Genomic DNA, 144,179 nt, shown 5'->3' with positions numbered 1-144,179 from the left:
TCTGTCGCACTATCTCCCCTATTTCTGGATGATACAAAATGAGCTGCCCTTCTCTGAACTTTTTAGATGTTATCCGTCAGTCCCACATGATGCAAATAGCCCACCGCACAGCAATACTCCAGGATAGGACGGAGAAGCGTAGTGTAAGTAGTCTCTTTAGCAGACCTGCTGCGCCTTCTAAGTATTCTGCCAATGAATCACAGTGTTTGGTTTCGTCTACCCACAACATTATCTATGTGATCGTTCCAATTTAGCTTATTCGTAATTGTAATCCCTAAGTGTCTAGTTGAATTTACAACCTTCAGATTTGTGTGACTTATCGCGTAATCGAAATTTAGCGGATTTCTTTTAGTGCTCACGTAAATAACTTCACACTTTTCTTTATTCAGAGTCAACTGCCACTTTTCGCGCCATACAAATAACTCATCTAAATCATTTTGCAATTCGTTTTGGTCATCTGATGACTGAACAAGACGGTAAATGACAGCATCATCTGCAAAGAATCTAAGAGGGCTACTCATTTTGTCTCCTGTTTCGTTAATATAGATCAGGAACAATGGAGGGCCTGTAACACTTCCTTAGGGAACGTCGGATATTACTTCTGTTTTACTCGATGACTTTCCTGTTATTACTACGAACTGCGACCTTTCTGACAGGAAATCACGCATCCAGTGCCACAACTGAGGTGATATTCCATAGGCATGCAGCTAAGTCAGAAAACGCATGTGAGGAACGGTGTCGAAAGTCTTCTGAAAATTTAAAAAATATGGAATCAATTTGACATCCTCTGTCGACAGCACTCATTGCTTCATGAGTATAAAGAACAAGTTGTGTTTCACAAGAACGATATTTTCTGAATCCGTGCTGACTATGTGTCGATAAATCGTTTTCTTCTAGGTACATAATAATGTTCGAACACGGTAATGTTCCAAAATCCTACTGCAAATCGACGTTAGTGATATGGGGCTGTAATTCAGCGGATTACTCCTATTTCCCTTTTTGGATATTGGTGTGACTTGAGCAATTTTCCAGTCTTTTGGTAGGGATCTTTCTATGAGATAGCGGTTGTATATAACTGCTAAATATGGAGCTATTGTATCAACATAATCTGAAAAGAACCTGACCGGTATACAATCTCGACCGGAGGCCTCTCCTTTAAGCAGCTTTGCTACACCGAGGATATCTGCTTCTGTGTTTCTCGTCTTGGCAGTTGTTCTTGGTTGGAATTCAGGATATTTACTTCGTCTTCTTTGGTGAAGGAGTTTGGGAAAATCTTGTTTAATAACTCTGCTTTAGTGGCACTGTCATCAGTGACTTCACCATTGTTATCGCGCAGTGAAGGTATTGATTGCGTCTTGCCGCTGGTGTGCTTTATTTATGGCCAGAATCTCTTCGGATTTTCTGCCAGATTCCGAGGCAGAGTTTCGTTGTGGCAATTATTACAAGCAACTCGCATTGAAGCACGCAGTGTATTTCGAACTTCTGCAAAACGTTGCTGTCTTGGTAGAGGAAGATATGGACAGAGAAACGTTAGAGGAGGGGATGGACAGAGAAAGGGAGGAGGACGAGATGGACAGACAGATGAGGGAGGAGGAGGTGAACTGCAGGAGGGGGAAGAGGTGATAGATGGGCAGAGGAAGAGCTACAAAATGGTTCAAATGGCTCTAAGCACTATGGGACTTAACATCTGATGTCATCAGTCCTCTAGACTTACAACTACTTAAACTTAACTAACCTAAGGACATCACACACATCCATGCCCGAGGAAGGATTCTAACCTGCGACCGTAGCAGCAGCGCGGTTCTACACTAAAGCGCCTAGAACCGCTCGGCCACAGCGACCGGCAGGAAGAGGAGCAGATTGACAGAAGGGGGAGTGGGAGGAGATGGACAGAGAGAGAGGCATGAAGAGAAGTTGAGCAGGTGGAGGAAGTGGACAGAGCAGATGGGCAGACAGAGGGGGAAAATGTACGTAGCCTGGCAACACCGGGTACTTTGCTTATCTCTGATAAAAGAAACAGATATCACAGGCGTCTGCGGAATTATCGTTTATGGTGCGTCTGGTTGCGCCACACCAAGTCGATATTCCATCTCTGCAGCTGCCCTCGGCTGCAGCACTCCCACGTTGTTCTCACCATCGTCTCCAATACTTCCTCTTCTTTCCTCAGGTCCCTCGAGAAACCACATCCCGTTCGTCTTCCTTCCATATCATCCGGAATGAAGGTTGTGTAATTCGTGTACCACTTTCACCACTCGCAAGTAACCTATACTATCTTTTAACTTCCTCCATTGCTTTTAATCCATCACAGTAGTCTCAAAGGAACACTCGCCTTTTATCGCTTTTTACTGAAATAAGATTCTAATGTCTAATCCAAAACTCGTGGTATGCTGCAAAGCAGGGATGTTACTTGCTAGCTACCTCCTTGTACGCTCAAGAATATGTCCCATCGCTTACCCGTAGGTAGTACTGACGCTAACTTAGAATTACTCTGGAGAACACGTTGCACAGGGAGCTTATTTTTGTTGTCCTGATCTCCTGTAGTAGACACTTTCATTGGCTGTAGTAAGATTTTCTGGGTAGGTCGCTATTACTCGCAGCGTGGCCACTGGTACAGTCGTTATAAGATATCGGGAGGAGCTATCAACTATACTGTGTCCTTAAAATTCAAAACTGTGTAAATACCTCATCGTTGGGAATAGGCTGCTCGTTATACAACTTTTAAGTTGAAACTTCCTGGCGGATTAAAACTGTGTGCCCGACCGAGACTCGAACTCGGGACCTTTGCCTTTCGCGGGCAAGTGCTCTACCAACTGAGCTACCGAAGCTCGACTCACGCCCGGTACTCACAGCTTTACTTCTGCCAGTATCTCGTCTCCTACCTTCCAAACTTTACAGAAGCTCTCCTGCGAACCATGCAGAACTAGCACTCCTGAAAGAAAGGATATAGCGGAGACATGGCTTAGCCACAGCCTGGGGGATGTTTCCAGAATGAGATTTTCACTCTGCAGCGGAGTGTGCGCTGATATGAAACTTCCTGGCAGATTAAACCACATATCATGTGACAAAAGTTAGATGAAATCGCACGCCGCTCTCTAAATTCTTGTATCTGAAACATAAGTGATACACAGTGTTGCTTGACGCCGATTGACATTCCAGTGCAGTATAATATTTTCGTGGGTCCTTGTGGTACCACTTGCTCTTTTCCGATTGGCGTGACACCGAAAAATTGTTTCATGTAATATCAGTTTCGATGTAATTAGAGATAGTAGTAATACAGTAAATACATAAAGAGATTTGTTTTTCGGCCCTCGTCAGTGGTCACTGCCTAACGTAGTAACTATATGTGCATGCATATTCAAATCAAACTTTAATTGGAACCAAACTGCAAAACATTCGTAAAATTTCCTACAGGTTGTGATGGGCACCGTCAGAAGCTGCCCTATGAATATCGGCAAAATTAACGTGTAGAGTGTGGTATCATGCTGTATTAATTAAATAAGGGAAGAGTGAGATTGAAACGTTGAAAGGTCTCTGTTGGATTCCTTTCATGTTAATTTCTTAAATCTGTTGTCATTTACGGCATAAATTCCTCTTCTAAATTTACTGTGGCGTTTCTGACTTTCTGGGAGGAGACTGAGTAGTGGAATGTGTTACTTTTACACATAAACAAGAACGATCTGTCACACTACTACACTTTAAAACACAGTTTATATGTAATTCATGTCACACAGTCTCATACGGAACCTACATCCTCTTTGTTTTATATACTGTATATGATAAGATACTGTCAACCCCCTTCCCTTCTGTGTGAGAGGATGAATGAGCAAATGTATTTCTAGTTGCATGCCTCAGGGTAGCAGACAAGCCTGTCTACTAGAGAACAGTAGGACCAACGTCGGAACAGGTAGCTACGCTTTCTAAAAGCAAAGAGGTTTCTATCCTTAGTATGGTCCTGTCCGTCTCTTGTCATGTTGGTATAGGAAGCTGCCCCTCTGGCCACTTCCGTTTGTATTTGTGAGGCACCCCTCAGAAAGGGACCAGGTCAGTCTGTCCGCGGCGAGCGTCTGAAGTGGTAAGATCTCCGGCTAAGCACGTGTCTGCTAAGTCCGTAGGACAATGGATTTCTTAAGTTCAGCCTAACTGAAAATTTAATCACCTTTATTTCAGGTTTAGCTCTAAAATATCTAATGTTAACTTAAATTGCAGCGCAGTGTAATTCTCGTGTAAAGTTCAGAATATATTCCGGTAGTTGTTTTGTCACTACTTTGTGAGTAAAGTGGAACCACGTGTTGATCAGTAACTCTAACTAAGTTCATCAATCTTAAATGCGAATGTGCGTGAGATTATAACGTCTCGTCTTGACAATAATTTTCAATATAGCAACTTTTCTTTATGTTCAACCCACGTGGGGTGTACTTTGTGAAACCAGTACCACGTGCTTATACATTTGTTTGACCCATCAGGTTAATAGTAAGACGAGGTTTTTCTTTTGTAAATTGCTTTTCGATCTAATTTATTTTAATTATCAAAATTATTAGGGAGTTACACTCTTTGTGTAAACCAAGTTGACCACGTGAAGAATGTGGTGTAATCATCAAAGTAGCCCTCAGCTATTCTTTTCGGGAAGATTTCACAAAGAGTTAGTATGAATTTAGTATACCAGCGTGTGGTAATTACATGACGGACAGGATTGTGCTACGAACGGAACTTCTTTGGGTGAAAATTGAATTGGTTGGTAGTGGTTAATTTTCTGTTGCATATGTTTCAACGTTCTTTGTGTGTTGTTTTATGAATGCAGTGTTGTATGCAGTCTCCCGGTCTTGGCTCCATATTTGATGTGTTCCGTAAGATTACAATCTCACATTTCCACAATCCTAAATAAGGCACCAGTTTAGTTAGGAATCAAGTTTAATATGCTGAAATTTCAATGATCAATGATGAAATAAATTTCCAAATATAAACTGATTTATTTCTTTTTATTTAAATTCTCTTTTTATATATATATATCACCAGTTGTCGTATGACTATTAAAAGATTATAATTAATGTTAGTCTGGTTGGTAATTCGGTAAGCTAGACTGGATGCCTGGTGAAACAGTTGCTCAGTAATGCAAGGTTAACTTCCCCAGACGGCTCACAGCTTTAACCTGCTTTTATTGACTATCAGTACCGCTTTCATAGCAAATTAAAGTAACAACGTTACACATGGCGACCCTGTTCTGTGATCCCGCTAGACTCTGGAAACTCTGAAACGTTAGATTGCAAGCGTTGTATAATCTTAATTTTTTTCCCCTACAGCGCTCAAACAACTTCTGCGTTGTTGCTGAGGAGACTTTCAAAAGATTCACTGCGTTGTTGAGCGGCGTTGTGTTGTTTGTCTTGTTGTTTTGTTTTCTATATTTGTGTGTTTTATATGTGTGTGTGTATTTTTTTTTCTCGCTTGTACATTGCACTGTTTCGATCAAAGATAAAAATTTGTTTTGCGTGTGAAAAAGTGCGTACTAGGTTGGGTACCTGTCGTGTAACTGTCGAAATTTTTGGGGGATACATTTATTGTGACTAGTGTGTTGCATACCGGGTATAAATTGAACTAATGCAGACACGTAACCAAGCTAAAGTAGGCGGTCCAACAACGTAAGCAACATGGACCATGGGTATAATTTGATTTCCAATATTAACGCGTCAGACGGTTCCGAAAATGCAATGGGGAATACTTCAGACGAAATGCAAAACAGGACGAACGGGCTCACAGCAGAGCCAGAAATTAATTTGCCTCCAACTAACCAAATTGATTTGGCAGAACTCATGAAAGCCTTATTGCAACAAAATAAAGAAAACGCAGAGAAATCTGAAAAATCGATCCGCGAGCTAGGGGAACAAATGACGCAGAAATCAGAAAATCGTTCCGAGAACAAAAAGAATCATCCGAAAAATCGATCCGAGAGCTAGGCGAACAAATGACGCAGAAATCTGAAAAATCGATCCAAGAGCTAGGCGAACAAATGACGCAGAAATCTGAAAAATCGATCCGCGAGCTAGGCGAACAAATAGACGAAAAACCAGCAGACAAATTAAGTCGACAAGTCGATGCAGAGAGTGTCTGATGATATCTCACAAAGAATAAACAATCTGGCAAGTGAAATAAAAAGTGATAATATGAAAGAATTAGGCCGTACATTTGAACAAATCGATGATTGTCTGCAAGCCTTAGAACAGGGCAAGCGGAGTCGCGATGTGGAATCGAAAGAGCGCGAAGAACAGCTACTTAGGAATTTCCAAGCGCTGAGAGAAGAATGCCAAAGCGAACATCAGCAGGTACTTTCCAGGGTCCAGGAGGCGGAAACGCATTGTCCCACGTCCATTAACAACACAGTAGCGGACAACGGTCGAGCGATTCACGCACTCGAACAGCAAGTAGAACAATTGAAGCAGACTGGGGCGGAGGACAACAGACAAATACATGATAAGATTGCGGCATTAGCGGACATCGTAGGCACGATGAAGGTGACGGAAAGCGAGAACAATGCTACACCGGTAGTGGCCGCAGATACCGAAGAAGTGCGTTCCCTTCTTGGATTTCAGAACGGACAGTTCGAAGTGAACAGGCGGCACAAAGCTGTAACAGGCGAATTACAAGAACGCGTGGCGCGTCTGGAAAACCTCATGACGTGTGATTCCGAACTCGCCAATAGCACTATAAATAGCCGTACGGACAGTGCAGAGAGGGACTCCGGCCACGAGGGAGATTTTGATGACAGGGAAGAATGTATTTTGAGGGGCAGACATGAGAAAAATAGATACAATCAAGGGCCTCGCCGGGAGGAAATGCGGGGATTTGATTTCAAACATTTCCTTACGGTGAGAAAGTTTGAGATATTTCGAAATTCGCAAAAAGGAATACATCCACGAACATGGCTCGAGCAATTTGAGTTCTGTCTTCCCCCCGACTGGGCAGATTCACATAAGATAGAATATATGTGTGGCTATTTGGAAGGCGAACCGGCGATTCGCATGAGGTCGGCAGCACGTCACTGCAAACTCCACTCGGGAGTTTCGACAAGCCTTTCTGTCCGCCTATTGGTCGGAAGCAGCACAATATAGGGTCAAGCATGCTGCCAAATTTGAACCAGTCTGGTTTCGGCAGCCCAGCACGCCAATTCGACCACATGCTGCAGGCGAATCAATTTCTATACGATCCATACGGACCTGCAGAACTAATTAGGATATGCATCACCAAATTACCGATGCACTTGCGCCACGTCATTCTTGCGGGACGATGCAAAGAGGACGTGGAAACGTTTAAGACACTTCTCCAAGAATTGGAATATAATACAGCAGAATGCCCGCCTAATCAGGCACAAAGTTATTACGGGGCACAGCAGCGCGATTGCAGTCGTGGCCGTCGTACCAATCAACGACGTGACTGGTCGTCGCGACGCGAACGGAACAATAATCGGGGCAGGCCGTATAGAAACTGGGGTAACAGTCGCGAACACAGGTGGAACAACGGAAATGATCGAGGACGTAGACAGGATCGTGAACGCAACAGTTACGGCAACCAGAATCGATACTACGGTGAACACGGTGGGAATAGGACTGTAGGCGGAGCACCTCATGATGTTGAAATTCGGCCGGCTAACCCTAGACATAATTCAGCAAATGGAAATGAACAAAACCGGCAATGACAAACGATCAGCGCAGAAGGCGCCCAATCTGAACAAATGAGCGACATGGCAAAGGAGTGCATACGGTATATAGAGAGGGAAGATATTAGAGAGGATTTGTTGCAAGAAACTACGAGTGCTAAAATTTCCGGCATAAATCCAGTCGTGACAGTTGCAGTAAATGAAATATGTTTTAAGTGTGTCATTGACACTGGAAGCCCTTTCTCGATAGTGAGCGAGGCAGCATTTCAAAAATGCGAAGCGATTCGGACTTGGCCCGTTTTTCAAGTGCGAGGAATAAAGGTGAAGTGCGCAATCTACGGTAAGAGCGTAGAAATCCGAAGGCAGACTCGGCTTAATTTTACCTGCCAGGGAAGAGAGTTTGAGTGCAACTTCTTTGTGCTTCCAATGCTGAATGTGGCAATGATTTTAGGAAATGACTTCATGAATGCCCACCATGCAGTAATTGACATGGGTGGAGGCGTAATGACAGTTCAAGTTGGGGATCAGCCAATTAATTTAGTATTTGATGAATGCATATTACGTACCGAGTCAGAAATTAGTTGCCTAAAATTTCAAGTTCAAACCGAGTCGCAACCCAGATTGGAGCTACTCGTGAACTATGTAAGTGAGTCGTGCTCTACGTATGGTGAGCAGGGGAAAGATGTTGTTTTTGCTGATGCACAGAGAAAGAGCATCGCGGGTGTCAGAACCACGGACAGGGAAAAGGAGAAATTGTATTGCCTACTTAGGAATCATGAACGGGTATTTTCTGAGACTCCGGGGGCGATTAAGGGTTTTACTTACCAATTCAGAGTACGTGACCATCAGAAGTTTCCTGTTAGACCATACCCTATTCCCGTGGCATATAAAGCCCAGGTGGAGAAGGAAATAAACAAGATGTTAGAACAAGGAATAATTGAGCGGGCAGTAAGCTCGTACAACTCACCCTTGCTTGTCGTACCAAAACGCGACAACTCAGTTCGTTTGGTGCTAGACTCGAGACAGATAAACACAATTATTATGCCGGAAACGGACAGGCCTGAGAGCCTTGAGGAGCTCTTACAACGTTTCCACGGGGTAAAAGTACTATCATCTGTCGACCTCCACTCGAGTTTTTGGCAAATCGTGCTACACCCATCTTGCAGATTATATACAGCGTTCCTGTGTTACGGAAATTGTTTCCAATTCCGGCGTCTCCTGTTCGGACTAAACGTCTCATCAGCTGCTTTTATAAGGGGATTAAATAGCACTTCACCTGATGATTTGAAACAGCGAGTGACAATTTACGTGGATGACATATTAATTGCGGAAAAGTCGTGGGAGGACCATAATGACGTTCTGAACAGACTACTGGATGTTTTTGAGAAGGCAGGTGTAACAGTCAACTTAGATAAGTCACAGTTCGGACGAGAGAACATAAAATTCTTAGGCCATATTGTCTCAGCAAATGGAATACGACCTGACCCGGAGAAAATTGCGGCGATAGCGGAGTGTGCAATGCCGACAAATAAAAAACAGTTGCGAGCATTCTTAGGCCTGTGTAATTTTTATAAGCGATTTATAAATTTTAGTGTACTTGGTACACCCCGTCTATGTGGACTAACAGGGAAGAACGTTTTTTGGGTCTGGGATCAAGAGGCACAGGATGAATTTTATAAATTGAAAAAGGCATTGGTAGAGGCTCCCATCCTCGTGCATCCCGACCTGACACAAGAATTCTGTTTAATGACGGACAGTTCCTTGTTAGGATTAGGTGCGGTACTGTTTCAAACGGAAGGAAATGATGATATTACAACTTGGAAAACAATTTCGTTTGGGAGCAGGGTGCTCTCTCGATGTGAAAAAAATTATTCCGTGACGGAACTCGAAGTACTCGCGATAGTTTGGGCATTCTCAAAATTTAGGTATTTCTTATTTGGGAGGACCACCAGGGTGTACACTGACCATCGTGCACTCCAATTTCTTATGAGCACAAAAATCACGCATGGGAGACTAGGACGCTGGGCACTGTACCTACAGGAATATAATTTCACTGTAGAATACATTCCTGGACAGAAAAATGTAATTGCTGACGCTTTATCGCGCATTCCTATAGGTTTGGTTCACACAGAAGAAGGGGAACTCGGTGAAAATAATTTTAGCATCCTATACTTACAGAAGTAGCGTTCGAGAATTTTGTTACCACCTTTTTAGGGAGTATAGCGGACGAACAGGATAAGGACGCAGTATTGAAAGATGTAAAGAAGAAGTGGGAGGACAAGGAGAATGTAGGAATACGACAGTACTACTTAGTGCGCAATAGAATACTATTCAAGAAACGAGCCCCGGACGACTCCAGATGGGTGCTGGTGATTCCGGAGGAACTCGTAAACAAAATTATATGGTACATACATTTGAGTTATGGTCACTTCGGAGCACAGAAATGTTGTGAAAAACTGAAAGAGACATGCTATTTTAATAACATGCTACGGCGTATTCGTTGTGTACTTAGAGTGTGCGGACCTTGTCAGAGAGCAAAGGCGGCCACAGTGACTTATGCTGCATCATTGCACCCGATAATACCAAGCAAACTTTGTGACCTCGCGGCCGTGGATCTATTTGAGCCACTAATACGATCTAAAGCAGGTTTTGCATATGTTTTCGTAGCGGTGGAGCTAACCTCCAAGTTTGTGTGTCTGACTCCGTTGAAGCGAGCCACAGGAAGGGCAGTGGCAACTGCATTTGCAAAGCAGTTTCTGCATGAAGTTGGGAGCGTGAAAAGGGTTATCTCGGATAATGGACCACATTTAGATCGCAATACTGGCACGGATGCTTCGAAGGAGAAGAATTAAACCTATGTATATACACTCCTGGAAACTGAAATAAGAACACCGTGAATTCATTGTCCCAGGAAGGGGAAACTTTATTGACACATTCCTGGGGTCAGATACATCACATGATCACACTGACAGAACCACAGGCACATAGACACAGGCAACAGAGCATGCACAATGTCGGCACTAGTACAGTGTATATCCACCTTTCGCAGCAATGCAGGCTGCTATTCTCCCATGGAGACGATCGTAGAGATGCTGGATGTAGTCCTGTGGAACGGCTTGCCATGCCATTTCCACCTGGCGCCTCAGTTGGACCAGCGTTCGTGCTGGACGTGCAGACCGCGTGAGACGACGCTTCATCCAGTCCAAAACATGCTCAATGGGGTACAGATCCGGAGATCTTGCTGGCCAGGGTAGTTGACTTACACCTTCTAGAGCACGTTGGGTGGCACGGGATACATGCGGACGTGCATTGTCCTGTTGGAACAGCAAGTTCCCTTGCCGGTCTAGGAATGGTAGAACGATGGGTTCGATGACGGTTTGGATGTACCGTGCACTATTCAGTGTCCCCTCGACGATCACCAGTGGTGTATGGCCAGTGTAGGAGATCGCTCCCCACACCATGATGCCGGGTGTTGGCCCTGTGTGCCTCGGTCGTATGCAGTCCTGAGTGTGGCGCTCACCTGCACGGCGCCAAACATGCATACGACCATCATTGGCACCAAGGCAGAAGCGATTCTCATCGCTGAAGACGACACGACTCCATTCGTCCCTCCATTCACGCCTGTCGCGACACCACTGGAGGCGGGCTGCACGATGTTGGGGCGTGAGCGGAAGACGGCCTAACGGTTTGCGGGACCGTAGCCCAGCTTCATGGAGACGGTTGCGAATGGTCCTCGCCGATACCCCAGGAGCAACAGTGTCCCTAATTTGCTGGGAAGTGGCGGTGCGGTCCCCTACGGCACTGCGTAGGATCCTACGGTCTTGGCGTGCATCCGTGCGTCGCTGCGGTCCGGTCCCAGGTCGACGGGCACGTGCACCTTCCGCCGACCACTGGCGACAACATCGATGTACTGTGGAGACCTCACGCCCCACGTGTTGAGCAATTCGGCGGTACGTTCACCCGGTCTCCCGCATGCCCACTATACGCCCTCGCTCAAAGTCCGTCAACTGCACATACGGTTCACGTCCACGCTGTCGCGGCATGCTACCAGTGTTAAAGACTGCGATGGAGCTCCGTATGCCACGGCAAACTGGCTGACACTGACGGCGGCGGTGCACAAATGCTGCGCAGCTAGCGCCATTCGACGGCCAACACCGCGGTTCCTGGTGTGTCCGCTGTGCCGTGCGTGTGATCATTGCTTGTACAGCCCTCTCGCAGTGTCCGGAGCAAGTATGGTGGGTCTGACACACCGGTGTCAATGTGTTCTTTTTTCCATTTCCAGGAGTGTATATCTCTATTTCACCCCAGCTCGAACCCCAGTGGGCGTATTATGCGTGAATTAGGAAAATTATGTAGGTTATACTGCAGTCGCGATCACCGATCGTGGGACATACACCTAAAAGGATTTCAGAACATAATTAATGAGTTGCCTAATACGTCAACAAAGCTTCCGCCAATCACTGTGCTAAAAAACAAGGAGCCCCCGAGCTAAATCAAAGAGGTGGTGCCTTGGCCACTACAGCCGAGACTACGCCGGAAGGCAATTGTTGACTTAGCTTTACGCAACATCAAGCGTGCAGCAGAAGCTAGAGTCAAGGCGTATAAGAAAAACGTGAGAAAAACAGTGTTTCACGTAGGACAAAAAGTTCTTATCAGGTCACACAAGCTTTCTAACAAACGGTCAGGTGTCTGCAAGAAATTTTTTAATCTCTCTAACGGCCCGTATCGGATAAGGAAGATTCCCCATGAAAACGCCATAGAAGTTGAAACTCTTCGATCGAAGAAATCAAAAGGGCTACACCATGTGTCAAACGTAAAACCATACATTGAGTAGAAAGGACAGTGAGGAGTAGAGAGGACGGTGAAGAAAAACAATTGATTGGTTTACATTTGTGATAATAGCATTTTGAATAATATGTTGGTAAAAATAATGATAAAGAGTTTTCTATGTGATTGATTGAAGTGATGTTTTTAATATTTTTTTCTTTCCTTGTGCAATTAGGATTTAGGCTGGTTGAAATGTGAACATAAAAGGTTTCTTTGTGAACGAGTGAAATGTTGTTTATGTTTTTTTTTGTGTAAATTGTAAAGAGTTGCTCCTGAGAGAAGCAAGATCTGTGTTGAACTAATGCAAAACTCAGGGGAATATCCGATCTGTGGGTATTATGAGTCTGGCAAACCCAGGTCCCCAGCTGTTAGTAGCCTTGTTTCCGACTTTCTGCTTTCAGTGCTACTATCTATCTATCACTATTCTATATCTGTCAGTATAAATGAGGATCTCTTACTATAGTATGCGTGCTGTATGAATATTTTAAGATAGGAGAACTCTGAGAAAGGAATGAGTAAGTTTAGAATCTTGAAAATAGGATGCGATAATACGTTTGTTTAACCATTGGCTTCTCAATATGCGATGATATGTTAATATTGATGATATATGTCTTTTTTGTTCTTTATAGCTGAGTATGTAAAGTGCTGTCTGTGGATTTCGTCAGTATATTGATTCCCTTCAAGGTGAAAGAAGAATTGTCGATTGTGTAATTTACGTGGCCCTGAAATATTATTGTGTTAGTCAAATACGAGCAGTTTTTCAGCAAATGGAGAATGGAACAGAAATATGGATCCTTTTTGTAGTCTTGATTGATGTTGAGCCAAAGCCTGAAAAATTATTCTGCGTTAATACTTGTCCTAGAAAAGCGACGTTTATGTGTTTTGCTGATGCTGTGAGCATTACAGCTTACTGTTTTCGCTGGTGCGGGATGCACTGCAGCCTATATGATTTGTACTGAGGAAATTTCCCTCTTGAAGGTAGAGGATGATTAAATAATTTTGATTATGGGACCGAAGGAAAGCTTGGTTTAAGGTAATAAGGATGAAGCAAAACATTTGTCATTTAAACTACAGGAGGATTCGGATCTTTTGTGTCTGTTGTAAGTTCAATATGTTAAGATGAAACTGTTTTACGGAATAGAGGAGACCACAATTTTGCCATTCATGAGAAATGAATCCAGAATGACCACCACAGGCGAAATAACTGATTTGGAAGCGAAAGGTAACTTAAAGAAGGAACGAAATTGGAACAAAATGGGTAAGAAAATGTAATATAACCTGTAGTAGGAAAATATTTTATCCTTCTCAGAGTCATCTGTGTGATTAATTCTTGTGATAGCGTAATCTTAGATGAAATTGTCTTACCGTTTTATGTATGAACATATGAGTATGATAAATGTATAATTGCGAGTCTCTTATCAGGTGCGTGAACTGGTATAAATAATTTTGCGTGTAAATAACTATTGTTCTTTTTACTGTGTATGTTTAAGGAAAGTTTCTCCATATTTATCATGTGACAAGACGTATGCCGCGAGCGTCAGGAAGAGGACTAATTAGAACAATGTTGTAGTGGTATAAACACTGTGTTGGAGTAGTATTGAAGTAGCTTGTTGGATTAACTAGTAGTGGATTGAAGTAAAATTTTGAGTAATGCATGTTTATGGGTAGTTAGTTTGTAGTATAGACAACAGGTGTGCGTGTGTGTGTGTGTGTGTGTGTGTGTGTGTGTGTGTGTGTGTGTGTGTAAATAACATGTGAACCCTATGCTGCCCTGACCTATTGACCTATACTTGCACAAGGCATAATCCTATTCATTTTAGTGAATTAATAAGTAGCATTTGATTTATTAAAACGCAAGTGAACCACATTAGTGATGTGGATTTAGTTATTATATTGTCAGTTCATTTAATTTTTATTTTTACTGTCAAGTCATTTCACTTTTTTTATATTGTCGAGTCATTTAACTTTTATTTTTATATTGTCGATTCATCTAACTTTTTTATTTTAAAAAAAATTAAGTCTCACTTTTGTTCTTAAAAATTGTGAAAGACGATACTCAGTGGTATTATGTATGACATTTTGTAATCACATAACTATGATGAACAATTTCTGTGAATGCAGTTGAGAACGTGAAAGCGAACCGGCTAAACTCTTACGAGACAGCGGGAGCAGCGAGGAGGAGGACTAGTTGTAAACAAACGGGTGTCCCAGCAGGACGCACTGTCAACCGGGCCACTTCGGGAGCGCGGTCACAACAAAAGAAGGGTAAGGGACAAACACTTTTCCTTGCACCCGGAGAGCTAATGGCTGGCCGCACCAGTGGACCCTTCGTGGGGGCGATGACCTAAGATGGGCGAGCAGTCCACCGCGCGGAAATCCATCTGCTGGCAACGCACCACACGCTCGCGACCATGACGAGACGGCCGCGGTGAAACGACAGAAGACAGGGGATAAAGGGGCGTGGAGCCCTTTGGCAGGTACTGTCCAGAGAAACTTTCAGACGTCAACGACAACTATCAACATTTCTTGGCGGAAGCCCATTGTCAAGCGACAATGTCATGGTTCGGTGTTCTCTGGTTGCTAAGGGTGGTACAAAGAAGTGCCATTAAGTGTCATCCTCGCCCAGGAATATCAAACCGGCGAGCCAATTGAGGATAACTCAAGAATGTAACAACACAAGGGGCGTGGAGCCTTTTGACACGTACTGTCCAGAGAAATTGGCAGACTTCAACGACGCCTATCAACATTCCCTGACGGATGCCCACTGTCAAGCGACAGTAAATCATGGTTCGATGTTCTCTGGTCGCTAAGGGTTGCACAAAGAAGAGCCATTAAGTGTCATCCTTGCCCAGGAATATCAACCTGGCATGTCAAACGAGGATACCACACGAATTTCACAACACAAACATGGAACCAAATCGAGATGTACTACGTGACATGGGCCACCAAGAGAAACTTCATGAGAGGGCAGAGACGGCGGGATTGCACGCAACAGATGGACAAAAAATCCCTACTGACAGCTGCGGTGACGAACCCCCCCCCCCCTCCTATATTGTGCCTCGGAACAGTGGAGCTACTGACTGTGCCAGTGAACAGTGATTATACGGTTCTTAGTCCAATGCATATACGTGTGTTTCTGTCAGAGAAACTCTGACTCGTGTGTTTTGCAGGAGTTCGATTTATTCGTGTTTATTAGACTGACTCTTGTATTTTGCAGGTGTTCTATTTATTGTTTTTTTTAGACTTCGACTCTTGTATTTTGCAGGTGTTTTATTTATTGGTGTTTTTTTTAGACGTTGACTATTGTACTTTCAGAGCTGTTTTATTTATCAATGTTTGTTTATGTGTGATGTATTAGATTTGTGATATTTTGTTTCGTAAATTCATTGCTGTGGCATTGCTTCGTTTATCAGTCAGATAGCTTTTCATTCTCATTGGACTGTGATCGATTAGCCTTTGCATGGGGCATATTTATAGTGAGGAACCCCATAAGGGTAACAATCACGTAATTAATTGTGGTTTCAGTATAACGACACAGTGATCATTGTTTGCTAATTAACTGAAATATAGTAGAGTGATTAAATTAGTGCCACAAAGTTATTTTAATTCTACAAATTATTAGTTTTATAAGATATAAAATTTTTTTGCGATAACCACTTTGTAAAACATGTTTTTTCTCTTATCATTTTTTTGCTTTTGCAGATTGTGCATTGTAATGTTCTGCGTTATAATACTGATGTTGTTTTCATGTTCTTTTTTAATTGCTGTGGCACCTTTGCTATTTTCATAAATTTTGCTTGTTAATGAACAGTCATACATTTTCCTGTGATCAGTTGGCTCTTGCAATGAGCAAATACTGGTGAACTCCATAAGGGTAACAACCAGAAATTGTTTTCATATTAATGACACAGGAACCATTGTTTTTACTTGCTGACCGAATTAGGTCTACACTATCTTTTAAATAGGTGTCACAGATTGTGTTCTTTTTCTGTTTGAAATTGGCAGATATTAAAGATTTGTTGAAATTATTGTGTTTCAGCAAGTAGCTGGTGACCTTTTGCCTTTTCTTTACACTTTTGGTTTAAGTAGGGTGTGAGAAGCCTGCTTGGGAATGTCCTAGCATGGCCAGAAAATTCCCTGCACAGTCTTTTCCCGGAGCGTTGGGGTTATGAAAGGTCTCTGTTGGATTCCTTTCATGTTCATTTCTTAAATCTGTTGTCATTTACGGCATAAATTCCTCTTCTAAATTTACTGTGGCGTTTCTGACTTTCTGGGAGGAGACTGAGTAGTGGAATGTGTTACTTTTACACATAAACAAGAACGATCTGTCACACTACTACACTTCAAAACACAGTTTATATGTAATTCATGTCACACAGTCTCATACGGAACCTACATCCTCTTTCTTTTATATACTGTATATGATAAGATACTGTCAACCTCCTTCCCTTCTGTGCGAGAGGATGAATGAGCAAATGTATATCTAGTTGCATGCCTCAGGGTAGCAGACAGGCCTGTCTACTAGAGAACAGTAGGACCAACGTCGGAACAGGTAGCTACGCTTTCTAAAAGCAAAGAGGTTTCTATCCTTAGTATGGTCCTGTCCGTCTCTTGTCATGTTGGTATAGGAAGCTGCCCCTCTGGCCACTTCCGTTTGTATTTGTGAGGCACCCCTCAGAAAGGGACCAGGTCAGTCTGTCCGTGGCGAGCGTCTGAAGTGGTAAGATCTCCGGCTAAGCGCGTGTCTGCTAAGTCCGTAGGACAATGGATTTCTTAAGTTCAGCCTAACTGAAAATTTAATCACCTTTATTTCAGGTTTAGCTCTAAAATATCTAATGTTAACTTAAATTGCAGCGCAGTGTAATTCTCGTGTAAAGTTCAGAATATATTCCGGTAGTTGTTTTGTCACTACTTTGTGAGTAAAGTGGAACCACGTGTTGACCAGTAACTCTAACTAAGTTCATCAATCTTAAATGCGAATGTGCGTGAGATTATAACGTCTCGTCTTGACAATAATTTTCAATATAGCAACTTTTCTTTATGTTCAACCCACGTGGGGTGTACTTTGTGAAACCTGTACCACGTGCTTATACAATTGTCTGACCCATCAGCTTAATAGTAAGACGAGGTTTTTCTTTTGTAAATTGCTTTTCGATCTAATTTATTTTAATTATCAAAATTATTGTGGAGTTACACTCTTTGTGTAAACCAAGTTGACCACGTGAAGCATGTGGTGTAATCATCAAAGTAGCCCTCAGCTATTCTTTTCGGGAAGATTTCACAAAGAGTTAATATGAATTTAGTATACCAGTGTGTGGTAATTGCATGACGGACAGGATTGTGCTACGAACGTAACTTCTTTGGGTGAAAATTGAATCGGTTGATAGTGGTTAATTTTCTGTTGCATATGTTTCAACGTTCTTTGTGTGTTGTTTTATGAATGCAGTGTTGTATGCAGTCTCCCGGTCTTGACTCCATATTTGATGTGTTCCGTAAGATTACAATCTCACATTTCCACAATCCTAAATAAGGCACCAGTTTAGTTAGGAATCAAGTTTAATATGCTGAAATTTCAATGATCAATGGTAAAATAAATTTCCAAATGTAAAATGATTTATTTAGTTTATTTAAATTCTCTTTTTTTATATATATATCACCGGTTGTCGTATGACTATTAAAAGATTATAATTAATGTTAGTCTGGTTGGTAATTCGGTAAACTAGACTGGATGCCTAGTGAAACAGTTGCTCAGTAATGCAAGGTTAACTTCCCCAGACGGCTCACAGCTTTAACCTGCTTTTATTGACTACCAGTACCGCTTTCATAGCAAATTAAAGTAACAACGTTACAACGTGTGCACGCTCATAGCCTACTCCTCTCTACTGGCACCAAGAGGCAGGCAGAGCTTAACATCTCCATCAAACGGTCTCATCATCATTAACAGTCACTTGTCCTCGTTCCACATGAAACTGCAGAAAGGTTTGGAATTGGACTCGCAACATCTACACAATGTGTGATGCTCAGAAACATTATGCCGTCACTTCTCATTCCCTTATCAGACAAATGCCGGGCATTAAAATTTTCTCTACCATCAAGAGCCGAACTGGTCCGAGTCGACTGTCATCGCAAAAATGAACGTGAACGGCCACGGAAGTGGGGTGTATTATAGTGTTAAAACCGCTCAAAATACACGGTTTCTGAAACAACCGATTTTAGTTTTTTTGTTCATATTGTTTCCTGTAATAAACGTAGAAACTGAAAGAATGAAAAATTTAGACTCTCTTAGTTTCAAGACACAAAAAATCAAAATATTAAACTAAATAAGCAAGTAAAAGAAAACTTAGTTCGTCCCAGATTCGCTGCTGTTCTCGAAAAGTGATAAGTGGTTGAACAGTACAAAAGTTACCAATATTTTCCAATTGATTCTAATTTTTCGAAACTCTGCTCAAAAATTACGTTGAATCGGAGATCAGACCTCTATTTAAGCATTATGAATATTCAGTGAAAACTGAGGTTGAAGACTTCGTTTTCCGTGTTAATTTGTCCATTTTGAAAGGTTTCAAGCAGGTGAAGGTATATTATCTAGACACAGGCAGCAGATCAGCTACTTTCTACTTTTACATCTACATCTACGTAGATACTTCGCAAGCCACCATACGGTGCGTGGCCGAGGGTGCCGTGTGCCACTACCACTCAATTCCTTTCCTGTTCCACTTGCAAATAAAGCGTGGGAAAAAGGACTATATATATGCCTCTGTATGAGCCCTAATTTCTCGTATCTTATCTTTGTGGTCCTTTAACGACAGAAGAATCATTCGCTAGTCAGCTTCAAATGTCGGTTCTCTCTCAGTACTGTTCTTCGAAAAGAACGTCGACTTCCCTCGAGGGATTCCCACTTGAGTTCCCGAAGCATCTGTGTAACAGTTACTTGTTACTGGAACGTACCTGTAACAAGTCTTGCAGCCCGCCTCTGGACTGCTTCGTTGTCCTCCTTCATTACGACATCGTACGGATCCCAAACACTCGAGCAGTATTCAAGAATAGGTCGCACCAAGGCCTTATATGCTGTCTCCTTTACAGATGAACCACACTTCCCTAAACTTCTCAGAATTTACCGAAGTCGACCATTCGGCTTCCCTACCACAGTCCTCATGTGCTCGTTCCATGTCATATCCCTTTGCAACGTCAAGCTCAGATATTTCATCGACGTAACTGTATCAAGCAGTACACTACTGATGCTGTATCCGAACATTACAGGTTTGTTTTTCCTACTCATCCACATTAAATATCATTTTCCCACATTTAGAGCTAACTGCCATTCATCACAACAACTAGAAATTTTGTCTAAGTCATCTTGTACCTTCCTAGAGTCACTCAACTTCGACACCTTACCGTATACCACAGCACCGTCGTCAAAGAACCGCAGATTGTTGCCCAGCCCGTCCGCCAAACCATTTATGTATATACAGAATAGCAGCAGTTCTATCACACTTCCCTGGGGCACACCTGACGATACCCTTGTCTCTGATGGACACTCACCGTCGAGCTCAACATACTGGGTTTTATTATTTAAGACGTCTTCGAGCGACTCACGTCTGTGAATTTATACCATATGCTCGTACCTTCTTAAACAGCCTGCAGTGGGACACAGAATCAAACGCTTTCCGGAAATCTAGAAATATGGAGTGTACGTGCCTCTCTACATTCATGGCTCGTAGAGTATATCATGTGAGATAAAACCATGCAGATTCGTGCACATAAACTTCTCAGTCTCAAGAGAATATATTATACTCTAGCTGAGAATATGTTCAAGGATTCTGCAGTGAACCGACGTTAGGGATATTGGTCTGTAATTTTCCGGGTCTGGATTTTTACCCTTCTTATATACAGGAGTGCCTAAGCTTTTTCCCAGTAGCTTGGGACTTTGTGCTGCGCGAGAGACCAGTGATAAATGCAAGCTAGGTAAGGGTCCAGTGCCGTAGAGTACTATTTGTAAAACTGAACTGAGATTCCATCCGGACCTTGCGACTTATTTTCTTTGAAATCTTTCAGTTGTTTCTGTACGTCGAGCATGCTTATTACTATGTCGTCCATACGGAACTATACTAAGAAGATATTGTTAAGTTTTTTATGTATTACCACTGCTACAAATTCGTTCCTTATTTCTTATTTCATAGAAGTGGCAGACAAATCTTTAAACTTTTAAGCGAATGAAGTATTGTGCTTCATTGCTACGCCACTTCGTAAAAATATTTCCATATTTGGGTTGTTGGCATTCTGCAACACAACGGATGTCCGGCGACGACCGCGAGAAACTACCGTACAGACCAGGTGGGGCGAGTCTTGCACACTGCACGTACACGCTTACCTTAAGCCATGATACACGACAAACAATGACATTATTGTCTCAGCAGTGCTGTACAAATTCTCATGCCATGTGTTTCTGTCGGCATTATTATTAAAGTAGCAATTATCGCTTTTCTCGTTTTCTTTAATAACGCAGTATTTCAAGCCAATGGAAATTTTACGAATAAAAATTACTGCTTTGAAAAAAGGTTTCTTTAAAAACGAAAAATTTTAGCATTACTGCTATGGCTAATTGATATTTCAGTTTTTTTACTAAGTTATTAGCAAAAAAACTAAAAAGTACCAGTTACAACGGGGCCTGAGCAAATACCAAAAAATACTATGTATTCAGAACAAAAATATCGGGATCGCTTTTAACCGGTCGATTTTTCCCATCCCTAGTGTGTTACAGGTATCACGTACTTAAACTTCCAGCAAAAAAGCTACTATTAAAGATTTGGAACACTTGGTTGCGAATTTATGTATATTACTGCAGAATCTCACAATTTCTGTATTTTCATGTTGCAAGGTGGCGTGTCAATTAGAAGTGAAAAATGGAATGGCCGAAGGAAACAGTTAGTGAGGACCAAGGACCCGGGAATTTTCGTGGTGGTGGACGATAAACGATCTCAAAAGAGGAGTAGTATGAAGATTCGTGTGAAAAGGTTTCCAACATGATTATGGTCGTACGATGTGAGTAGTATGAAGATTCGCGTGAAAAGGTTTTCAACGTGATTTTGGTCGTACGACGTGAATTATCAGGCTTTTAACACGGAAAGGTAGTTGGAGCTAGACATGTGCGAAATTCCATTTTGAAAATCATTAGGAAATTCAATATTCCAAGATCCACAGTGTCAAGAGTGTGCCGAGAATACCAAATTTCAGGTATTACCTCTCACCACGGACAACGTAGTGGCCGTCGCCTTCACTTAACGACCGAGAGCAGCAGCGTTTGTGTAATGTTGACAGTGCAAACAGACAAGCAACACTGCGTGAAATAACCGCAGAAACGTATGTGAGACGTACGACGAACTTATCCGCTATGACAGTGCGGCGAAGTTTGGCGTTAATGGGCTACGGCAGTAGACCACCGACGTTAATGCCTTCGCTAACAACACGACATCGTCTGCAGCGCCTCTCCTGGGCTTGTTACCATATCGGTTTGACCCCAGACGACTGTTAACCGTGGCCTGGTGAGATGAGTCACGAATTCAATCGGTAAGAGCTGATGGTAGGGTTCGAGTGTGGTGCAACCCCACGAAGCCATGGCCCCAATTTGTCAACAAGGCACTGCGGAAGCTGGTGGTGGCTCCATTATGCTGTGGGCTGTGTTTATATGGAATGCACTGGATCCTCTGGTCCAACTGAACCGATAATTGACTAGAAATCGATATGTTCGGCTACTTTCAGACCATCTGCAGCCATTCATGGACTTAATGTTCCTAAACGACGATGCGCTATGTCTGTGGGCAACAGCTGTTCGCGATTGGTTTGAAGGACATTTTGGGACATTCGAGAGCATGATCTGGCCACCCAGATCGCCCGGCACGAATCCCATCGGACATTTATGAGACGTAATCGAGAGGACAGTTTGTGCACAACGTTCTGCACCGGCAAAACTTTCACATTTATGGAGGACTATAGAGGCAGCGTGGCCCATTACTTTTGCAGGGGACTTCCAGCGACTTTTTAAGTACATGCTACGTCGAGTTGCTGCACTACGCCGGAAAAAGCAGGTCCGACGTGATATTAGGAGATATCCCAAGACTTTTGTCACCTCAGTGTATTCATCTTAACTTTTTTCCTCTGTACCAGCGAAAATACGTTTTTACATTTCCTCGAGATCTGTCCTGCTGGGGACGATGAGCTACTGCATAACATTTTGCTTTCTCCGATAGGAAGTCAAGCAACCGCACTCTCTCGGAAATATGGTTCAAACACTTCATGTTGCTCTTGAGAAGTTTCTAACAAAATTCTACAGAAATACAGCTGCTCTCGGTCTGCCTTGTAATAAGCACCGCCGCTTGTGGTTATGGAAGGCTTTGTTTCGCAGTTTGTGCAGAGAAGTTGACTTCTGCGTAATTTTCATTCACGCCAGAGACAGAACATATGGAGTGCAGTAGTGTTCCATGGATCTCTCACATGATTTCTTCACCTTCAGCCACCTTCGAAATTGTAATGACCTTTTATTACAGATTTCGTTTGTTTGTGGAGTATTTCGTATTTCGCAAATTCATTACTCTAAAAGTCAGCCTTTCAATCTAGTGAATATTTTCTTTAACAATACATCATTTTCACACTATACTGTTCGTAAAGACCGATATTATTTATAACTTTTCACAGAAAACGAAAAAGTACAACCTGTGAGCATACGTCATAACCGATGTTGAACTCTTGGCAATTTGTTAGAAATTTACTTGTTTATGTTTAGTTTTGTGCAACCGGATAGCGTTTACAGAACAATATGTGAAAAAGTATTTCTTGCAACGAACAATAGACTGAAGATATTATAATCAATAGGTAGGAGATGGTTGGAGGAAATTTACCCAGGTCCCTGGGTCAAAAGAGACGTAAAAGTGGGAGCTAAAACCTGAGAAAATCAGGAGCAACAGATAACGCAGTTTAGAAGGCAAGGCTAAGGGAATGAGAGAGTAGAATGAAGAAATGTGGAAGAGATAAAAATACTGGGGTTTAACGGCCTGACAACTTCGGATTGGGGATATCGGCCGTGATATGTTCAATGGAACAATCCCAGCACAAGCCTTTACCTATTTAGGTGACCAAAGGAAAATCTACATCCAGACGATCCGAGAAGGATTTGAATCGCTTGGTCACGGGACTGGGATGTCGTCAGACTTCATCCTGGCGGTCGAGTACAGAACTTGCAAGAGGCATCATATCAGCGCATGAGATCGAGTGATCCACGTGTGTGGCACTCTATTTGTAAAGACGCTTTCACAAGCCGAAGTGTGTAGATGTAGAGTGAAACATATGTCGGCGTCCAGTAGCCTCAATAAGCAAGATTAATGTACCTGTCAGATGATTTATTACGGATATGCATATCCTGCGGCACCCTTCAATTCCCAAAAGTATAAGGTCTGTGATGTATGTGTGCAGAGTAAAGCGAAGAATGAAAATTTGTGCCAAGGTCGGGTTTCGAATCTGGGTCTCCTGCTCACTAGGCAGACGTGAAACTAGTGCGCCGCCCTGACGCAGCAGCTTTGCACAACTCCACGGACTAACGTAGCACGCCTCCCTCGTCCATCAAAATTCACATCAACGCCTCAGCGCACTTGGTATGCCCATAAAATCGAAAAGCGTTGCAGAGGCTCCCCAACTGTCTTGGAATAGCACCTCATCATCGAACAAAACGGAGAATCCTGCCTGAAAGGCAACCATAGGTGCTTTTCATTAGTCGCTTCAGTTTGCATATATACATCGTAGCATCATAGATATCTGAGACTTTAATAAGTCTCTTGAATCTTATAGTTTCATTTTATTAAAGCACCTACTCCTAGGTTTCAGGTGGCATCCCCAGTTTCGTTCGAGGCTGAGGTACTATTCCAGTACAGCCGAAGAGACTCTGCAACGCTGTTAGAATTAATGGAGAATACCAAGTGGGCTGAGGCGTGGATGGGAATTTGGACTGAGGAGGGAGGCGTGCTGGTGTAGTCCCCGAAATTGTGCAAAGCCACTTTGCCAGTGTGGTGTAGTGATTAGTGCATCTGCCTAACGAACTGGAGACCCGGTTTCCATCCCGGTCTTGTAACGTATTTTCAGTGGTCGTTTTAGACTGCAGATGTACATAATACATATTATAATTACTTGCCCTCGGCCGCCGAACTTCCCCGATAGGGGGACTCTCGGCTCACAATGCCGTACGCTCATTTCATTTAGACTTGAAAACATCTCTGGAACCTTTGCGTATCAGATCTATCTTGTTTGCAGATTGATCTCTCGTGTCACCACACTGTATCTAAAACTGATGTATACTTTAAAAAGCTAAAAATGAGTGGAGTTGCCTCTGCGTCATACTACCATTTAGTAGAATACATGAACCAATTTGCCCATCAAGGCTGTTGTTTTGTTAAGTCATACATCAGAATTTGGGGTCACTTTACCGCCAATTCCCTCCACAATTCACTGGGTACTTTTGGTCACTCTCTGAAACATGCTAAATAGATCCTATTCTCTAAGAACAAAGTATGTATTTTGCCAAAGTAACATATATTTTGGAGGATAACTATAGATGAATATGTAGAACGGATACTGTCGGCTAGGCAGAGCTGCAACAGTGCATATAGAGATTCTCTCTAATTCATCTCATTCCGTGCTGGAAGATGATAACATGTATGCAGCCTTCTCACTGAATCCCATCTTTTCTCTGTAGGGTACGTGCGTCACCTTACCTCTGCCAGGTGCGTGACACCATCTACAGACCAGAGGACGAATACTACTATTAGACGTCCGAACCACAGTAAAACACCATACATTTCAGTACAGGCGATGAGAGAGCGTGGGTTAGTCCAAGTCAATGGTCAGATCAAGCCTCTAGTACAAATTTCTCTACATTAGTCACTGTCCCTTAGAAGGAAACGAAACGATACCTGCAAGAGAACATGTACATGCATTTTCTCACCTACAGAAGTCAATTGATGACTTGCACGTTCAGCAATACAATATATCACGCTAGTGTTCGAATAGTGTCATTGTAATGCGGTAAACAATTCACAGCAAATGCGGTAGTTTTCTGGCTTCGGAGATTATCTTCCCTCAGTACTGTCGAGCATGCCTGTAATGCTATCAAGAGGGGTGTGTGCGCCCTGGCGCCCTGCATGAGCTGTGCTGAAAGGTCAAAATTCTTTAATACGTCCACTGTCTTACGGTCACGCGAAATGGAACGTTACTCGCTGTGAGTTAACCAGCATTGCGCTCTCATTTAAATATATGGCCGAAAGAGTCAGCCTACAGGAATTGTGAAGCGAACCCTGTCGTCCAGGACCGCGTGCCACAAAGGGCGCAAATTCACCACGAGATGGGGAAATTCACAGGCGTCTATTGTCTATTAAGGCCTAAGCGTTGTAGTGTGCGTGTGAGACAGTCGGGAAACCTACGTTATAGGGAAACCTAATAGAAGGCATTTGTGGCGAAGGAGACAAAGCAGTGTTAAATATGGTGGACTTGAGATCGGCCATAAAGGGAAGCATTTTTGAAAATTATTCAATTCTGTAGTAGTGCAGGGAATGAAGCCACAGTAATCCTAATCTGCTATCCTCCACAAATTTTCATGGTGATCCAAATAAAATCTAAATACTGATCATATCTATAATAGTTTAGGATTTACTGTTGAAGTGAAATTAACAAGTTTTGTAACGAAGACTTGAATGCTAAAATCTGAACGCTTTGGTCGATCTTAACGATCGTCATTTCATATAAAAGGGCATCATTAGAGTGACAAACGGTGTAAATATCAACTCTGTAACTTTATTTGCTAAAAATATATAGTAACTTTAAATTATCAGTATTTTCAGTTAACCATCAGATCATCATTTCCTCCACACAAAACTCACTGAACGATGACAGCATGGCCGGCCGGAGTGGCCGAGCGGTTCTAGGCACTACAGTCTGGAACCGCGTGACCGCTGCGGTCGTAGGTTCGAATCCTCTCTCGGGCATGGACGTGTGTGATGTCCTTAGGTTAGTTAGGTTTAAGTAGTTCTAAGTTCTAGGGGACTGATGACCTCAGCAGTTAAGTGCCATAGTGCTCAGAGCCATTTGAACCATTTGATGACAGCATGACACCTTATTGAATCATTAGGTAACAAAATATTTGTTGTAAAATTTAGTGCATAATAGTTACTCTCGTTCTTTATTTATTCATCAGAAAGCACATTGGTGCAAGGCTACTAGCCGTGTCATTCAAAGCTAAGAACGAAATTGTATTGGTTTTATGTACAAGAATTTAAAATTTATTATGTAATGGATGTTATTGTTACTTTATTTAGAAAGTAAAAGTGGTCAAGCTTTGATTATTTGAATATTTTAAAATGTAAAATAATGTAGAGTAAGCTGTAGACAATTAGATGGACGGCTTCAGGAAAGGGAACTGCCCTAGACAGTTGAGCGACGATGTTCGGCGCTCGGGAAAAGCGGCCGGAGACGGACAGAGGGACAGTTCTGGTCTAGACACCAAAGGGTACAGTCGGTCTTAGGCGTTGTATGGTATCGCGGGACTTAGTCTCTGAGCGGTGAGCAGCCGCGCGCCTGGTGTGAACACTTACGTTTCGCGTAGATGACTTGTATTTCGCGATGAGATTGTGAATGACCGAACTGTGTCAAATGGATATGCGCCCGAGTGTAACAGTAACTCTAAATACGGCTACTTTCACACTTAGTTTGTTTTCTGAATAAACATTATTCTAACCTATCGCAACTGTGTGGCCTACATCATTTATGGGTCGTTAATTTAGTTCCCTATATTATCATGACTGTTATTATATGTTATATTAACTTTCTATTTCGCAAACTTGCCATCAGCCAGACAATTTAACCAAAGGGTCACAATTGTCTAATTTAGGGCGTGTAACGCGACACGTGCGGTTCAACCCCTAGACGAGTTTGAACATTTTGTGAGTTTGACATTTCGATGAAGGGGAATCGCGTGTGAGCCCGAAAATTTTTGGGATGTTAGCTCGCAAAGCAAGTAGGTAGATTGTTGATCAGTGTGTACCATACTTTCGCATAATACATGAAACGCTGACACTGGACGTTGGTGTCGTTCACTAATACTACTAGGGCTTTAATTACCATATCCCAAACGACGAGATTCAATCGGGAACCCCAGTTAAATCCTAGTTATCCAACAGAGTCGTTACTCGTAAGTGGAGATGAAAACAGGTGTGTATCAGTTCTGTACCCATAAGATGCATCTGTGAACTAGAGGGAAAAATGTTGGAGAATCAATGACCAACCAGATACATTATTAAATATTCAAGTCAGCTGCATTTTTTATAAATATCACCACAATAGCTTTTTCAAATACTTCATACCACCTTCAGTAACAGTCCTCGGCACAAGAGATGATATACGATGGCGTATTCGTTTACTTAAACCAGTTTTTGCCACTTTGATAGTTCAGACATAAAACTGAAGTAACTCCATTCTTCATCTGTTAGGATACCGTAAACTCACAGCTACTGTAAATTACTTTCTGTTCTCCGTGGAAGTGCTTCGATGTGGAGTCTCATTTTGGCACGATCTTTCATGGAGTTGAAATTACTACAGCCTCAAATGACTCCGTCAAATATGGGATAGTAAACCTTAATTTTTCTTTCCCTTTGCTTTCCTAATGATGATTTTCACTGTTCCAATGAAGATTTGACGAACTTATGTTTCATTTATTTATTAATGCGATAGCTTTGTGGTCTATTGCCTAAATGCTTACCGTCAGCTGTCCTGCCCTCAGACAGACCAATAGGGACAGACCGACCGTAGTATCATCCACAGCCAGTGGCGTCATTAGGGTGCGGACTGGAGGGGAGTGGCGTCAGCACAGCGCTCTCAGAGCCGTTGTTGGCTTTGAAGACCTTGTAACAGGTGCTTCTCGTTCTCAAAGCTCCTCCGTTCGCATCATAAGACTGAGTAACCGCACTCTATTTCTCACTCCAAAGAGTATATCACTCTCAGTATTTGTACTTGAACCTGGCTACTCGGCAGGGTAGTCAGCCAAGCCGATTACGCAGCTACGGAGGTGTATGTCTAAAATACCATGGCTGGCTGTATATACCCTGGGTAATAAATTTAGAATCCTTATCGGAGCAGTGACATCAAATAAAATCGTAACATACAATTATATTTTCCAAAATAACTGCTATGTTTATATTTTATGCAATCTGTGGAGGAAGAGAAGGGTACAATACATATAAATTTTGTATGTGTTTTTCTGTTTAAGAGGTTTGATCTGACATTTTTGTAAGTATAAATTCATTCAGTCTATAGTGCAATAGCTGCTCATTTGTTTTGTTTCGAAGACAAGTGAAGGCAAGCTCAATAAGCCCACGATGTCGGCTAACATACATCTACAGAGCGACAAGTTACATGTTTATCTTTGCCGGTGTTTTCCTCGTAGTATATTTCCCAAATTTCGTGCATGGTTTTTTATTTAACAGGTTTGATATCGAGTTTATAATAGTAAGCGTAAATTCGGGCAGTCTGTAGCGCAGTTGCCATTTCTTCTTAACAGCCAACTACACAGCTTATTAATGCATCAGCGTCCATTGGTGACCCATCAGGAGGGTAGCAAGTTGCGTATCTAGGTTTCTGTCTGCTTTTATAGTTCACTTCTTCAATTAGTCTCTCTAGGAGGGTAGGATGTGTATCTACATGTTGTGTGCGGACGTAGGAGGAGCTGGTTGCAGTTCGCGAACAACTGAATGCGCTTTGGCTACGGTCAGCCGCCTTCAGGTGCTGCCTCGGGGTGTGGCGATGACGGAGAATCTGGCACGTTGCATGGGACGCCTTCGCTGTCACTTGATTCGCTCACGGGCCCTGCTGCTGTCACCTCTTAATGTACCCGACGCGGTGGATCACAGGGCGAGCGGCGGGTGGTGGCGCGTTCTCGTCACTCAAGGTGAAGGATCAACGTGGAGACTGGGTGTCTGGCCTTGCCTGTTCGTCCTGTGAGTGAAGAGATCACCATTCCTTCAGCAGGGTCCGAGAAGGCACATGTGAGGGGGACTTCGTTAATTACCAGGAGCGCCAACGCGAGGCACGTTGTGGAGCACCTTAACAAGATAGTATCCGGGGCTGGAAAGCAGGCCTACGTGCACCTGGTATGTCTGCCGGGGGACTTCATCCGAGATGTGGAGGCGACCTTGCCTGCAGCTATCGAGAGTCCAGGGTGCAGTCGTCTGCAAGTTGTAGCTGACGTTGGCACCAACGACGTCTGTCACGAGTTCCTTGGCCATCCTCCGTTCATACAGGCGACTGGCGCAGGTGTTCAGGCTGCTGACCTCGCATACGATGTGAAAGCAGAGCTCGCAATTTGCAGCATTGTTCCCAGAATTGATTAGGGTCCTTTGGTTTGGAGTCGAGTGCAGGATATCAATCAAAGGCTCTGTCGACTGTGGTGGTCTTGGCTTCACATTTCTGGACCCGCGTTATCGGGTGGGGAATTGTAAGACTCCTCTTGATAGGTCAGCGGTGCACTACTCAAAGGAAGCAGCTACTCGAGTAGCAGAGTTCTTGTGGAGTGCACATGGTTTTCCTTCTTTTCCGTTTTTTTTAAAATGCGGTGGTTTGTTGCGCTCTGATGAACATTCACCAGTCGATACTCAGACAGCGAAATCACACAGCGTTCAGCGTAAAGGTACAAAGATACTTCGACTTCAAAACTTTTAACAGCAAATTGTCGAAGTATTCGTGACAAAGTTTCTGAATTTACTTCCCTCCAGGAGAGATCCAGCTCTCAAGTTATTTTTGAGACCGAGAACTGGCTAAAATCCGAAGTCGAAAGCTCTGGGATATTTAGCGAGTCATGGAACGTATATCGAAAAGACAAATTAGACACCATAGGCGCATTTGTTCATTGTAGTTGACAAAAATATTCTCCCTATTGACGTCAACGTTGAGTGTAACAGTGCAGCTATCTGGTCGCTTATAACAGGTTTAGGTGAAACAAAGTTGATTGTTGGATGTTTTTACCGACCACCTGGTTCTGCTGTGACAGTTCCAGAGCCATTCAAAGAAGATCTACAGTCAGTAGCGCGTAAATACCCAAATCATACAATACTGGTTGGAGGCGACTTTAACCTATTAAGCATTGACTGGGACGTCTACGCATTCATTGCAGGGGCACAGACAGACAGCCTTGTGAAGTGCTTTTGAGCGCGTTTTCCGAAAACTCTCTTGAACAGCTAGCTTTGCAGTCCACACGCAATGGAAATGTCTTAGATCTGGTAGTTACGAATAAGCCGGACGGTATCTACGGCGTCAGTATAGAAACGCGGATAGCGATCATGATTTCATCATAACCCATATCTTTACGAAAGTTAATACATCAGTGAACAAGGCTAGGGAAGAGTTTCTGTTAGAAAGAGCGGGTAAGCAGTAGTTAGCATCTCAGTTATACAGTGAACTGACATCACTGAATTCGATTATGATGGACGTAGGTGAATTGTGGACAAAGTTTGAAAAGATTGTAAATCATAGTCGGGAGAAGTATGTGCCGAGTAAGTGGGTTAAGGACGGAAAAGATCAATTGTGGTTCAACAACGAAATTCGTAAAATTCTGAGTAAGCAAAGTCTTGCCTTGCTGCAGGATTCTTGAACATACTCTGAGTATGAAAATAATAGACTGCACTCTCTGTTCGAAAGAAAACGCGCAAATGTCGACAGTAAAAGCATAGTAGAGATTCGTACGCCTATTTAAAGACCAGTGCGGAAAGCATGCAACTATCACTGTCATACCTCAACAAAATATCTGGCTGAGAACCCGAAAAAATTCTCATCCTATGGAAAAATTGCTAGGCGGGTCTAAGGCTTCCATTCAGACAGTCTTTGACGAATCTGGTGTGGTATTTGAAGATAACAAAACGAAAGCAGAAGATTTAAAATTTGCTTTTAAGGAAACGCTCACGCAGAGGGATCATACAAACATACCGTCGTCTGACCATCGAACGGACTCCCCCCGTATGGATGACATAGTAATGGACATCAACGGCGTAGAGAAACAACTGAAGAAATTGGGAACAAATAAGTTACCAGGTCCAGGTAGAATCACATTACGGTTTTATAGAGAGAGCTCTACGGCACACATTGCATTTATCGCGGATCTCTCCTCTAGAGCAAAGTCACATGCGACTGGAGAAAAGCGAAGGTGACTTCTTTGTATAAGAAGAGTAAAAGAACAGATCCGCTAAATTACAGACCAATATCCTTAATATCAGTTTTCTGCATAATTCCTGAAGATATTCCCAGTTCGTAGATAATAAATGCCCTTGAGACCGAGAATCTTATGTCCTCGAATCGGCACAGTTTTAGAGAGCATCGCTCGTACGAAACTGAGCTTGTCTTTTTCACTAATGATATACTGCGAAAAATGGATGAAAGGCAACAGGCAGAGTCCATATTTCTAGATTTCCGGAAAGCATTGACACTGTGCCCCATTGCAGATTGTCAACGAAGGTGCGAGCATATGGAATAAGCCCCCAGATACGTGAATGGCTCGAAGACGTCTTAAGTAGTAGAATCCAGTATGTTGTCCTCGACTGTGAGTGTGGTGTCACCGCCAGACACCACACTTGCTAGGTGGTAGCCTTTAAATCGGCCGCGGTCCGGTAGTATACGTCGGACCCGCGTGTCGCCACTATCAGTGATTGCAGACCGAGCGCCGCCACACGGCAGGTCTAGAGAGACTTCCTAGCACTCGCCCCAGTTGTACAGCCGACTTTGCTAGCGATGATTCACTGACAAATTACGCTCTCATTTGCCGAGACGATAGTTAGCATACCCTTCAGCTACGTCATTTGCTACGACCTAGCAAGACGCCATTATCATTTGCTATTTATCTTGTGATGCATGTACCGTCAGACGGATGTTCACCAATTATGAATTAAAGTTAAGTATTCCAGTAGTTACTTACGTTCTTTGCTACTATAAATTCCCTTAACTGTTCCAGACCTCACGCCAGCCTGCGTGAGCTTAAACGCGTGCCTTTCGGCTACCCGTCACTGTGGATTGGCTGTCTTGCCAGTCCACAACAGTGAGTGTATATCGTCAGAGCACCCCAGGAATGTGGGATAGGACCACTGTTGTTTCCTGTACACATAAACGACCTGGTGGATAGGGTGGGCAGCAATCTGCGGTTGCTTGCTGATGATGGTGTGATGTACGGGAAGGTGTCAAAGTTGAGTGACTGTAGAAGGATACAATATAACTTAGACAAATTTATAGCTGATGTGACGAATGACAGCTGGGTCTAAATGTATAAAAATGTAAGTTAATGTTGATGAGTAGGAAAAACAATCAGGTAATGTTCGGATACTTCGTTAGTAGTGTCCTGCTTGTCGTTCAAATACATAGGTGTAACTTTGCAGTGAAATATGAAATGGAATGAGCACGTTAGGATTGTGGTTGGGAAGGCAAACGGTCGACTTCGAGTTTTGGGAGAATTTTCGGAAAGTATGATTCATCTGTAATGGAGAACGTATTTAGGACGCGGCTGCTACCGATTCTTGAGTACTGTTCAAGTGTTTGGGATCCGTACCAGGTAGGGTTAATACGAAAAACACACAAGTATTGTGCAGATGCTTTAGGAACTCAAATGAGAATCCCTTGAGGAAAGGCAACATTCTTTTCGAGAAACGCAATATAGAAAATTTAGAGAACCGGAGTTTAAAGCCGACTGCATAGTCATTCTACCGCCACCAATATACCTGTCACGTAAGGACCACCAAGATAAGATACGAGAAATTATGGCTCCTACGGAAGCATATAGATAATAGTTTTTCCACGCTCTGTGTGCGAGCGGAACAGAAAAGCAAATGACTAGTAGTGGTACAGGGTACCCTCCGCTACGCACCGCACGGTGGCTGAGGAGTATACAAAATTTACGATAAAATGAAAAAGTGGTTCCTACGGTATGCTGAAAGGTGACCTCGTTCACATCATTCTCTCATTCTAATGCTTGCCCTGCCGTAAAAGATAGATTGCAGGTGTGTGGACTCATTGTTCTTTAGCACATCAATTAGCACATAGAGGCAGATGTTTGCTTCTTCCACTATCCGTCTTTTCGATGCAGGAATGTCTTTGTAGCTCGGGTCAAAGGTGAAATTTCAGAGTTTTATGAGGAAGACCTGTTTCGCTTTCGTGTATGAGAGTGGTCACTTGATGTGACGACAAAATACCTTACGCTCAGAACAAGGCAGATTTAAGATCTGTGTAAGCCACACCTAGCGCAGCGTCTTTGAGAAAGGATGACTGTCTGGTCAGATGGGCTGGCATGCTGCTAACTCTAACGCATGATCAGGAATCTGGGAAAATTGTCTCATTATGCGATTCGTTGCTAGGTTTTTAGACTATTTCTCGTTAGATCAAACGAGGATATATATACCTGGATTAATTTTCATGTTATCGTGTAACCACAGATTTTCTGTGCACGTCGCTTCTCGGTGAGCAGGTATGTTAGACAAAAAATGTATGTTTTGTTTCGTGATGCCACTTCTCCTCGTATGTACGCCGCTCTGTTTTGCTAATTATTAGGAGAAACTAAATTTACAGTTTCATCAAATTACCATTGTATTTCTGTGGCTATATAGCAACCCCTTTCTATTTACTCAAAATTAAATCAGATAATGATTGATCGGTTGTATAAATTGTATAATGACCCATGCTGACATCCAACTTTCTATCTTTAACAAGATGTTTTAAATTGTTTCATATCAATTATCACGGTTTTGCAGTAGTTTGTGAGTGAATATTCGCTTCATTTTGTTGGTCGTTTCTCGCTTAAGTAACACATGTCTGGGTTCTTGTTTATGAACATTTAGCTATTAACCGCGTGCGTTAAAATGATTTAAATTCGATCACCATTATCCTAACTTTCTTGAAATATACCTGCGAATAAACCAAATTCTTTGCTGAATTATTTTTTTAACCTAATAGCAACATAAATTGTTGATGGTGTACGAAATACATATGTTGTAAATCAAAATATGTGGTGCACATTGAAAATGGTTTACAACACATTGCAACGTTTGTGACTGTGAAGATATAAACATCCTTGAGAATTATTTCATTGCAGGAACACTGAAAAAACAAATGCACCAGATGGACATTTCACGGCAACTCACAGGAAACAAAAGGTATAATTTGATTTAATGAAAGCATGGAAAAAACCTCTGATGATCAACTGAGAAGAATTCGAAACTGGTAACGGTACTTTTTGAATAAGGTAACCTAAAATCAATTTGTGGTTGGTCGCTGTACACCATTAACAATTCATTTCACATATTGGCCACTGTCTCCAACCATGTCTTTATTTGACAAAATTACATAACATCAATATTTCTTGCCTCCCCACTGCCGCTCCTAATTTCGCAATTACATCACCTCCCATTCGACTTACGATAAATTTACCTGGAATAGATATGGCACAGCCTTTTCATTGCAGCCTCCGAGGAAAATTTCTCCATAGACACTATACCAACTGCAGAGCAGGACTACAGAGGTGCTACTTTGCGCTGAGTATTATTGTTGTTATCGTACTCAATCTGAAGACTGGTTAACTGCATCTCTCCACGCTACTCTATCCTCTAAACGTCTCGCTATCTGATTAAAAGTACCCGGACACCACCAATATGTAATGCGGAATTGACCACTAGATGTCTCAAAAAAGGGCCAGCCAGAGTAAAAGGAGGCGGGAAGTATTGTGTTTTCAGCAGAGAGGCAGTAACAGCAGAATGGATCGGTCAGGAGAGCTCAGACATTTCGAATATAGACTATTCACTGCATGTCACTTCATCAACAAACCAATCAGGCACATTTCAAGCCTTCTAAAGCTGTCCATGTTGACTGTTGGTGATGTGATTATGAAGAGGAAACTCGAAGGAACAACCACGGCTGAACAAAGAACTGGCAGACCTCATGCACTGACGGACAGTAACCATCGAGCACTGCAGAGCGTGGTTGTAAAAAATCTCATGATAACAGTAGAAGGAATTAGTCGTTAGTTCCAATTTGCCTTCAGTCCAGTTAGGACAATGTCTGTGTGTAGGTAGTTAAAAAGAATTGAGTGCAATGGTCGAGCAGCTCCAGATAAGCCACACATTTCTGTAGTCAGCGTTAAGCGCTTGAAGTGATGTAAAGAGCCATGCTACTGGACAGTGGATAACTGGGAACAAGTGATTTGGAATGACTAATCACGCCGCACCCTGTGGCAATCCGATAGAAGGATTTTGGTTTGGCGAAGGCCTGAATAACGTTAACTACCACCATGTATAGTGCCAACAGTGAACGGTTGGGATGTGGTCCGGTGATTGTACTTATACAGACACTAAATGCGGAAGGACAGAAACACATATTGCAGCACAGTGTACTGCGTACATTAGAACTGTTCGGAGGCGATGATTGTTTGTGTTAGCCTAACAAAGCACCCCAACGAAGCAGCACCCCAACAAAGTAACGTATGTGAGCCAATGGTTTATGGACAATAACATTCCTGAAACGGACTGGCCTGGCCAGGGTCCCTAGCTAAACTCAATGGAACACAATTCCGATGAGTTAGAACTTCGAATTCGCTCCAGACTCTAGCATCCAACGTCATTACCTTCTGTGTTTTCGGCTCTCGAGGAAGAATGGAAAGCCATACCTCCACAGACATTCATACTTCTCACTGAAAGTGTCTGCAGAAAATTTAAAGCCGGCATAAGATGAAGGGTGGACACACCACGTATTACTGTGCAGTAATCGCTGTCCGGATACTTTTGATCAGCTAGTGTATCTCTACATAACTACAGCAGATTATATCCATTTGAACCTACAAACTGTATTCGAACTTTGGCCTCCTTTGTTTCTTTTACATCCTACTCAGTGTGCAGATTGAATATCACTGGGGAGTGGATGCAACCATGTCACACTCCTTTTCAGCTAATGCTTCCCTTTTATGTCCCTCGACTCTGTAAGTGCATTTTGGATTTTGTACGAGCTAAGGATGATCTTTCACTCCCTCTGTTTTATTCCTGCTGCCATAAAAGCTGTCTACCTCTGTAGCTAAGTGTTCAGCATGTCTGACTGCTATGCAGAGGACTTTTGCTCAATTTCCGATACTGCCAAGTGTTTTTCGCTGAATGACTGGAACACGATGCACGCAGCATCGTGTAGTCTACTGAGGAGCTACTTTAGGTCGGGGAAACTGCGGAGAGAGCAGAGTTTTGACACAATGTTCCTCCATACTGTATCCAAAAGACGCCATTTGCATGGGATATCTAGATGGCCGGTCGGTACTGAATGGCCCTGCAGTGTCAATACGCGCTCCTGGTACCTTCAGGATTTTGAGTGTAGTGCAGTCAACTTTGTCAGAAGCTTTTTCTAAGTTTACAATTGCTATAACAGTAGGTTTGACCCTCTTTAACCTATCTTATAAGGTAAGTCGTAGGATCAATACCTCGTAACGTCTTCTGCGTTTTTCTGGCACCCAGAACGATCTTGCACGATATCTTCTTCTACCAGTCTTTCCATTTTTCTGTAAGTAATTCATATTAGTACTTCGCAAACATGATTTATTAAACTGATAGTTTGGTAATACTCATACCTGACAGTACCTGTCTTCTCTGGAATTTGAGTTACTCCACTCTTGAAGTCCGAGGGTATTTCACCTGTCTTATATCTTGCACATCAGATGGAACTGTTTGTTCATGGCTGGCTCTCCCAAGGATCTCAAAAATTGTGTTACGACTTAGAGCCTTTAGTGTTCTGGCATATTCTTCTCGCGGTATAAATCCGATTTTGTCAAGTTAATATAACCTTAACTTCACATTCGTTTATATAATTGAGTGACATGTTGTAAACTTAAATTAGATCATTTTGTTCGCTACAGTGGTACAACTACAGTTTGTGCCATTAGTTGATGTACATATAGTTTCAAGTTGACAGGGGATACAAGCTGTTGGTGTGATGGTACATTTGTAAATGAGGTCACCCCCTTTTACATTTGGGGATACTGGAAACAGAAATGATACTATTGTAAATATTATCATTTAAGATGGATTCAGGTTATTTTGTTTGCCATTTGTATATCTGGAGTGTTTCGAGGATGCCTAGTTTTTTGCCTTTAGGTTGGATGTGTAGTATGCTGATATTTGTGCGGTTAAAATGGTGTTTTGTTTCATATAGGTGGGTGGCGATTGCTGATGTGCCGTATTTTTTGTTTTTTAGTGCTGCCATGTGTTCTTTGAATCTAATCTCAAATGATCTGCCTGTCTGGCCTATGTAGAAACAGTCCTAGTCCAAGCATTCAATTTTGTACACACCTGTGTCATTAAGTGGGTTTCGTGTGTTGATGTTATGAGGTGACGTCTGTCCAATCTTGTTGTTTGTGGTAAAGGATATGTTTATGCCTTTTCGTTTGGCAATCTGATATGAAATATTACCTAGAAAGGGGATTATATGGAAGATATTGTGGTTTTTTCTGTGACGTGATCGCTTTGCCACTATTGAGTGTTTTAGGATGTCTACTATGGAGCTGTTATAACCATTTGCAGTAGCTGTTTGTTTTATTATTTCAATTTCTTCTTCACATTTGTCTTCGGAGAGCGGTAATTGGATAGCTCTATTGATCATGAGCCGGGATGCTGCCATTTTGTGGGCTGTGGGATGACAAAAAGAGCTTTGGATTGTAGTATATGTTGTGGTAGGATTCCGATAAATTTCAGGCTGATGTCTGTTACTCTTTATTCTAATGGCAAGATCTAAAAAATTTATAATGCTACCTACTTGTTGTTCTGTTGTGAATTTTATGTTTTCATGGGAGTTGTTGAATAATTGGTTCAACTTATTCCTGTCATCTTTTGTATCATTGATTAAAATGATGGTATTATCTACATATCTGTAGTAGTAGATGATATTTTCGAGGAGGTGGTGATTGGAACTCAGGATTTTGTCTTCTAAATTGCTTATAAATACCTTCGCTAACAACCTAGAACGGTTTGAGCCCATTGCCATCTGTTTGTAGATTTTATTGTTAAATTTAAAATAGCAGTGTGAAAGTTTGTATTCGAGCAGGTCCATTAATTCAGTAATGTGAGTTGAAGGCATTTTTTATGCTTTCGTAGGTTGGCATTAATTATCTGTAGTGTGGGATCTATTGGCACAGACGTATAAAGGTTGTGTATGTCAAATGAGGCAAGTGTGGCTCAATCAGAAACTTCCATGTTACCAGTCGCTGTTTATTTATTTCCACGGCGAGTTTCAAAGGTTTAAACCTCCATCATCAGCTGAATTTACATTTGTTACTGTGGCATGCGTGTGTGTGTGTGTGTGTGTGTCTGTGTTGTGTTACGATTTTTGGAGGAACTTATGGCACTGTCTAGTGGAGAAGCAAAACACTATTTCAGACCATGGTTTCGGATTCCTTTTGATAAAAAACTAAACATATATCAAACGGTAAAAATAAAATAAGTAAATTAGAGTACATCAGGTGGTCACAGGTTCCATTCACTATTGTACCACATCACATGTATACTGTCATGTTTTGTACACAAATATGGCGTCTGGAAACTACTAGGTGCAAGGATCATATAGCAGAAAAGAAATATTATCACAAAATACAAAGAATGTACATCGTAACAAAATTAGTTTTAAAGGATTTTGGGGATCTTTGCTTTGAGGTGTGTTGAAACTGTAACTATTTCAGATGGTATATAAACCCGATTTTGTCAAGTTAATATAGCCTACATTTCACATTCGTTTATATAATCGGATGACATGTTGTAAACTTTAATTACATAATTATGTTGGCTACAGTGGTACAATTATACACAAATAACAATTTTGGTTGTGGTTCACAGACAGAAATGAAAGGCTGGAGGCAGAGGGAGAGGAAGAGAAAGAGAAAGTGAGTGGGAGAGAGAGGGTGGAAGGAGAGATTGGATGAGAGAAAACTTTCCAAAGCAGGGGGTTCTTAAGATTATATCTGTTACGTGTGATAACTGCCTAAAGATTGGCGTAATGCATTGGTTAATTCTGTAAACTATGCAGGCAGATGTACAGTTTGTGCCATTAGTTGATGTATATATAGCGTCAAGCTGATAGGGCTTACAAGCTGTTTACGACAGTGAAAGAAAGCAGTGACCACTGGAGGTACTTTATTTTACTTTTTTTTACCGTAAGATATACGTTTAGTTTTTTGTGAAAAAAAGTCCGAAACCATGTTCTGAAATAGTGTTTTGTTTATTCACTAGACAGTGCCATAAGATCCTTCGAAGATCGTAACACAACACACATACACATACACACACACACACACACACACACACACACACACACACACACACATGTCACAGAAACAATCCACCCAATGATGGAGGTTTAAGTCTTTGAAACGCGTGGTGGGGATAATTAAACAGTGACTGGTAACAGTGAGCTTGGTGTTGCATTTAATGACAATAACAATAACGGCAAAGCCTAACCTAAAATGTTCCCATTTAAAGTTAATTTGCCAAGTCAGGCAGTCAAGGCTACTTTCGAGTACAAAAACACCTCAGAAAAGCTCGCAGTGACGTCACAGCATATTCACTTCAATAGAAATTGTCTCAAAAATAACGTTATTCGAAATTATGTCAAGATTGACTTTAAAACAAACACAAGAACTGCAAAGAAAACATCGGAAAAAGCGCGAAAACCCTGAGTGAAAAACGAACTGAAAGAACTTTATATTTTAAAAAAAAAGTTCATTACACAGCTTTATAATGCAGAATTACAGTTGGGAAAGTTGCTTCATAGACTAGAATATGATTCCATAACCGAAAAAGTCAGAAATTACACCGATTTCATCATACAGAACACAAAAGCCACACGGATGAACAAACTAGTCGATGTCATAAAACATCAGTTACCTCCCAAACTGAACCAAAACAGCAGAAGGAAACACACATTCAACACACTTTTCCTCAACAACTCCAATATAATATTCACTGCAGAAGAAGAGGCAATACTCTGCAAAGGTTTAAAACACAACTTTCATGTTCCACCACACCAAAAGAACCAAGAAAAGCTCATCACTAGCGTCATACAGATTTCAACCATCGCTTGTAAGAAGCAAAATGACAGAATAGCAGCCTGCCACAAAATCAACGAAATCATTGAGAAGGAAACTGCAAAACCATTCCCAGCATAAGAGAAAAGAGAAGAAGCCCTTACACGCACTATTAAGACTAAATTAAACATGAGTAATGCAATATTGTAATAGCTGGCAAGGTTGTAATGAACAGAGCTATAGACCTAGGAAAAAACTTTAGACGTCTTCCAAACCAACAAGAAATAGAAATACATAAGGACTCAACAGCCAGAATACCGAAAGAGATTAAACACACTTCAAATAACATTAACTTCCTACTCATTATCCAAGAAGCAAGAAACATTATAATTATGAGACCACAAGCACTTTGCCTTAGATCACAACCAAAGATTCACAAAAAAGGGCCTCCTATAGGCCTACAGTGAACTGAAGGAACAGCCCAAATTTCAAACTCAATAAAATGCTCTTCAAAATTCTCAAAGAAGCATACACATTCAATAATGAGAGACCACTTAAAATCATAGCACAATTTACACAATATGTCAAAAACATAGAAGTTTCTGATGGAGCCACAGTTTCCTCATTTGACATACAAAACCTTTATACGTCTGTGCCAATAGATCCCACACTACAGATAATTAATGCCAACCTACGAAAGCATAAAAAATGCCTTCGACTCACATTACTGAACGTATGTTACACAGTATTTTTTTACAGTGACTGTAATGGAGTAAACCACGTCCTCTCCTAAGCAGTGACATAAAGAAAGGAGCAAACAATACGTCCTCATGTTGGGAGGCTATTAAATTACCTTCGCCGTTTACAAGAGCCTGAAAAATATTTTTACAGTCAGCCAGAAAACGATGAAGTTCATACTGACCATATTTTCCAGTCTGCAAGTCCACATTACTCTTCGTACCCATTGAAAGATATGTTCCTACTTGCTATTACCTCAGTGGAATCAGATACTATGACCATAAATAAAAGTTTTGACTTATTCAGTAAATACGTTCAGTAAAAGTTCACATGCACAAAATACAATAACATTCGTACTAATAATAATAATGTTCCTATTGGAAATAGGACTATTAACAGTTCAGAGGTAGCCCTACGGAGTTCCAAGTAAAATGGTTTATCACCCCTAACCGTGGTCTAGGGGTAACGTCTTTGATACATAATTAGAGCGTCTTCGGTCCCGGGTTCAACCCCCGCTACTGCCTAAATTTTGATAAATAATCTACATTGGTGGCCGAAGACTTCCGGCATAAGCAGTCAGCCTCATTCTGCCAACGGCCTTGTCAAAAAGGGCGGAGGAGATCAATGACATGAGGATGCAGAAGGCAATGGAAACCACTGCATTAAAGACACGTAATGTGTATCCAAGGACATGTGGCCTGTAATTGAAGAAGTGTCATGATGATCTCTCCATTGGCAAAAGATTCCGGAATAGTCCCCCATTCGGATCTCAGGGAGGGGACTGCCAAGGGGGAGGTTACCATGGGAAAAAGATTGAATAATCAACGAAAGGATAACGTTCTACGAGTCTGGGCGTGGAATGTCAGAAGCTTGAACGTGGTAGGGAAACTAAAAAATCTGAAAAGGGAAATGCAAAGGCTCAATCTAGATATAGTAGGGGTCAGTGAAGTGAAGAGGAAGGAAGACAAGGATTTCTGGTCAGATGAGTATCGGGTAATATCAACAGCAGCAGAAAATGGTATAACAGGTGTAGGATTCGTTATGAATAGGAAGGTAGGGCAGAGGGTGTGTTACTGTGAACAGTTCAGTGACCAGGTTGTTCTAATCAGAAATGACAGCAGACCAACACCGACAACGATAGTTCAGGTATACATGCCGACGTCGCAACCTGAAGATGAACAGATAGAGAAAGTGTATGAGGATATTGAAAGGGTAATGCAGTATGTAAAGGGGGACGAAAATCTAATAGTCATGGGCGACTGGAATGCAGTTGTAGGGGAAGGAGTAGAAGAAAAGGTTACAGGAGAATATGGGCTTAGGACAAGGAGTGAAAGAGGAGAAAGACTAATTGAGTTCTGTAACAAGTTTCAGCTAGTAATAGCGAATACCCTGTTCAAGAATCACAAGTGGAGGAGGTACACTTGGAAAAGGCCGGGAGATACGGGAAGATTTCAATTAGATTACATCATGGTCAGACAGAGATTCCGAAATCAGATACTGGATTGTAAGGCGTATCCAGGAGCAGATATAGACTCAGATCACAATATAGTAGTGATGAAGAGTAGGCTGAAGTTCAAGACATTAGTCAGGAAGAATCGATACGCAAAGAAGTGGGATACGGAAGTACTAAGGAATGACGAGATACGTTTGAAGTTCTCTAACGCTATAGATACAGCAATAAGGAATAGCGCAGTAGGCAGTACAGTTGAAGAGGAATGGACATCTCTAAAAAGGGCCATCACAGAAGTTGGGAAGGAAAACATAGGTACAAAGAAGGTAGCTGCGAAGAAACCATGGGTAACAGAAGAAATACTTCAGTTGATTGATGAAAGGAGGAAGTACAAACATGTTCCGGGAAAATCAGGAATACAGAAATACAAGTCGCTGAGGAATGAAATAAATAGGAAGTGCAGGGAAGCTAAGACGAAATGGCTGCAGGAAAAATGTGAAGACATCGAAAAAGATATGATTGTCGGAAGGACAGACTCAGCACACAGGAAAGTCAAAACAACCTTTGGTGACATTAAAAGCAACGGTGGTAACATTAAGAGTGTAACGGGAATTCCACTGTTGAATGCAGAGGAGAGAGCAGATAGGTGGAAAGAATACATTGAAAGCCTCTATGAGGGTGAAGATTTGTCTGATGTGATAGAAGAAGAAACAGGAGTCGATTTAGAAGAGATAGGGGATCCAGTATTAGAATCGGAATTTAAAAAAACTTTGGAGGACTTACGGTCAAATAAGACAGAAGGGATAGATAACATTCCATCAGAATTTCTAAAATCAGTGGGGGAAGTGGCAACAAAACGACTATTCACGTTGGTGTGTAGAATATATGAGTCTGGCGATATACCATCTGACTTTCAGAAAAGCATCATCCATACAATTCCGAAGACGGCAAGAGCTGACAAGTGCGAGAATTATCGCACAATCAGCTTAACAGCTCATGCATCGAAGCTGCTTACAAGAATAATATACAGAAGAATGGAAAAGAAAATTGAGAATGCGCTAGGTGACGATCAGTTTGGCTTTAGGAAAATTAAAGGGACGAGAGAGGCAATTCTGACGTTACAGCTAATAATGGAAGCAAGGCTAAAGAAAAATCAATACACTTTCATAGGATTTGTCGACCTGGAAAAAGCGTTCGACAATATAAAATGGTGCAAGCTGTTCGAGATTCTGAAAAAAGTAGGGGTAAGCAATAGGGGGAGACGGGTCATATACAGTATGTACAACAACCAAGAGGGAATAATAAGAGTGGACAATCAAGAACGACGTAGTCGTATTAAGAAGGGTGTAAGACAAGGCTGTAGCCTTTCGCCCCTACTCTTCAATCTGTACATCGAGGAAGTAATGATGTAAATAAAAGAAAGGTTCAGGAGTGGAATTAAAATACAAGGTGAAAGGATATCAATGATACGATTCGCTGATGACATTGCTATCCTGAGTGAAAGTGAAGAAGAATTAAATGATCTGCTGAACGGAATGAACAGTCTAATGAGTACACAGTATGGTTTGAGAGTAAATCGGAGAAAGACGAAGGTAATGAGAAGTAGTAGAAATGAGAACAGCGAGAAACTTAACATCAGGATTGATGGTCACGAAGTCAATGAAGTTAAGGAATTCTGCTACCTAGGCAGTAAAATAACCAATGACGGACGGAGCAAGGAGGACATCAAAAGTAGACTCGCTATGGCAAAAAAGGCATTTCTGGCCAAGAGAAGTCTACTAATATCAAATACCGGCCTTAATTTGAGGAATAAATTTCTGAGGATGTACGTCTGGAGTACAGCATTGTATGGTAGTGAAACATGGACTGTGGGAAAACCGTAACAGAAGAGAATCGAAGCATTTGAGATGTGGTGCTATAGACGGATGTTGAAAATTAGGTGGACTGATAAGGTAAGGAATGAGGAGGTTCTACGCAGAATCGGAGAGTAAAGGAATATGTGGAAAACACTGATAAGGAGAAGGGACAGAATGATAGGACATCTGCTAAGACATGAGGGAATGACTTCCATGGTACTAGAGGGAGCTGTAGAGGGCAAAAACTGTAGAGGAAGACAGAGATTGGAATGCGTCAAGCAAATAATTGAGGACGTAGGTTGCAAGTACTACTCTGAGATGAAGAGGTTAGCATAGGAAAGGAATTCGTGGCGGGCCGCATCAAACCAGTCAGTAGACTGATGACCAAAAAAAAAAAAAAACCCTAACTTCTAATCATCAAAGTTAATTGCTCGCCTTAAAAGTGGAAAATAATATCGTCATTTGCCACGTGGTTTTGTCACCATTTCGGGCGGCACACAAACAGTTAGTTCCATGAAATCTAACCGACTGAGAACGGTGTACCGTCCTCGCGATCTCACTTCCTACTTTTACGGAAAACGCTTTTGGTAGCTATCCGGCTGTGACGTCATCCGAGACACAGGTTCCGCACTTGTTGGACTGACGAGGACAGGTTGATATATTGGTCCGAAGTGTCTCCTCCAGCTGCTCTCCGACTGTGATTGGATATGTGCACAGAGGACCGCCAAACGAAACGTCTGCTGCAAACCGTTTTAGGCACAGGCAGTAGCATCTAAATGGTCCCTATCTTGGACACTTCTTAACTTCTCAATCGTTTAATGATTTACAATCTTACTTATTTTATATAAGTAAAGTGAAGTTTGCTTTAGTTACTGAAAGAGTCTTAGCTCAGCTTCATTTAAACTCTGCCGGCTAAAATTTTTAGAATGGAACCGACAGCAGAAAATGACCTCTGAACTCCCTCTTTAATATTCCTTGTAATGATCGTTATTTATAATAAAATCTTGAAATTTGGTAAAGCTGTATTATTTCATCAATGTAATCGGTTACTGTAATTATAACTTTCTATCACAAATGCAAATGATATTTAATCTATTATGAGTAAGGCTGTTCTCATTCCCAACTTGGTTTTTAGGAAATAACTTGAAAACTATTAGACTAACTTGCTGTAGTCACGTAGATATTGTTTTTATATCAAAATGAGCCTACATAATAATTTTCATCTTTCTGAGTCTAATATTTAGGGCCTTCATTTTTTCGCTAAAATGCCGATTTTGTCCAAAATATTGCTCCAATCAAGTTGAGACTTATAACCTTCGATTGTGACATACAATAGCAAATTCCAAACAATTTTTAGCTTTCTATCTTCATTATTTAGCTCCATTTACTTTTTTCTTAAAATAATATATTTAGAGAAACATATTCATTATGTCGTTCTGAGACTTCACATAACATTAATATACTGAAACATATACTGACAAAGTTTGGCATTTCACTTTTAGATATTGGTGCAATCCTTTGTATGCTTAGTAAAAGCAAGTTATGATGGTGTGGTGCTGGTACTAGTGTAGTGGAGTAAGTCCCAGCACACTCACTCGCCTCTGTATCTCTCACAAGGATTCAATGCTTGTTTCCCCTCATCAATCCTTATTTATTTTTGTGAAAATTTTATTTTTGAACAAAATACTACAATAAATATTAGTAAAAAGTTATGTAACCGCAGCTTATCTCTTTTAAATGAAACTGATTTTTCTTAATACTAGAACCACATAATTAACCATATATATAGTGGATTTTTAAAAATTATGTACATGAAGTAACATAGAAACTTGAAAAAAGTTTTCCCTTATTGCAAAACTAGTTTTGTAATTTAGAATTTTTCAGTCTTCACAAACATATTTCGCATTTCAGTACTCACTCATTTAATCACAACCATAGGCTCTGTTGTGTGTGCCCTTACGAAACACTATCACTAAAACGTTTAATGTAGAGGGTGGGAAGTCACTATACATGGCTCTCTTCACGATACTCTATTATTAAAAGGGAAACAGTGGAACCGCGGTGGTAGATGTCACCGCTTGTTTCTAAGTGAGCTTGAAGGCTACCATTCATGAAGCCTCCGTGTCCCTGAGAAATGGATAACAAAGCCTAAGCTTCTGTTCTCAACTTACATCTGAGGGAGGACAATACACTTTCTATATTCTATTTTCCTTCTTTAATTTAAATAAACAGTTAACGAGTTATAAGAAATAATTTTTCTTTTTTTTTTAAATTTAGTGTTTGAAAAACTCTTATTAACGTTTTCAAAATGATTATTGGCAATCGCCGCTTCATAAAATCGTGACGTTACTCTATCTCACTTTTACTAGTTACACCGTTACTCACAAGTTTTGCAAATGCTTTTTTTATGTATAAACCATAGCTTTTAGGCTCTGAAAGTCAACATAGTATTTTTTTTAAATAGTCACATTTTGGGCTAGTTTGCGATTTACTCCATTACCTTAGATGTTGCTGTATTTATAAAACTGAGTAACCTTTGTAAACTCTATCTTCATGTGGCTCAGTTATCGTACAGATCAGTATATTAAAGAAGTTGTTTGTTTGTCCGCAGTTACTTTGCTTTGTCGCACACATAATCAAAAAGCAGTGTTTATTATAACGTTACAATACATTACAATCTGCATTTTTAAGACCTTCGTTTATCTATGTTGTCGTCTGTGCTTGTCAATATTTACCTGTTAATTGACCACCTGCCTTAAGCAAGATTACTCGTTTCTGATCGTTTTTCCAAGACGAAGGGACTTAGACACACAAATTTTCCTCAATTTTACCTCATATAAAAGCTACTGACTTCATTATACCTATTCCTCCCTATTTTCGTTTATCCATACATTTCTCTTTCCTGCACATTTCGACATTTGTTTCTCCCTCTTTTCTTCGTCAGTCTGCTGACCTTATTATTTACATTTATTTTTGGTGAGATCCTCACACCACTTCCACACATCTCCTTTTAAATAAGATAAAAATGCTATGGCTTGCCTCTGTTGGCACCACATTATTATTCTCTCTTAACTAGAGACAACCTTACTTCCTACATGAAAATTATTGATTTATGCAGAGTTTATTCTCTCAGATTTTAGGAATTTCCGGCTTCAATCACTTCTCTTAATACAAAGTATCTGACTGTTCTTTGTTGTTACTAATCCTTTCTGTGGATATCATTTGATATTTATTAACTTTATCCATTATTTTTCTGTCATAGGTGTTCATAAGTTACGCACTGTTATTTTAACAGTTAGAATTTACTACTGCGAACTACCTCTCATCTTCTCTTCTAAGTAATCATTCAGGTATAATCATTTTTGTGAACCATTCTTACTTATTATTAAGATACTGCAAACTAGTAGCAAACCTACAAGATGAAGGCATATATTCATTACTCACTATAGATAGGACAGGAGAGAATGAAACTTTAAAGAGAAAGAAAGTTTCATCCAGAATGGATCGCATAGTACCCCAAACTGTTTATCCGCCGAAGAGTGGCAGATTCCCTGCAACTTAATTACCGTCAGTTTTGAAAAGCTTCATATCTAGTGTTTCGTAGACCTAGTTCTTTCTTACTTTTCCGGTATTTCAAGCGGTATGCGTTTGCATGACGCTTAGCTATTATCTTTAGTGGTCCTTGATGAACATGCATAAACGTCTTTGTTTCCGCTGAAAATTTCTTACATTTTTCTTTAGTTTTGACTAACAGTAATTCACCAATGTTAAAACAAGTTGGGAAAGATTTTGCGTCATGCCTTCTTTTTCTATACAAAGTTCTTTTATCAGAAATCTGATTTTTTGACTGTACCTTAGCCTCTCTCTATTCTAGGGTATAGTTCTTTTCCACATTAGCATTTTGCACATCTTCCCAAATTCAGTACTACCTGCAAGTATCCCTTATTCCTTATTACTCTGGTAGGCAGTACCCATGCTTCATTATTACTGCCCCCATAATTTCCAATGAAAGGCTCTGTAATCACTAGAGACTCAGGTATAGTTAATACTAAGTGCTCTGATCAAAGTCAATCTGTCTTTGACCTTTCGTTAAAAGATCTGTATCAATTAATATTTCGACACTTAAACTTAGAACGATTAAACAAGGATGATACTTGTTACATATAACAAGTGATATCAAAGCTTCGTGCTGTACCGGTCTAGAAACTTTTCCAATAATACCCGTTATTCCTAATGTTAATTTTTATAATAGAGTGTGTTATTCTAGTTTGAACAGATTCCTCATAAAAGTCTTCTAATAAATCCTTTTTAAGTCTGTTTCCAACTAAAGTAATTTTGTTCAGTCTCAAGCACATTTCCATTTAGATTCACAGGGTCATCAACATCTACATTCGCAGCCGCCTCTTGCAAACCGTCCACCAATTTTAAATCAAAGCACTTGACGACCTCCTCTACTTTCGTCTGCTGCACATCAGCTAAACTGTTGTCTACTTCTGAGCAGCTGCGTCCCTGCGCAACATTGCTATCTATAATACTGTCGTTGGCTTTAACGGTTTGCGACAAGTCAATACAGCTAATAGGTACCCTGTCCTCATTATTATTTCTACCCGCTGCATCTAACAATTTCTCCTCTTTAAAGCCTTACAACACTGACTCTGCTTCTTCTACCGAAACTTTAGCCTTCAGACTGCCATTATTGTCGAAGATTATTTACTTCATCTTTAAATCAGTTAACTTGTTCTTCCCTGTTATTTGTGGCGTTTTCTTTCTCTTTCTTGAGCCATTTTTCTAATGTGACCAAAATGCTGTCGACTAGACAGTGAGAGTGAACATTACTGATACTCTCTGTTCCTATTTCATCATCCCTGTGATCGGTTTGCGTGTGCTCACTGACTGAGGTTTGTGTTTGGTTCCTTTCTGTGTCACTGTTTCCACCTGTTGAGAGCTAATCTGATAATAGAGGGGATTTAGTTTCCCACACGTAGCCTGTTTAGTATTCGCGTCTCCGTCTTGTCTCAACAGTACATTACTTATATTTCTGCCTTCCTCCTAGTAATGATTGCGGAAGCGCGGTGACTGTCTACCTCATCTTCCTCTACCACGGCCTTGACCAAGATAATTAGGTCGTGGATTGGTTAATTAGGAGGAGGGTATAAAACGGCGAGGTCATCGGTCCCATCGGATTAGGAAAGAATGCGGAAAGAAGCCGACCGTGAAGTTTCAAAGGAATCATCCCGTCATTTGTGTGAAGCAATCACGAAAAACATAAATCAGGATGGCTAGTTGCTGGTGTGAATCGTCCTCCCGAACACGAGTCCATCTTGCTAACCACTGCGCCACTTCGCACGGCCGGGTGGGCAGTCAGGTGAGTGCGCTCGGTACGTTATAGGTAGGTTACAGGTCCACGCAGCTCCGTTATGATGCACCGTCTTCTTCTAACTTCAGCGTCGGTGGTAGCACCTGTGGTGTCACCGCCAGACACCACACTTGCTAGGTGGTAGATTAAATCGGCCGCGGTCCATTTAGTACATGTCGGACCCGCGTGTCGCCACTGTGATCGCAGACCTAGCGCCACCACAAGGCAGGTCTCGTGATACGAACAAGCACTCGCCCCAGTTGTATGGACGACCCAGCTAGCGACTAGATGTACGAAGCCTTTCTCTCTCATTAGCCGAGAGACAGAATAGCCTTCAGCTGAGTTAATGGCTACCAACTAGCAAGGCGCCATTAGCCTTACAATGATTGTAATTAAAGTCTCCTGTGTATCGTCAAGAGCGATGTACCACAATGATTGATTAAAGATAAGTATTAATCCAGCTATGTACTTTTCTTCATAGCATTAATTACGTAGCCTGTTCCAGTACTTCACGCCCGTCTGCGTTAGTCTAGCGTGCATTTTCAGCCATCTCGAACTACAAGGTGTTGGCCCAGCTGCCGACACATCACATGGCGCCGAGTCTACAAAGGATCTTGTGTTTTACTTTGCCCTAATTTATTTGTGTCATGGCTTCGCCACATTCTCCAGATGTACTGTCCGAATTTTATCGCTTGCAGAATCAGCAGACGCAGGCGTTATTGGATGCCCTTGGACAGCTCGTCCAGGGTCAACGTGCCATTCGAACCGATGCGGCCGCCGCCGCTTCACCGCTACCACAGCCACAACTCGCAGTTGCACCGCCTTTTAGGCACTACGACCCGAACCACGAGACTTGGCAGGAATGGTCCCGCCAGTTTGCCTTCCACCTCGCCGCCTACAGAATTCAAGGTAATGAGCGGCAGCCGTTTTTGCTTTCTTGTGTCGGTGTGTCCACATACCGTGTGATAGTGAAATTGTTTCCCCGACGCGACGTAGCAACTCTGTCCTACGAGGAAATTTTGTCTGCTTTAGATGCCTATTTCAAAGAAACAGTGAATGTGGTTGCAAAACGGTATACGTTTTTTCGTACAAAACGTACGGCCGGTCAAACTAATAGGGAGTGGGTAGCAACATTGCAAGGACTTACTAGGGACTGTGCTTTTGACTGTGACTGTGGTCTTTCTTATTCAGATACAATGGTACGTGATGCAGCACCTATCTATTGTCGTCCTCTTACCTCCTTTCGACACGTTCAACGTTATTGTTGCTAACATTTACATTTCAGCTCCCACACTCGTGAGCAAATCTTAACACGGTTCTCGTACTAGGTTCTGCACATTTCACTTCGGTTTCCTATTAGTGCCTACCGAGTTCCCAGTTTTGTACCGACCACTATCGCTGTTCAGCTTCCCGACCGATGCACCATATGTGGGGTGGCGGGCAAATCATCTTCACCGTTCATGAAAAATATTTTTGCGGTCAACCAGAAAGCGATGAAGCACATACTGACCATAATTTCCAGTCTGCAAGTCCACATTACTCTTCAAAAATGGTTCAAATGGCTCTGAGCACTATGGGACTTAACATCTGAGGTCATCAGTCCCCTAGAACTTAGAACTACTTAAACCTAACTAACCTAAGGACATCACACACATGTATGCCCGAGGGAGGATTCGAACCTGCTACCGTAGCAGTCGCGCGGTTCCAGACTGGAGCGCCTAGAACCGTTCGGACCCTCCGGCCGGCCACATTACTCCTCGTATTCAGTGGAAGAAAATGTTCCTACTTGATATTTACTGAGTGGGATCAGAAACTATGACTATAAATAAGTTTCGACTTGTAACTGATTAATGTATTCAGTTCACATGCACAAAATACAATAATATTCCTGATAATGATAATAATGTACCTATCGGAAACAGCACTATTAACAGTTCAGAGGTAACCTCTATGGAGTTCCAAGTAAAATGGTTTATCACCCTGAGTTCTGATCATCAAAGATAATTGCTCGCCTTAAAAATGGAAAATAATATCGTCACTTGCCACGTGGTTTTGTCAAAATTACGGGCGGCGCACAAACAGTTAGTTCCATGGAATCTAAGCGATTGAGAACGATGTACAGTCCTCGCGAGCTCACTTCCTACTTTTACCGAAAACGCTTTTGGTCGCTATCCGGCTTGACGTCATCCGAGGGCCAACGTACGCATGCGTTTGACAGACGAGGACAGATTGATATATCGGTCCGAAGTGTCTCCTCCAACTACCTCTCCGACTGTATTTAGATATGTGCACAGCGGACCGCCAAGCGGAACATCTCCAGCATACCGCTCTAGGCACAGGTAGCAGCATCTTTCTTGGACGCATATTAATTAACTTCTGGGTCGTTTAACAATTGACAATGTAACTAATTTTTACATATTTAAAGTTAAGTTTGCATTAGCTATTGAAAAAGTTTTAGCTCAACTGATTTTAAACTTGGCCGGCTAAATTTTTTAGAATGGAACCGACAGCAGAACCTGACCTCTGAACTGCCTCTTTAAGATTCCTTTTAATGATTGTTATTTATATCAAAGTCTTGAAGCTTAGTAAAGCTGCATTAGTTCATCAATGTAATCGAGTACTGTAATTATAACTTTCTATCACAAATGCAAATGATACTTAATCTAGTATGAGTAAGGATGTTCTCGTTTCCAATTTGGTTTTTAGCAGATAACTTGAAAATTAATAAAGCTAACTTACTGTAGTCACATAGTTACTGTTTTTATATCAAACTGAGCCTACATAAGAATTTTCATCTTTCTGAGTCTAATATTTAGGGCCTTCATTTTATTGCAAAAATGCCGATTTTGACCAAAATATTGCTTCAATTAAGTTGAGACTTATAAGCTTTGATTGTGACATACATTTGCAGATTATGAACAACTTTTAGCTTTCTAGCTTCATTATTTAGGGCCACATACTTTTTTCTTAAAATAATATATTTAGAGAAACATATTCATTAAATTATTCTGAGCCTTCACAATGTTAACATTAATATGCTGTAACACACGCTGACAAAGTTTGGAAAAGCTATTTTAATTTTTTTGGTCACTCGTTTATGGTGCTGAGAACAGACGCGTTATGATTACGTGATGCTGGCAGTAGTGAATTGAGGTAAGTACCGGGACACTCACTCGCCTCTGTATCTCTAACAATGATACAGCGCTTGTTTCGCCACACTCACTCTCACGTGTAAGTCGAACTGATGTATGTATTTTTTCGAAGAAGTTTTTATTGTTTTCACACTTGTTGATGGGATAGTGTTCTGATTTGATAGGTGTGTCCTTCTTGTACTATCAACCATAAATTTATTACACTGAAAGTGAAGCTAAAGTTCATTTAAACAGGTTCGCAAAATACACATGTAATACCTGTGTTGCAGAATTTCTTTTCCGTATACAAATATAATTATTAACGACCACTGATTACAGAATGTTTCTTGCAGATGGAAATGATTTATACAAGGGCATGCTGAAAAGTAATGCTTCAGAGTTTTTTATGTGAAAACCGTTTATGATTTTTAAATAAAACAGACGCTATTAACTTCCTACAACTTTATTCTTCGTGTCTACATATTTGTAGCCCTCTAGCGAGAGAGAGTTCCGAACGGGAGCGTGTAACGTGATAGTGTGTAACGTAACTATGGCAGAGACTAAGATACAGCGTGCTGTAATCCAGGTTCTAATTGCAGAAGAGTTTTTCCACACGTGGAGCATCCTCTCTTTCAGCAGACAATGCCAGATCACATACGAGCGCTGCGAAATGTGCAACAGTCCGACGCCTTGGTTTCACGGTCATCGATCATCCTCCATACAGTCGCGACTTTGTCCCACTCGACGTTCATCTGTTGCCTAAACTTAAACACCTTCGAGAACTTTGCTTTGAAAGCGATGAAGCGGTACCAGTAGAGGTGAGATTGTGGCTACAGCAACGAATTCAAACCTTTCACATTGACTATATCACGTGCGGTAGCGATCTCGCATCCCGGGCCCGAGTTCCCGGGTTCGATTCCCGGCGGGGTCAGGGATTTTCTCTGCCTCGTGATGACTGGGTGTTGTGTGATGTCCTTAGGTTAGTTAGGTTTAAGTAGTTCTAAGTTCTAGGAGACTGATGACCATAGATGTTAAGTCCCATAGTGCTCAGAGCCATTTTGACTATATCAACAACCTAGTCTCTGGCTGGGCGAAATGTGTTCGTAGCCAGGGTGACTATGTTAAGAAATAAATATGTAGACACGAAGAATAAAGATGTAGAATATAAATAACGTCTGCTTTATTTAGAAAGCTTTTAGAGTTTCCATATAAAAATTCGGAGGCGCTACTTTTGAGCACGCCTTCGTAATAAGGAGTCTGAGTGGTCAAAAGTGCTTCCAATGCTCTGAAGGTATGAAGTATATCACGTTGGTCTCCTAAGCAATAATATAAAGGGAAGTGAAAACCAATCGGTCCTATCCTGTTCTATCATTCTAACTGATTTGGTACCACGAGCGTTACTGGTGTATTTCGTACACACAAATGTATTGCCTTTACTCTGTATCGCATACAATTTACTAGAAGTTCGACATTTTCCAACGAGAAAGCGAGAATACAAAGGAAACTATGCGAAGAGTGTTTCATGACTATAGCTAATTCGCTACTGTTACGGTGAAACTAATTGCAGTATGTTAGCGAATTTTATTTCCTTCCTTACATTGGAATTTACAGTTCCATCGGCAACATTAACTACGACAAAAAGGTTGTATATTGTTGTTTTTGTGGTCTTCAGTCCGAAGACTGGTTTGATGAAGCTCTCCATGCTACTCTTAACTATGCATGCCTCTTCATCCCCGAATAACTACTGCAACCAGCATCCATTTTAACCTGCTAACCGTACTCGTCCCTTAGTCTACCTCTGCAGCTTTTACCCTCTAGTACTAAACTGACGATTCTCTGACGTATGAGAATGTGCTGTATCAACCAGTTCCTTCTTTTAGTCAGGTTATACCACAAATTTCTTTTTTCTCCCCAATTCTATTCAGTCCTTCTCATTATTTATGTGATGTACCCATCTAATCTTCAGCTTTCTTCAAATTTCAAAAGCTCTATTCTGAACTGCTTATCGTCCACGTTTCACTTCCGTAAAAGGCTGCACTTCAGACATCTGTCTTCAGAAAAGAGTTCCTAACTCTTAAATTTATATTCGATGCTAACAAATTTTTCTTCTTCAGAAACGCTTTCCTTGCCGTTGCCAGTCTCCATTTTATATCCTCTCCACTTTGGTCATCAACAGTTATTTTACTGCCCTACGAGCAAAACTCACCGACTAATTTTAGAGTCTCATTTTCTAATCTAATTTCCTCAGCATCGCTTGATTTAATTCGACTACATTCCATTACCCTGGAGTTTCTTTTGTTAATGTTCATCATATATCCTCCTTTCAAGATGCTCTCCATTCTATCCAAGTGCACTTCCAAGTCCTTTGCTGTGTATGTCAGAATTACAACGTCATCAGTAAATCTCTAAGGACTGACTTCTTCTCTCGTAACTTTAATTCCATTTCCAAACTACTTATTGTTTTCTTTCGCAGTTTGCTCAATGTACAGATGAAATAACGCTGAGGACAGACCAAAACCCTGTCCCACCCAATTTTCGAGTTGTCCATATCAAACCACAATTTGAGGAGAAATCAATATGGCGATAATGATAATAACACTGTGGTTTTTTAAAATGTACATGAAGTCTCAACCGAAGGAAACCTTCATGTTTGTGATTACCGGTTTCGGTCACTTTCTGACGATCTTCAGACCTCATACCATGACGGTAGGCGCTACAGTCCGGAACCGCGCGACCACTACGGTCGCAGGTTCGAATCCTGCCTCGGGTATGGATGTGTGTGATGTCCTTAGGTTAGTTAGGTTTAAGTAGTTCTGAGTTCTAGGGGACTGATGACCTCAGAAGTTAGGTCCCATAGTGCTCAAAGCCACTTTCGAAGCCCCCATGATGGTAGGCGGTGGAGGCGAACGGAGTAGTCTATACGAAGTCCATGAACGTCAGTGTTCATTTTAAAATATTAAAAAAAAGTTGTTCTCCGTGAGAAATGTTCTCAAAAATTACTGTGGTATTCGCCTATAGCGACTAAGAGAAGCCACCAATGAAGAATGGGAACTGGAATCCATTCACTTCCTCGTGCGTCCTGAGCTCCGTGTTGCACGTAGCGGTTCAATTGTTGAAGTTAATAACGGGCGAGCGACGGAAATCTAAACCATCTGTCTTTATTATCCTGTCAGTTTGGTTTCTACAACGAGCAGTCCCGTCTTCCTTTGTGAGTTCGATTTTTAGTGACAAATCATCTTCGGAGTACCGGGGTGTGCGGGTCAGTTGATAAAATTAATTTTGATTGTGTGTTCGTGTGCCTTAGTGTCGACGGAAACGAACGAGGGTTGCAGAATCAGAGAAAACAATTTCTCTTAGAATAGAGAAAACTTGGATTATCGTTCCTACAAGCATTAGTGATCTTCTAATATAGAATGATAAAGCAGATCTCAGATGTCTACGATTTAGCTTTGTTAGAAATTTTAAAATCTGGAAACAGACCTACAGAGAAGTTCTAATCCCCAGTTTTAATATTACTTATAAAATAATTTGTATCTCAAAGAGTAGTGACTTAACAATATTTTTGTAGTCAATATTTGTAGAGAAAAATGTAATTATTACTTCTGTCTTCAGAAATTAAGCTATTCTTTTTCATCTAACAGTGAAGAAATATTGTTAAATTACTTTAAATTAATATTTTCACTTCTATATTACGAAATATATTTTTTGCAATTTTTGATTGTTTAATAGTGTACTTACGTTGAAGGCGACCAAATATAAAAACAGACGACGAAGCCGGTACTCAGTGCGCCGCCGCACGTGTTGCGAGGGCGTGATTCAGAGGCTCGTGCCCTATCAGCGGCGGACCAGGCGCGTCATCCGCTGAGCGCCTGGCCGTCAGACCAAGCGGAAGGTTACTGACTGCCTTCTGAGAACACACTTGTTAAGAAATATCTGGAATCCTCCAGAATGCAAGAGCTGTTAACGTTTCTCACCAGAACTGAGTCTTTAATTAACGGCATTAGATTACTCAAATGTAATTTCTTTAATTACTGTGCCGTATTCGAGTTCGGTTAAAATATCCTGAAGTTTCAAGCTGCAAGACTAATGAGTTTAAGTAACATTTCCGGTATCACGCACACTTTATTCTGAAACAAAGACACACTTTGTGACTTAAAAAGCTATAAAGATTAGATACTATCTGCCATGAGTTTTAAAGTGCGTCGCCCATCTAAGTCACCGATTGATTTTGTTCGGGATCAAATGGCCCGACAGCCATCATACACGTAGAAAATCGTCAGACGTTTTTATGTGAAGGAAAATCGTCCAAATTTTAAGGCTAATATGTAAGCGTTTAAAATGGAAGACACTTACTGCACAATCAGTGTCAAGAATGTCAGCACTTAGTGCCTCTAAACGTTTGTCAGACAAGCGGAATCAATAATTTCACTTTTTGTAATTTTCATTGGCTAATTTCATATGGAACGATATTCCAGCGTAACATTCTTCAGAATAGAAGTTCTTGCTCTACAAAGTTGTAACATACGCTTAAAATCTCGTGCACATTCAGTCATTCAGCTCACAGTTCTTAAAAGTACTGTTTTAAATGCACATAGTCTTTAACTAATGTCGTTGTTGTCGTGGGCTTCATGCGAGATATTGTTGTCGTACAGCTCTCCAAGCTGGGCAAGACCCTTCATCTCTGTACTTCTGCAGCCTACCTCCCTTTAAACCTGCTTTTTGTAATCCAGTCTCGGTTTCCATCTACAATCTTACTCTCGGCTCCATCATACTTACTTCTATACCAGACTGACGATTCCTCGATGCCTCAGAAAGTGTTCATCAACCAATACCTTCCTTTAGTCAAGTTATGCCGTACATTCTCTCCACAGTTTGATTCAGTGCCTTCTCATTAATTATTAGACCTACCCATCTAATCTTTAACATTATTATGTAGGGCAATATTTCAGAAGCTTTTGTTCTCTTCTTCTCTGCGTTGTTTATCGTCCAAATTTCACTTTCTCACAATGCTACACTCGAGAAGAGTATATGCAGAAAAAACTGTCTGCTGTTTACATTTTTATTCCAAGTTAACAAAATTCTCTTCGTAAGAAACGTGTTTCTTGATATCGCCAGTCTGCATTGTATATGTTCCAACTTCGGCTATCATCAGTTACCATATTTCCAAAACAGCATAACTCATCTAGTACTTCGCGTTTCACCTCCAAATTTTATTCTCTCCGTATCGCCTAATATAATTCGAATACATTCCTATAATTGGCTGGATTTTAGAAAAACTGAGTAGTCGCAAAAAACAGGTAATAGTTGTTTTTTCGTGCATTTATTCCAAATGACTTGTTTCGGGCTCTGCTCATCATCAGATTTCCTGGCGTAAATAACATAACAAGTTATTAGTTATACATTTTTTTAAAAACACCAAATGTCATTTAGAATAAATGCACCAAAAAACAACTACTACCTGTTTTTCAGCGACTATTCAGCTTTTCTAACGTTCAGAGAATTATATTAATAATAATGGTCGCATACGTCTACTGGCAGTTTCATGCCGACATCCGAATACATTCCATTATCCTTGTTTTACTTTTGTTGGTGTACATATTAAACATCTTCTCACGGCGCTATCAATTCATTTCTGCTGATTTTCAGGGTCCTTTGCCGTGCTTGAGAGAACTGATATTTCGTCGGTCAACATCAACGTGTTTATTTATTCTCCATGAACTTAATAAATTCCATTTACCAAATTTTTCTTGGTTTCCTTTATTGCTTCCTCAGTGAAAAGTTTGACAACAGGGAAAGGTTATGGCTCTTTCTTCCTTCTCAACTTCGGCTTCCCTTTCATGTCCTTTGACTCTTACAACTGCAGTCTTGTTCTACAACTACATCTACATGCTTGCTGTGCAATTCACACTTACGTGCCTGGCAGAGGGTTCATCGAACCATTTTCTTACAACTTCTCTACCATTCCACTCTATAAAGGCGCGTGGGAAAAAGGAACACCTAAATCTTTCCGTTCGAACTCTGCTTTCTCTTATTTTATTATGATGATCATTTCTCCCTGCGTAAGGTGTGACTAACCCTCCACTATGCGAATTTACTTTCCACTACCTTCAGAATTTCAAAGAATGTATTCCAGTCAACATTGTCAAATGCTACGAAAATGATGGAAACTAAAAAATGGTTTAAATTTTGTGCCATTGGTGGGATTCGAACAGGGGTCGTCTTCTTTATCAGCAACAAATGCTAACCATTACACTACTGCAGCACTAACCTAAACCGACCTGGACGAAATACTCAAGTTAAATGCCTTCCGCAGAACGAACTTCATATCTTCAGTTTGTGTTGGGGAGGGCGTTTCACTTGGGTAGTTCGCGCAGGAATGTTGTTCATAGTGTTGCAGTGGGGTAATGGTTAGCAATACTGCCTTATAAGCTAGGATTCCCGGCCGTACTACATATTTTAATACATTTCTTCGGCTTCCGTCATTGTCGTGGATAAAGGTGAGACTTAAGTGTCTCGGGGGAATTTAATTATATTGTCAAAAGCTTTCTCTAAATTTACAGATTAAGTAAACGTAAGAAAGATTTTCTTAAATCTATCTCCTAAGGCAAGTCGTAGGTACAGAATTACTTCGTGTGAACCTAAATTACTCCGAAAACCAAACTGATCTTCCCCGAGGTCAGCTTCTATCAGTCTTTCCATTCTTCTGTAAATAAATATGATTTATTAAAAAGATGGTTCGGTAGTATTTAGGCCTGTCTGAACCTACCTTCTTCGGCATTGGGATTATTACGTTCTTCTTGAAGTCTCAGTGTGTTCCGTCTGTTCCATATGCTATGCGTACCATATGAAGTAGTTCCGACGTGGCATGTTCCTCCAACAACCTCAATAATACACAGGAAAAGAGATCTACTCCGGGTGCCATTCCTCAACTTAGATCTTTCGGTACTTTGCAAGATTCCTTTCGCAGTATCATATCTCCCATTTGGTCTTGATTTATTTCTTCTTCCCCTTCTATAAAACTGTTCATTTTCCCTGTATAGTCCTTCTATATATTCCTTCGACTTTTCAGTTTTTCCAGATGACCGCATATTAAGGGTTGATTAGTTTTTAGTATTTCCTCCTTTCGACATTTAAATTCATTATCTCATGTGTTACCCAAGGATATCTACTCGGCCTTGTGGGTTTGGCTATGTGATCCTCCTCTGCCGTCAGTATTTCATCTCTCAAAGCAACCCATTAGTCTTTGAATGCTTTCCTTTTGCCCGTGTCAGTCATTGGTTGGCAAATGTTCCTTTTGGAACTCTTAGTAAACTTTGTTTCTTCAGACTTATCCGTGTCCAATCTCCTTAATATCTTAACTTCAGGAAATACTTGTAATCTGCAATGCGTAACCGATAGTTTAAAGTCACAGTCCTCGACTGGCCCTGAAAATGTTTTTCGGTTTAAAATCTGGTTTCAAAGCCTGTTGTCTCCGGATCATCTGCATATCTTCAACTGTCTTTCATGATTGTTAAACAAAATGTTGCAAGTTGCTTTCTATGCAAAATTCTATCGAGCGTCTGCCCCTTACATTAGTTCTCCTACCACCTTCCCTTCTTTTTCGTCTCCTGCTATATAACTCCAAGCCCCCGTCACTATTAAACTTTCGTCTCCACAGACGCGCTAAATTACCCGATCTTAACCCTATAGAAAATGTCTGGGATTATTTGGACCCGCACGTGAAACGTAGCGCACGAGGTCACCGCAAATGTTGCAGCTCTGCTGGATCTAATCGTTAACGGGTGGCTTCAGCTGGATATCGCATACAAGAAGAAACTCTCTTCGTCGTCGAATTGCGGCCACTATCAGGTCTAGAGGTCGTGATGCACAGTTTTAGAGTGATTTCTTCTAGGTTGACTAAATTTCGTCCGGTGTGCTTATTTACCTGAGAGCAAATCAAACATAAAAAAAAGAAAATGTTTTCAAAATATCCTTTATTTTTCTAGGTAGCGATGTTTGTCCTACAGACCGGTCGTATTATTACATAAACTCGTAATCTAGATAAATAAAGAATAATTTGAATATTAAGATTGCTTTATGACATTCTTGATCACGCCAAGCCTTATAAAATTTTGTTTTGATATTACGCTGTGTAAAAATGTAGCGATGTGGAACTTTATTGTCCTGTCAATAAACTAAATCAGCCACTGTGCTTTCTGTCGTGATACTGCACGATGTTATAATCATCGCTTTCATCTACCTTAAAATTTTGAGTATAGATTTCATCAGCAGATGAGAAATCCGCACCGCGTTTCAGTTATAACCTCAACGACCGCGAAGGCGCAATTGTCAATGAAATTGACTTGGCTTAGGAGCGGAGGTCAGATCCTCATTCTGTGATCTTCATTTAAATTTTCCGTGATTTCAGTAAATTATTTAAGCTGAATAACGAAATGGAAAGTAAGGTCGTATGGTACTGTTGGCTAAAAGATGCCCGAGTGGTAATAGAGACACCTAATTGGAAAGGTTTTCTTTCCTCTCGCACGATGGCACATTTCTTCCGCGTGCCTTGGGTACTGTGCCTTACTTATATTTGCTGAGTATAGATGACTATGAGTGCGTTTACAATTAGATGTCATATTTGAACTGTAGATGACGAGAGAGAGGGGGGGGGGGGGGAGACAGTGCGATTGGGGGATAGGAGAGCCTCTCGAATGGCACGGAAAGGACTACCGAGATGATACCCACATCCAACGTACAGACCATCATTAATATGCTCCCACACCAGGAGACACTACGGAGAAGTTGGAATTTCAACCCAGGACACTGACGCAATGGCCTGCAGGCAGCAGCTGTATGCCACCAAGACTCCCCTTGTTGTTCGCCAAATACTGGCCAGGAACCAGGTTTTAAATTGTAAGACATTTCCAGGGGCAGATGTGGACTCTGACCACAATCTATTGGTTATGACCTGTAGATTAAAACTGAAGAAACTGCAAAAAGGTGGGAATTTAAGGAGATGGGACCTGGATAAACTAAAAGAACCAGAGGTTGTACAGAGATTCAGGGAGAGCATAAGGGAGCAATTGACAGGAATGGGGGAAATAAATACAGTAGAAGAAGAATGGGTAGCTTTGAGGGATGAAGTAGTGAAGGCAGCAGAGGATCAAGTAGGTAAAAAGACGAGGGCTAGTAGAAATCCTTGGGTAACGGAAGAAATACTGAATTTAATTGATGAAAGGAGAAAATATAAAAATGCAGTAAGTGAAACAGGCAAAAAGGAATACAAACGTCTCAAAAATGAGATCGACAGGAAGTGCAAAATGGCTAAGCAGGGATGGCTAGAAGACAAATGTAAGGATGTAGAGGCCTATCTCACTAGGGGTAAGATAGATACCGCCTACAGGAAAATTAAAGAGGCCTTTGGAGATAAGAGAACGACTTGTATGAATATCAAGAGCTCAGATGGAAACCCAGTTCTAAGCAAAGAAGGAAAAGCAGAAAGGTGGAAGGAGTATATTGAGGGTCTACACAAGGGCGATGTACTTGAGGACAATATTATGGAAATGGAAGAGGATGTAGATGTAGATGAAGATGAAATGGGAGATATGATACTGCGTGAAGAGTTTGACAGAGCACTGAAAGACCTGAGTCGAAACAAGGCCCCCGGAGTAGACAATATTCCATTGGAACTACTGACGGCCGTGGGAGAGCCAGTCCTGACAAAACTCTACCATCTGGTGAGCAAGATGTATGAAACAGGCGAAATACCCTCAGACTTCAAGAAGAATATAATAATTCCAATCCCAAAGAAAGCAGGTGTTGACAGATGTGAAAATTACCGAACTATCAGCTTAATAAGTCACAGCTGCAAAATACTAACACGAATTCTTTACAGACGAATGGAAAAACAAGTAGAAGCCAACCTCGGGGAAGATCAATTTGGATTCCGTAGAAACACTGGAACACGTGAGGCAATACTGACCTTACGACTTACCTTAGAAGAAAGATTAAGGAAAGGCAAACCTACGTTTCTAGCATTTGTAGACTTAGAGAAAGCTTTTGACAATGTTGACTGGAATACTCTCTTTCAAATTCTAAAGGTGGCAGGGGTAAAATACAGGGAGTGAAAGGCTATTTACAATTTGTACAGAAACCAGATGGCAGTTATAAGAGTCGAGGGACATGAAAGGGAAGCAGTGGTTGGGAAGGGAGTAAGACAGGGGTGTAGCCTCTCCCCGATGTTGTTCAATCTGTATATTGAGCAAGCAGTAAAGGAAACAAAAGAAAAATTCGGAGTAGGTATTAAAATTCATGGAGAAGAAATAAAAACTTTGAGGTTCGCCGATGACATTGTAATTCTGTCAGAGACAGCAAAGGACTTGGAAGAGCAGTTGAATGGAATGGACAGTGTCTTGAAAGGAGGATATAAGATGAACATCAACAAAAGCAAAACAAGGATAATGGAATGTAGTCTAATTAAGTCGGGTGATGCTGAGGGAATTAGATTAGGAAATGAGGCACTTAAAGTAGTAAAGGAGTTCTGCTATTTGGGGAGCAAAATAACTGATGATGGTCGAAGTAGAGAGGATATAAAATGTAGGCTGGCAATGGCAAGGAAAGCGTTTCTGAAGAAGAGAAATTTGTTAACATCGAGTATAGATTTAAGTGTCAGGAAGTCATTTCTGAAAGTATTCGTATGGAGTGTAGCCATGTATGGAAGTGAAACATGGACGATAAATAGTTTGCACAAGAAGAGAATAGAAGCTTTTGAAATGTGGTGCTACAGAAGAATGCTGAAGATTAGATGGGTAGATCACATAACTAATGAGGAAGTATTGAATAGAATTGGGGAGAAGAGAAGTTTGTGGCACAACTTGACCAGAAGAAGGGATCGGTTGGTAGGACATGTTCTGAGGCATCAAGGGATGACCAATTTAGTATTGGAGGGCAGCGTGGAGGGTAAAAATCGTAGAGGGAGACCAAGAGATGAATACACTAAGCAGATTCAGAAGGATGTAGGTTGCAGTAGGTACTGGGAGATGAAAAAGCTTGCACAGGATAGAGTAGCATGGAGAGCTGCATCAAACCAGTCTCAGGACTGAAGACCACAACAACAACACGAAAGTATCTTCTACCAGTAGGACAGGAACAGGCTATCTCTGAATGGCGCACCAACGCACAAGTGTGCGGTAGCGACCTCGGCTCCGGAGGTGGGTTTTCGATAGCATGCTCTGCCTCTAATACCGAAGGAACTTAAAATATGTGTTTTCCTTCCTTCGTATCTTCATTCTTACGTTCCTTCAATTGATGACTTTGAAGGGAATTGATCTTCCCGTTAAGTTAAAGAGCTACACACACACACACACACACACACACACACACACACACACGTGCGCAGTTGAGTCTAGCGTAGCAGCTGCTGACTCACACCCATTCCGAAAGGGAGTTTTACCGTAACGTCCCATCGACGACGTTGTCATAGGTGAGGAATGAATTAGAATATACGACTGGACAAAGATTATGCAGGATATCGACTGTGGCCTCTTCAAAGAACCATCCCTGCTTACGAACAAATTTAGAGAATCTCGTAATAATTAAATTTAGATGGCCATGCAGGGATTTTAATATTAGAACAAAGAAAAATATGACACCACCTAGAACATCGGGAAAGGGTCATTTGACCTGTACTGGGATTTTTATTAAAAATCTAGAATATGATTAAAGTAAGACTTCTATTTTTTCCGTTCACTTGTGCACTGAGTTGACAAAAGCTATGGAATAGCGATATGCTTACAGACACATGGAGGTAGTATCGCGTATACAACGTATAAGAGGACAGTGCATTGGCGGGGCTGTCATTTGCATTCATGCGATTCGTATGAAAAGATTTCCAACGTGATAATGGCCGCATGGCGGGAATTAGCAGACTTTGAACGAGGAGTGGTAGTTGGAGCTAGACGCATGGGAAATTCTTTTGTGTTAGCAGAAGAGGCCGAAATGCACGCGTTTTATCTCACGCAGGCTGGCGTGAGGAGGGAAGAACTATACTAACGTGAGGTCTGGAACATGACAAGGAATTAGAATTCAGAAAGCGGACGTAATTAGTTTGATACTTAACTTTAATCCATTAATGATGAACGTCGCTCTTGACGGTACATGATTCACAATATTATCTGTTCAGAATACATTCTTGAAGATAGTAATTATAGTAACTGAATATGGCGCCTTGCTAGGTCGTAGCAAATGACGTAGCTGAAGGCTATGCTAAACTGTCGGCTCTGCAAATGAGAGCGCATGTAGACAGTGAAGTCTAGCAAAGTCGGCTGTACAACTGGGGCGAATGCTAGGGAGTCTCTCTAGACTAGACCTGCCGTGTGGCGGCCCTCGGTCTGCAATCACTGATAGTGGCGACACGCAGGTCTGACGTATACTAACGAACCGCGGCCGATTTAAAGGCTACCACCTAGCAAGTGTGGTGTCTGGAATTCCATTTCGGAAATCATTAGGTCGTTAGGGAATTCAGTATTCCGAAATCCGCTGTGTGCCAAGAGTGCCAAATTTCAGATATTACCTCTCACCACGCACAAAGCAGTGGCCGACAGCCTTCACTTAACAACCGAGAGCAACTACAGTTGCGTAGGATATTCGATGCTGTCCGACGAACAGCACAGAATGAAATAACCGCAGAAATCAATGTGGGACGCACTACGAACCTATCCATTAGGGCAGTGTGGCCACATTTGGCGTTAATGGGCTATGGCAGTACACGTCCGACGCAAGTGCCTTTGCTAACAGCACGACATCGCCTGCAGCGCCTCTCCTGGGCTCTTGCCTGGAAAACAGTCACCTAATCAGACGAGTCCCGACTTCAGTTGGTAAGAGCTGATAGTAGGGTTCGAGTGTGATGTAGATCCCACGAAGCTATGGTCCCAGGGTGGTCAACAAGGCACTGCTGATGGTGACTCCACAATGATGTGGGTTGTGATTACATGGAATGCACTGGATCCTCAGATCTAATTGAACCGGTTACTGACTGAAAATGATTGTTTGGCTACTTGCAGACCATTTACAAACCATTCATGGACTTTATGTTCCCAAACAACGATGTTTTTTTATGAATGACAATGCGCCATTCCACCACAATTGTTCGAGGTTGGTTCGAAGAACATTCTGGATAGTTCGAGGGAATGATTTGCCCACCCATATCGCCTGACATGAATTCCACCGAACGTTTATGGGACATAATTGTGAGGTCAGTTAGTGAACAAAATCCTGCACCGGCAACACTTACGCAATTATGGGCGGCTATAGAGTCAGCATGGCTCAATATTTGTGCAGGGGACTTCCAGCGACTCGTTGAGTCCATGCCACGTCGGTTGCTGCACTGCGTCGGGTGGTGGTATTAGGTCCGATACGATATTACGAGGTATCGCAGGACATATGTCATGTACACATATCAGTCGAACCATTAACTCCAAGTTCTAGCACTTTTAAATTACTGTTTTGGGTACAAAACTCTGCATTTCTGCCCACAAATGTGACCAATCCCTAAAGTTCCTAACTTTTCTTCATGTATTTCACTTGTTTATTTCTAAACATTCGGATCGAACTTTGAGGAAGTTATTGGTACTTTTGCACGTTTCATGTTCTCGGTTTTTTACATATCTTAGAGATACTGGTCCAGTCTTACACTTCTTTCGTTTTTTCTCTTTGTCCAGTCTGACAGCCGATTCTTCGTTCAGTCGGCTTTGTTGCACCTGTCCCGCTATTTCTTGTTTCCCGTTCGTCATTTCATTTACCAGTGCTAGAATGAACACTTTCCTCTAGTGATTATTTTTGGTTATTTAACTGTAAATGTTTCGTGCATTTATTGCTGCCATGTCGGGGTTGCTGTAAAAGACACGCATCGGTCATGTCACGCAAGCAACCTTCGTTGAATATTCACGATTTCTTGACTGACGACGCCCACACCACACCTCGTGGTGTTATAGAAGGTAATAGTTTCTGGTTTCTTCTTTCCTCCATTACCCACTGCTACTTTAGGATGTTGTCTACTGAGGATAATGACGTTCTTATTCTTCTTTCCTGGTACACCGTCAGGATGCAATCCTTATCAGTCTTCTTCAAAATGATGCAGAAGTGTAAGTCAGGATTTTTCTTCTTTCCAAAGGTGGCGATTGATCCACGGATCTTGTTCACGGTTCCTACTAACGAGGTTTCCCTCTGTTTGAGTTTCTTGGCTAGCTGAAGGGATGCGATGAAGTTGTCTATTGCCACTTTCCTTACTCTGTTTACAAATGGCTCAATGAAACGAAGAATGACGAGCTCTCTCAATAGCTGATTGTCACGTAAGCTTTCCTTTTTACCTAGCGATAGGGTGACAATTATTGAACTAAATTAAATAAAATCATCGCAACTTCTGATATGTTTACGTTAGGATGTTCAAACCGCACGGCTGGACGAGGGTCATCAGCGACGAAGCCCACTTTCATTTGGATGGGTTCGTCAATAAGCAAAATTGGTGCATTTGGGAGACTGAGAGTCTCCATTTCGCGATCGAGAAGTCTCTTCACCCTCAACGAGTGATTGTGTGTTGTACAATGTCCAGTCACGGAATAATCGGTGCAATGTTGCTTGATGGCACAGTGACTACCGAACGGTACGTGAAGTTTTTGGAAGTTGATTTCGTTCCCATTATCCAAAGTGACGATGATTCGACAAGATGTGGCTCATGAAAGACGGAGCTCGACCCCATCAAAGCAGGAGAGTATTTGATGTCCTGGATGAGCACTTCGGGCACCCAGAGGCCGCTGGCATGGGCCTCGATTGGCCTCCATATTCTCCGGATCTGCACACATGCGACTCCTTTTTGTGAGGCTATATTAAAGACAAGGTCTACAGTGATAACCCCAAAAACATTGCTGACCAGAAAACAGCCATTCAGGAGGTTATCGAGAGCATCGATGTTCCGGAACTTCAGCGGGTCGTGCAAAATTTCGCTATTCTCTGCGCCACATCTTCGTCAATGATGGCAAGCATATCAAACATGTCATAATCTAAATTCGAATACCTATAGTGATGTTTACATATCGAATAAAGTGTGTGCACGCCTTAGTTTGTAACTTATTTACTTTCTTTTCATGTAGTTCAATAACTGTCACCCTGTACATGAGGGTATTGCAAATGTACCTGGACGCCACGTCTGTAGCTATCCAGAAGTCAGGTTTCCTTCGAATAAACTGGGTAAATCTGTTTCTTGGTCTACTTGCAAGAAATGGCTCATAATTTCCAATATTTTCACTAGAGCGATAACAGCAAAGCAGTTTTGCCCGAATTTGTTCCATTTCTCATAAGCAAGAGTGAAGAGTCTGGAGGAATGTACTGAGCTCCGGGTGACTTCTCATAGAAGCGAAGGAATACGCTTTCACGGAATACAATTGATACAGTCATTTTTTAAAGGGCCATACTGCAAAACCTTAAGTTTTCAGGAACGAAGAAAAACATTACGTGTGTGAATATACGGAATGTATCAAGATGGTCTTTCCAATGTTTAAAGAATATCATGAAATGGATATCATGGCATTACTGCATTTCCTAAGTTTTGCAATCTCTTTGAAAAAAATAAGTCCAAAATTTTGGAATAAGGTCCTTCGGCCCTTTTCTTGAGGAAGTAATTCACACGCATGGTCAAAATTATGACTTCGTTAGTATTTGAAGCTGTGCAATTCTTTACTCATACATTGTCACAGTATTGATTGCGGCACCAATCAAAGTACACACAACGTGGCATCATTGATCTTCATCAGCAGCAGTGTTATGTGATGGCCATTTGATCAAATCATGGCAGAAATATCTATATTAAGACGGAATATGATCAAGTAAACTTTGAATGGCGTGCATTTTGTTCTTGCCAATAGTCACAGGTCCGATGTAAGCCTTCTAGAAATTAAAAGCAAGAGACACTCCCGGAAATAAAATATCGAATGTACTCTTCCGTAATCCTCTTCTGTATTCAGAAGCCACAACACCTGACTGTAACTTACAATGTTTAAAATTCATGAAGGAACGTGGTTGAACCATGACTTCCCGGCTTTTTGGAGTATGTCTACCTCGTGATTCGTTCGACAAACCCCCTTTCCTGAAGTATGATGGCCACCAATTAGACAACTTGTAGATATCTTCACTTTATATTAGCTTCAGGGTGAACTTAGGATTTCGGGAAGCACTGGCAATCATTTCACAATATTCTTTCACCGTATGCTCTCTATCAGCTCTTCCGGTTACACGTTTCTCCATGGAAAATTTCCTGTCACATACATTATACGAATGTCCACGAATCGGAAAAAAACGTTCCAATGTATCAAAGCGTTTAGCCTCCGCCAAAGATGCACATATTCTAATCATACAGACATTCTTATTTTACCCAACACAACCGTCGGAATATTTTCTGGTACATATTCTTTTGTGCAATCAAATAGGAAGGAGCACACTTCATTTGCTCCTTTCTTCGTAGTGACTCCATGGCACACAGGCATTACAGATTCATTACTCCTCATTTTATGGATGCAAAATATTTGTACACATAGCTTCCGAAGATAAAATACATGCCGTATAGGTAGTTATGACAGTGGCAGGTTTTTCATGAAGTCAAAACAAATTCCAAGAAGTCAATCACTATGTTTGCACTCTTCCTCAGAAATTTTCATGATCTTGGAGAACTTTTCAGCTCGGCGTTTATCTACAACAAGCCCCGGAGCAACTTATCTTTTAGCCGTATCGTTCAACATAGGACTTTTCATTTTTAATTTAAGTTCTTCGCATTTCATGCATGTGTCAACTGGTGGTGGATCGAATGACAGAATGAAATGTTTCCTAAAATATTCGGCACAGTACTTGTATGTAATGCCAGAATTGCGATGTTTTGTTTGAAACAAGTCATACATAGTCTGAACTGTGAGCCTAAATTCATGTGAAGAGTACTGTGACTCTTGTACAGGAAATGAGTCTATGTGATCATGAATGAGTTTCACAGGAGCAGGTGCCATAGCATGATTCTTTCTATCAGTTCCCCTCATATCTCGTGAACTCGTCTTTTGAAAAAAGAATGACTGAAGTATCGTTACTCTTTTCTCTGTTACACCAAAGAGAGAAACGAAGCCGTACGGTACCATTTCCGTTGTACAGTGTTTACTGGCACAGAAAAGTCGTAGGAAGATGTCGGTGACCATTTCCTTGTAGACTCATCCCCCGTGGCCTTCCTTCTACAACCGACTAGTTTTGTGTCACTGCAGCTAGAAAGAAGCAAAACGAATAGACCATTACTTCGTCATCCTAATTGCAGACGCAATATGCACCAAAAAATGTAATAATATTTTTTTATGCAGCTATGAAAACACTGTACTGACCTGCATGGATCACCGGTACTTCTTTCTGCAACATGTTCTCCTTTCCCGAGTAGTATACTCATGACTTTTCACGTTTACTGTTTTTCCACCATTTTGTATGTAATTTCCAACATTGCATTCTCCTTCATTTCGTTTCTTCGTACTTTCAGTACGTTCCAGCTCAATATTTGATGCCATTTTATAACTCACAACACATGTGCAGAAATAACAGCTGAAGTACGGCAAGCGGAACGTGACGCATAATGCATTAGGTATTCGGTAGATGGAATGCGAAGATGCTCATCGCTGGCCGAAGTGGCCGAGCGGTTCTAGGCGCTTCAGTCTGGAACCGTGCGACCGTTACGGTCACAGGTTCGATTCCTGTCTCGGGCATGGATGTGTGTGATGTCCTTCGGTTAGTTAGGTTTAAGTGGTTCTAAGTTGTAGGGGACTGATGACCTCAGATATTAAGTCCCATAGTGCTCAGAGCCATTTGAATCATTTGACGATGTTCATTATTGAAATGTCGTTATTTCTGTAGTAAAGCCGCTTCAAAAGTAACATCGCTGTAATGGAGTTTCAAACACACACAAGGGATAACTCCCTTTTCATGCTTGTACGTATGTTTATAGATCCTGGTGCCGTTCTTAACTCATTTTATCCAAGTTTGGAATAAGACCTATTCAAAAATGACTGTATCGTTCTTGTCATTTTATCCCTTTTGAAAGTAATTCACCAAGAATGCAACCAAAGGTCATAAAACAAAACACCTTTAGCGCAAAAAGCATCTCGGGCGTAAATGATACAAATAATTGTCTCGAATTCCTCAAATGGTTCAAATGGCTCTGAGCGCTATGGGACTTAACTTCTAAGGTCATCATTCCCCTAGAACATAGAACTACTTAAACCTAACTAACCTAAGGACATCACACACATCCATGCCCGAGGCAGGATTCGAACCTGCGACCGTAGCGGTCGCGCGGTTCCAGACTGTAGCGCCTAGAACCGCATGGCCACGGCCGTCTCCAATTCCTCCAACGATACGGTGACAGTGGTGTTTCTTATATCGTTCCGAGCACTTTATTCTGTGTGTTTTCTGTTTAGTAATACGCAGGATCGGTTCATCAAAAAGAAGTAGGAAAGCACTGATAACGGCGTCATCCGCTCCGTGGCAGTCCTCCTTCTGGACGTTCCACACAGCCCTTCTTAACCACCTTCCATCCCGTTTCACATGTAGCTGCCGTCTTCATATTTGTGCCATTTGGCTTCTGAGATTGTGGTGGAATCATCCGAGAGGGGAGACATCTACTATCGATAACTCCTCCAAGACCCGCTACTCTGGCAGATGATCACCTTATGAATGCAGTAAGTCACTTTCTGATTCGATGAATGATTTCTGCAGAACGCTCAAAGTCTCTCCATTGGTAAGACCACACTGATGCGACGGAATTTAAAACTTGTGTCACATACCAGAATAAAAAGTATCTAACCGATTAAGAGAGTTACAACAACAAATGCGACTGAAATGTTGCATTACGATGCCAGTCGTGGAAACCTTTCCGACACAGCCCCTATCAGCATTCCAGACAATAGCTGTCGATCAAATTAAAATGCAGTGAAATTGCCTTTGTAATTCTGATAAACTATTTAATTACTAGAACAGCAATATTCTGAAAGGGAGTTAAGCTGTGGGCCTATTGACCCCACCTGCTGTCTTCGGTATACTTCATGAAATTTACATGAAATAATGAAAATTCAGAAAATTACGTGACACTATTCTTGAAAGTAGAAGCTGTGGCATCACATATCGATACCACTCCTACTAGCGTATCACAGTCGGCAATGGAATTGCAAGTTTCAGTCCAAAGCCGATTGCGGTATGCTGAGGGTAGGGGCGCTGTTCCGCTCATTTCAACCGTAAGCCCTATATAATACGACATGAAATTTTTTAAAAATCTGTCAATGTGATAAATTATTAGTTTCATTAAATTATATAACGCGAATAAAAGTAAAACTTCAACCTCAAAAACTCTTCAAAACAAAAAACTGTTATCCCAAAATTGGACACTGCTAAAATAACCCCAACTCTACCAAGTGAACTTGACAAAAAACAATCCAACAATTGGCAAAGCCTAAAAGAAAAGTTCATCAAAACAGCACAAAATTTAATCCCACTTCGAAAGAAACAAAAACAGCCGTCGTGGAACGCCGATTGTGAAACAGCAGTTAAGTCTAGGCATGAGGCATTCAAAAATTGAAACAGTAGCAAAACTGATAATACGTACAACACCTTTCTAACTGTAAGCAAAGAAGTATCTAAATTAATCCGACAGACTAAAAGAAAGTACCAAAATACCCAACTTTTAGAAATCGAAAAAGAGTTCCAGAAGAACAATACAAGAAACTGTTATAAAACATTCAAAAAAAAAAAAACTAACCGGTTACCAACTTAGTCTTTGTTCCAAAAATGAAAATGGCAGTTCGGCTCTTAACAACCACGAAATTTGTAAGGTACTTGTTAATTGTTTTGAAACACTATTAAATTGTCCAGAACCAGCGAATAAATTCCAACCACAGCAAACTAATAACACAAACCCTGACTCTAAAGAACCTGATGAAATAGAAATACCTAAATAAATTAAGAGACTTAAAAACAAAGCGTCCGGAGAAGACGCTATAATTTCTAGACTACTAAAATCAGCCGGCCCTAGCACAAAAAAAGAGATCACTCAACTAATAAGGCATATCTGGCGGTCTGGGAAAATAACTGAGACCTGGAAAACTGTCTTAATTCATGTATTACATAAAAAAGAGGATAGAATCGATGTTTATGATTACCGAGGAACTTCTTTTCTCGCAATCACATACAAAATTTTCTCACAATATTTACTTGATCAAGAGCAAGAACAGTTAGAACCTAAAATTGGCGAATACCAAGCAGGCTTTAGACCAAACAGATCCTGTCAGTAACTAACTCTTAATCTAATTGTCTGTATACTAACTTTGATGCGACAGACTCCCTTTACATATAACCAGAATTTCTTTAGGTTTTATAAGAATACTTTAGATAAGAATATGCAGTGGTAGTCGTTAAAGGCTTCACCCATTGCCCTAGCGACAAACATCTCTCATTTGGCAGCTCTCTATACAGGTTGTCCCGTACCTCCTAAGAGTCGTCAGAAGCATGTTCTCTGGTGTTTCGACAGATACTTGCCATTTCGTTTTTGCGATGTGTAGCTGGAGTCAGCCTAAACAACTACTGCTCATCACTTCTTTCATGCGACACCGAGTGGCGGCGGTAAATGTCGACTTGCTTCGCTTTAACGACAAACTTATTTTCAAAGCGGAATTTTACGTGCACATTCGATAGAGCGGACGAAAATTAGTCTAGTGCGATATTTGTTTTAGCTTCATTTATCAACAGGGACTGCAAAACACCAAGAATAACCGATACTCCAGCTGAAACTGAGCAGCGCCGCTGCATAGCCGTAGCAAGCCAAGATGCTGCTCAGTTGTTGCTGGAGTGCTGGCTGTTCCTCGTATTTTGCTGTCCTTATAGATACATATCAATAGAACGAATAACGTACTAGACTAAGCTGGGACCGCTCTGTCGAATAGGCACGCAAAAAAACCGTTTTTAAAAGTCGTCTTGTATGTAACTGGAAACAAACCGGATTTTTCCGTCTACACAGGGCGTCGCGTGAAAGACGTGATGAGCAGTATTTGTCTGAGCTGATTCCAGCTACATACCCCAAGCACGAAATTGTAAATATCTGACGAAACACCAGAGAAAATTCGCCTGATGACTGTTAACAGGGACACGCTATATACACTCCTAGCTTTGTTGTGCACCTCTTGTGTTGTAAACGCTGATTTTTCAGAAGTTTATTTGCAGAGATTGTATACCACGGAGGGTTCCTCCCATTACAAACTGCTCTATTGGGTTCTTATAAATCCACTACTTCGTCAAATGTTCTTCTGTATCTGACCTAAAGTACTTCTACATGCTTCTGCCCAAAGCTGAAAGTTTTGAATTCCTTGTTGAGATATAACAATACTGCTTGTTTATCTTGTTTACTAGACACGTTAACCTTGCTATTTGTTTTCGTTGTCTCTTGTACTTCGGTAAAAATATTGGCACAGTGTCGTTATAACAGCGTAACATCGCTTGGTAGACACACTAAACAACTGGTTGTGTACAAACTCTCTTAGGATTTATAGCAAATTCTCCTTTATAATGATGTTTTATTTTCGTTAATAAGTGTTGATTAGTGTTAATTGACTGCATTGAAAAACCATGCAAACGTCCACGACAGGGACGCATTGTTTTTCACCTGCAACTGGCTATTATTTATCACATCCCCTCTGGAAGGGCTCACAAGCTCTTGTAAGAGGTTCCAGAAAATCTCTCAACCTTGTGACAGGAGCAGGCAGCTGTCCAGAACACAAGAGCACCTCGTCGAGAATGTAGTCCTCGGTTTAGCGCCGGAGTAACAATGGCCGTTGATGGTGTCGGCGGGGGATGAACTTGAACACGTGGGCGCGGAAGACGGCTGTCCCGATGTCTGGACGCGGCCCCACTATTTATACGTCACTCGCTGAGGTTCTCCGTCCGCATGTGTTCTCGTCTACGATTCCAGATGTTTAGGCCCACAATCAGACTGGAAAACGGTGCTACACGTATCCTGTATATGTGCTGCACAGCTTTCAGAAATTTAATTAGGTACATTTTGAGAACGTTGTGTCGTACTCGAATGCGCCTAGGTTAAAGCCGTACTTCTTAACTTCCGAAAGGCATTCGATAGAGTGTGCACTGTCGGTTGGAGGAAAAAATACGATCTGGACAGGTCTGTGACTGGATTCAGGGCTTCCCAACAGTTCTTAACGTCACATTCTCATCTGATTTAAAAGTAACTTTGGAAGTACCCAAACAGAATGTTACGGAGCCGTTACGGTCCACAATATATACGGTAGTTACAATTAAACTTGAAACAATTTATCGTATGGGTAGGCAACTTTATAGGAATGGTGTTCAGACAGTGCGCTGCAGTATTTGGGTTGATAGTAGTGTTAGTGTCATGACTTGCCCTTAGCCGCCGGTATTGTACGGCGACACAGGGCTGAAAACACAAGCATCAGTGTGCATTACAGCTGCTGACAGTCTGGACAACGTGATCAGGGTTTTACTCGTAAAGCTGTTTTATCAAAAATACAGCAACAGTGCTGTTGTTATTCGCGAGTGTCAACACGTTGAAGGAATACGGAGATGTCCTTTTTCTGCACTCCGGTTGAAGAACATGATTCGGAAGTTCGAATTAACTGGCGATATGGGAATTGCTCCTGGGAGAGGCATTGGGCCAACTGCGCCACAAATTGTTGAAGAAGTTGCTTTTGCCATGGCTGAGAATGCTGGAGACGACGTTCGATCTTCAAGCAATCCACGAGCTGTGTCACGACAGCTAAACATTCCGTGGTCCGCCGTTCGAAAGGTGCTACGAGCTATTGTGAAATGATATCTCGAATGCGTTCCAGGTTGTTGTGGATGCAGATGGTAGTCACACTGACCAACGTTTGTAACCCGGAGAAGGAGGGGGGAAGGAGATTAGTGTTTATCGTCCCGTCGAGAACGAGGTCATTAGAGACGGAGCACAAGCTCTTATAAACTGGAACGTAAATGTGGTACACAATTAACAACTGTTACCCTCCCTTGTGGAAATTAAAATATGTTTAATTCTACGTGATATTCGTCATTTCTCTTCCGTATGTCCTTACAAATGTTTACAAAAGTTTCATTGTCCTACAGTCACTCGTTTTTCATGAGGGCCCTCTCAAGTAGCGAAAGTCTAATTATAACCACCCTGTATATTAGTGATCTACTGGAAAATATCGGAAGGTCGGTGAGACGGTTTGCGGACTACAATATTGCATAACGGTAGAGGCAACTGCAAAGAAAGATAATTGTAGCGAAATCCAGTAACATCTGCAGAGGACCGACGCTTGGCGCAGGGACTCGCACTTGACTCTCGGTATAAATAAATGTAGAGTATTGTGTATAGTTAGGAGGGAAGACTCATTCCTGATGCATTACACTGTTTCTGATAAGTCACCCATAATACATCTAGGAGTAACCGTCAAGAAGTGTGAGGAAAGAGATGTAAAAAAACTTAGTGTTATGCATAGCTGCAGCCAAGGCGTTGAGAGTATCCGATCTGGTATTGCAGTTGTGGAATGATCGTAGATATGCGACATGTGGCGAGAGGCAGTGAGTAAGAAACGGATGAAGTAAACAGAGCGGGGGCAAATTTCGCCACCTGTCGGCTCGCATCCAACCTAGCTGAGTAAAGGAAGGACTGATATGATGAAAAAACCGAATGTTGCACAAATAACTTACGCAAGCGTTCATCGCAGCTCCGATCGTCTGGCGTACTCACTGTTTGTGTAGAGTTGAGCTACAGCACTGTAGGAACGACTTCACACGACTAAAGGCTGGACTAATATCTGACCGAGCGAGGTGGCGCAGTGGTTAGCACAGTGGACTGCATTCGGAAGGGCGACGGTTCAAACCCGCGTCCGACCCTCCTGATTTAGGTTTTCCGTGATTTCCCTAAATCGCTTTAGATAAGTGCCAGTATGGTTACTTTGAAAGGACACGGCCGACTTCCTTCCCTAATCCGATGGGACCGATGACCTCGCTGTTTGGTCCCCTGCCCCAAATCAACCTACCAACCAGCTAATTTTTATTTAATTTGAGGTGGACATATTTTTCTAAATTTTTGGACTGCATGTAGTCAGAAGAGTGATATTTTGCAGGCTACATCAGTTTGTTCTTCTCAATTCAGATGTTCATCCAAGATTATGGTTCAAATGGCTCTGAGCACTATGGGACTTAACATCTGTGGTCATCAGTCCCCTAGAACTTAGAACTACTTAAACCTAACTAACCTAAGGACATCACACACATCCATGCCCGAGGCAGGATTCGAACCTGCGACCGTAGCATCGAAGATGATGTCAAGATCTTTTAATGTTTTCTGGAAACGCTAAATGGGTACCGTTGAGATGTACTGGAAGAACTGTTTCACGAAAATGTCCAGTGAATACCTAATGTCCGCTGATCAACTTACCTTGAGATGTGAGTATGATCCGTGACTTCTTAGGGTTTAGTTTAAGATCCATCTTTTGCGCCCATAATAGAAATTGAATGTAACACCGACAATGTATCATTACCTCATAAGAAATTGTCGTGAATGCTTTTTTCGACACGCGTGCGTTGAAACATGTTTTAATAAAAACAGACCTGTCCAGAAGATGCCATCTTGTGGTTGAAAATTTATAGCAACTTGAGAACTGTCTGTTGTTGATACAACTCGTTTAATTTGTCTGCAGAGGTTTGAAAAACAATATCATATTTAGCCTTTCCTACGTCGAAGCTGAGCAGTTTTTTCCACAGTCTCTCTTCACTTTGACAGAAGGTTTAGGAGCTTGTTTGTCATACAGTGCTATATGTCACGGCTTAATGCCCAGATTTTACCTTGTAATCTGGGCACATTGTTTGTTTCCTGCCATGGAATACCGGAAAATCCTTTTGTAGGGCATTATGATTAACCTGTTTTAAGTCAGATTATTGAGTGAGGTTTTTACTCTGCTGGTCTGCATTGGTGAATATCACAGTATGGGCAGAAAATCCTAGAGCAGACTTCTCACTGGGGAGAGTTATTTTATCTTGCTCAACACCGTGCAGCATTTGAGAGGCCCTATGCAACTAACGGACATACTAATCACTCTTCCGTGCAGTATCGTACAGCTGCGTCCATACCTTGAGACAGGAAATGGCATGTTTGTAATAAGGCAAGTAGCCTCACGGATAGTGCGACCAAGTCTGAAACACCACAGACTGTCAGCATCGCGACAAGTATTGTAGCATCCCTTGATGTGGCTTGCTAGCGAGGATGTGCCCAACAACACTGTACACAGGAGAGGCACAGCACAGTTTTTTCAGACAATTGGTTCTATGTACAGCGTACAATGGACACATGCGTGTGTGGAGGTTCCGATGAAACCGAAAGTTGTCATACTGCACTCTTCATTGTAGTATGGGCTCAGCACCTGGCTTGATGGGACAGGGCACCTTTGGGTGTAGAATACTAACACCTTTGGTTCACATAGCAGGTAAATTGGATAGCAGGCATTACGTTTCTGATGTGTTAAAGTTGATGACTGTACCCTATCTTCGACGTGTCCATGACGTTACATTTCAACAAGGTAACGCAAGACCGCATGTAGTCAGTGCAAACACAGCGTGTTCAACTGTTGCCCCACGCAGTACTTTCTCCAGATTTCTCGCCCACTGAAAACATGTGTTTACGGGTTGTAAAGAGACTACCCCACCACTCTGGTGATCGATCGATGAACTCTAGACCAGAACAGAATGAGACAATCTGTCATCCAGACTCTATTCGATTGAATCCCCATGCGGTTAGGACCATTGTTCCTGTCACAGGTGGCAACTCTATGTGTTAAACGCCACACATTGTATACCTCTAAATCACACACAAAATTGATCATGTATTCTTCCTACTACACTCCAAAGTTACTTGTTATATTTTCTGTTGTTGTAATTTCAGTGGCCAACATTGTACACACAGGGGTGAGAATGAATATCATGGCGATGTTTCTGACAAGGGAGAGAACATGGCTTGATCATTTAGAGGACTCATTATTCTATGCGAAAGATTGATAACGGGCTTATAGGAAATTGCACTGTCAACTCTAAGTACAGAAAATTTGAAATGCTACTGATTTAAGCTACTCTGACAGTGGGTAAATTTTGACCTCTCCCTTTCTGAGAAAGAAGATCGTAGAACGGAAGAAACTAATCAGATTTTCGTGGGCTGTTCTCATTGTAAGGACGAATTTATTTGAGTAAGCTAATATACAAGATGCAAGTCAGTCACTACACTAATGGGCACATAAATATGGCGACTGTACAGACGATCAGTTGAAATGGCGTCCCCGTTCAGTCATTTATATATACTGTCAGATAAGGCAAATGATCGTGTTGGGATACGCCGGCTGCTGGACACGACGGGCGCACTATGGGCCTTGATGGGATCCTTCAGGAATTCTGCTCGCTGTAAAAGGCGACAGAAAGCTGGCCAAAAGGTCAATATAATTTCTGACTGCCTGGTTCCATTTATACTAACTCTGCCTAACCCCATTCATGATCCTAAATCGATGTTTCCCGGCAGTATGCGCGAAGCTGAGCAGTTGAATTACACACACCTACGCCCCATGTGACATTGTTTTCGTTTTGAACATTGTGGCAACGAGTCGAGCCTGGGTGCCAACGGGCGTGGCATGTTTGAGTAGCTGGATTTATTTCACCATGCACGCCAGTCTTTACTGCTCCGATTTACACTCTGCAATCAAGTTGGAGGACAAAATTTTGACCCCTTTTGTAATTTACTGCACCGTCTCGTACTGACATTGAGTTTTTTGACGTCCCTCGCTATTTCCAAACCATACTGAAACTTTGGAGCTCCTCACCGCCTGGATTTCCTGATATGAATTCTCTCTTGAAAAAAATGACACTTCACCATCCTACCCAACTCGCTAAGTATTCGCAGGCACCATCCGCGCAACCACCTTCAAAAAATGGCTCTGATCACTATGGGACTTAACATCTGAGGTAATCAGCCCCCTAGAACTTAGAACTAATTAAACTTAACTAACCTAAGGACATCACACACGTCCATGCCCGAGGCAGGATTCGAACCTGCAACCACCTTCCGGTAATGGCTAATTCGTCCAGGAAATAATTAAGATACCAAATTAGGTCTGAAGAATCTTTGACGCCACCGCTCACAATCTCTGAGAGCCCACTGGGTCCAAACTATGCCTTTTCACGAAGAGGTTCCCTCTAGAAAAATTCCGCAAGCTCGTATTTTGTCCACTGCCCAAAAGTATCGAGTAAACTGTTATTCTTAAAATGTTTAGTAGCCTAACGATGTTTGAGTAAGTATTTTGAATTTTATTCTCTTCTTGTGCTGATAAATCAGTGATATTTCTCTCCAAGTAACCTCGTTAACTCCGAAATCTGAAATATTCGGAACGAGTTTACACTTTCGTAAGCCGACACCTAAGAAGAATATAAGGGTAATTTGCTAGTGGGGATAATTTCCTTGTGCAGTTCGTTGGATGCCGTTTCCAATTTGTATCCTGGTGCGACTTTTGTAATTAACAAGTGTGGTTGGGTGATTGATTTGGGCGAATGGACCAAAAAGCGAAGTCATCGGTCCCATCGGATTAGGGAAGGATGCTGAAGGAAATTGACCCTGCCCTTTCAAAGGAACCCTCCCGGCATTTGCCTGAAGCGATTTAGAAAAATTCCCATCAGAATGGTCAGACGCAGGTTTGAAATGTCGTCCTCCCGAATGCGAGAGCAGTGTGCTAGCCACTGCGCCACCTCGCTCGGTGCGTAATTTTTAAACTACACAGCATCTTACTTTACCCTATCAGCAGTCGAATGACAGAACAGTTAAATCGCCAACATATCTTGATCCCTTTTATGTGTTAAGTCTTTCTCAGTACCGCCACAATTTAAAAGAAAGTGCATAACTGAAAACAATGTATTCTGCAATGTTTTGTATTTTGTTTAATGAGACAGAGCATATAACATTATGTTCCAAATTGAAATGAAGGTAGGTTTCATGGCGCTGTAGATACGTAATTCATTTTGAAGAAGACACTCCGAAAATATGAAATATGGCCCCACAAAAATGACAGTTCATGAATTATGATATCATTTTACCGATGGATACGGAAGTAAACCCCGCTGTAAGGAGACGTATGAAGTGTGACGAACAGGACTAGAAGCAGTGAACTCTAGCGGAAGCGGTCGTCGCGTTAGCAAAATCGTTTAACATGCTGTTCTGCATTACAGGACGCGAAGCGGTACGCCACCTGGTGGGCGAGAGTTGTGATATTGAGCAAACATGCGCTGTTTGCGGGCGGTAAAAGCCCCACGTCTGTGCACCACAGAGAGGCCGGTAGAATCCACAACGGAATGTTGACTTACGCAGCTCAGACAGGTGACCAGTCGGTACATCGATGAGAAACTGCAAAGTAAACCTCACTAATTCTATCGAAGTTCTCATACTGTTACTATAGTGCCCCGTACCACACTTAACACAAGGAAAACGACAAAAAAAGAAAGAGACTGCTCGCTTTACGAGGTTGTTACTTGTTATTTATTGTTAGGCTGTCTTTCGAACTTTAATTGTGTCCTTACGCTGTGACAGTTTTCATCAAAGTCTATCAAATCAGCAACGGTGTACGAGCATTTTACTACTGACTTTTCTTGTTCCCCGCTGAAAAATGTGGTATAGAAGCAATAATTTCTTGTACGCCAGCGCAAGGCATAAACGGCGCAAAGGTACATGTGGAAATATTTAGAGCAGTGTGAAACGTGTGTGCACGCAAATTGGTCCAACTGGTTGAATATGTATGAACCAGTAAACTAGCTTGCAGCATCAGTCTTTTATCTTTTGTCGTGTGCTCCCTATGCGTCATAATTGGGTGAAATGAAAGAACATAGATGTTGAAAATAAATATTACCACTGAGTTGATCGATTATTATGAAGTTTGTCACTGCCTAAAACATAGTTCCAATTTGAGAAACAGTTTTGCTCTAAAACGCCACGACAAAAATTATGTACAAATGCGACATGTCTCTCTTCTTTTTTGTTAGATCGGATGTTTTATCAGTCATTACTGTCTTTGGAGAGATAGAACATCGACATAAGGAACTCTGTTCTTTAACTCGACAACTGTTCTGCTAAAAGGAAGGAGGATTATTGCTGGACAACTCGTCGACTGCGACGTTATCAGGGACGGAGCACAATCTCAGAGTGGAGTATGAGGAATGAATTCGCCTGTGTCCTGTTCAATGCAATCACCGACAGTTTCACCATAAGCTGAAAGGCGGCTAGCTCTTTGGCCCGAGATAAAAGCTTTCATTTTACATGACGGAAATCTGTCAGTGGGTGGTAGGAGCTAGGAGCATGTTAAACGAAAGACTTGATCAGTAAACATCTCCTGACTTTCCTAAAAGCTTTAGAAAACAGCTCTGTCCTACTTAAGATTCAGAAGTTGCAGAAGAATCGATGATCAACCTCTTGTACAGTTTTTTAACATTTCACAGTATCTGTAATGTAAGGCAACTGTTGGCTGAATGAGCAGAATCTGGTGTGATAGAAGTGACTTCAGTAGATTGTAACACTTAGCGGGAAGGTTTTTAGCAAAGAGGGAGCAAATCTAATTCATTGACTGTTGACTTTTCGCCTTTTCTTGGCAGGATATTTGTCAACGAAACATTACGCCATTGGCAGTCTGTAGTGACTTTTGAGAGGATTAGTGCACGCATGTTGTTACTGAGAAGGAAGTAGTAAGCTCTTTTTGGAGACTTGAAAATATGAGTCACGACTCACGACAGGCGGCGAGCACAAGTCACGGTGTAGAAGTCGCGTAGACTAGCCCGTTTCACACGAGCGAATTTCTGGTCAAAATTTACTACTCGAAAGTGCGCGTGTAAATCAGCAACCAACAACGCCAGCAATGTGTCTATGGCACCAACGATCTATGGGTTGTGCCGAGTGTGGAGTTGTAAATTTCTAAGTACGCTGAACATTACACGTACGCATATGCAGGGGACAGTGGGCGCGTCTGCTAATCTATTCTGGCCGAGCTCACAGAAATTATTTTTTTTTTTGCATTACTGATCTTTATTGTGTTATCTGCTTTGTTTCCGTCATACACTGAAAAGTTACACACCGTCCTGATAGGTTTTCGTGCTAGTGTTCTACTACAAGAGAGACGAAATATCTGAAAGCAAAAAGGCACCTTCGTTTTATAGAGGAAAGGTCTACACTATTCATAAATAAGAACGTAAATAGATAAAGTGTTTTAATTAAAATTATTTCAACAGCAAAAAACTGAGCATTATTTAACGAGAAAACTAATTTTCGAAGTTATTTGGCGCTTCGCAAGAAAACTGGATACAAAGAATAAAGTAAAAAAAGAGCTATTGATTTCGTTCTAGATATTGTTTGATGTGTTTTCAAATGTATATTTTCTCGAATAAATATATGTTTATGTTCTGAAACTTTTGGATGACAGTTTTCGTATTCTTTCAATTCCCGGGAGTTAATGAATTTATCAGATGACCATTGACAAGAACCTCCACTATGAATTCTGCTTGGATCATTAATAAACTCTATTATCATTGTTTGTTCCTATATTTTGTACTGTATTTCTTTTTTTTTCTTAAAGAGCGTAGTCCCCCATAACCTTACTTTCACCGTTCGGATGCCAAACTGCACAGCAGACAGCTCTTACAACACACCCAATTTTGCGTTGACGTGTAAAGGAAGATGACCACTGGAAACAGAAGAGACTCAGTGAAGAAATAAAAAGCCAGGGCTCTGCAATAGACTCACTTGCCTCGAGTAGTCAGTTGAGACAAGAAAATCGATCGTGTAAAAGGGGCTTCAGAGGTGAACAGATCGGCGCTCTGCAAGCTGCGCTCTCAACTGATGGAGTCGTCTTCGGTCCCATGTGTGAGTCCTCAAATGCGCGATCGTAGTGCTGCACTTCATACTAGAAAGGCGCAGTGTCCCCAGTATTCACGTATTTCGAGAGCTTTCGGAACAGTAATGCCTCCGATTTTTTTTTTTTTTTTTTTGCGGAAACTCTTAAAGTTTTTTGAATAAAGCAAACATTATTAACGTTCTACATTCTTCATGTCTTCATACTTTTTCCTCAATATTGCCACCCTGGCGACGAACGCATTTCTCCCAACGAGAGACCCGTTTACTGATACCGCCACTTTAAAATGACCGATTTTGTTGACAGAACCAAAATCTCACCCCTGCTTGCTCGGCTTCATCACTATCAAAGTGAAGTCCTCGGAGGCTTTCTTCATGTTTTGGAAAACAGATGAAAATATGATAGGGCCATGAAGGACTGTATGGAGGATGATTTATGACAGTGAACACAAGGCGTCGGCTTGTTGCCGATGTTACAGCGCTTTTGCGTGGCATTGTCATGTCGAAGGAGAGGGTGCTCCGTGTGTGGACGAATTCTTCGAATATGAAACTGGATTACAGCACGCTGTTTCTCACGCACTGAAGTAGTTACGTTACACGCTGCCAGGTTACACGCTACGATTTGCCCCTCTCTAGCGACAGAGGGTTGCAAATATATAGACATGAAGAATAAAGGTGTAGAATGTTAACAATCATTGTTTCATTTACAAAACTTAATGAATTTTTACTTAAAAATTCGGAGGCATCACTTTTCAGCATTCCACTCGTACGTAGAAGATATGGTAAGCGTCGCTTACAGGTCCGGCATACTAGAACTTGCGAATGATAATAGTTCAAATCTGTGAAAGTTTTCACTGTCTCATATTTGGTATAAATACGCTGTCAATAATATTTTTTTGAATTAAAGCCACATCTGGTCTACTCTTAAGTTGTTAATTTGGAAGGAGTGGAGATTGTCTCTCAGGCAGGCGTCAAGTGAATTTTTGTCTGCTTTTTTTGAATGGGTATATGTTTCGCTTATTTTTGGTGGATTTGGCGGTTACAGTATTTATTCTCGCTACGAGAATATATTCTCTAATCCCTGTATCCATTTAGGTGCTCGTTATTACCGGAGGATTGTCTGTTGCTAAGAGGCAAAGTGTGTTTTCAAAACCGCTAATTATTCGCATGGTTCAATGAACGAACTGTTCGAGAAATTTTTCAGAGAATGCGTTTAGCACAATTTCGGATGATGTTTTGTGCGTACTACCGGATTTACAAATGTATTTTCGCCAACATATCGAGGGTAAATTAAAGTCACCACCAAATATAATTGTATGAGTGTTTGAAATTAAACTCAAATTTTCTTTGATTCAGCAATTGTATCATCTGAATTGGGAGATGGTAAAAGGATACAATTATTATCTTATTGCAGTTTCCATGAACGACCTCTGCCCATACTAACTGACAGGAACTATGTGCTTCAATTTCGCTAGAAGATAAACTACTTCTAGGAGCAACAGACACGCCACCGCCAATTGTGTTTAGCCTATCCTTTCGGATAGGCTAAACCGTTAGGTTCTTCTAAAAAATTTAGGCTAAACTTATCTCCGGCTTTAGCCAGGTTTCAGTGCCTATAAGGATTTGCGTGTATTATCACATTCAATCCTTTTCGATGTTGAATATTATGTCAACTGCCCTTCTTCAGATTCACTGATAGGACGTAAGGAAATTTTAGCGTTATTGAATCCGTTGCGTACATTAAATTCAACACTGAATCTCAAGGGTGTGCCTGATTCATGAATATCTCATATTCAGTTATGTTCACTTATACACATGAGGAAGTTTTGCAACATAATTTATGGCAAACATGTAAAATGTAAAGTTGTATGGCAGGACGGGAATCTGAAGCTCACTCCTTCCCAGTGCGAGCATAGTGTCTTAACCAAGCACCCCTGCACTCGGTAGACAGTTTCTTTTTCTACCTGGATTCGAACCGGCAACCGCTGAGTGTATAGCCTGTGTTAGCGACATTTGTAACACCCTTATCTGTGACCTACCGGAATATATGCGTATCTTTAGGGTGACAGGTAATAAGGCAAACACAATTTCTAGTTCCTAGATGGCCTTTACTGTTGTTACAACAATGTCGAGTGACTAGAGCCTCCATCGGGTAGACCGTTCGCCGGGTGCAAGCCTTTCGATTTGACTCCACTTCGGCGACTTACGCGTCGATGGGGATGAAATGATGGTGATTAGAACAACATAACACCCAGTCCCTGAGCGGAGAAAATCTCCGACCCAGCCGGGAATCGAACCCGGACCCTTAGGACTGACATTCTGTCGCTCTGACCATTCAGCTACTGGAGGTGGACTTTACTGTTGTTTACATGTTGGGATTCTGAACAGCCCGATTATTAGCGCCAAGCTGCCACATCCTGCATAAAAGAGTGCCCTTTTAAGAAAGTTAATAATTATCTACACCTTTGTGGTAAGAGTTGTAAAGAATACTTTCCATTCCGATGGGAAATCGTGAAAGCAGTTTGCACATGATTACTGCGACAGACCGTTCGCGACGTGTTCGCTCGCTTACTGACCTCTGGGTAACCGTAAGACTGTTGCCGCGTCTGTCAGTTGCTGGAAGAAATGAAACATGTTCTCTACTGCATATCAACGCTAATTTCGCCTTACTCTTCTGGACTTACGAGGCACCGGTGGTTGGTGGTGGCGGCGGTCACGTCTCCCATTAATGAAAACTATCCAAAGGAGATGATTCATAGAGAGGAGAACTTTTGTCGCAATTTATGTACTATATTAGCGAAACCTTCAATGATTCGCAATTACTAATTATGTACAGTAACTGGATGAACGTCCTAATCTTCATCGCCCCCTCTCTCTGTCCAACTCCTCCTGCCCCCTCTCATTATCCATCTCCTACTCCTGCAGCTTTTTCTCCGTCCATCACCTCCTCCTACAATTCTGTCATTCTGCTACTTCTCCCTCTCTCTGTGTACCTCCTCTCCTCCCTCCCCCACATATCTCTTACCCTGAACCTTATTTATTGGAGTTGTAAAGGAAACTTTGATTGGAAACTGAAGTGGCTTAAAATTAACGGGTAATCGTTTGCGATCATTGCTATACGGGATATGAGAGAGACCTCTCCAGCTGCTGGGTCTGTGAGTATAGTAGCTTCAGCGGCAGTATTACACATGCTTTTAACCTGCAAACGAGTAGGATTACAAAGTTTGGACAGTTCAGATTCCAGAGTACTGTTCTAATCATCACCCGACAAACAATAAATACAGCTTTCACGTTTTCCGTTAAAAAAGCCTGCGAGGAATAAAACAAAACATCACTTTGTACCGTATGAAAATTTTGCTTAAAATGACAAATAAGGAGGAAGAATTGAAAGGTCTCAGTTGGATTCCTTTCATGTTAATTTCTTAAATCTGTTGTCATTTACGGCATAAATTCCTCTTCTAAATTTACCTTGGTGTTTCTGACTATCTGGGAGGAGACTGAGCAGTGGAACGTGTTACTTTTACACATAAACAAGAACGTTCTGTCACTCTACTACACTTTAAAACACAGTTTATATGTAATTCATGTCACACAGTCTCATACAGAACCTACATCCACTTTCTTTTATATACTGTATGTGATAAGATACTGTCATTCCCCTTCCCTTCTGTGTGAGAGGATGAATGAGCAAATGTATTTCTAGTTGCACGCTTGATGGTAGCAGACAAGCCTGTCTGCTAGAGAACAGTAGGACCAACGTCGGAACAGGTAGCTACGCTTTCTAGAAGCAAAGAGGTTTCTATTCTTAGTATGGTCCTGTCCATCCCTTGTCATGTTGGTATAGGAAGCTGCCTCTCTGATCACTTCCGTTTGTATTTGTGAGGCACCCCTCAGGAGGGACCCACAGCAGTCTGTCCGTGGCGAGCGTCTGAAGTGGTAAGGTCTCCGGCTAATCACGTCTCTAAGTCCGTAGGACAATGGACTTCTTAAGTTCAGCCCAACTGAAAATTTAATCACATTTATTTCAGGTTTAACTCTAAAATATCTAATGTTATCTTAAATTGCAACCCAGTGTAATTCGAGTGTGAAGTTCAGAATATCTTCCGGTAGTTGCTTTGTCACTACTTTGTGAGTAAAGTGGAACCACGTGTTGATCAGTAACTCTAACTAAGATCATCAATCTTAAATGCGAATGTGCGTGAGATTATAACGTCTCGTCTTGACAATATTTTTCAATATAGCAACTTTTCTTTATGTTCAACCCATGTGGGGTGTACTTTGTGAGACCAGTACCACGTGCTTATACAATTGTTTGACCCATCAGGTTAATAGTAAGACGATAGTAACCAGTTCGAGGTTTTTCTTTTGCAAATTGCGTTTCGATGTAATTTATTTTAATTATCAAAATTATTGTGGAGCTACACTCTTTGTGTAAACCAAGTTGACCACGTGAAGCATATGGTGTAAGCATCAAAGTAGCCCTCAGCTATTATTTTCGGGAAGATTTCACAGAGAGTTAGTATGAATTTAGTATACCAGTGTGTGGTAATTTCATGAGGGACAGGATTGCGCTACGAACGTAACTTCTTTGGGTGAAACTTGAATCGGTTGGTTGTGGTTATTTTCCTCTTGCATATGTTTCAACGTTCTTCGTGTGTTATTTTATGAATGCAGTGTTGTATGTAGTCTCCCAATCTTGGCTCCCTATTTGATGTGTTTCGTAAGATTACAAACTCACATTTACACAATCCTAAATAAGGCACCAGTTTAGTTATGAGTCAAGTTTGATATGCTGAAATTTTAACGGAACAATGATCAATGTTAAAATAAATGTCGAAATATAAACTGATTTATTTCTTTTTATTTAAATTGTCTTTATATATATATAATCACCGGTTATCGTAAGACGAGTACTAAAAGATTATAATTAATGTTAGTCTGGTTGGGAATTTGGTAAGCTAGACTGGATACCTGGTGAAACAGTTGCGCAGTAATGCAAGGTTAACTTCCCCAGACAGCTCACAGCTTTTAAACCGCTTTTATTGTCTATCAGCACCGCTTTCATAACAAATTAATGCAACAACATTACAGAATATATACATGGTGGTCCATTGATCGTGACCGGGCCAAATATCTCACGGAATAAGCGTCAAACGAAAAAACTACAAAGAACGAAACTTGTCTAGCTTGAAGGGGGAAACCAGATGGCGCTATGGTTGGCCCGCTAGATGACGCTGCCATAGATCAAACGGATATCAACTGCGTTTTTTAAAATAGGAACCTCCATTTTTATTACATATTCGTGTAGTACGTAAAGAAATATGAATGTTTTAGTTGGACCACTTTTTTCGCTTTGTGATAGATGGCGCTGTAATAGTCACAAACATATGGCTCACAATTTTAGACGAACAGTTAGTAACAGTTATGTTTTTTAAATTAAAATACAGAACGTAGGTACGTTTGAACATTTTATTTCGGTTGTTCCACTGTGATAACATGTACCTTTGTGAACTTATAATTTCTGAGAACGCATGCTGTTACAGCGTGATTACCTGTAAATACCACATTAATGCAATAAATTCTCAAAATGATGTTCGTCAACCTCAATGCATTTGGCAATACGTGTAACTACATTCCTCTCAACAGCGAGTAGTGCGCCTTTCATAATGTTCGCACATGCACTGAAAATGCGCTGACGCATGTTGTCAGGCGTTGTTGGTGGATCACGATAGTAAATATCCTTCAACTTTCTCCACAGAAAGAAATCCAGGGACGTCACATGCGGTGAACGTGTGGGCCATGGTATAGTGCTTCGACGACCAATCCACCTGTCATGAAATATGCTATTAAATACCGCTCCAGCCGCACGCGAACTATGTGCCGGACATCCATCATGTTGGAAGTACATCGTCATTCTGTCATGCAGTGAAACATCTTGTAGTAACATCGGTGGAACATTACGTAGGAAATCAGCATACGTTGCACCATTCAGATTGCCATCGATAAAATGGGGGCCACTTATCATTCCTCCCATAATGCCGCACTACACATTAACCCGCCAAGGTCGCTGATGTTCCACTTGTCGCAGCCATCGTGGATTTTCCGTTGCCCAAGAGTGCATATTATGCCGGTTTACGTTACCGCTGTTGGTGAATGATGCTTCGTCACTAAATAGAACGCGTGCAAAAAATCTGTCATCATCTCGTAATTTCTCTTGCGCCCAGTGGCAGAACTGTACACGACGTTCAAAGTCGTCGCCATGCAATTCCTGGTGCATAGAAATATGGTACGGGTGCATCGATGTTGATGTAGCATTCTCAACACCGACCTTTTTCAGATTCCCGATCCTCGCTCAATTTGTCTGCTACTGATGTGCGGATTAGCCGTGACAGCAGCTAAAACACCTACTTGGGCATCATCATTTGTTGCAGATCGTGGTTGACGTTTCGCATGTGGCTGAAAACTTCCTGTTTCCTTATATAACGTAACCATCCGGCGAACGGTCCGGACACTTGGATGATGTCGTCCAGGATACCGAGCAGCATACATAGCACATGTCCGTTGGGCATTTTGATCACAATAGCCATACATCAACACGATATCGACCTTTTCCGCAATTGGTAAACGGTCCATTTTAACACGGGTAATGTATCACGAAGCAAATACCGTCCGCACTGACGGAATGTTACGTGATACCACGTACTTATACGTTTGTGACTATTACAGCGCCATCTGTCACAAAGCGAAAAAAGTGGTCCAACTAAAACATTCATATTTCTTTACGTACTACATGAATATGTAATAAAAATGGGGGTACCTATTTAAAAAAACGCCATCTAGCGGGCCAACCATAGCGCCATTGGTTTCTCCCTTCAAGCTAGACGAGTTTCGTTCTTTGGAGTTTTATCGTTTGATGCTTATTTCGTGAGATATTTGGCCCGGTCACTATCAATGGACCACCCTGTATATAGCAGAAAGAATTTGTCTAATGCTTTAAGTGCCATGACATCACAGTTAAAATTGACTGTGACGTGATACATGCATCAAACCGCCGTCATAGTGAATCTCGGATGAGCTGATGTATCCCTACAGTATTGCGTATGGTTTCGCAGCCATCCATGATACGGGCACGGAGACTCTGAACATCTTGTACTGGGGTTCCGTAAAAAAATCTTTCAAGTACCCCCACTAATAAGAGTCCAGTGGGTTTAGGTGGGAGAGCGTTGCAACCAGGCAATCGATCCGTCTCTGCCTACCCACCTGTCACCGAATCTGTTATTTAGAAGCCGACGGACATTAATACTAAAATCAGGAGGTGCTCTAGCGTGCATGAAAAATGATTTTTCGCACAGCTAAAGGCACATCTGCTAACAGATCAGGTAGAAGATTCTCTACGAAATTATGACAACTTTGTCCGTTGAGCATAGGTGGAAGAAACTGAGGCCCTAGCAAACAGTCACCAACAATGCTGGCCCAAACACTGACATAAAATATTTGTTGATGACTTGTTTCAACATCTGCGTGAAAATTGACGTGGGGTTGGGTTGGGTTGTTTGGGGAATCAGAGAGGTCATCGGTCTCATCGGATTAGGGAAGGACGGGAAAGGAAATCGGCCGTGCCCTTTGAAAGGAACCATCCAGGCATTTGCCTGTAGCGATATAGGGAAATCACAGAAAACCTAAATCAGGATGGCCGGACGCGGGATTGAGCCGTCGTCCTCCCAAATGGGAGTCCAGTGTGCTGACCACTGCGCCACCTCGCTCGGTAGGGTGACGTCCGGCCACACATGTCGATTGTGAAAATTTACAATCTGATCTGGTTGGAACGAAGCCTCATCTGTGAACAGCACCGTTGCACTAAAATTAGAGTCGGCACTTTGTTGATAAACCATTCGCAGAAGAGTACCGGTGCAAAAAAGTCAGTTGGTGATAGTGCCTGCACACGCTGAAAATGGTGTGGATGCAGTTGCTACTCGTGTAACACTCGCTAGACAGTCATGTGGTCAACGTTCAGTGTGGCAGCTACATGTCTTGTACTGACACTAGGGTCGTCGTCAACTGCATGAAGAACTGCAGCCTCCCGTTGCGGTGTCCTTGTCCTTCTAGGCCTCCCACGGCCGTGAGTATCAGGCTTAAATTCCCCATGTTCCCTAAGTCGACAATCAGTGTCTTCAGAAGTTTTCCTGTCGGGCACCTTCTTTCTGGAAATCTTTCCCGGTAAAAATGTTGAGGGCGAGTGCCATTGCCGTCAGCTAATCCATGCATGAAATGGGCATCTACCATCTCTCCATTTGCGTACACTGCCATTGCACGAGCCAAGTCTGTGACTAACTCTACGTAGTCAGGTGTGTGTTTTCAACGCTCCTCCCGACCGCTTGAACGGTTGTTATTATCAGTAAACAAGCAATCACGTACGTTGCATAGCAACAGGGACATGTAAAACGAAACACTGGCGGTGCACAACGTAACCAGATGTCACCAAGAGTGCATGTCCCACATGATTCCAACGTTCTGTTTTTGTGTGTTTTGTGTATTTTCCTTGATTAATGAGTTGGGGAAACTGAGTTGTAACGTGGAAACAAAGTGGTTCCAGACCCGTGTTAATAGAACATAATTTGTTCGTCTATGTGTGAAGCACGTGTCATTCAAGTCTTTCCGTACATTTTTGAATATTTTGAAAAAGGTTAGAGCACTGTGTAAAATTTTGAGGAGAATCTATCATAAACTTCAGAGATTTTCGCCAACAACCTTTCCTTCTTATATAGTAAATAAATACACTGACGGAAAAGGATCACAACACCAAGAAGGAGCCGTATGACACAAACAAAAGTTGGTAGGCGTGTTTCAGATGTAGAATCTATTCAAATATCACGCCAGACGCGTAAGAGTGGCTTAGTAGTGTCACTATGAGGATGCAAATAAGGTTGCTTTAAATACATGCAGTAACGGTCATGTGCATAAGTTACCTTTGAGATTGGACGTATTGGATTGATGTTAGCCAAGAATGTCTTTAAGGTGACAAAGACGCCATTATCAACACCTCAGTGAGGTTGAACGAAGTTATGTAATACGACTACGAGAAGCTGGCTGTTCCTTGTGCGATATTGCAGACTGAATTGGAAGGAATGATTGCTGACAATAATGGTCACGAAAATGTGCAATTGCAAGTAGACCGGGCTTCGGATGGCTACGTGGCACTACCGAAAGGGAAGACCATAGTGTTTGGCGTATGGATGTGGCGCATCGTACTGCGTCTGCAGCAGCTATTTGATCAGCAGTTGGCACCACAGTGACACAAACCACCGTCATTTGCGACTACAGTGGTGTCAAGCGAGAGCCCATCGGAGGGCAGGGTAGAGGTTTGTTGTGTTTTCTGAAAAAAGCTGTTCTGCCTCGGTCACAGTTATGGCGCTGTGTTGGTAAGTAGGAGGCCACTGAGGATCTGCAACCAGCCTGTCTGCATGCTAGATACAACGGACCTACACCTGGAGTTATGGTCTGGGGTGCGATTTCTTATGACAGCAGGAGCATTCTCGTGGTTATCCCATGCACCCTGACTGTAAATATGTACGTCAACCTGCAGATCCGACCTGTTGTTCTGCCACTCATGAACTGCATTCCAGGGGGTGTTTTCCAACAGGATAACGCTTACCTACATATCGTTGATGTAACCCAACATGCTCTACAGATTGTAAATATGTCAATCACCAGATACGTCTCCAATCGAGTACACGTGGGACATCATCGAACAACAACTCCAGCGTCATCCAGAAGCAGCAATAACCGTCCCTGTATTGACCGACCAAGAGCAACAGGCATGGAACTCCATCTCAAAAACTGATTTCCGGCACTTTTCCAACACAATGTACGTACGTTTACATGTTTTCACTCAACGTTCTTAATGTTATACCGATTACTAACGTAGCAACATTTCATATTTGCAACGGCTTACCTCGCACTTACTTTAACTTGTGATCTTGTAATGTCAATCACTTAAATACTGTATATTACCTAGACAAATGTATTCCCGCAATTTCATTACTCTACACTAATTATTTTGGTATTGTGATTTTTCCGTAAATGTATTTATGTACCATACATATTAAACAAATAGGTAGCATATGTCCGTCTGTACGTTTATTAAAGTATAGTGTAAAAATGTGAAATAAATCGGCGAAAAACTTTACAAGATTTTTGCTAACAGCCTATTCCACCTTTATACATACATGTATATATGTGTGATGTATGTATGTATGCTATTTTGCATGTATGCTGTTTTGTATGTATGTAGTATGCTACTTTAACACATTTGTAATGAACAAGTGCTCATAACTTTTAAGGTATACATTTTAGAGCACGTGTTTAGTGGACATTTTGTTCTTCTTTTGGTCCCTAATACCACTTCCAAAAATATGGAACTCAAAGAGCTTGCAGTAGAAGAGATTTGTTTCATAGTATCGAAGATCAAGAATTGTCCATAGCTGTTAAGGTATGCATTTTCATGTTTACTTAACATTTTCGTTTCGAATAATCATTCCTATCATATCCCTGAATATTGACCATCGCTTCTGAAACACCCTGTATATTTTAAAAAAAGTGTGTAACCTGCGTCCGTCCAAATATTTTTTAGATTATCATATAAAAATTTGAAGTAAATCGGTAAAGAACTTTTGGAGATTTTTCGTAACAACATTAAACATAAACTTGCCTTCATTTGGAAGTGTATACAGGGTGTTACAAAAAGGTACGGCCAAACTTTCAGGAAACATTCCTCATACACAAAGAAAGAAAATATGTTATGTGGACATGTGTCCGGAAACGCTTACTTTCCATGTTAGAGCTCATTTTATTACTTCTCTTCAAATCACATTAATCATGGAATGGAAACACACAGCAACAGAACGTTCCAGCGTGACTTCAAACACTTTGTTACAGGAAATGTTCAAGATGTCCTCCGTTAGCGAGGATACATGCATCCACCCTCCATCGCATGGAATCCCTGATGCGCTGATGCAGCCCTGGAGAATGACGTATTGTATCACAGCCGTCCACAATACGAGCACGAAGAGTCTCTACATTTGGTACCGGGGTTGCGTAGACAAGAGCTTTCAAATGCCCCCATAAATGAAAGTCAAGAGGGTTGAGGTCAGGAGAGCGTGGAGGCCATGGAATTGGTCCGCCTCTACCAATCCATCGGTCACCAAATCTGTTGTTGAGAAGCAAGCGTACGAACACTTCGATTGAAATATGCAGGAGCTTGATGCTAGTACTGTAGAGCAATGAGTCGCATGTCAACACAAGCACCGAAGTCAACATTACCTTCCTTCAACTGGGCCAACTGGCGGTGAATCGGGGAAGTACACTACATACTGACGAAACTAAAATGAGCTCTAACATGGAAATTAAGCGTTTCCGGACACATGTGCACATAACATCTTTTCTTTATTTGTCTGTGAGGAATATTTCCTGAAAGTTTGGCCATACCTTTTTGTAACACCCTGTATAATTAAGATTATCTAGCCTATGTCTGTCCGAACGCTTATTAGAGTATCTTGTAAAAATTTTAAGTAAATTGGTCAAGAACTTTTCCTGGGGTTTGGTAACAACGTTAAACCAGTACTTGTCTTTGTACATATTAATATACAGGATGCTCTCAAATTTCCCCGACAAACTCCAAGGACAAGCAGAAGGGACTGAGTATATAGTACTTTGAATTCGAACCCATGTCCGGAAACATACGGTTTCTGTGCTACAACTATTTGAAAAAATGTTGGTAACACGACCACTTTTACAAGTATTTTATTAGGCGCAGCCCAGTACATAACTTTTTTTTACTATTTCACTCATTATTAATCAAAGAAATAAAAAATAAACTTAATCAGTTTCACGAACACTGTTAGTCACAGTTAAACTATTTTTGTCGTTTTCAAAGAAGGACTAGCATTCTGATCCACTACAAGTAAGGTTCTATGTTGCGATCACCAAATTCGGTTAACACATTACACCTACGAATGATGTGTGCGGTACACACGCTGTATCACACCTGGTGTCTCTGAAATCTGTCTTGCACCGACGACAGCTCGTGCCACCAGATCTGCTTCTACCTCTACAGATCTCTCATATCCCTCACCGTTGCATAATAGTGGCGAAAAGCGGATGCGATGGAATCGGACGTTCTGGATAACGACCTTTATAAAGGCGACGAGCAGCTCTTCCATTACCGTTAGCTTTGCCATAGAGAAGGATCATGTCTGAGTATTCTGCAAACGTGTACTCAACCATGTTGCTCTGTCACGTCACTCCCGTTTCCGTTGACAGAAATCGTGCAGATACACATAACCATAGATTTAAATCGCTGACATTAGACTGTTGTATATCTGTACAATGCGTTTTGCACTCGCATGTTAGGTTCTGCCTTGAGACCGAAAGTCTCGTCTCTGAAGGAATCGGCATGTATTCCGCAAACAGTGATCATGTGAAATATAGGTCGACCCATTCGATCACGGGACCGAGGAGGCTTCCAGGAGGAGTTCAGTACAGTCCCACACTGTCGCCTAATGAACAAAATACAAGCGAATTCAGTATCAGACAAGCTTTGTGATTAGGTTCAAAAATGGTTCAAATGGCTCTGAGCACTATGGGACTTAACATCTGTGGTTATCAGTACCCTAGAACTTAGAACTACTTAAACCTAACTAACCCAAGGACATCACACACATCCATGCCCGAGGCAGGATTCGAACCTGCGACCGTAGCAGTCGCGCGGTTCCGGACTGCGCGCCTAGAACCGCTAGATCACCGCGGCCGGCTGTGATTAGATTCAAGGGTTCCTAGCAAAGAGAACATAACACGTCATTTTTAACGGAGAGAAATCGTCAGACGTATATGTAGCTATGGGAGTACCCCAACGGAGCCCACCCCCCGTAGCTGAGTGATCAGCGCAACAGAATGTCAACCCTAAGGGTCCGGGTTCGATTCCCGGCTGGGTCGGAGGTTTTCTCCGCTCAGGGACTGCGTGTTGTGTTGTCCTAATGATCATCATTTCATCCCCAGAAACTCGCAAGTCACCGAAGTGGCGTCAAATCGAGAGACTTGCACTAGGTGAACGGTCTACCCGTCGGGAGGCCCTAGTCACACGAACCCAGCGGAGTGCTACACGACCATCACTGTTCACAATACATACACTGCATATAAAAGACATAGTCGATAACACTGGAAAGTCAATGAGGCTACTCGCCGTTAACGCAGTTGTATACAGAGAAGTCACAACGTTAGAAGACTCTAGCGAAAGGCAGGAAGACCGGCAGGGGATCAGCGCCCGGTGCAGGGTTTGGCAATTGACCCTCAAGGTTAAATGAAATAATCGTATGGTATTACTGGCTGGGAGATCCGTCTGAGGTTGTTCAGCAGCCTGGTACAAGTATTTCTATTCAACTTCTGCAACTTATATCTCGATAAAGCTGAGGTGGAAAGATTAGGACCACGCAAGCACCCAGTTCCACAGCGAAGAATGTCTCTGACCCGGAGGGAATCGAGCCCGAGACCACCTGGTCTACAGGCAACGACACTAATCACTAGACCGAGAGTGATAGAGACAACCTCAGCTTAAACAAATGTGACATACTACGTGTGGATTTACAGAAAGACCCGCTGTATGATCACGCAATTGTCGAACAATTACTGGAAACAGCAACAGCCATTAAATGTCTGGGAGTCTGGGTACGGATTTACTTAAAGTGCAACTATCACTTAAAGCTAATCGCAGCAAAGGCCAATGCCAGACCGAGAGACTTGTCGGAAGAATCCTTAGGAAGTCCACTTACGAAGGAGTCAACTTGCAAAACCCTCGTTCGACCGATACTTAACTTTCTTCATCAGCCTCGGATCAGTACCGGATAGGATTGATGGAGGAAGTATAGACGATTCAAAGAAGGGCAGAATGTTTCGTTACAGGTTCATCTAGTAAGCGGCAAATCGTCATGGAGATGCTCATACATCTCCAATGGAAGATGCTAGACGAGAGACGTTGTTCATCATTCTGTGGTTTTCTGCCACTATTCCGAGACCATACGTTTGTAGAATATATTGCTTCCTTCTGCATAATTCTCGCGAAACGACCACGAAAGTAAGAGATTATGGAGATTAGAGCTCACACAATGGTTCTCACGGCGCACAATTCGCGACTGGAAGAGGAAGGATGAGAAGTAGTGGTGGTACACACACACACACACACACACACACACACACACACACACACACACCATACAGCGGCTTGCGGAATGTACTCTTAGATGTTAAGGAGACCATCACAGTGTGTTGTGGGCTGTCAAATATTGGTTCAAAGGTTCCTGAAATGAGAGCTCATATCACCGGGGCCTGAAAAGAGAGCTCATGTCACCGGGGCTACAAAAAGGAATAAGCCCTCTTTATTACCTGCTGCCATGCAGATATAGCTAATTTCATCCGTCATCAAAAAAACACAAACGTAGGAAAGGCAGCCCTGGTTGGAGTGCATCCACTTACACACTTAACTGACGGCAAACGAGAGCCGAAGCAGTTTCTCTCCCTTTAGAAGTGAAATCTGCCTTCAGATGTCTTCTGTGCCCGCCCCGTATGTAGATGGAAGGCCTTAAACGGTTATAACGGAGACGTGACACGGGCGACTCATTTCACCGACCATCAGGTTTCTTCACCTCTTACCCCTCTGCCCGTCGGCGTGGAGTTTCACATAGCCTCCCTGCTCCCTTCTGAACCTTACATGCTTTTGTTTTCTGTATTTTTGAACATTTCATAGTGTGTCCAAAATGTACTAGTAGAGGAGATGGTATTTATCAGGTCAAGATATGTGTTGTTTCTCATGATAGTCACGCACGAATAGGAATAAATAGAGTGGCTTCGTCCTTCCCAAGGGGTGAGCTGGTAAAGACAATATTCAGTGTTTTCTTCTTAAGTTGTACGACTCCGCCTGGAACGACCAAAGAAAGACTTCAGGCCACCCGGCCGGTCAAAGTAGATTTCAGTTTTTAACGTTAAGTTTGTCATAGCCCATAGTTTTTAGATATGTTAGAGAATGCTTCTTTCCTATAAGTCACAGTTTAAGTTAGATATAGATGCATTTACCTTTTTTGTATAGGTGCAGTTTTTTTAATCCATTATTTCTTTGCGTTTTATGTGTGTCAAATCAGTTTCGCATTTAGTGAGTCTTGATGTACAGGCTGAATTTTGCGAATATGTTTAGAGCATGTGTACCAATATGATTTCCACTTTTGTTAGCAGCACGGTTTGAATATCGTTGAATGTTGTATACCAATGGACACGCGGTTTCTATTTTGCTATAGGCTCCTTTTCACTTCGTGGCCCTGTGGATGACAGTTTTGCCTGCGTTATTTAACATGTTATTGTCGTCTGTCTTAGATCAGCCTACGGCGCAGTGAAGTTCAGAAACGGGTGCTGTTTCAGCTGAGGAACTTCAACGTCGAGACTGAGGTAAAAATGTCGTGTATCATCTCCTTATACTGTTATTCTCTTTGATATCTTTAATTTGGTGCTTCATTCATGCATCGCGTTATCAAATCTGTTTGTGGATTTGCGTTTTATTTTCTTTGAGAAGTGTAGACCGTTTCATTAGTAGAAGGCAATTTGGTCTCTACCGATCTTTTTGCTTTCAGAAAGATAAGAGCCGCAAACGATTCTTGAAGGGACAGTGTTTCGGTATTCAGGCGATTATGGTGATGATCGTAAAGGTCCCACCGGGAGAGACTTCGAGCTCTACTGGTAAATTGCCGTTTGTATTTCCTGCATAGAGTGTTTTGTTGTTTTTTACGTCAGCAGCCAGTTTAAGCCATTGATGCACTCAGCTAGCCAGACGGTATTCGTTTCTTTCTTTTTTTTGTGTGGGGGGGGGGGGTGGAGACAGGGAATACAGTAAGTACCACCAATGTTTGTGTTTTTATTGCGTGAGGTGCACAACTGAGGCTCGATACCCCCAACTAAGTGTACAGAATTTCCTTCTCATAAATGCCAATCACATGGGTTGATTTTAAAAGGAAAACATGGGTGACATCAAATGTGCTTTTAATTTGTTTGTTTTTGGCGAATTCAAAAGCATTGTATTGTTCCTGAAATTATCATTCCAGCTGTTATCTTATCATTGTTTTGTCCTACATTTCTATTAAATTTCTATGATTTATCGTGGATACCATGAATAATTTTCAATTTTGAAATGAAATAATTTTTAGAAAAGATTCTGACATTTCCTTCTACGAATTCAATTCCTAAATTATCAACAAAAGAGACTAACAATAAATTCAGGCGTAGGTATTTGTGAAGAAGAGAGGGTTGGAGACTGGGCTTTTTAGATGCACTTTCGGGTTGAAGTGTCGCCTGCGCCAGCTTGCAGTTAGAATGGTGGTGGGACGGCAGCCGCCTGTACAGCGACAAGCAGGTAGCCGATGTTTCGAGATACTCCCACCGACAGACCACGATTACGGCCTGTAATCCGAGCTTGGTTTGTCGGCGCCGTCAGCCGTTTTGCTCAAAGGCAACAGCGGTTGTCCACACTTGTGACGAACAGGGTCGATATTTGGATCTGTTTTAGGACAGCGAGAAGCCTTACTACCAACTTAGTAAACACTGGTGCACATGTACTCAAAGCCATGACTCATACAACACTCGATGTGCAAACACCATAAACTTAATATATAAAATTTTGTAATTTTTCATTCTGTGGTTAGTCAGATGAGGTAGCCACCGTTCTCTATGTTTCTCAATAACTATTGCCAAAAATTCTTACATATTTTTGCTATCTGCACTAAGTCGTCATAGACATTTTTGTGTCAATAAGTATTTTAAATCAATTTTATAAACACTTTCTAAATATTAATATGATGCTGGTTTTTGATTAGAAGTAAGCCTGCAATGTCATACCCAGGCACATCAATAAATAAGTCTTTGTTATTAATTCAGGAACAAAGTTTCCCACCAATTTTGGTGTTGCCTAAAGAAGACTGTTAGGGCTACTTTAATTTTCGTGTTTTATTTTCTTTAGTATATCTCTGCTTTGACAATCGAGGATGACTATCAAGGGAGCTCTGTTAAAAAAAAAGGGGGGGAGGCAGATGGGTATTGTGATACAACTGGTCTGTTACACGTCATTACGCGATCTTAATTTTGTGTGAAAACATCTGTGTTTTCTTAACTGTGCGAGAACAGACAGATGTAGTCGCTGTTGGAGGCAAGTTATAGTATTTTCTCTTGTCTGAGACGCTCAAGTGAGTCAATGTCGTACCTGGGATGGCTGGTCATTTTGGAACACAATGCTCCTTTCCTAAACTTCTCAAGGATAGCGAAATTCTGAGAAATAACATGGTGCCTGTGACAATTCTTGTCCGTTGATGTCACGAAGTTCTGTTGAGTCCCGGGAGTGTTTGCCAGTATGGCGAATTAGCTCTTACTGCAGGGCGCTGAAGTATATGACTCCACCATTTTGGGTTTACACAGCGTGAGAACTTTCCGTGTTCTGGGAGCTCCAGCAGCATCCCACCTCTATTTTTGGCTTACTCAATGATCGGCGACATAGCAATCGGCGTGCCAACCTTCAGACAACTCAGGAATACACTGTGGATACTATTCAATAATTTGCAGGTTCTCCTCTGCGATTTGTGCTGGAAAGAGAAATCTTCAGTTGGCAGGCTAGTAACCGTGATAGACTCCTCCCTAGAAAACGTAGTGTTCTAGAGCCGGAGTGCGTGGTTGTAGAGAGGGCGGGGAGCGGCCTGTTGGTACTAGGTCCGTGACGGCCGATTTTCTATCGCTGAGACGCTGGTTACAAACTTTTACGGTTTTACTGTTCGGGTAAGTGTTGCAGTTTCGCAGAAGCTCAGTCGTTTTAACTCTGACCATCTCGAAACTTGTGTGTCCTTTAAATCGCAACTTGTGTTACATTTGTATTAATTCAGAGTTGGGTTTAGTTTTCAACAGTTTCCTTTAATTGCATTTGTGTGCTGCTCAGACCTATTCGATCGCCATCTGCACACCCGCTAGCAATCTTACTCGTTATTACTTTGAATTTCTCATAAATATTTGGGGTTTAATTCATAGCAGTTTGTATGTTGTTCAGGTAATCATCATTAACTGCCTGGTTTAATAAACTGATCTTCTTCGTGTAGAATCTTTGTTAATAATTAGTTTAACGGTGTTGCACACGAAAGTTTATGACTCTTTGAGTATTTCGTGCATAGATAAGACTCCAAGATTTTTAGTTTCAGGCCGGCCGGTTTAAGTAGTTCTAAGTTCTAGGGGACTGATGACCTTACATGTTAAGTCCCATAGTGCTCAGAGTCATTTGAACCATATTTTTAGTTTCATGCTAGATTGTTCCTATTATTCCATTCTCACAACGAAGTCTATTTTTTCCTATGAGTATCATTGACCTCAGATTATATTGTGTATTCTACATCAACGAAATATACTAGACTTAATTAAATGACCCATTTAACTCATTTCGCTCACTTCGTGACTTTCAAGAGGCGACCCTTATTTGCTGAAAAATTTATAAATACGTCGAGCGACATTCGTTTATTTTAATCTGTGCTGTGCTTGCAATCCCTTGTATACACGTACTCCCACTGAGATCAATTTGAGGACCTTTTACTGGAAAGATTTGAGTATTATATTCTGTATGAATCATTATTCAACGTCCGGAGATCTCATTAGCTGCGTTTGTGAGGGTGGCACACAGATTGCACAAACGCTGCAGAACCCCAGAACTTCTCATTTCAAAATAAAACCAATATAAAAGAGTACATCAAGGAGAGAAAATAACATTTCAAATCAATAAATACGCACAAATCCTTTCAAAATGTCGTTGCCCACTGGGGCTCAGAACAATCTTGTGCCAAATGTCCAAATTGTCTACAAGTACTACATGTGATTGGCACAGCCTTGGTTCATGACAATTCATGTCATGACAGGTTGCAGAATCTACACCACACTGACGTCAAATACGTTTCCCTGATATTTCATCAAATTAACGACAAGTCCACAGGCTCCTGCTGCTTAACAACGACTCTTCCAAAATGCTATTGATGTCCCTGCGACTCTACATTGTCCAACAAGATACACGCACACAACAAAGAAAATGTTCACTCACCACAACATGTCGTGCCGGTATTGGTAGACGATGATCGATTTTGCTGACGTTGTTCCACTGTCACCAAAGTCCTGATGTGATGGAGAATTCTGACATCAGTGTTGCGTTCCGGGAGCTGTGACCACTTTGTATTCAGAGGCCCGAGAACGGAGTGTGGGAGAGTGGTCCAGAGAAATTTCCAGGGATTTTGGAAACACAGTTGTATTTGTGGTAACATTTATTCGTGAAGACTAAGAATAACAAAGCTGCCTCTGTGCATCACATAGTCACCGGGCCATAGCGTACACTGTGAAGAAGCGCTGATGCGCCTCGTCAGTGAGATGTGACATTGCAGCGACAAGTCAGTGTGCTGCAGCCAGTGTTTTGTCATGCAGGCGGACACACTAGATGGGCAGGCGTTGCCCACTCCAGATTTCTGTGGTAGAGTGCTGCCCTACACCTCAGCGCTCTCGTAGACAGCCCGTGGTGTGCTTAGGCGAGGATGCTGGTTGTCGTGAAGGCTAGGCCCTTATCATCCACCATGAGTTGACCAAGACTGCAAAAGACGTTGATGAATCAGTTGTGCAAACTGATTCACGACAGTGTGTGGATGACAGCTTGCAGATCATCGACGAATGAGTAGGAGGAGGGCTGGCAACATACCAGTCTTCTCCTCATCTGCGATGTCCCAGTAGGCATTTATGGAAATCCACGGCTCTGGTTTGCATTAGGTTGGCTGTGTCTCGCAGTTGAAGCCATCAAGCGTGTAACAGGTAGCCCATAATGGTCTGGGATTTGGACAACTCTACATCAGAGGTGGCAATACACAATACTTTTTCTTATCAGAATTACACACGCAGCTTATCTGAAACTTCCTATGGCAATGAGTCAGTGGCAATGTTTGGTCTGATATTTTTTCACATGATCGAGCAGGTGTTCCACCGTCGTGTAACCATTTGGTGCGGCTATCATCTGACCCATGGAAGCGAGAAGGTTGGGTCTAGAGAGTCATTTAAGTAACGAATAACCGTTCAAATTATCATAAAAATTAAAAAAGTAAAGAATGAGTAAGCGTTTTCAAAAGCCGCATGTTGTATGAAGGTGCTTTGTTCAGAACCACCGGTTTCACGTCGGCATAGACGCATCTTCTGGTTTATCTGCCAAGAATACAAATCACTGTGAGAAATTTTGTAAAATGATAGAAATACGGAACCATAGATAGTGTTGGCATTCAGCAAAAAACAATGACAAGTACTCACAGTGGTTACATTTTCACAATCTAGCTGGACAGTTATGGAGTCCCAGCATTAGCGAATTTATCCATGTTAAGGGTCAAACCACACTGGTGCGCTGTCATAATAAAAATTTAACGCACTCAAAAGATGCTTGTCAAAGTGTACAGAGCGTGACTACTGAATGAGGCAGGCCTAGAAAAACGCAGGGAAAAACAAATAGCGAATGGGACACTAACGTGACCGGGGATAAAATGCCTAAAAGTTAACTAACGTTTGCGAAAAGTACTAGAAGTAATGGAAAATATTATCCAAAAAATTATACTATGCTATGGAACCGAAACTTTGAGAATGGAAGAAACCTGAAAAATAGCTTACTGCATAATATCCCGTAGGATATAATACAGGATCTGGTAGACACAAGATGTATAAAAGCGATGTAAGTAAAACTTAACATTCTTTGTGATGTGCGTAGTTCCGCCGTATTGCTAATGTGGTGTAAGCAGCCCATGGAGGCCACCAGCACACTGGAAGGAGGAAGACCACGGTGCAAAAGAGGGGCCGTGTGGTTTGAGGCCCCATGACAGGAATTGCGCGGCCCCTTCCGCCGGGGATTCGAGTCCTCCCTCGGGCATGGGCGTGTGTGTTGTTCTTAGCATAAGTTAGTTTAAGTTAGCTTACGTAGTGTGGAAGTTTAGGGACCGATGACCTCAGCAATTTGGTCCCTGAAACATTCACACACATTTGAACCTTTTTTTTGCAAAAGAGGTAAACAAAATAAATACACGAAGAGCTGTAAGAAGGAAATCATAACCAAGAAAAAAAATCGAAGCCTGGTAACTGCATTACATAACATTAAACAATCAGTAGTTTAGGTTGATATTAAATGAAACACAAAAAACATAATCTGCTTTACATCAGTACCTCAATATTCTAAAATTGCCAAAGTAGTAATATTTGAACATTATACACTTGCTAAATTAAAGTGAAAACCATTCTGGTAGCTACCGGTGAGAATTCAGATGATCAAAATTCGATAGAATGTTGTAGCGTCTCAATTCAATCTGATCATTCGAAGTCAAACCTGGGACACGCTTTAATGCCTTAGTGATAAATATTTTTTTCCAAAATATTTGAAATTTTTCCTTTTGTTTACTAAACATGACCCAGCTGTATCGACTGATGGCACACTGGCTCTTGGGGGGTTTAAATACTGCTGTCCGATGCTGACCTCTGCAGAAGGAGTCATATTGCTGTATCGCCTCGAAAAGTCTCGAACGGGGCCACTGTTCTAGATGAAGGTGTCGCCAATCGGAAGGAGGGTGTTGCGCAGGTGTCTCAACAGTTAAGAGTTGCTGCTTCGAAAGGGCTTCATCTCTGGTTCCTGGGCCGGCCGAAGTGATCGTGCGGTTCTAGGCGCTGCAGTTTGGAACCGCGAGACCGCTACGGTCGCGGGTTCGAATCCTGCCTCGGGCATGGATGTGTGTGATGTCCTTAGGTTAGTTAGGTTTAACTAGTTCTAAGTTCTAGGGGACTAATGACCTCGGAAGTTGAGTCCCATAGTGCTCAGAGCCATTTTTTGTGGTTGCTGGTGGCGACAGGGGCCTTGTTGCAGCTCTGGGCTGTGGCAGAGTTTCACGATGTTACACAGCATAGCACTGAAAAATCCAACTTACAATAAACAAAAATTACTCACGTGCTGAAAACACAGCAATATTGACTCTTAAGATAAAGACAGCGGCCGAGTCGGTCGCAGAGTGATGTGGCTCCGCATTCGGACGCAGTTTTCCTAGGTTTAAAATTTTGTTGATTGTGGACAGTAGTAGCCTGCTTACTTTCACGGTTACCGAGGGTGTTCCCTGACACAGTGCATCCTCGATTATTCAGTAGGTTTTGTGAATTAAACAGAGAGAGTGATTAAAGTACTTGAAGAAGCGTTTTATACTCTAGCACTGTTTCGCCGCGTGAGCTGAAAGCCGTCGCCCACCCGCTAGACAAGCGCGTGTCGGTTTCGCCAGCCGCAGCCGAATCCTCCGCATCGGCAGCTGCCACCAGCTGCTACGCGCCGCGCCGTCGATGTCAGCAGCAGCGGTCACCAGCTGTTCTCTCTGCTATCGACATAACAACTGGAACTGATGACGCAGGTAGCGCCGACAGCGGTTACGTCCGGCACTGTTCCTCGTAAGAGCCGCTCGATACCCACGCTACAGAAACATGTATGATCTCCGCCTGTGAGAGCAGTTGGCCCCTTCAGAGTTTGAATCAGAGGTGGAACTCCGCATCAAAACCGGACCAAAGCGACGATCAACGGGGAAGCATGCGATTGAAGTCAGACACGCGTAACAAGATACTTACTTCAAAAAGACCATGTCTTCCTTAAATATCTCTCGTTATAGGTTAAGAACTATTTTTCTGCAACAAAGTGTTATAAGTACTGTGACGTTAACCAACCTACCAAGGCCTGCTACGAGAAAGATATAGCGTGATAAGTGTGCACGTCACAGACACAAAAAAGGAGATTACCAAAATAAGGAAGTAGGAGTAGACTGCATCCCCTGCAAGAAAATAAATAGGTAAGGTTGTAATACAGGTGGCTAACCAGGCTGTCTAACCTATGAATAATTTTTGGGTAGGTTGCTGGAAAGGACTGAGTTCGGCTAAATTTGAAAATGGACAAATACACTGAAGTGCCAAAGAAACTAGTATAGGCATGCGTATTCAAATACAGAGATATGTAAACAGGCAGCATACGGCGCTGCGGTCGGCAACGCCTGTACAAGACAACAAGTGCCTGGCGCAGTTGTTAGATCGGTTACTGATGCTACTATGGCAGGTTAACAAGATTTAAGTAAGTATGAACGTGGTGTTGGCGCAAGAGCGATGGGACACAGCATCTCCGAGTTAGCCATTTAATGGGGATTTTCCTGTACGACCATTTCACGAGTGTGCCGCGAGTATCAGGAATCCGGTAAAACATCAAATCTCCAACATCGCTGGGGCCGGGAAAAGATCCTGCAAGAACGGGGCCAACGACGACTGAAGATAATTGTTCAACGTGATAGATGTGCAGCCCTACCGCAAATTGCTGCAGATTTCAGTGCTGGGCCATCAACAAGTGTCAGCGTGCGAACCATTTAACGAAACATCATTGATATGTGCTTTTGGGATCAAAAGTCCACTAATGTACCCTTGACGAATGCACATGTTGCCTGGTCGGACGAGTGTCGTTTCAAATTGTATCGATCGGATGGACATGTATGAGTATGGAGACAACTTCATGAATCCATGGACCCTGCATGTCAGCAGGGGACTGTTCAAGTTGGTGGAGACTCTCGAATGGTGTGTGCAGTTGGAGTGACATGGGATCCCTAATACGTCTAGATACGACTCTGACACGTACGTGAGCATCCTGTCTAATAACCTGCAGCCATTCATGTCCATTGTGCATTCCGACGGATTTGGGTAATTCCAGCAGGAAAATGCGACACCCCACACGCCCAGAATTGCTACAGAGTGACTCCAGGAACACTCTTCTGAGTTTAAGCACTTTCGCTGGCCACCAAACTCCCCAGACTTGAATATTATTGCGTATATTTGGAATGCCTTGAAACATTCTCTTCAGAAGAGATCTCCACCTCTCCGTACTCTTACGGATTTATGGACAACCCTGCAGGATTCATGGTGTCAATTCCCTCGAGCAGTACTTCAGACATTAGTCGATTCCATGCCATGTCGTGTTGCGGCACTTCTGCGTGCTACACGATATTAGGCAGGTGTACCAGTTTCTTTGGCTTTTCAGTGTATAATAGCAACCCGAGAGGTGGACAAGCATTACGCGACTCCACTTATAACAGTGAATTGGAACACACGGAGGGTACAGGAAACTGTAGACACAGTACAGGTACAAATCACTCGCACTGGGGGCACGTGCCTGGCGCAGATTTGTCTCGTTGCGGAGGCTAGTAGATTTACTTAATGAGAATCAACATAACACAAACATTCTCAGTCCACAGGCAGTCCAGCTGAGCTACATAGACAATACAGAATAGGTCGATGGCAACCTGAATTAACTATGGGGTGGCAACGCAACTGAAACGGGAGCTTTTCCAATAGGACACGTTTCAGAGAAGTTTACTGCTATGGACTGAAGAGCTAGAAGAAGAGATATTAAATACAGACACAGGGTAAGTGCATCATAGCAAACCCATAAACAGAAACAATTATACACCACAAATAGACTCTGTGGACTGCAACAAATATCCCAACAGAAAAAGATATACAACAAATATACATCACATCAAGCTGGAAATACTCATGTGTGGAAACTACAGAAGTAAAGAACCAGATGGACAACTGCAAGATGATGACTCGTTAATAATGACACACAAAATGCTTACGCAGACAGAAATTACTAAGTACCAGAACCAGCTGTAGTTGTGGATGCGAAGGCGAATCAAAGTCAAAACCCATAGACACTGCCAAGTGTCACTGTTACATAAAGCCAGTAAGCTCCGTCTCAGGTGGATTTACAAATGTGAATACAAAAGTGAATACTACAAATCTAAGTGATATATGTGTAATGACCCCTCCATAACGCCTAACACAACCCCCTGAACATCCGAGCCTTCAATGAAGAATAACTGCAAGGGGAGAAACACCGGCTCGCTACTGGATGTTGCTTGTCAGCCTGTGCATCACTGACGTATGGTCTTGAGAGACTGCCACCACCAGTGAGCTGCCACGGAACCTCCAACAACTCTGAAGGCACAGACATCACGGCGAACTCAACCCCATCATCAACGTCGACCACCACAGAAACACCACCTATCTGGCACCATCTAAATTATGAAACCACACAAGAAGACATCGTACTAATTAGACTTGAAAACAAAGATCTGTTTCGAACAGTACAACGACTAGTTACATGACTATTCTACCCATAGGGAATAATATATGTTACCCAGCGATGCAACTAAATGAGTGTACGATGTTAAGATCAGAAAACATAACGACTTACGCGAGAGAACTATGTAACGTTCTAACTAAAGTGTGGGTGAGGAGGTCTGAGACACTGAACCCTGAGCAAATTTCTGAAGACTTAATAAGACATACGGCAGCACAAACTTTGACCACAGTAAGATTACACCACAGTGTTAAGTTTTCACTAAATGCCTATAATTAGGATATTACGACTTAATTCAATGAGGAGCATCCATCTAAACAGCGAACTAGGCAGAGTGGTGGTGGAGATTCGTGTGGACCTGGTGTGTCTCCAAGAACATTACACAAGGTAGGGGGAACTAACATCTTTTCCCCTACAGGTCAGAGTGACCTCTGGAGGTCATCGAGCCACGGCAGCTGTCGATGTGGTAAGTACAGAAATAAATGTGAAAAAATTGAACAGCTGGCTACTAGTCATGATGTGACAGTAGAAATCGGTGAATGAATCGAGACATGTGTGGTAGCAACACTTTACGCCCATTACAGTCATGAAATAGATCCTTACGCTCAACTAATACGAGTACGAGGTATAGCAGGTTACGAAGGTTAATTATCTGCGCAGATATAGACGCACGCTCGACGCTGTGGCATACAACAGGCGAAAGGAGACGAATAATAAATGATGTTTTAAACGAATCAAATCTGTACATACTAAACAATGAAAGTCAACCGTCCCCGTATCACGGAAGGGCGGGGCACATAAATAACATATATAATATAGTGGTGAATGACAGGGCCTTGAGATCAATAGCCAGTTGGACAGAACTGGAAAGATTTGTTGGTTGGTTCGTTGATTCAGGGGAGGAGACCAAACAGCGAAGTCATCGGTTCCACCGGATTAAGGAAGGAAGTTTAGATGATTGACTCAAAAACAAATAAGTACACGAACGCGTAACTCGTTGTGTGCGTGATGCAAGAAGTTGTACCTGTGATGGTTCAGATGGTGACTGGCACATTCTGCAAGTGGCATACTAGCAAAGAACACAAGTCTCACCGTCCAGGTAAAGACCTGGCGTTCTTTACTAGCGAAGTGCCAGTGTAAGAATGTTCTTCGCTTTCTCTGTCCACAGCTAGTGGTCTTGCGGTAGCGTTCTCGCTTCCCATGCACGGAGTCCTGGGTTCGATTCCCGGCGGGGTCAGGGATTTTCCCTGTCTCGACATCACTAGGAATTGTTGTGTTGTCTTCATCATCATCATTCATCCCCATCACGGTCGGAGGAAGGCAATGGCAAACCACCTCCGCTACGACATTGCCTAGTCGGCGGTGTGGGTCTTCCGCATCATTCCCTACACTCCCTGGAGTATGGGCCTCATCATCATCATCATCGCTTTCTCTACGGCTTTCCTCCACAGCTCGATAGCACAGCACATTAGCATGATTAGACTACACCCACTTTAGCACAAGCCAATCATGAGCTGGAGCTCGGCACTCGAAGCTGGGAGACCGCCCCCCTGCTCTGCATTCACAGATTTGACCAACCAGCGATTTTAAAAAGTGATTAGGAGAAAATGAAAAAAGATTCAGCTTTGCACCCTCTTTCCCACGTGCTTATGCCGTGTCTTTGCGAAAAGTATGACTTGGATGGAACCACAGATCTCCATAAAAAGATCGTTGTCTCGCGAATTGCGTCCATTTCGAACTTTCCAAAGAACGACCATTAACTCGCTACAAGCCTCGTGCCTTCACAAATATATTTTGTAGCAGAGTCTGGACACCTGGACGCCACTGCCCAGTCCCACGGAATTCGCAGAAACTCTCAGCCGTCTCATCCACTTTCTACCTAACAAGGGCCCATACTTTGCTTTATTGCCAACCCTCAGATCTTACAATGCCCCACTCATAGCTGCAGCGACTCCTCGGCGCTAGTCAGCGTACATGGGCGCGGCCGCCGACCGACTGGCGCCACCGCATGTGTCTACACAATGAGACTGGGGGACTTGACTGTCGGCAAACGTTTTCACCCAGTTTTCGCAGAGAAAAGCTCCCCTCGGATCTCAGCCACCACACGCTTTTACTGCAGTCAATTAACTCAGCACACTCCTCCTTTGAACACAGGTAAAACCTACTGATATGCCTTCACTAGAGCACACAAGCAAGAGCATTAACTACTGCCAACCACTTCATCATATGAATGAAGTCAGATCGTATCAAATATAGCAACCAAGTAATAAAGATCACCTTCCCTATGAACATTAAGCTGCATGACACCATATCAAAAGTGACAGTGCCCTGCAATCTCTCAAACTGATGCAATACCAACTTCGGACAGCATACGGGCGAAACTTCCTTGTTGCCGTAAGCTAGCAAAGTTATGAAAATTAACAAGAAAGATGCAATAGCAGCACCAAAAGGCAAACATAGCGTGGTACAGAATTTCATTTACACTCGGTGATTGCAAATATCTGGACACCTGGCTGAAAATGACTTACAAGTTCGAGGCGCCCTTCGTCGGTAATGCTGGAATCCAATATAGTGTTGTCCAACCCCAGCCTTGATGACAGCTTCCACTCTCGCAGACATGCATTCAGTCAGGTGCTGGGAAGTTTCTTGGGGAGTGGTAGACCATTCTTCAGAGAGTGCTGCATTGTGGGGAGGTATCGATGTCGGTCGGTGAGGCCTGTCACGAAGTCGGCATTGCAAAACATCCCAAAAGTGTTCTATGGGATTCAGGTCAGGACTCTGTGCTGGCCAGTCCATTACAAGGATGTTATTGTCGTGTAACCACTCCGCCACAGGCCGTGCATTATGAACAAGTGCTCGATCATGCTGAAATATGCAATCGACATCCCTGAATTGCTCTTCAACAGTGGGAAGCAAGAAGGTGCTTAAAACATCAATGTAGGCCTGTGCTGAGATAGTTAGACGTAAAACAATGGGTGTAAGCTTCCTTCATGAAAAACACGACCACAATATAGCACCACCGCCTCCTAATTTTACTGTTGGCACTACCCATGCTGGCAGATGACATTCACCGGGCATTCACCACACCCACACCCTGCCATCGGATCGCCACGTTGTGTACTGTGATTCGTTACTCCACACAACTTTTTTCCACTGTTCAATCGTCCAGTGTTTACGCTCCTTACACCAAACAAGGCGTCGTTTGGCATTTACCGGCGTGATGTGTGGCTTATGAGCAGCCACTCGACCATGAAATCCAAATTTTCACACCTCCTGCCTAACTGTCATAGTACTTGCAGTGGATCCTGATGCAGTTTAGAATTCCTGTGTGATGGTCTGGATAGATGTCTGCCTATTACACATTGCGACCCTCTTCAATTGCCAGCGGTCTCTGTCAGTCAACAGACGAGGTCGGCCTGTATGCTTTTGTGCTGTACGTGTCCTTCCACATTTCCACTTCACGAAGATAACATTCGATAAATCAGGGCTCATACGGAGGCATATAGGCAGTCGTTTTTCTCTCGCTCCGTTTGCGAGTCGAACAAGAAAGGAAATGACTCGTTGTAGTACACGCACCGTACGGTGGCTTGGGGAGTATCTACGTAGATGTAGTTGCAGATCAGATCGCTATCTCATACCAGTACTCAGTCCTCATCACCATTACTCTCCTATCTCCCTTTATAACCATCTCTCTTTTCATCAACAATCTGCCATCCCAGGGAAGGTCCCTTCCAGTTTTAGGTGAAAGTGTACAGTGCTTCGTTCTTAATGGCCTGTGTCTCTTCTTTTACGATCAGTGTTTTTCAAGTGTCTTTATTGTTCGTCAAGTGTTTTTAACTGTGCTGTCTGTCAATATTTTGCCGGCCGCAGTGGGCGAGCGGTTCTAGGCGCTGCAGTCTGGAACCGCGCGGCCGCTACGGTCGCAGGTTCGAATCCTGCCTCGGGCGTGGATGTGTGTGATGTCTTTAGGTTAGTTAGGCTTAAGTAGTTCTAAGTTCTAGGGGACTGAAGTGATCAGAGCCATTTGAATCTGTCCATATATTATCACCGTTTTTAAACTATTCGTGCAGACAGTATCATTTCTTATTATCCCATTAATATAACCTCATAAAGAACTTGAATTCATGGTAAATATCTTTCCTTGTTTTATATTTAGCTTCTAAGTTTAGTGAGTAATGTCTAGTCGCTGAAGAGCGGGTTGATTGTACCGCTGTCAGTCGTTAGGGAATTCAATATTCCAGATTCACAGTGTGAGGGGAGTGTCGAGAATGCCACATTTCACGCATTACCTCTCACCACGGACAACGACCGAGAACAGCGTTTACGTAGAGTTGTCAGTGCTAACAGACAAGCAACAGTGAGTGAAATAACAGCAGAAATCTATGTGGTACATACGTCGAACGTATCTGTTACGACAGTGCGGCGAAATTTGGCGTTAATTGGCTGTGGCAGCAGATGACCGACCCGAGTGCCTCTAGTACGTGCACGACGTCGCCTGCAGCACCCCTCCTGGGCTCGCGTACTTATCAGTTGTACCCTAGACGACTGTAAAACCGCGGCCTGGTCAAATAAGTCCCGATTTCAGTTGCTAAGAGTGTGGCGCAAACCCCACGATGCCATGGATCCAAGTTGCCTGTAAGGCACTGTGTAAGATGATAGTAGCTCAATACCGGTGTGGATTGTGTTAACTGGGAATTGACTCGGTGATCTGGTCCATCTGAACTGATGATTGACTTGAATGATTATGTTCGACTACCTGGAGTCCATTTGCAGCCAATCATCGAATTCATGTTCCCTAATAACGATGTCATGTCACCGATTGATGTGAAGAACATTCTGAACAGTTCAGGCGAAGGATTTGACCATCCAGATCGACTAACATGCATCCCAACGAACATTTGTGGGACATAATTGAGAGCTCAGTTCGAGCACAACATCCTGCAGCGGCAACGCTTTAGCAGTTATGGACGGCTGTAGAGGCAGCGTGGCTCAATATTTCTGCAGGGGACTTCCAACGATTCGTTGAGTACATATTACGTCGAGTTTCTGCACTATGCCGGACAAAAAGAGGTCCTACGCGATGTTAGGAGGTATCCCATGACTTTCATCAACTCAGTGTACAGCGTGTAGCAATGCTCATTGGCAGCATTTTGAGCACTTGGTATGACAGCCGTGATAATAAACACACGAACCATACCGGTGTTACGAGCTTGCTCACATTTGGTAAAAGAGGGCAGAAGTTTGTGGAACCTCTTGTACTGACGGAAGGACAGTACTTTGCGGCGCTGTTACCTCGATACTATTTGATCAAGTCCCATACACGTTGTGTAGTTGAAGTTCTCTTAGAAGTTTCTTTCAAATGCTACAGAAAAAGTATATATCCAATTAGAGAAAAGCTATGTCGATGTCGTTATTCGGCGAGTATGAACAACAAAAATTGCTTGTGAAGATAGAGAAATTCGCCATATTGTCCACTATAACTTGGCGAAAACCGCACCTCAATTATTCATTCATTCCGGATACATCTGGTGTGGCATTTTTTAACTGCCTCACGCTGTACACTGGGTGATTCTGTGACAATGTTACAAATTTTCAGGAATGATGGAGAAAGGTAAATGTATCAATTTGAAGTAAAGGACCCTCGTCTGGAAACGAGTGAATGGAACGATGTAAGCCAAAATCATTCTAACAGTTGACCTCTTCTATTGCAAGCTCTTTGCTTTCCATATTTGGTGGGAGGTAGTACGGCCCAAAGGACGGGAGAATTGTCTAGTGAGCATGGGCTCTGAAGTGCATACCTTAACAGCGATGAACACTTCTTTATTTTTGCTACACCGAAACATCTCTTCTGCTCAACAACTGTTCATAGTTCTTAAGGTATGCACTATAGAGCTCGTGTTTACTAAACCATTTTTTCTTGTTTTGGTCCATACTACCTCCTCCCAAATAAGGAAAACAAAGAACATGCAATAAAAGACATCCACTGTCAGAAGTATCAGAACGATTTTCGATTATAACTTAGTACTCTGTCTTTTGCAGACCAGGGTCACTTGCCTCAGATTGATATATTTAGCATTCTCCATCATGTCTGAAAGTTTGTAACATCATCACGAAATTACACTGTATAAGATGAATGACTGCTGCACGATAGTTATGCGAAGCGTGCACAAAGAACATAAGTTAGCAGAAGCGTTGTAGTTGAAGCTGTAGCAACACAGAGACTATTAGTTCTATAAAACGGAAGCTCGAGATATTTAGTGGACGACGCTGTTATGTGACTACTGTATGGCAGTAAAGATAGCAGGGACTCTGTAGAGCGTGCCCCACGCCATCGCCTCTCGCGCCATCTTTTCCAGTCTCTTCGTGACAGGCCCTGCGTGATCCGCCTGCGCAATCATTTACTGCGATATCGAAATAATGATGTTTCGTAAAACCTACGGAAACATCTGCTGTGTCGTCGTGCAATGAAGACATGATTCCAATCGCCGCCAACCCGGCAGTTGTCATGTTTTTCTTGCAATTTTTTTCCAGTGTCCTGTAACCAGTGTTATGTCAGAGCTGTTATTATGAAATTAACACAGTGAGAATCACGACAATTGTGAACGTATCAACAGAAGTGGGAACGTTTCTGGATGCTTGGAGTTCACAAATGGAGGAGTAATGGAAAATCATTTACAAGAACTACACTCCTGGAAATGGAAAAAAGAACACATTGACACCGGTGTGTCAGACCCACCATACTTGCTCCGGACACTGCGAGAGGGCTGTACAAGCAATGATCACACGCACGGCACAGCGGACACACCAGGAACTGCGGTGTTGGCCGTCGAATGGCGCTAGCTGCGCAGCATTTGTGCACCGCCGCCGTCAGTGTCAGCCAGTTTGCCGTGGCATACGGAGCTCCATCGCAGTCTTTAACACTGGTAGCATGCCGCGACAGCGTGGACGTGAACCGTATGTGCAGTTGACGGACTTTGAGCGAGGGCGTATAGTGGGCATGCGGGAGGCCGGGTGGACGTACCGCCGAATTGCTCAACACGTGGGGCGTGAGGTCTCCACAGTACATCGATGTTGTCGCCAGTGGTCGGCGGAAGGTGCACGTGCCCGTCGACCTGGGACCGGACCGCAGCGACGCACGGATGCACGCCAAGACCGTAGGATCCTACGCAGTGCCGTAGGGGACCGCACCGCCACTTCCCAGCAAATTAGGGACACTGTTGGTCCTGGGGTATCGGCGAGGACCATTCGCAACCGTCTCCATGAAGCTGGGCTACGGTCCCGCACACCATTAGGCCGTCTTCTGCTCACGCCCCAACATCGTGCAGCCCGCCTCCAGTGGTGTCGCGACAGGCGTGAATGGAGGGACGAATGGAGACGTGTCGTCTTCAGCGATGAGAGTCGCTTCTGCCTTGGTGCCAATGATGGTCGTATGCGTGTTTGGCGCCGTGCAGGTGAGCGCCACAATCAGGACTGCATACGACCGAGGCACACAGGCCCAACACCCGGCATCATGGTGTGGGGAGCGATCTCCTACACTGGCCGTACACCATTGGTGATCGTCGAGGGGACACTGAATAGTGCACGGTACATCCAAACCGTCATCGAACCCATCGTTCTACCATTCCTAGACCGGCAAGGGAACTTGCTGTTCCAACAGGACAATGCACGTCCGCATGTATCCCGTGCCACGCAACGTGCTCTAGAAGGTGTAAGTCAACTACCCTGGCCAGCAAGATCTCCGGATCTGTCCCCCATTGAGCATGTTTGGGACTGGATGAAGCGTCGTCTCACGCGGTCTGCACGTCCAGCACGAACGCTGGTCCAACTGAGGCGCCAGGTGGAAATGGCATGGCAAGCCGTTCCACAGGACTACATCCAGCATCTCTACGATCGTCTCCATGGGAGAATAGCAGCCTGCATTGCTGAGAAAGGTGGATATACACTGTACTAGTGCCGACATTGTGCATGCTCTGTTGCCTGTGTCTATGTGCCTGTGGTTCTTTCAGTGTGATCATGTGATGTATCTGACCCCAGGAATGTGTCAATAAAGTTTCCCCTTCCTGGGACAATGAATTCACGGTGTTCTTATTTCAATTTCCAGGAGTGTATATTCGCAGTTGCCAATATGGACTATCATCAGCTGTATAATGGAATGACGACAGTGAAAATTTGTGCTGGACCGGAACTTGAACTCGGATTGCCCGCTTATCGCGAGCGGTCGCCTTATCTTTTGGCTTTCCATATGTTGTCAACCATGAGTCTACAACGTGTACTCGTACATCCATTATGTATATTCCTGTATACGGGACACATTTTACTTGAAAGTCGCTTGCCCCGTTTCGGCGGGTAAAAACAATATTGCAGTGTCAAGTATTCCAAATTACGATGCAAGGTTCCATATTTGCAACTGCGAATTCATTTCTTGTATTTCATAACGGCTGTAGTCGCCTTGTGACATTGAGGTTCAAACTAAAGTATCGTCGCATGGCATGAAGACCCAAAAGGGCAGGTTCCGCCGCCTCATAGAAAAGGCTTTTCCTGTCCTTCTCGCTCGTAGGCATCATTTCTTCGCGAAATATTAGAGCTGTATACTTAACTGTATCTGTTAAGTGTAGGTGACTGTGATGGGTGTGCGTGTAGCGTAGTTTTATGATGAGAGAAGGGAGAGAGTGAAATCCGGTGCTGGCACATAGCCTACTCCTCCCGAAGAGCTCTAGGGCGGCCGCCGACCTTAACGTCCGCATCCGACGGACGGATCACCATCAACAGTGTCGCATGTCCTCACTTCATGAGCCACCACGGAGAGGTCCGGAATTTGATCCAGGACATTTGGCGTAAACATTGGTGGCCAGGGACTCCACGCCGTCATTCCTCCTGTCCACTCTACCGAAAACGCAAAGTGAAAAATGTTGACTGCGCGCGGCGTATCTCGACGGTCACCCATTCAAGGTCTGGCCACGTCCGACGGTGCTTAACTCCGGTGATATGATGGGAAACAAAAAAAACTGTGGCATAAAGTCGTGTCAGACATCATGTCGAGCAAAATAACTAAAATAATCAATGTGGATCATCGTCTCCTGCGCACGAGTTTCAAGCAAATCGTAAGGGTTCTGCGGACAGTGAGCACTAGTAACGGTTAGCAGAAAAACCAACATTGGGTCCCGGAAACTTTTCGGAGAAATGAGGCGTAAATATTCTTCTAATTATTGAAATATTGCATTATCTGGAAGAGTTCGCTTCATTAGCAGCCCTTAATGATTTCACTTGAACAGCGAGGAAGAATTTATTCTCATAGCGCCAATTATGTAATACGCAAATGTAACATACGTTTGTGCTTCCTGAGTGGAACTGCAGCAGAAACTTGTTAAAAAGAAGTTTCATAACAACTGAAATATCTCAAAGTGAGAAAACAAACTTGACGACCACACATAAAATTGTACTCGTGGATAAATAGGGGAGCACCTTCTTTCCGCATAAAGACAGCGACAACTAGTCTTCGAAGGAATTCTACGAGACATCGGTGTGCCACTCTCATCAATTATCACCTGACAGGCGCCGAAATTTGTTGAAGTTCCCAGACTGTTGAAGCTAGTTGCATCTCGTTCTACTGCACATCTGGGATCGAAATTAAGTTACCTGGGAGCCACAGTAGCACGGGATGTTGCACATATTTGACAGCGATGGAATAATTCACTGTGTGAGATATAATCGGTCAGTAGGAGGCTCCAACGATACAATTAAGATGTTCATGCAGTTAGATTTCGACTGTAAAAAGTACCGGTGCCGGCAGTTTTACTTAAAAAATTGCTCATTTGGATAATGTCCATACATCTACATCTACTCTGAAGCAAAAAAAGATTGCAACACCAAAAAGTAATTAATGCAGAGTAATGAAATTTCGGAAAAAAATTTCGCTGGGTAACGTATTCAAACGATTAACATTGCAAGATCACAGGTTAATGTAAACGCGAGATAAGCCATTGCAAATGTCAAATGCTGGAACACTAACAACTGGTGTTACCATAACAATGTTGAATGCAAACACGCAAGCGTGCTTGCATTGTGTTGAACATCTACATCTACATCTATATTTATACTCCGCAAGCCACCCAACGGTGTGTGGCGGAGGGCACTTTACGTGCCACTGTCATTACCTCCCTTTCCTGTTCCACCCGCGTATGGTTCGCGGGAAGAACGACTGCCGGAAAGCCTCCATGCGCGCTCGAATCTCTCTAATTTTACATTCGTGATCTCCTCGGGAGGTATAAGTAGGGGGAAGCAATATATTCGATACCTCATCCAGAAACGCAGCCTTTCGAATCCTGGACAGCAAGCTACACCGCGATGCAGAGCGCCTCTCTTGAAGAGTCTGCCACTTGAGTTTGCTATACATCTCCGTAACGCAATCACGCTTACCAGATAACCCTGTGACGAAACACGCCGCTCTTCTTTGGATCTTCTCTATCTCCCCTGTCAGTTCGACCTGGTACGGATCCCACACTGATGAGCAATACTCAAGTATAGGCCGAACGAGTGTTTTGTAAGCCACCTACACTCCTGGAAATGGAAAAAAGAACACATTGACACCGGTGTGTCAGACCCACCATACTTGCTCCGGACACTGCGAGAGGGCTGTACAAGCAATGATCACACGCACGGCACAACGGACACACCAGGAACCGCGGTGTTGGCCGTCAAATGGCGCTAGCTGCGCAGCATTTGTGCACCGCCGCCGTCAGTGTCAGCCAGTTTGCCGTGGCATACGGAGCTCCATCGCAGTCTTTAACACTGGTAGCATGCCGCGACAGCGTGGACGTGAACCGTATGTGCAGTTGACGGACTTTGAGCGAGGGCGTATAGTGGGCATGTGGGAGGCCGGGTGGACGTACCGCCGAGTTGCTCAACACGTGGGGTGTGAGGTCTCCACAGTACATCGATGTTGTCGCCAGTGGTCGGCGGAAGTTGCACGTGCCCGTCGACCTGGGACCGGACCGCAGCGACGCACGGATCTACGCCAAGACCGTAGGATCCTACGCAGTGCCGTAGGGGACCGCACCGCCACTTCCCAGCAAATTAGGGACACTGTTGCTCCTGGGGTATCGGCGAGGACCATTCGCAACCGTCTCCATGAGGCTGGGCTACGGTCCCGCACACCGTTAGGCCGTCTTCCGCTCACGCCCCAACATCGTGCAGCCCGCCTCCAGTGGTGTCGCGACAGGCGTGAATGGAGGGACGAATGGAGACGTGTCGTTTTCAGCAATGAGAGTCGCTTCTGCCTTGGTGCCAATGATGGTCGTATGCGTGTTTGGCGCCGTGCAGGTGATCGCCACAATCAGGACTGCATACGACCGAGGCACACAGGGCCAACACCCGGCATCATGGTGTGGGGAGCGATCTCCTACACTGGCCGTACACCACTGGTGATCGTCGAGGGGACACTGAATAGTGCACGGCACATCCAAACCGTCATCGAACCCATCGTTCTACCATTCCTAGACCGGCAAGGGAACTTGCTGTTCCAACAGGACAATGCACGTCCGCATGTATCCCGTGCCACGCAACGTGCTCTAGAAGGTGTAAGTCAACTACCCTGGCCAGCAAGATCTCCGGATCTGTCCCCCATTGAGCATGTTTGGGACTGGATGAAGCGTCGTCTCACGCGGTCTGCACGTCCAGCACGAACGCTGGTCCAACTGAGGCGCCAGGTGGAAATGGCATGGCAAGCCGTTCCACAGGACTACATCCAGCATCTCTACGATCGTCTCCATGGGAGAACAGCAGCCTGCATTGCTGCGAAAGGTGGATATACACTGTACTAGTGCCGACATTGTGCATGCTCTGTTGCCTGTGTCTATGTGCCTGTGGTTCTGTCAGTGTGATCATGTGATATATCTGACCCCAGGAATGTGTCAATAAAGTTTCCCCTTCCTGGGACAATGAATTCACGGTGTTCTTATTTCAATTTCCAGGAGTGTACTTGGTTGATGGACTACATTTTCTAAGGACTCTCCCAATGAATCTCAACCTGGCACCCGCCTTACCAACAACTAATTTCATATGATCATTCCACTTCAAATCGTTCCATACACATACTCCCAGATATTTTACAGAAGTAACTGCTACCAGTGTTTGTTCCGCTATCATATAATCATACAATAAAGGATCCTTATTTCTATGTATTCGCAATACATTACATTTCTCTATGTTAAGGGTCAGTTGCCACTCCGTGCACCAAGTGCCTATCCGCTGCAAATCTTCCTGCATTTCGCTGCAATTTTCTAATGCTGCAACTTCTCTGTATGCTACAGTATCATCCGCGAAAAGCTTCATGGAACTACCGACACTATCTACTAGGTCATTTATATGTATTGTGAAAGGCGATGGTCCCATAACACTCCCCTGTGGTACGCCAGAGGTTACTTTAACGTCTGTAGACGTATCTCCATTGAGAACAACATGCTGTGTTCTGTTTGCTAAAAACTCTTCAATCCAGCCACAAAACTGGTCTGATATTCCGTAGGCTCTTACTTTGTTTATCAGGTGACCGTGTGGAACTGTATCGAACGCCTTCCGGAAGTCAAGGAAAATGGCATCTACGTGGGAGCCTGTATCTAATATTTTCTGGGTCTCATGAACGAATAAAGCGAGTTGGGTCTCACACGATCGCTGTTTCCGGAATCCATGTTGATTCCTACAGAGTAGATTCTGGGTTTCCAGAAATGATATGATACGCAAGTAAGAAACATGTTCTAAAATTCTACATCTGTTGTACAGGTGTCGGATGTCAGTTTATGGGTCAGTTTGTGGGATGGAGTTCCATGCCTGTTGTACTTTGTCGGTCAATACAGGGAGGTTATTGCTGTTTGTGGATGATGCTGGCGTTATCGTCTGATGATGTACCATATGTGCTCAATTGGAGACAGATCTGGTGATCGAGCAAGCCAAGGCGACATGTCAACAATCAGCAGAGTATGTTGGGTTGCAACAGCGGTATTTGGGCTAGCACTATCCTCTTGGAAAATGCTCCCTGGAATGTAGTTCATGAATGTCAGCACAACAGGTCGAATCACTAGACTGATTTACAAACTGCAATCAGGGTGTATGGGATAACCACGAGAGTGCTCCTATTGTCATACGAAATCGCACCCCTGACCATAATTCCAGGTGTATGTCCAGTGTGCCTACCACGCAGACAGGTTGGTTGCAGGCCCTCAACTGGCCTGCTTCTAAACACCACACGTCCATCACTGGCACCGGGGCAGAACCGGCTTTCATCAGAAAACACAAAAAACCTCTTACCTGCCCTCTAATGAACTCTAACTTGACTACACTGAAGACGTAAACGGCGATGGTTTGGGGTCAGTGGACTGCACGCTATAAAGGACGTGTTTACTCGGAGCTGTCCTTGATGCAATAAACTTCTAACAGTTCAGTGTGTCACTGTGGTGGCAACTGCTGCTCAGACTGCTGTTGCACGTGGAGTACGATGCGCCAGAGCCGTACGCCGAACACAGTGGTCCTCCTTCTCGGTAGTGCCACATGGCCGTCCGGAGCCCGGTCTTCTTGCGACCGTACATTCACCTGACCACCGCTGCCAGCACTCATGTGCAATGGCTACATTCCTGCAAGTCTTTCTGCAGGATCTCAGAAGTAACATCTAGCTTCTGGTATCCCTATTACACGACCTCGTTCAAACTCAGTGAGGTGTTGATAATGGCCTCTCTTTATCGCCTTAACGGTATCCTTCACTAATATCAACTCACCACGTCGCATCTCAAAGGTAACTAACGCTCACAACAGTTACAAAGTGTATTTAAAGCAAACCTGATTTTCATTCTCAAAGTGGCGCTAGTATCGCCATTCTCCTGCGACTGACAAAAATTGAATAGACATCATCTTTCAGATGTAGAAACATACCCATCATCTTTCGTTTATGTCACATAACTCCTTCTTGGTGTTTTTTCTTCCTGTCAGTGTATGTTCCGCAAGCCACTTTTTCGTGTATAACGAAAGGTGCTGCTGGTAACTACCAATTCTTCCATTTCCTTCGCAATTGGCTAACGGTACGTGGGAAGAATTAATGTCTTCTTACGAGCTCCAGTTCGTCTGATATTACTGTTATGTTCATTCCTTGATATAAGCGGTGGCTTTCGTTTTCTTGGAACGTACTCCTTCCGAATTTTTACTGCAAGTGACTAGTGGATACGTAACGCCTCCAGTAGCACTGGAGCAGAATGTGAAGTTCCTTGAAACTCTCACTCTCACTGAGCAGAATTACATTGTGTTTTCTTTATTTTCTGTATCTACCCTACCAGTTATGTATCACAGAATGACGAGCAATTCTCAAGAACCGGTTGAAACAGAATCTTCAAAGCTACCTCCTTCCCGGGCGAAATACAAATACTGGAGACCCTTTAAATTAATCTCAGTACGGCATCTGTCTTTCCTGAAACGACGTTTATCTGGTCACTCTCAAGCAAATCTCTCCAGATGCATACCCTCTGAAATTTAACAGTTGTGACTATCTCCAGTTTAAAGGTGTTTGTTATAATCTGCCAACATCAAATGGTTCAAGTGGCACTATGGGGCTTAACATCTGAGGTCATCAGTCCCCCTAGACTTAAAACTATTTAAACCTAAGGGCATCACACACATCCATACCCGAGGCAGGATTCGAACCTGCGACCGTAGCAGCAGCGCGGTTCCGGACTGAAGCGCTTAGAACCGCTCGGTCTTAGCGGCTGACTTGCCAACATCCATACAATATGTTCTTGCAGGTCTGCTTCTCTCGACCAATCTTTGCTGTAATATCGACTTTCGATGAACTCTTTGCTGCGTCTGTTATGCTAGTTTATCCTGCCAAAAATTTCTGAGGTGAGAACGTCCTCGGCCAATGAGAATTGAGGACGCTACACGGTCCACATAGCTTGAAAGTTTCAAGAAGAATAAAGATTTTTCTTCATTCTATTCCGTGTTAGCTGTTCTGGAAGGCAAGCCGGCCGGAGTGGCCGTGCGGTTCTAGGCACTACAGTCTGGAGCCACGTGCCCGCTACGGTCACAGGTTCGAATCCTGCCTCGGGCATGGATGTGTGTGATGTCCTTAGGTTAGTTAGGTTTAAGTAGTTCTAAGTTCTAGGGGACTGATGACCGCAGCAGTTAAGTCCCATAGTGCTCAGAACCATTGGAACCATTTCTTTTTTTTTTTTTTGTTCTGGAAGGAAGGTGTACTTTTGCTTGTGAGTGATATTGTGTGCTTTTTAACGTGGCTGCTTTGAATTATACTGAGAAAAATAGAGAGCAATATCTCAAATCAGCTTATGGTTTGTATTCATGATGTGATACTAAGAACTGTACGCAATATTTCTCCATTCGTATACACCGGAATACAAGTTTATGTGTTTCTTTATTTACGACTTGGTGAGCCATATACAAAAAGTAATATATCACGTTTACTGAAGCCGAAAGAATAGCAGAGAGATGGTCCTAGTTATAATTAATGTGGGGCAATTTTTTTTTCCTTTCACATGCTGGGTTTGTTCGTAATTGAGTTTACTAGGCCAATATTTCATTCAACAAAAGGTTTTGGACTCTGTATTTTTCATGATTATTCGGAAGAGTAGGTCTTCATATGATAGTGGCCTTTGTACCATGTGATTCATTAAATGTTAATGTTACTGGTCTATTTAAAATCATTTGTATTCATTGGGAGTTAATAATGACAAGTCAAATGAAACTCTCATATCTTTACTTACATTTCGTACTTTTCATCAGTTTAACTAAACGAAATATATCCTTCATGATGGTGGCAATGAGTAACCATGAGACCTTACGCTAACCCTTGCGTAGGAATAGTAAGAAAAATTATCTTGTGCCTTCGGCTCAGTCATTAATTCGACGATAACCAGTTCTCATGCAGTACGAACTGTACGACCAGCAAGGATTTCCATTACTTTAATGATTTGTTTTCAGATTCCAGACGGTAAGTTTACCTCGAGAATTCTAGACCAGTAGTCGACAGCGGTATGTGCCAATAGTTTATCGCCTGTACTAGTTGAGACTGATGGTGACGGCTTTCCCGCAATCGCTTGATGCTGCGCCACGTCAAATTCGCAGGGCATGCAACCGAAGGCTGCTACGTCTACCACCAATATGACCACATATTCCAGGCAAATTAAGTAAAAAAAAGAGGTAAATAATTTATAAAGCTTTGAAACTACTGGAAAATAATCAAATGGGGTGTAAAGGTAAGAAACAGAAAAGTTTTCCCCATAAGAAGGCAAAAGTCTATTTCTGAATTTTTTTTAAATTTTTGCACAACATGATTCATTTTTGAAAGAGAACTGCAGTTACAAAAATATTTTATGTAATATTCCACATAAGAGGGTCTTGTGCATATTTTAAGTCATACGAGTAGTTCTAGAGATATAAGAGTTGGAATAGGATGATGTTAATGAATAATTTTTGCAGTTTTTGTTGTTTTGTTTTATGTAAATGAAAAGAATAGTTAAGTACATGGAAATACTTCATTTTCAACTTGATGAAATTGCTTGTGTGTTCAGTATTTTTGAAATGAGGATTAGGTGCCCAACCTTCCAGATAGATTGCCGCGAAAACTGTTTATCTTGCTTAAAACATGCATACTGCCTTCCTGAGCATAATTTTAATAGAAATATTTTTTGTCACGATAGATGCGTTGGAAAAAAGAACTTTTTTTGTAAAAATTGAAAAAGTAAAAGAATAAGTTTGGGGTGGGGCACATAAAGCTCACCAGCTAGGTGAGGGAACTTTTCTGTTTTTATTATTAATACTACATCCCCTATGAGTGTGTCCCCAAACTTTCAAAACTGTATGAGTTATTTCCCCCATTTTCGATAATTTTCCTGGTGTAATATACCAATCACGGGACATGCCTAACAATTCCGTTCGCTGTGGCAACAACAACCTTCTCTGATTAGTTGTTTGTGCGCTTATCTTCTCTGAGTATAACGTAAAAAGTACATATATAATTGATAATATGGAAACTGACGGAACACTAGAAGGTATTTTTTATGGTGTGGAGCCTGACCGACGATTACATTTTCGAATTTTCCGTCTCATGTCGGCATATTACAACGTGTCTTCCCCTATGTGCAGGACGGTTATAGTGTCTTTCCCTCAAAATTTTCCATATATCTCTTCGTTACACCATGTGTTAATAGTGCATTATCAAATGGTTCAAATGGCTCTGAGCACTATGGGACTTAACTTCTGAGGTCATCAGTCCCCTAGAACTTAGAACTACTTAAACCTAACTAACCTAAGTACATTATACACATCCATGCCTGAGGCAGGATTCGAACCTGCGACCGCAGCGGTCGCGCGGTTCCAGAGTGTAGCGCCTAGAACCGCTCGGCCACTCCGGCCGGCAGTGCATTATCACAATCCCACAGTTTGATAATAGTATATGTCATCAAATATATCATGAATTGCAGTAAGAACGTGTTCGGGGTATCTTGTTAAAATATTCGCTAATTTATTGCTTACCAATTAGCTCAAATGATTCGGACTGTATAATTCTTGTAAATAAGGAAGCTACATAGAAACTGTCCATAAGATCCGTATCTCGTAGCTGCAGTTTGTTGATGTGTTTTGGCGTGCACAGTTTCTCACGTATTAGAGAATGCGCTTAAGACAGTTTGCCAACTGTTACGTATGGCAAGATTACTAAGTATTCGTCTTGGAGCAACGCTTTCCCCGTGTACCTCAGACGACCTACAGAGGTAGTGGAACAGATGCTCGTTTTCAAGACTATTAAAGATCTTACAGCCAAGACTTACACTTTCAGGACAGCCATCAAAATTTTCTAAATTTTGGCAGTGTAGAAAGAAGAATGAATCTCCTAAATTGACGAAACGTAGGTTTTACGTACTCGAATGGAAAATCACATTTACTTCATTAGCCAGACATGGACACATAACTACCTTCAGAACTAAAAGATACCGGAATGTCAAACTGCTGTGTAACGAAATCGGCATCTCTAGCCTGCAAACACAACTGAGCAGGCTGTCGGCTGTTCCATTTATTGGACAGGGCTCGTTGCCGTGTGTCGATGAAACATGTAGCTGGTGCTGTTTTCATTATTCAGACGGCTCGCCTAGCAGACATGACGGTGGCGGCTGCTTTTGGAATGTCACGCTCTCCTTCTGGTCACAAAGTTAGAATCTGTTGAATAACTCATAGTGCCACCGTTTGTACCAGTAATAGCCATCGACCTTCGGTTTCCTTAACTGAAGGAGTAAATAAGGCACATCGATCTATAAGCGCTCCATTGTTAGATTAAAATGCGTCATGCGATGACCTGGAATCCTTTGAGAGACGGAATGCCGACGCCAACAGCGGGCTAGGAAATACCAACGGGGAAACGACAAAGCACTGGAGTAAATTGCTACGAGCGTTCGAGTGGAATTCGGAGCAGAGCGTAGTTTTTCCAAGTTTAAATTCATTGAGCCATTAACGACTGTAATTTTCTCAGTCCGTACGAGCTTAAAGCAAAGATATGTTATTAAGGAAGACTTCAGGAACACTTCCTGAATATTTCGGAAGGAAAAACTTGGGAATCCATTTATAATGGTTGGCAGAAAATTGCAATACGCTCAGACACAGAGCAAAGCTTACACAGTTCATAGACTGGTAGCGCACACGCCTCGCCTCCCTCAGGTAACTGACGAAGTGGCGTCAGGGAGGGGATCCGACCGAAAAGTTAAAGAAAATTCAGTTTGCAAACCCTGAGTATCCCATCATGGATGGGCTTCAAGCTCATTAATAGAGGGATAGTAATTCTGGAACAACATTCAGCAGACTGGCTTTGAATATTCGAGTTCGAACGAAATGAAATACATATGCACTTCTGCACATACCGTTATGAAATGGACTTGAGTATACGAGATACAGCTGATTTATAATGCGAGTTTCCCTACAATATTCTCTAAAATAAACTGCAAGTAGCTAAATTAACAGGAAATCACATTATATCCTCCTCGCATGTTTTCCTTCACTGATTAGTTCAAAAAAATGGTTCAAATGGCTCTGAGCACTATGGGACTTAACTTCTGTGGTCATCAGTCCCCTAGAACTTAGAACTACTTAAACCTAACTAACCTAAGGACATCACACACATCCATGCCCGAAGCAGGATTCGAACCTGCGACCGTAGCGGTCACGCGGTTCCAGACTGAAGCGCCTTTAACCGCACGGCCACACCGGCCGGCCACTGATTAGTTTTTAGCTCCTAACGATTTCGTCAGAAAAGATTTTTCCTTTGACTTTGCATTGTAAAAAGCATTGATGTAATGAATTCGACGAACGAAATAACCAATTAACCACTTTATATCATACAGAGAACCTGTTTATGCCTTTCACCTCAGTAGCTACATGCAAAATGGAGTTAACCTCACCCGAATTCAACTGCCAGCGGCTTAATCGCTTTCTGGGACATTATAAGAACAAGCACTGTAGACAGTTATCAGAGCGGTGAAATAGGTCGCTTAGAATTATTCACATTCAACGAGCATATAAGACTTACATTTCAAAAAGTAACAAGGCTAACGCACAAACTTGCTACGTTAAACTTAACTCACTACAGGGTACCCCTACAGACACTACGAATCTATCATACAGCCCTTTTTCAGTCTATTACGCGCTTCGCAGCAAGTACCTGGCCATATGACAGTCTCTCACGACCCACAAAATCATTGTGAGGCTGGGACAAAAAAGTGCGTTGCTCAGGATGTCAGCGGCATTTGGCACCACGTCCGTACTTGCCACATACCCCGTTGATACAACTACCAGGCACAGAGTAGCAGCACACTGGCTCAAAAGGGGAAGAATGGATGATGATGATGATGATGATGATGATGATGATTGGTTTGTGGGGCGCTCAACTGCACCGTTATCAGCGCCCGTACAAATTCTCAACCTTTGCTCATCCCAATCTCGCCACTTTCATGAATGTTGATGAAATGAGGAGGACAACACAAACACCCAGTCATCTCGAGGGAGGTGAAAATCCCTGATCCCGCCGGGAATCGAACCCGGGACTCCGTGCTCGGGGGGAAGACTGGACAAGTTATGTGGGATAACAGGGGAGCATGTTACAGAGAAGCCAGAGTTAAATCTTTGTAAGACAGAGACTGGGCAGAAAGAATGGGAAACATCTGACAAGAGTCTTCGGGTCTTCTCTTTCGCGGACATCTGGGAACGGTTGAGGCTGAGACACGTTGACACAAGCCGCGGTATGGTAAACTTACTGACGGACCCTCACCTACACACCAAAATGAAACATGTGCATGTAGGGAATATGGGTCCCCCGAATACATAACAGTACAATGCGGCACACTCACACACGTACGTCCGATGACCCAAATCGAAGACACAGGGCTAGCTTTAAGAGTCCCAGATAAATGGCGCATACTTAACCGCATCATTAATAAAATATCAAGAGCGCTACACAAGACTTATATGTAGGAACGCCCATATACAAGATCACGACCAGACACACACACACACACACACACACACACACACACACACACACACACACACCATGCCACAACACGGTACATGACACAACACAGATTCAAACGTTTATATGGAAATATGTACACACAGGCACAGAAAATGACGTGAACACACCAGTACTACCAGATAGACACACACATACGGCGTATTAACAGATCACACAATCCAGAGCAGGTAACACATACATGGAATTAGAAACAACATAGTAATATGTAATAAAAGAACGAATTATCTTATTTGTACAAAGTAAAACATGTAATTGCTTAGTAATTCGGATTATTGTTTTCAAACATGTAGTTGCGTAAAATGTAAACTGTATCAGATGCAAACTGTAAAATATGTAATATTTATAACATAGTACATAAAAATACATATACAATATAATGAGACTTAATTGCATAAACAATAAAGCACAACATAGATAAGAAGTCCTCCACGGGGAGATGAGGCTAGAGGTACCCTTCCGAGGCTCCCCTCCAGCTTATTAAGAGGGCAAAGGGAGGAAGTAACTGCAGTACTAAATAGTACTACCATATCTCTTAGACAAACCACGTAGAGCTAATCTCATAAACTGCATTTAAATAGTAGTAACCATAGTAGAATAGAATATGCTAATTCAGGTTAAGACAAGCTAAAAAAGTGTTTACCGAAGCCCTCCCACTTGAGGTAGCCAGCTAAAGGGACCTTTCTTTCTATCTACATCTTTCCCATCATCTGTTTTTCTGCTTAGTAATATGCTAAAACTTATTTTCCTTTTCTAAAGTTTATTTTATGTGTCGTATTTTTTTTCTGATCAGCAAGCAATTAAGTAAATAAAGAGAGGAGAAATAACAGACTGTGAGAAGCTGCACAAAAAGACTAAGAGACAATGTCTGCAGCTTTCTTATTAGTTTTTAGTAGCAAAGGCCTACCATCGTTACGAAGGCGGGGGGTCACTCTGTAAAGTTAATAAATGAATTAACTACTCCATCGTATGCCGCAGCTACCTTGAAACCAATAATCCAGGTGGATAAGTTGCTAATCTCATCGAATGTACGAAGACAGCTTACTATCTTTTGTATCTGTCTTGTGCAATTGTTTGCTAAAATGATATCGAATTTACTGCTACTAGTTAGATAGTTGTTTATGTGACACCCGAAGTTACAAGAAGGAACAGCTGATGATTTTCAGATAGAATCTTAGCACGGGTTCTCAGCTGAAGTGTTGAGTGGAATACCAAGTTAAGGAATTAATTACAATAATATCAACAGAGGAAAAGGGAAAAGTCACTGTAGACAATAGTTTCACTTATCACTGAAATTTATAGTCATGAAACAACTCACACGGTTTTTTCCACTGTGTACAAACTCTAGGATTGAACAATGAAAGGATATGGAACAAAAAAGGGTCTAATGAACTTACGTCCGGAAACGCATGGTTCCGTCCTGGGGACCATTTATTCAATAACACATGGTTAGAAAGACTGCAGTCTAATACACGCTGCACCATGCAGCCACAGTTACGATATGTCTTGAAAATGGTTTCCATGTGCCACCACGCATGCGTGTACCCGCCGTTGCATGTTCTGTCTCACACGTTGACATCAGCCAGACTGAATCCGACCAGTGTCAAAGGCAGCATGAATACGCAGCTCCAGTGTCTCCACATCCGGAATGGGCTCTGGATACACGATAGTTTTGAGATGGCCTCATAACCATAAATTCTGGACCACCTTGTCCGATCGACCGACCGGGGAAGACACAATGGAGATGCGTCCGAACGTTAACGGTGAAGTGGGCTGGAGCACCATCATGTAGCAGCCACATAACCCTTCGAATCATCAATGCCACTTCTTCCAGAAGCGGAGGCAAAGCCACCCACAAGAAACGTCTTTAGAAACGGCCTGTTAGGCGACGTGGAAGGAAGACTGATCCCAAAATACGGTCGCCAATTATCCTGGCCCACACCTTCCAGCTGCAAGGATGCTGATGATTCGCTGTCATCAAACCGCAGGGGTTCTTCATACTATCGCACAGATGATTGTTATGAAAGTTGAAGATACCACTCCGCGTAAGGATGGCCTCATCTGTGAATAGGATGGTTGACACAAATCCTGGAACCATGATTGCCTCGTGAAGAAACCAGTGACAAAACTGCTCCCGATGTGGGAAGCCTGTCGCTAGTAAGCCCTGCACACTCAGTAAGTGACAAGGGCGGTAACAATTGTCATGGAGAATGTTCCACACGGCCGTCTGGCTTACCATGTACTGGAGGGCCAACTGCCTGGTACTGACATGGCGGTCGCCTCCCACAGTGTTAGTCATATTTTTCTCCAAGTCTGGTGTCCGAACATTTCGGTACGTCCTTCATGATTTCCTGCTTCCTGAAACGACCTTCTCTGTCAAACGGCGAAACACTGTTGCAAACATTGAATGCTGTAGTAGTTGTCGGTGGGGATAAGTCTCCTGATACAATCTTGCTGCCTGGCGCCCGTTGCCAATTGTCGTTCCGTAAGTAAACACCATGTCGGCGAGCTCTCGATTCGAATATTCAAAAATGGTTCAAATGGCTCTGAGCACTATGGGACTTAACACCTGTGGTCATCAGCCCCTAGAACTTAGAACTACTTAAACCTAACTAACCTAAGGACATCACACACATCCATGCCCGAGGCAGGATTCGAACCTGCGACCGTAGCGGTCACGCGGTTCCAAACTGAAGCGCCTAGAACCGCACGGCCACACCGGCCGGCTGATTCGAATATTGAATCATTGCTTACAACGCTATACATATGCACCACCAGGTGAGTCAGCAAGAGAAGTGAATCGGACACAACATTACGAATTACTATGGCAGGAGAGGGCGCTAGGGCATGGCGTATGAGGAACAGTACCATGCATTCTGTAACTGTGGCTGCATGGTACAGCGTGTATTGGACTGCAGTCGCTGTAACAATGTATGATTGAATAAATGGTCTCTGGCATGTAATCCACGCATTTTCGGACATAAGGTCATTAGATCGATTTTCTTCCGTATCCTCTCATCGATCAATCCCTAGAGTTTGTACACGGTGGAAAAAATCACCCTGTGGAGCATAATTTCTGTAGGGACGAACAAAAGAGTATTCTGGATAATCTGGTATACGCTCCGTGAAGATTTGCATTTCAGCGCTGTTACTATCTAAGCAATGAGCATACCATATCTGGATCATCCCATGTTACACAGTAAAATCAGACTGGTAATATATTAAGGTTGTTGGTGTTGTTCCGGCTACATATAATATTCAGAAAGAAGGATGAGTTGTAAATCTACGACCAATACACATCGATTCACTAGTCTGTGTATCTAAGTGACTACTCCATAGCTGTAGTGCAGCCGATGGAAAATGATGATGCTCCACATCCTCTTAAGGACATGGTAAGGTTGGTAGGCCATTGATCTCTCAGAGGCAGTTTGCAGAAGCATATTTTCTGACTTGCGTGTGCTTTACAAAGTTAGGTGGTGTAATCAGTGAACTCGCATTCGGCTGGATAGCAGTTCAAATTGCACACTCGATCGCCCATATTTCTGTTAGCAATGACTTCTTTAAGTATACCGAGATGGTTCCTTTGAAAATGTCATGATAGATAACCTCCGCAGTCCTCTCCCAACCAGAGCTTCTGCCACGCGTTAAGCCAGCTACATCTAATTCGGTGTGAATTTATTTTAATACATATTGTTTTAAAACAAAAATATATACGTTCTTAAGTACCTCTTCGATGGAGCAGTTACAGAGGCGGCAGAATCAGATCCCCTTTCAGCTGCTTTTATTTAGGTTTCGCACAGTGCCCCCCAATCACTTCTGACAAATTCCTAGATGATCTCCTAAACAGGCCATTGCTGTTCACCAATAATGACCTCAAAACCGACAGGACATAAAACTCTAAGCTACCTCCACTTCTCATAAGTGGCGAATAAGATATCACGCCACTACCGCCTGTCATTTTGCGCAGGTCAGTGTTAACTGACGGCAGTGATATTTTAAGTGTGATTGGAATCAGAGATTCGGAAGAGAATGGAAATAAATTACCAAGACTACTCCAGCACGGTACGTAAAGTTGTAATTTCTTTTTGTCACCGCATATTTCTTTTTTTTTTTAATTCACTACCTTTATAGTCTAAGAAAATTAGCCCGAAAAAATGCCACGGCGGCCAAAAAAATGCATATACTGGAAATAATTGTAACCGACATTAGACATCCCAAATAACATTTAAATGGGTCTTCGACGGTTTGTGACTTGCGCCGAAAAACCATGAATTTATTTTACATTTTCAGGTTTTCGCATATGACTCGGAAAAGATACAGCCTGCAGAAAATTTTAAATATACCAGAATTAAAGCACATAAAACTTCGCATAGAAATACCTGCTTGAAAGCTAGAATTTGTTTAGTCGTTTAAACCACAATCGATCGTAAAAAATTGGCAATCTTTTGCCTGTTTGGCAGAAACGTGACAGATGCTCATGCTCATGCCTGTAACTCGAAAACGGCTATTACAAATGAAAAAGTCATGCATGAAAGTTGTAGACTATTAAATACTACGTAAAACGAGGTCTTAAATTTTAATATTAACTGACTCCTTTGCAGAGATACAAATAAAAATGTGAAAGTATTCGTAGCGCTAATTACCTGTAAGACTTTTTTGTGAAGGCAAATTACTTTTTAAACTCAAATCATCCACATTAGTTCAGATATTCAGATTTAAGGGCGAGTTCGTTAGGTGCCTACCCACCTAGTTAGTTAGCTCTATTTATGAATTTAATTAATCAACTGGGTAATTTATAGTGTTTTGTGTTAAATACTTGTGTTTATGGTAATCATGCAAGGAGTATATAACGAAGGGGGACAAACATGAAAAATGTTCAAGGAAAAAATTTAAGGAAGTGCAGTCCCTGAGAAAGAACCGAGTAGTGCCCCTACTGGCCATGAAGTATACAGTCAAGATAAATGGTGAACCAGTCCCTGCCAGTCCTGATACAATTTTTTATCGAATCCCTTTCCGTATGAAGTCACCACAAGACCTCGAGTCATTCTTCGCCTTTGATTTAGCTCCATATCCATTAACTCTTTTTGATGATAATGAAATAATGCACAAGACAAGATAATCACACCCCTTTAAACTGTTCAACCCAGACAATGTTAAGATCCCAAGCAATGCAGACTTCGTCCTTGACTGTGGGTTTCTCTTACACCGAGTTGTGTGGAATACCTATGAAGTGTTTTCCTCCATCCTTGAAAAGTACGTGAACTACGTCAGAAACACTTTGGGTCCAATTGTACCATAGTGATTGATGGATACCGTGAGGAGGGAGCTCACAAAAGCATAAAATCTGCTCGAACAGTCCACGCTATGTCATCCGCTTCTGTTTTATTCGTTGAGACAATGCCGCCAAGCCGGCCGCGGTGGTCTAGCGGTTCTAGGCGCTCAGTCCGGAACCGCGGGACTGCTACGGTCGCAGGTTCGAATCCTGCCTCGGGCATGGATGTGTGTGATGTCCTTAGGTTAGTTAGGTTTAAGTAGTTCTAAGTTCTAGGGGACTGATGACCACAGATGTTAAGTCCCATGGTGCTCAGACCCATTTGAACCATTTGAATGCCGCCAATTATGCCAAAACAACGCTTCTTACAAAACGAACTGAATAAGAAACGTCTTATCACAATGTTGACCACATAGCAGATGGTAGTGAGCAAGAAGAAGTTGTCACCAACATCTTCGTTATGAAACCTGAAAAAGACAACCATTCACTTACACCCTCAACAATTCTAAGCTCTCTGAAGAAACCAAAAAAATATGTTAATTCTTTACGCTTTCTGTGGCTGTGAAACAACCTCTACATTTTTTCGACGGGGCAGAATCAAATTTATAAAGATATTTCAAAATAACGCGAAGCTCAAACACGTCGCCTCAGTCTTCATGGAACCCAACGCCACTCCTGATAAGGTCACTGAGGCAGGAGTGATGCTCATTGTGTGTTTGAACACGAGTGAAAGATCAAAACCATTGAATAAAATTCGACTGGAATTGTTCCAGAGAGCCTTATCAAAAAATAATAACTTCAGTTTGGCATGTTTGCCTCTCGCCGAAGCTGCCGCTCGCTAGCACCCCCTCAGTGTCTTCTTGCAGGTTCTGGAAGAACAATCAGCTACATCCACTGAAATGGTGCGGAAGACCACAGAACACCGTCTTATCACCATTTCTACCACACAGCCAGGAGATCCCCTGGAACCGCTCAACACAATATACTGCACGTGCAACAATAGATACCAAGCAGCTTGTTCCTACAGGAATGCGTCAATAAAGTGCTCGGCTATATGCAGCAATTGGAAGAGGCTTTCACGCCTTAACTCTCTAACAGCGAAGTACATATTCCTTGGTTTGACGCATATGGACGATGAGACTGACATCGTCGACGAGGAAATCGCTTTAGATCCCATGCTAAAAGAAGATGAAGACTTGGACAACGACGTTTCCACCCTGGGACCATCTTCTTCGAAACACAGAGAAACACCAAAAGAATAAATTTCAAATGAATGTAAATACAGAGAAATAATTACTCATGGAATATTTGTAAAAAAAATTATCTCTCATTTGTTTATTTATTGATTTATTTAATCTGGCAAGATTAGAGTCATCAGGCCCTCTCTTGCATCTAACCAGGCATTCTACTTATTTTACTTTCATATGTTCTAGTGGCATGTTAAACTACATCTAGTACAAAAGGTGAAATAAACAATTAAAAAGGCACCCTTGGAAAAATATATACGCACACGGTTTATATTCGCAGATAATAAGTGCTGCTACAATTAGACGTTATGATAGACACAGATTTTAGATAGGAGTGCTAGCAGCAGGGGGCATGAAGGAGACTGGTGGTGAAGGGAGGAGAAGAAAGGGACATGATGAAACATAATTAATGAAATATAAAGGAAAAGAAGTTGCGTGGCTAATAGAGATAGATGAGGAGGAAGAAGAGAAAGGAGCAAATAGGAGACACTGGCTTTGCTATTTGACAGAGGGGAAAATGTTATGAGGATGATAGTAGGAAATGCTTCGGCTTCTTCTTAAAAGCTGCAGGGGATTGAATTTTGCGCAAAGTAAGGGGCAGTTTGTTCCAGAGGCGGACAGCGGAAACTGAGAAGGAGTTTGCTCTATTGTACTTGAAGTATTTTTCCATTAATAAACCCTTTCATTTGATATTGTTTCTCTCATTTTAAACCCACTTATTATCATCTTGGATTGGCATGGTAATTAATTAATATTAATACATAGGAGCTAGCTGCCTTGGTAGGTAGGTACCTAATTAAATTGTCCTGATATCTGAATGTTTGGACGAATGTGGAAGATTTGGCGATCAAAAGTAATTTTCATAAATAAATCTTAGTAGGAATTTAGCGCTATGAATACTTTCGCGTTTTTACTCTTATATCTCCAAAGGAATGAGCGAATTTTAATATTCAGGAGCTCTTATTACGCAAATCTGATACTATACAACTTTCATGCCTAACACTCTTTCATTTGGAGTAGCTGTGTTTGAGTTACAGGTACGAGCATGAGCATATGTCACTTTACCGCTAAATTGTCAAAAATTGCCGATATTTGACAATCAACGGAGACTAAAAGACTGAACCAATTTTAAATTTTAATTAGATAATTCTACATGAAATTTTATGCTTTTTCATTCTGGTGTTTTAGTAATTTTCTGTAGAATGTTTCGTTTTGGAGCTAGAAGCGAAAAAGTGAAAAAAGTCCAAAATTTTCGTGCTTTTTCGGCCCTCAAAAGCTTAACACAAGACAGAAATCGTGATAAATTCATTTAACTCTTGTTTGAGGTGCCTAACATCGGCTAAAATTATTTCCCATTTGTGCATCTTTCTTAGCCAGCAAAAGTGTAATCCACCTACACCGCCTACACAGCTGTAACACCCGGAGCAGAACACTGCACTTCTTGCTAAATATCACTCATATTTTTCTCGACACTCGACCTATTTACGAGGAACACAACAGTCAGACTTTTTACTGAACTTTAAGTTATTTGCTCATCCGTTGGCAATTAAGTTTCACTATCGAAGATTTTGAAGTTGGTTATCTTTGCCTTGTGTGGAGGCGCTAGTTGTTTACGGTGTGAATTGTCTCTTTGCGTATGCCGTATTATGTACGGATGTTGGTCGGCGTAGCCCCGCCTATCGAGAGTTTAAATTCCTTTGCACAGCGCTCTCTCGTATTTGTACTTTGAAAAAATGGCCTTCTTTGCTAGTGCACTAATTTAGAGAACACAGCACTTTTTACTATCAATTCTAAATGCTCCGCAAGAAAATGAATCCTGCTTAACGCGTCAGAATCAAAATAATGAAAGGGTTTCTTAGAAGTAAGTACCATCTATAGTAAGATGTCAAGGAGACGCGGAAGAAGTTAACACGAAAGGCATAAGAAGTGGCAGGAAGTAGCGAAGAAAGACTATATCACTCCCTGAGAGGGGCACGTCTTCAGAGCAGGCTTAGCAGTGTGCGCCCAGAGATAGTGAAGCTCCTGGGAGGTTTATACTCCCATTGGAATCCAAGATGCCGTCAGAGGATACAAAACTGAGTTCAGACATTAGCATCAGCGGAGAGTCCTTGGTTTTCCCGTACGTAAGAGAGGATTCACCAAGAGACATGGGAAAGGAAAACTGCAGTGTACAAATTATGCAAGAATGATGGAAGGAACACGATAATGGCAGTACATTGACGAGAAGAATCGTTCCTCGCGCTGTTGTAGATCTTTACAAATGACAGAGTTTCCTTCACCTAGTGTCAGTAAATGACTGTCCTGAATTACGTGTAGTCTACTGTCTCGCATGGCTTACGGAAACTTCCCATTGAGTGGCAAGAACAGCTGACTCAGTTACATTTGTGAGATATTTAGAACCTAGCAATATTTCAGTTTCGAGATGGTCGTGTCTGCACCAAAAAATGATATTGTAATTACTAATTTATTTTCTATGAAAATTGTTCTTTATGTGTCTCCAAATATCCTACCTACTTAGTTGTAGCAATATTCGGCAGTTACTAATGCTCCGTAAAGCTAAAAATGCTTTCTACTAGCTACGAGGGTAAGTCAATTATTATCAGCAATGTAGTTTAAAAAAATGGTTCAAATGGCTCTGAGCACTATGGGACTTAACATCTGAGGTCATCAGTCCCCTAGAACTTAGAACTACTTAAACCTAACTAACCTAAGGACATCACACACATCCATGCCCTAAGCAGGATTCGAACCTGCGACCGTAGCGGTCCGACTGAAGCGCCTAGAACCGCTCGGCCACACCAGCCGGCGCAATTTAGTTATATTTTTGTTTATTTTGGTAGTAATTTCGTTTATACTGATGACGAATGCTTTGATATTTGCCGTTATATCTTTGCAATTTTCAAGCTGCTATGTTAGTTTCGTTATCGCAAGCTGCTCCGCTATCTACTTGCACCAAAGAAGAGAAACGTTCAGTGATCCGTTTTTTGTGGTCGGAAGGCGTATCAGGGGCCGAAATTCATCGAAGACTTTAGGTACAGTACGGGAACAGTGTTCTTCCACAACGGAGCGTCTACGAATGGATTGAAAAATTCCGAAATGATCGCACAAGTGTTACGCACGATGAAGGAGCCGGACGACCGTTTACCGCCACAAATGAAGAAACCATTGAGCGTTCATGTGAAATGATTCTCTTAAACGGAAGATTAACTATTAACGAAGTGGCACATAGTCTGCAAATTAGTCACGGTTCCGCCTACGAAATCATCCACAACAAACTTGGGTTTCATAAAGTTTGTGCAAGATGGGCCCCAAAACAACTCACACAGTTGCATAAACAAACGCACTTGACATCTGCAAAATCATTTATATCGCTGTGGTAACGAAGGGGACAGCTTCTTAGACAGGATAATTACTGGTGATGAAACATGGATCCATCATTACGAGCCGGAGAGTAAACGGCAAATATGGAATGGAAACACCCAAATTCGCCGTGCAAGAAAAAGTCCAAGACCCAACCGTCCTCAGGAAAACTGATGCTTACGGTTTTTTGGGCCGCATAAGGTCCAGTACTGGAACATTATGGGGAAAGGGGCACAACAAGAAACAGTGTACTTTAAGTGAGATGCTTAGTGCCAGGCTAAAGCCTGCAATTCGAATCAAACGCCAAGGATTGCTGTCAAAAGGTGTCGTGTTGTTGCACGACAATGCCCGTCCGCATACTGCTGCCCACACTGCTGAAACGCTCCAGAAACTCAAATTTGAAGTACTGGATCATCCTCCATGTAGTCCCGATCTTGCCCCTTCTATCACTTGTTTGGTCCACTCAAACAGGCATTAAAGGGCCGTCGATTTGCCTCGAACGAAGCAGTGAAAGAAACGGTGCATTCTTGGCTCGCAGCTCAACAGAGAACCTTCTTTTATGAGGGCATCAGGAAGCTTGTACAACGATGGACCAAGTGAGTTGAAACCCAAGAAGAATATGTCGAAAAATGATGTTCTCCTAAGTTTCCTATTTGATTACAATAAAATTTTGTAACTACTTTGCGGATAATAACTGACTTACCCTCGTAGGTACCTCTATAAAAAATAATGGGCTGTACGACTAATTTTTTTTTTTTGTTAATATAATGTACTCCGTCTTTTCCAAGTTGTGACCTGGAACTGTTAATAGACATTTGCATCCCTTGGTGACGAATATCTTTATCATTTCCCAAGTGAGTCATCTTTGGAATTTGAAAGCTATATTTCTCAGAAGTGTAGAAGTGTTTATCGAGAGCATATATGAGGTTATGCCCTGCAGTCGCAAGTGTCTGCCAGTATGTTCAAAACTTCTGAACGACATTTCTCACGGTCCCTTTTACATAAAATGAACAAAATTTGCAGAAGGAAACAGACTTACCTCTATTACGTAATTCAGTGTGGGTGACTGCCTGAGGTAGACTATTTTTTTTAAAATAATGTTGTGTACGTTCATAGAGACCAACTAAAAATGCGCTGTTCCTCATTGTATCTGACAGTAAACTTTGCTTTCTTTGAGGGTAGGTCTGCTTGGGTGTCTTAGACCAAACGACATTTCGATTTCTTTTACGAGGGGCGTTCAGTAAGTGATGCAACAAACGTTTTCTAAAATCGGATTGGTTTTATTCAGGATTCAAATACACATATTATTTCGCACTCTTTTGGCTACAAAACCCTGTTTTTCAATATAATCTCCGTTCAATGCAACGGCCTTACGCTACGTTACTGGGAGGGCATGTATGCCCGCATTGTACCACTGTACTGGTCGTCGCCGGTTGTTGCATCAATAACCTCAAATGGCTCTGAGCACTATGAGACTCAACAACTGAGGTCATCAGTGCCATAGAACTTAGAACTACTTAAACCTAATTAACCTAAGAACATCACACACATCCACGCCCGAGGTAGGATTCGAACCTGCGACCGTAGCAGCAGCGTGGTTCCGGACTGAAGCGCCTAGAAACGCTCGGCCACTCCGGCCGGCTATCAATAACCTCCCCAACATCCACGTACTGTTTCCCGCGGAGTGCATTCTTCATTGGACCAAACAGATGGAAGGCGGAAAGTGAGAGATCGGACCGTATGGTGGATGAGGATGAACAGTCCAGTGAAATTTTGGGGCGTTGCGTTGTGAGAAGGAGAAGATCGCTTGCATTTTTGTGGCACCCCGAATGACAGCGTACGCACGTTCCAACATTGCAGAAATCACAACTGTGTGCGGCCAATCAGCACGTGGGAAATCCGACAGGTTAGCACGACCTTGCTGGGACGATAGCAAACGCTTCGCCGAACGACTCACCATCCTTTCATTCACTACCTGGTCTTCATCGAAATTCTGTGTACCTATGAATATCTGTGATGCTCTAGTTTTCCGCCAAAAGATAGCTAGTGACAGCTCGCTGCTTGGAACACACCTCCGTTATAGACGCCATTTTGAAGACTACGTATAAAGCCGTGACCTGTCGGAACTTCATGAGACTACAGGGGCTGAAGTGGGAATATTCCATGATGTCCCACAACAAATTCAGCAATTTTTCAACCGAAGCTGGCCGAGAAAAAATGTGTGTTGCCTTTCTTACTGAACGCTCGTAGTTGTTGGTCTTAGTTTGCCCAGTTTGTTAAGAACTGTTTGTGAAAACTATCTTTGTCAAAGGCGTCTACAGATCTGATTTACAGTGACTTGAGATCTTCTTTGGTGCTCATCACCGTTCAGGATTTGGTATCGAAAAACTCATAGTCCCATTTTGTCTATCTGCTGCTGTCCATTCTTTTTGATGTGGCGATAGAATTGTGGCTGTGTTTACAGTGCGTCTCTTTTGGCGAAGAGTTCTTGTTTTCATGTTTTCGGTAGGCGTGAATCATCTGCGACCATTTTGCATCTACTCCTCCATAGTACCAACTCCATGCATTACGGTCTTCATCCATCGGCCACTCGTTTGCTCGTTTACGAGCCCCGCCCACAACGATTTCATTTTCGCTACTGTTATAATTATTTCTCCAAGTTCAGTTTGTTTCCTGGCCTATACCTCTCCTAGGAGCTCCCTTTATGCATCCACCCTCTAGCCACTGAATAACTTTCAATTTTTGATTGGTTTTGACGTTATGGCCCCTCCCGCCGGAGGTTCGAGTCCTCCCTCGGGCATAGGTGTGTGTGTTGTTCTTAGCATAAGTTAGTTTAAGTAGTGTGCAAGTCTAGTGACCGATGACCTAAGCAGTTTGGTCCCTTAGGAATTTACACACATTTGAACATTTTTTCACATTAAAAGTCTACGTCACGGTGTCATAAGTAAAAACTGCTAATACATGGGGGGCGTTGGGGGAAGGGGTACTCATTAAGATATAATTATAACCACGGACGAATAAAGATATGCAGTTAATTTTTAGTTTGTTTCCTGGTACGTATCTGTAGTCATGGCAGACTTCGAAATCCCACAATACCGCAGCACTCCACTGCGGGAGCCAAAACTAAATTGCGCAGTCCACTGTTAACTGTAGTGTCATTCGGTAATTCATTTTTCTCATTTGAAGAGCAACAACGCTGTAACAATCCATGTTGAGTCGGTGGATGTGTACGGCAACAAATTAGGTGGCTCAGACGCTTCCAGTGTGGCCAGATTGGTATGAATGACGAAAACGAAATGGCAGACGATCTGTCTGTGAAGAACCGGAAGTCGTGAGAGAAGAGACCAGAGTATCACAATCGAGGTGACCGTGAGAAAAGTGAAAATCAATCATGAATTAGTTTTCAACAACTTGCTCTACATTTTGAACCTAACAAAAGTTGCCGCCCCCTCGGCTCCACGACTGTCCACAATCATTAAAAAAGCTCGCCGAATCGAGGCAGCAACAGAAATGCAGCAGCTGTGTTAGGCCGGTTCAGCTGACATATTTAGCCGCTTAATCTCACGGACGAGTGTCAGCTGTATCAGTAGGATCGGACAAAAAAGCAAAGCAAGCAGAGGAAACATATGGATTCACCATCGCCGAAAAGGTATCGGACAAGGTGATACTGGGTGTTTTTTTGGACTGCCAATATGTGGTGCTAACAGATCATGCTCATATGGGGAAACCGTCACAAGAACATGCTGCCGAAATCCCTTGACGAGGTTATGAGAGTCTGTTAAGACGAAGCGCACGGGATGCTATACAAGTACGTGTATTTGATCCTCGACGACGTCCCTTATCATTCTGCCAGGACAGTCAAACATGCTGCTTCTTCGGGCTATCAAATTTTGTCTCACTCCCCGGAGATAAAGCTTGGCTGTTGTCTTTCACTAATTGCCTCTACTTTTCTGTCTCGCAGATAAGTAATTTCTTCTTGTTGTTATGGTCTTCAGTCCGAAGACTGGTTTGATGCAACTCTCCATGCTACTCCTCCCTGAGCAAGTCTCTTCATCTGTGAATAACTAATGCAACTTGCGTGCTTCTGAATCTGCTCACTATATTCATCTTTTGTTTTCCCTATACGATCCCCCCCTCCCTCCCTCCACGAACACACACATACACACATTTACCACCAATACTAAATTGGTGATCCCCTGGTGCCTGACAACTGATCCTTTCTTCTAGTTAGGTTGCAACAAAATTTCTTTTCTCCCCAATTTTGTTCAGTGCCTTCTCATTAACATGTAGTCTTCAGCATTCTTTTGTAGCACCACATTTCAGAAGCTTCTATTCTCTTCTTTTCTAAACTGTATATCGTCCAAGTTGCTCTTCCATACATGGCTCCACTCCATAGAAATGCTTTCA

This window comes from Schistocerca piceifrons, chromosome X, assembly GCF_021461385.2.
Source record: "Schistocerca piceifrons isolate TAMUIC-IGC-003096 chromosome X, iqSchPice1.1, whole genome shotgun sequence".
Classification (NCBI taxonomy): Eukaryota; Metazoa; Arthropoda; class Insecta; order Orthoptera; family Acrididae; genus Schistocerca; species Schistocerca piceifrons.
The sequence above is the reverse complement of the archived record's forward strand: the minus strand, read 5'-3'. Positions refer to the sequence as shown.